This window comes from Aythya fuligula, chromosome 17, assembly GCF_009819795.1.
Source record: "Aythya fuligula isolate bAytFul2 chromosome 17, bAytFul2.pri, whole genome shotgun sequence".
Classification (NCBI taxonomy): Eukaryota; Metazoa; Chordata; class Aves; order Anseriformes; family Anatidae; genus Aythya; species Aythya fuligula.
This window is the reverse complement of record NC_045575.1, coordinates 8894261-9035687: the sequence shown is the minus strand read 5'-3', so window position 1 is coordinate 9035687 and position 141427 is coordinate 8894261. Positions and strand designations below refer to the sequence as shown.

General features: G+C 45.8%; 6 protein-coding genes across 12 annotated transcripts in view; 3 read left to right on the top strand and 3 right to left on the bottom strand.

The window, feature by feature from the left end:
- Positions 1–17002, top strand: part of GGT5 (gamma-glutamyltransferase 5) — a 19643-nt gene extending 2641 nt beyond the window's left edge. Inside the window, exons 2-12 of the mRNA XM_032199281.1 lie at positions 6676–6806; positions 8288–8371; positions 8923–9112; positions 9650–9807; positions 10235–10384; positions 10795–10928; positions 12135–12337; positions 12760–12851; positions 13642–13751; positions 14244–14351; positions 14577–17002. Coding sequence (XP_032055172.1) covers positions 6676–6806; positions 8288–8371; positions 8923–9112; positions 9650–9807; positions 10235–10384; positions 10795–10928; positions 12135–12337; positions 12760–12851; positions 13642–13751; positions 14244–14351; positions 14577–14723 — 1507 coding nt within the window. The 3' untranslated portion in view covers positions 14724–17002. The remainder of the gene's footprint in view (positions 1–6675; positions 6807–8287; positions 8372–8922; positions 9113–9649; positions 9808–10234; positions 10385–10794; positions 10929–12134; positions 12338–12759; positions 12852–13641; positions 13752–14243; positions 14352–14576) is intronic.
- A 2236-nt stretch (positions 17003–19238) lies between these two features.
- Positions 19239–31318, bottom strand: GGT1 (gamma-glutamyltransferase 1). Of its 6 annotated transcripts, XM_032199383.1 has the most exons (15): positions 31161–31318; positions 30035–30171; positions 29775–29942; positions 29020–29147; positions 28691–28780; positions 28241–28433; positions 26931–27088; positions 25717–25866; positions 25079–25215; positions 24039–24226; positions 23094–23221; positions 22131–22243; positions 20946–21059; positions 19892–20077; positions 19239–19803 (listed from the first exon to the last, which is right to left on the bottom strand). In XM_032199383.1, exons 1-14 carry the CDS (start codon positions 31200–31202, stop codon positions 19934–19936), a joined length of 1890 nt encoding a protein of 629 aa, XP_032055274.1. In that variant the 5' UTR covers positions 31203–31318; the 3' UTR covers positions 19239–19803; positions 19892–19933. The 6 variants fall into 6 exon arrangements, with proteins under 6 accessions (XP_032055274.1, XP_032055273.1, XP_032055277.1 ...); XM_032199382.1 differs by having other exon boundaries at positions 19239–20077; XM_032199386.1 differs by having other exon boundaries at positions 19239–20077; positions 31166–31234.
- Positions 31319–60888: 29570 nt separating this feature from the next.
- Positions 60889–80556, top strand: LRRC75B (leucine rich repeat containing 75B). The gene is made up of 4 exons (XM_032199257.1): positions 60889–61680; positions 66184–66312; positions 69128–69240; positions 78915–80556. Exons 1-4 carry the CDS (start codon positions 61417–61419, stop codon positions 79435–79437), a joined length of 1029 nt encoding a protein of 342 aa, XP_032055148.1. The 5' UTR covers positions 60889–61416; the 3' UTR covers positions 79438–80556.
- A 12185-nt stretch (positions 80557–92741) lies between these two features.
- Positions 92742–96318, bottom strand: SNRPD3 (small nuclear ribonucleoprotein D3 polypeptide). Of its 2 annotated transcripts, none has more exons than XM_032199263.1 (4): positions 96264–96318; positions 95777–95926; positions 94895–95087; positions 92742–94006 (listed from the first exon to the last, which is right to left on the bottom strand). In XM_032199263.1, the coding sequence occupies exons 2-4, from the start codon at positions 95900–95902 to the stop codon at positions 93945–93947; spliced, it is 381 nt and encodes a 126-aa protein (XP_032055154.1). In that variant the 5' UTR covers positions 95903–95926; positions 96264–96318; the 3' UTR covers positions 92742–93944. The 2 variants fall into 2 exon arrangements, with proteins under 2 accessions (XP_032055154.1, XP_032055155.1); XM_032199264.1 differs by lacking the exon at positions 96264–96318 and adding an exon at positions 96138–96191.
- A 134-nt stretch (positions 96319–96452) lies between these two features.
- GUCD1 (guanylyl cyclase domain containing 1) lies at positions 96453–105373 on the top strand. The gene is made up of 6 exons (XM_032198862.1): positions 96453–96538; positions 97834–97918; positions 99367–99532; positions 100273–100364; positions 101933–102174; positions 102666–105373. Exons 1-6 carry the CDS (start codon positions 96490–96492, stop codon positions 102755–102757), a joined length of 726 nt encoding a protein of 241 aa, XP_032054753.1. The 5' UTR covers positions 96453–96489; the 3' UTR covers positions 102758–105373.
- A 1003-nt stretch (positions 105374–106376) lies between these two features.
- UPB1 (beta-ureidopropionase 1) lies at positions 106377–123382 on the bottom strand. The gene is made up of 10 exons (XM_032198861.1): positions 123225–123382; positions 122447–122618; positions 120824–120911; positions 120011–120105; positions 118678–118839; positions 114615–114784; positions 111569–111650; positions 110713–110755; positions 109108–109262; positions 106377–106598 (listed from the first exon to the last, which is right to left on the bottom strand). The coding sequence occupies exons 1-10, from the start codon at positions 123323–123325 to the stop codon at positions 106515–106517; spliced, it is 1152 nt and encodes a 383-aa protein (XP_032054752.1). The 5' UTR covers positions 123326–123382; the 3' UTR covers positions 106377–106514.
- Between the last annotated feature and the right edge of the window lie 18045 nt (positions 123383–141427).

Below are 141427 nucleotides of genomic sequence, written 5' to 3'. Positions count from 1 at the left end.
GGGTGCTCCCACTTCATTTCCCACTTAACTTCAGCAACAGAGAGTTGGGCAAAGCCACGCATCCCTCTGTGCTCAGCCCCAGCGCCTTCCCAGACACTGCCCAGACAGTCAGTTGAGTGCTTCTGAGATTAAAACAGCGCTGTTGACTCTTCTGTTCAGAAATACGTAAGCTCTCAAAATCATGAGGGAGGAAGCATATAAAAATAATCAATTAGGGTTTTTTCTTACTAAGAACTGTATTTAGGTTTTCACTCTTTCTGCAATTATGCAAACATTTACAAGTTTTTACACTGTCTCTTTGGACTTGGACTGAAATAACAGCTGGGGAGTTAGGTTAACAATCATAATTGTTGAGATTCCTGCTGGCACAACAGGGACCTGTACAGCCATTCCTGAGTCCATGCTGCACCCTTTGCTACCTGTGCTGCTGCTCTCTTCTGCCTAATTGTCTCACGCCCAGCTCTGTGGCTGCTCCTTCACACATGTACCCCTCTCCCTGAGCTGGTGTTGGAGCCCGTGCAGTCGCTGTTTTTGCTCTTCTCATCCCACCAACTTGTATGCCCACCCCACTTAGCCCTGTTCCCAAATTTTTCAACCCTACAGGCTCTTCCACCCCAGTCCTGTCTCTGCAGCTCAGCCACTGCACTCCTCCCTCATATCCTCTATGTTTGAGGCAGTACATGGCATCTCTCTTTGTTGGTCTTGTCTGGGGAGCACTGACTACCAAGGGTAATAATCATTTCCCTATTTTTTTTTTCTGGGACCCAAAATTATGATAAGCAGCTGTTTTTTTGTTTTTTTTTTTTTTGGAGGGGGGGAAGCTGTGCATAACCCCTGCAGGTCCAGGATGGAACAGGCTCATTTTCACTATAACTGCTGAGAAATCACAGGAGAATTAATCTACCAAAGCTGGGTATTTCATTGTTGACTACATACATATATACACATTATATGCATATAATACACCCACATATATCTAAAATAAAAACTATGAAAGTTTTTTTTTTTTTTTTTTTTTTTTTTTTTTTTTTTTTTTCTCAAGGCAACCACCTTTGTCAAATTAGAGTGAATTGTTGAATTGTTTGAACTGGAAACAGACCGCTGCTGCCTTTATACGTGCACACTCCAGAGCTTTCTAACAAACTTTGTAGAGGAGTTTAAAAATAAGTAAAATAAGCAAAACAACACATTTCCTCAATCTCATTTTTGGTAATTACTGAATGCTTTTAGCGGAGACATACATAAAGGAAAAGAGCAGCCTCCACAGCACCATGGGAAAAAAATCAGGCTTTGTGGCTTGGATATGGTAAAGCTTTAGTCAAATGAAAACCACATGTCATAATTGAACCTGTCAGCCTGCCTGCCCCACTGATGAGAGCAGGAATAATTTCAACCAGTCCCTAAAGGCAAAAGTAGAGAAAGATTCAACAGTGCTGCTTTGTCCCTGCTTTCCTGCACAGAGCCTGCAGACCCTCTCTCTGCCATCCCCCCAGGCTGGCCCCAGCCACCTCTTTCACCCTGCAAATCCCCCCCAGCTCCCAGAAATCCATGTGGGGGATGCTCAGAGAACTTCCAGTGCAGGACAAACACAAAACCAATCACACTGGTACAGTGTCTGAAGTTTTGCAAGTTAAAAGCAGCACATAATCTCTAACCTACTTCCATTTTTTTTTTTAATTTAATCAAAATCTTATTTCCTTTACAAAAAATGAAACCCAACATTTTCTGCTGTCCAATTTGCTGTGAGTTGTCATTAGCAGTAATGAGATTTTGGGGGCATCACATGCTCTGCATTGGCTTAAGGGTCTGCCATTTAATATGGAATTTTTGTGCTCTTTTTACAGAGCTTTTAATTGAGTTTACCGAGAACTGAACCTCTTGCTCTAAGAGCAATAGTGTCTTTTAATGAGTGGGATGATGGGTTGGGGAAGACACCTCAAGATGCTTGGGGAACCTTGCCACTCTAATTCATTGGTACAAGAAGGAGAGCAGGGAACAGATTCCCCGCTCCCGTTTGCTGCTTTTTCTTAATTTGTGCTCAGCTGTCATCTTCAGGTTTGGGTTTTCTATCTCTGGAGATGGTATTTGTATATCCCAGGGCTATGTAAGGTTGGGCTTTCTGAAATCTTTATGCAACCCTTTTGGCTCCGTGCAGAAAGTGAGCAATCTTGGGAAGCCTCCAGCGTCATCATCCTTGTTGGCAGGTCCTGTGCCAGACTTGCTATTGGCTCATGAATCGCAGTGCTGAATGAGGTCGGGCCCTTTGCTGCAGATGGTTTTACTGCTAGAGATTGGAGACCGAAAGCAATATTATGCAACTGGTGAGCGTGCCTCAGTAATTTGTCCTCATGTCAAGAAGCCATGAGGAGGCAGGAGGCAACTGCCCTGGCAGCAAGCCATACCCAAAGCCACCTTCACCTTTAGCTCTGAGCCTCTTATTCCTACCTGGCAATGGAAGAGGCATTTTCCATCAACCATGCAAAAAGCTTTATACACCCTGTCAAGGCGCCGTTTGAACTCTGCCAGCCACTGCTCTGCATCCATTTGTTTCCCAAATGGCAGAAGCAAGAGCCAGCATGAGAACACGGAGAAATTCAGGAAAAGTGCTCATTCCCAGCAGTAGTATTTGCTGCAGAGAGGCGAGCTGACCTGACCTGGCCCAGCAGCCACCTCTGGTCCCACTCCTCCAGCGCAGCCTAGTACGAACCCTGGGAACTGGCATCCTCTGGAACAGAGACCCGCCTGGGGGGCCACGCAGTGGGAGGGTGAGAACTTAACAGTCAGAATTTTTTTTCCCTGGGACACTATTCAAGGAAGAGGATCTGCTGCAAAAACCCTGTTCAGTGATGGCCCAGCAGCATTTTTGAAAAATCTTTATATCCCAAAGGATTTGTTTTCTCTTCTTCTTGTGTTTTAATCACTTTAAATTGGCAGCTGACCCCTTTTTTATAGAAACAGCTGTTGCTTTTGCTCTTCATAAATCTTAGGCAGGCACCTCTGATGCAATTAATGGGTGGTCTCATCCCAGCCCCCAGCTTTTTTTTAGTAGAGAGAAAAATATATATATAATTTAAAACTTAAGCATTTAAAGTGCATTTAATATAGCATCAGGGCTCCTTCTAGCTGAGCAGAACTGCAGACTTGGTCTACAGCCCAGCAATGTTCATCTTTCTTGTGAGGGGGGGTGTGAGGAAAGTACCAGTGTTCACCCTTCCTGGGCAGGTGAAGCATTGTTTCAGTGCTGCTGGAGCTGGACTTGGTTGTTAACATCCTCTTCTTTAAGGACGCACCATTTCTGCTCCTATCTTTAGGAAAACACAGTTAATGGCCAAACCCTAAAGCTGAAACTATGTGGCAGGAAGGATATTGGACAAAATGCATTGTTATCAGATCTTGTCAGCTGTAGTGCTAAGATGTCTCTAGAGATACCTGATAAGGTACCAGACTTTGCTTGAAGGGTTATGTGTCTCTCTGGGGTTTTGCATTACAATTAAACGACTTGTAGCAGTGATCCAAATGAAGGAAGCAACTGAATGGGACAGGGGGTACTCCACCACTCTGGCAGGCTGAGAAAGACATAATGGCCCTAAATTCCCCAGGCATCACTTCCAAGTAAGTGGCAAAACTCTGGCTGAATGCAGACATGGGAAGCTGAGTGTGACATGCCAAGAGCCAGCTCAGAGAACATTTTTCCTTGTCTTTCAGTCATCAGAGAGGCTGGAGGGGGAATGGGAAGCTGCTGAGACTGGGGTCCAGTCCGCAGGTAGCAAAGTGTGGCTATGGGCCCTGGACTCTGCTTTGATCATGGGAACACATACCAGGCTTCACAGGTAGAAAAGCAAAGCAGCTCAAAAGAAGTCTTGTTAATAACTGTGACCAGGATTTGGCTTTACCCTTGCTGGGATCAGTGGCTTCTGATCTTGAGCTAAATGCCTGACTGTTAGGCTTCTTTTTCCTTCTCTCTTCTGTGCTGTGGGACCCAGGTGTGCTGAGATGTCAGTGACAAACTCGTCAGGCATGTGCATCTCCCCAGAGTCTGGGAAACATCAGTGGTGTTTGAGCTCTCCCAGAAGCGTCTGTGCAACCTGGTGCTTCCTGCTAGACTGGGGAGCCGATATAATGCCTAGTTTGGGGAAGAAATCTCAGCTTTCTATGGGAAACAGGGCTTGCTGGTAAAGGAGCAAGCCCAGCATCACACAGCCCATCCCATACTGAGCTGTTCTCAGGTGCTGCACTCGGTGCTAGCAGGTGGGAAGCCGCAGCTCGCCGTCCCATGGGGCTCGCTGAAATGCAGCAGGCACCTCACCTGGAAAGCCCTCCTTCCCTCGGGCAAGAAACAGGCCTGAGTGCACGTGGTTAGATGTGGTATCTGCTACCAGAGGTGACAGCGACAAACAGCTGCTCTGCAGTAGACAGGAACTTTCAGATCGTCTGGAAATTCTGGTTTTCTTGTCATCATGTTTATATTGCAGAGTGTGCTTAGTGAGAGGTAGTGACCAAGAACAAAGCAAAACATGCTTTGCTTTTCTGTGAAAAGGTGTCCCTGTGTTGCCTGCTGGCGTTGTTTCTGCTCTGTGTTGCAGTAACACCAAGGAGTCACAGCCAAGAATCAGGGCCCCGCTGCGCGAGGCACAGACAGGAACAATAAAGACCACCTCTGGCTTTCTGTCATGCTGAGGCACTCACAAAGCTACATCCTGGGCACGACCCATCTGAAAACTATTGGGTCAGCTGGCAGGATGGAGCAATTGAGAGCTAACAAATAAGCACTGGGCCATGCCAGGCAGGACGTGTCCATGCTGGCAGTGCTGCTGAAGTCCACTGGCCAATGAATGTCTTCTCTCACTTGCTCCTTGATGCTCTGGGGGATTTTGTGTCCCTTTCATCAATGGCAGTTACAGTCCAGGTCTTAGCTACTTGAAAGCCTGCTACTTTAGCAGCCAGACAAACCTTTTCTGCTGAGACTGGCACCTCTTCTGTCCTCACTGATCTCAGTGAGAGCCAAAGGCACAGCTGCAAGCTGGAGTTTACCTAGCTTGTGTTATTCTGGCTCTGTTTCTGAGTGGGAATGTTGGAGGAAAGGAGCACGGATAAGCTCATGTTAAGAAACTCTCTGGTTTGTAATGCCTTGTCCATATGGCACTACATTTGCCGTAGTTAAAGGGTATTTAGCCCACACTAAACAAGTATTTGGGAACACCTCATGATTTTAGCATAATCTAGAGGCTGGAAACAGGCCATCTAGGTGCACAAATATTAAATGAATATATTAATTGTTGCCACCCTTTGGAGTAGCAGTGTAGCAGGCATATGGGCATAACCTGTGGGCTCTGGGGAACACTGTCCTGGGCCGGTGTAGTGGTCCTTCTCCTCTCCACTCTTTCCCCAGCTTTCTAACACACTTCCAGGGCCTTCTGTGGCATAGCCCTGAGCCTCAGTCACCATTTTCAGGGCGACAGCCAGGGAGCCTCTTGCTGCTAGGAGGCTGAAAGCTGTTCAGAACCACAAACAGAAAGCCCCGTGGTTCCCTACAGTTTCATTTCTTCCCATTTGTCCCCATGCCATTTCCTCGCAGGCAGCCGTTCCAAGGGTACTTAAACAAAGGAAAGGCACAATCAGTGTGTCTGTGGGCAGCATCCTGTTCGCAGTGCCTGCAGGTCCCAAAGACATCAATGGCTGTAAAATAAACAGCAGTGCCTGTGTGTGCTCTGTGTTCTTGTCACAGCCTCTGGGAGCAGTTACTCTCCGCTTAATGAACTATTCCACTTTCCCTTCTGGATTTGTCAAAGCAATGCTTCAACCTGAACAGTCAGAAACCTTCCTAGCAGGGCTGGCTACTGGCAGGCTGCATGAGGAAACCCCACCCCACCCCATTTCCACTGCAAGGAAAAGATTTTTTTTTAATGGTTGTTCTTGAAGGACAGTTTGTTGAGACACGTTTCTCTAGCAGGAACAACTGCATGAGGCTGCCTTAATCCCGTGGGTGTTCTTTGGGGTGGCTGTGCCTAGGCAGAAACTTTTTTTTCTGCTTGTTTGGTGTTTTTTTTGTTGTTGTTGTTGTTGTTGTTGCTGTTGTTTTTTTAAATTTGTTTGTTTGTTTTTGGTTTTTGATTTGTGGATCTGTGGGGAGGGAAAGAGGATTTTTGTACTGATATCCCATAAGCCCAAGACACATCGTGGGAGCAATGAAGTAAGGCTTCAGTTTTGTGCTGAGATGTTGAGTCTCAGGAGTTTCCTTCACACAGACCCATCACTCCTGCTTCTGAGCCCCTGGCCTGTTGACCAGTGTATGCCTTTTTAGTGGGGACGGTAGGCGTGCTGCCAGAAATGCGTTGTTTGGCTCCCAGCATGTGCAAGCCTTTTCCCCCTGCAGTGTGTGTCCTCCCATGTCTGGGAGCTCCTTCCTGTCCCCTTCTGTCAAGAGCATTTGGGAGTGGATGCAGTTCCCTCTGTCCCATGACTCCTTGCCCATAGGCAGACCAGCCTCATGCAGCTGTGGCCCCAGCTGCCTTTCCCTCCTGGAGATGCTCTGTTCCTTCCCACTGAGTTTTCTTTCCCGCTCCCACAGTGGAATGCTCTTTTCCACGCTCTCCAACCCCACGTAGATACCAACAGCTTTCTCCAAACACTGGCTGCTCGTGTCAGTTGTCTTTTTTTCCTCCCTTTCTACCACAGGGACATCCTGAAAAGTGGAGGCACAGCTGTGGACGCTGCCATCGCTGGTTTGATCTGCACGTCGGTGATGAACCCTCAGAGTTCAGGCCTGGGTGGCGGGGTCGTATTTACTATCTATAATGCCAGCACAGGTATGGGCCAGCCCTGGGCGCTCCATGGTGCCTCATCTTCTGCAGACACCTAGCTGCCATGTCAGAATCCTTCATGTTCTCTGAGAGATTTTTTTTATATATATTTATATAAAAGCTCAATTGAAAACCACACAAAATGTGCTTTCGCTCTTAACCCAAAGCCCTGATTACAGGAGCTATCCTGAGAGCTTTCCATAAGCAGAGCAAGACTGAAGAGTGCAGCTGTTCACAGCGAGAACATGCAGTGGTGGGGAATGACTTTGTCCCTTTGTCCCTTCTTCACCTCGCAAAGAAATTATATTTCAGTGTCATACAGCTGACCAGTGCAGCAAAGTGTGAACGGTGCTGTCCGAGCTGCCACTTGGGGGGAGCACTGCCATGGAGGCAGGTGGGAGCAGGGAAAGGTGCGTGTGCTGGCAGAGCAGGCAGCAGCCTGGGGCTGTTGTTGCCTCAGCTCAGCCCTTGGCTGGGATTTCAGAGCTTTGTCCCGCACCAGCAGCTCAGGCAGCACCGACTGCTTCGGGGGGAGCTCCTCACACTGCCATCACTGTGGGGTGTTGGGTTGGACTTCCCACAGCAGCACTGAGGCTTCCTGCCCTGTGAGATGCATCTTCCTTTTGAAAATCAAAATCTAGCAATTTGCAAGGTCTGCTGGAAGCCTTTCCATGTTTGCCTTAACCCCTAGTGCTATTATGTTCCTGGTTTTATGTTTTTAATGTTTTGTTGTTGTTGTTTTTAAACGGCCTTGGCTACTACAAGCCCCCAGAGCTTATAGATGTTGATAGCCAAATCAACAATGGGCACAGTAACAATATCATAGTTCTAAAAACCCTTCCAAATAGTATCACAGAGTCATGAGTAGAAATTCTTGGGTTTATCTTAAGCAATAGCGTAATTTGGCAAAGCACCTTTTATTCTTTTTTTTTTTTTTTTCCCTTTTGGCAGAGCCATGTAATTTCTCCTCCTATCAACAACCCTTCTCTTCTGCTGCCTGAATTATGCTGCTGCACAGAGCCTTGCATGGCCATGCATGGCTCATGTGCTTGGTACAAGTAGCACCATGGATTCCTGCAGCACAGCTGGCTCTGTGGCCTGAGACACAAAAGGAGAGATAAAAGGCAGAGGAGGAGGAACAGTTAGACGCGAAATACAAGAATATATTGAGTGTTTCTTTTTTCAAGTTTCCTGATACATAGAGGTTACAAACATGATAACCTTAACTCGCCATCTCTTGGAAAATAGCCAACCACCAGGCTCATGTTTTGTCTCTGACACATCCCACCTGTACAAGAAGTGCAGGAAACTGCAAGTCAGCTGTGAAGCAGCATGGCCCAGCTGCTTGGACACAGGCACTGGCCTTGTCCCTGTACCTTTGGTGCCTCTAGGCAGGCACTGGTCAGTCTGCTGAGCTGACCCAACACATGAGGTTCACCTGCCTTCAGGAAGAGTCTGTTACGCATTTCTCCCTTCTCTTTTTCTAGGAACAGTTGAGGTGATCAATGCCCGTGAAACAGTCCCACAAGGGTTTCATCGTGATTTGTTTTCTGGCTGTTCTTTTCCCATCGGTAAGAAACAGGTCTGTGTGCCCTCATAGTGTGTGGTGGGGGCACAAAACTCAGGGTGGGGGAACTGGGGACCTTGCTGTTTGTCTGAAGTCCTGTTCAGTTACCTGTGTTCTTCCTGGACTGATTTTTGAAAAACACAAAAAATTAAGTCCATAAAATTCCTGTTTAGTAGTAAAATTGGCATCCAGGCACCACCGAGGGAGTGGGGAGCAGATCATGAGGAGAAATCACTACGTAATTACATTTCACAGGAAGTCTACGTTCCAAGATCAGGTTTCCCAAAACACTCGTTTCCCAGCAGTTGGTGGTGGTTTTACCTTGCTGGGCAGCTGAACTCTACCACAACCACTCTCTCACTCCCCCTCCTTAGAAGAAAAGGGGAAGAAGAAAGTATGCTGGAAAGAAAGAAAAAACTCACAGGTTGAGATAAGGACTTTTAGCAGACTTAGTTCTGCCTCTATATATCCACACTTCCACTGACATGGATTTAGAGAGGTGAAACCAACAGACCAGTGACTTACTGGGTATGACGCTGCAGTTCTGCTCTTCAGGTTCCCAATGGATTGCTGTACCGGGAGAAATTCGTGGGTATGAAGAAGCCCATAAACGATACGGCCGCTTGCCATGGAAAGCTCTGTTTGAACCAACCATCAAGCTCCTTTCAGAGCCACTTGCTATTTCCTTACTTATGGACAAAATGATCCATCACCCACGGTTCTCCGAACACGGACGAAACCTGTGGTAAGTCTCCTGAATTAAACTCAAGTGTAAGGACCACTGTTCCCCCAGCTCAGACACAAAGCAGGCTGCTGCTGCAGCAGCTGCCCAGTAAACAATTGCTATGGAGAGAGAGAGAATAATTGAAATGTTCTTTTGGAAATCTTTTACTGTCAACAACTTTTTTTTTACATTTTTGATTTCCAATTTAGAGGGGCTCGGCATTGCAAAACTTTCTGCTAAGCAAATCTCCTCATGAGGAGGAGCTGGATGGATGTGGCCTGCCTCCATCTGTATGGAAATTGTTCCCTGACAGCAGGGTCCTGCAGCAGGCACTCATTTGGAGAAGCCAGGGTCAAAGTGTTAGTCCCATGGAGGAAACTTTGTCTAGGGTAAAACGTGCCTGGTGTTGTGGGTAGGAATCAGTTGAGAAGCATTTTTCTCCATATAGACAGAATAGCACTATCTTGGAAAGTATGCAAAATACATAAACCAAATCAGCCTTGGATAGGAAAGAGAATAAGCACATGCTGTAAACTGATGGATGTTCTCCTTTAACAGCCCATTGATATGTGATGGTCAAAGGTTTTTGAACCATGAAGAGACCTTCAGGTGGCCAGCATTGCAGCAGACGCTGAGAGCTGTGGCAGAAAATGGAGCTACAGCATTTTATGAGGGACAGATAGGACAGGCCCTGGTGGAGGACCTCAAGAAGGCTGGTAGGTAACAGCTGTATTTAATAAGAACTGACAGGCGCCAGCAATTGTCTAACGATGAGGAGTTATTGGGGATAGCTAACACATGCCATTTACTTGTCACTTCTCCAAGTGATACCTGGCATGGGAGCGGGCCACCTTCCCCTAGCTGTTGTAATTCAGGCCCAGAAGAAGGTATTAGAGAGCCACGCAATTACCCATAGTGTGCATGCAGTGGCTTCTCCAGTTCCCTTAGGCTTTGTGATGTCCTGGGGTCTGGCAGTAGCTGAGGACATGTGAAGACATTGTTGTGCTTGGTGGAAGAAACTCAGAATATACAGGGATGGCTCTTTAGAAATCTTACCAAGGCCCTGATAGTATCCCCATAGTACCTACCAAAAGTCTCTGTTAACATGCTAACGCCAGCTGTTCCTCTGGTTTTCCACTGAAGGGTCTGTTCTCTCAATGGAGGACCTTAAGGCATACAAAGCAGAAGTGTCTTCAGCTCTGAACATTACCCTGAACAATAACACCACGGTGTTTTCTCCTCGACCGCCCATGGGAGGTGCTGTGCTCCTGTTTATCCTCAAGATACTGGAAGGTAAATTCTTAAGAGAAAAGGAGCTGCAAGAGATTTGCAAAGAGCATTGATTTGGAGCAGTAAATAAATATTAGGCAGAAAGGGTGTTGGTGAGCAACAGAGGGCCCCAAAGAAGCAGTATGATCATGCTATGCAGCAGGATGATGAGCTAGCTCATTCTTATAGTGTGTCAGCATCACCATAGCTGCTACAAAGGCTAAAAGGATACCCGATTTCTCAGGACTTCAAGAAGAATTGAAGTCACAGTGGAAAGTAGGACTCAGTTATTTCTGCCCACATCCTGCTAACGTTTAGGGGACACTTGGTAAGAACTAGGATGGGAAAACAAGGTTCATTTAAACATTTTACAAAATTCCTGAAGAAACATTACTGTGCATCTGTTAACCAAATGAATTCATCCTCCTCTTTAGAGTACAAATTTAGTAAAGCATCACTGGCAACACCCAAGGTTAAGGAAGAAACCTACCACATCATTGCAGAGACCTTGAAGTTCAGCAATATGCTGAGACCCCATATGAATGACCCAGCCTTCTCTGATGCTCAGGTGAGCTGGTAAAGTGCACAGGAGTAAGAAGTAGCCACAGACACGCACAGCACTGGCAGCCTCTTCTGCACTGCTTGACAGAGGAGCAGTCTTCTACACTTCTGTTTGTTTGTTTGCTTGTTTGTTTGTTTTCAAAATCTGCACTGTCACAAACTCATTTTACCCTATGTGGTAAGCTGTCAGGAAAGCTACCTATTGTCCAGACTATCGTGCCCACCAGCACAATGCTACAGAAACAAGTGATGCTCCGACACCCTCATGCTTCACAGTCACAGAAGGAAAGAAATTCCTTAGAACTGTTAGTCAAGTAACATTGTTCAGCTGGCCAAGTGTTGTGGTTTGATTCCTGCCAGCAGCTAAGTACCACAGAGGCATGCACTCACTTTCCACAAGTGGGATAAGGGAGAGAATCAGGTAAAAGTGAAACGACTCATGGGTTGAGGTAAAACAGTTTCCTAAGTAAAGTGAAAGTTGTGTGTGCAAGCAAAGCGAAACAAGGAATTCATTTACCACTTCCCATTAGCAGACAGCTGTTCAGCCACTTCCAGGAAAGCAGGGCTCATCACATGTAATGGTTTCTTAGGAAGGCAAACGCCATCATGCTGAGTGTGTCCCCACACATACTTCATTCTTCTTTTCCCCAGCTTTTATTGCTGAGCACGACATCATATGGTATGGAATATTCCTTTGAGTAGTTTGGGCCAGCTGTGCTGGCTGTGTCCCTCCCAGCCTGCTGCTGGCAGGGCAGCAGGAGAAGCAGAAAAGTCCTTGACTTTGTGTAAGCACTATGTAATGACTAAAACAATGGTGTGCTATCAACAGTTTTCATCAAAAATCCAAAACACATCATCATATGAGCCTGTATGAAGGAAGTTAACTCTATCCTAGCCAAAACCATGATAACAAGGCAGAGGTAGGGTTAGGCTGTTTGCTTTGGATGCAGTTTCTGTTCCATGGTAGGCTGGTGCTCACTTGCCTGATAAAGAATGTGCACATGGTCACGTTAGTGATGAGGTGCCTTAGTACTGAGTTTATTTCAATTTCTGTGATGAGACTGGCCTGAGAATTCAAACTAGAGCTAAACACTGCCAGTGTAGGCCTCAGAGCTTTGACCTTGGAGCTGAATCCGCCAGGCTCCTGTGTGTCCAAAGACAGACATGCTTGTGCTTTTGTGATACTGGCTCAATGTCCTTGCTGTGATTGCAGGTGCCTGTGGCGACCCTGCTGTCTGATGAGACTGCTCACCACGTCAGAAGGAAAATAAATGCTTCTGGTGACCATCCACTCAGCTATTACAACTTGTGGGAGTCCATCTACAACCACAGATATAAAAGTATGGGCACAAGCCACATCTCTGTGCTCGCTGCAGATGGCAGTGCTGTGTCTGCCACCAGTACCATCAACTACCCGTGAGTAGCCAAGGGCCTGGTTTTTACCTGAGTAACATAGGTCTTGTATCAGGCTCACAGGGTATCTGCAAGGGCTGCTTAACAGAAAAACAAAACAAACCCCACCAACCCTTGGGCTTCACTGCTTTAGACAGTTTCTTGCTTGTGAATGCTTTTTTCATGTGACAGCGAAGGTCTTTCAGAATCAGCCCAAGGCAACATCACAATTGACAAACATGTAACTTGCCAAACTCTGTGGGTTGGGCAAATCCCCACATCTCTGGCTGCAGCACAGCAGCACAAATACATTTTGAACACCTTAATTAAGGTGGCTGCAGCCTGGCAGAAAGGAGGGGTAACACCAGAGGGTGTCACGTTTGGCTAGTATCATCCACAATGAGTGAGCACTGGTCACTGAAAGGCTACTTCCTTCCTCCCTGCAGGTTTGGCTCCTTTGTGTATTCTAACCAAACTGGGATCATTTTAAATAATGAACTTGCTGATTTCTGCATAGTGAACAGAAGCATTAAGCCAGGTGAGCATTCTGAACTTCAACATAAAACACAAAGCCAGAAGATGGATAATCAGGGCAGGAAACTGGGCAGGGACTATCTAAACACTGGAGGTACTTTTTTTATTTTTTCCCTAAGTTAGTATGTTAGCAAAATTGTTTCATACTAACAAAGGATAAAGTCCTGTAGTGTGTCTGTGTCTATTCATGCAGTTACATGAAAATGTGAGTTTTGGCTTCTGATGATGGAAAGCAGAGATTTAAAAAAAAATTGCAGAAGCTGTTCATGGATGGACAGGGAAAGTACGGAACAAATAAAGAAACCACTGTTAAGACAAACTTGCTGATTTTTAGGCCTCTCTATGAAAACACCTGCAGTTACATGCACAGTCAGGAAAGGCTTACACTGAGTTTTCTGTAGCACAGTACAGAGGCAGTGCTTTGTGAAATAAGCTGTCCCCAATGGAAGCTCCCTTGGGTTTGCAAATAAAAAGGACATCAGTACTGCAATGGATAATTGCTGCTAATTGTTCCTTATCTGGGTCAGATGAGCTGCAGCAACTCCTGCGTATGCTGCAGGGTGCACCAATAGGTGTTTCCTATTTAGCCTGCACCATAAAGGGGCAGTTTCTTGTGAGCTGGAGTCTCAGCACAAGGAATTTACATTTTGGGAAAACATGGATTTCTTGAGGAATGAACAGCAGCATGGTTTTCCATGGGGAATGCAAGAAGAATGAGGTAGATAAACCTGTGTGTCCCTCCAGTGCTCTTACCAGCCACATGGGAAGAATAAGACTTTCTGCTTCTGCTCTAGGAGAGAGGCCTCCCTCAGCAATGGTGCCATCTATTCTCATCTCCAAGACGGGAGACATGCTGGTGATTGGAGGAGCAGGTGGGGCCCGGATTATCAGCGCCACTGCTATGGTGAGTGAACAGGTACTGCACAGTGATAGCTTTCAACAAGCAAGCAGAACACACACATAACTTAATGAAATAAATCAGTTTGCTGCTGTTAGTACTGCTAAGTAGAAGGTAACAGTGAAAAGAGCCTGCTGCAGACTCATTCTACCCTCGCCTTCTTGCTTTTAGCATTTCTGTGGCAAAGGGAGGGGTAGGTTTAGCTCTGCTGTTGCATTGTACTTCAGTCAGAAGGGACCAGGAATGGAGAAGGTGGAAGAACCCACAGCAGCCACCACCTCTTTCAGCCATTCCAGCCATGGTCAGTCCCACCTGCTTTTTCTACTGTTGGTCATCATGAAGAAAGGATACTTGGGCTAGAGGGACTTCTTATAGTCCAGGTTTGCACAATCCTTCTGGCAGGATTTGGTCTGGATTTATACCAGTTTGGAAGAAGGCAACATGTGACCCAGGTTTTTATTCAGTATCTCCAGTGAGTGTGGGATTTGTTCACTGCAGGCTATTATAAACAAGCTGTGGTTTGGCTACGACTTGGAAGATGCCATTTCATCTCCCATCATGCATATTAGCAATGGCAACATCTCATTTGAGGAACGCTTCAGTGAGGTGAGTGGCCTCGTTTGGATCCTCTTGTCTTCTCCATCTGATGGGAAGTAGCTAGCTTCTGTAACGCTCCTCAGTAATCAGTATTTTGCTTCTAGCTAACCTCCTTCTTGCTTGAATCTTCCTCAACCTGACCCTGTAAACATATTCTTTATTTCCACACCTGGCAGAACAAAGACCTCAGGCCTATGCCCATTCACTCCATTTTCTCTGCTCTACTCCCCACAGGATGTTAGGAATGGCCTGCTGAGAAGAGGACACAAAGAAGGAAAAGATGAATTTGCATTGAACGTTGTGCAGGGAATTTCAAAGGAAGGAAAATGCATCTCTGCTTACTCTGATAAAAGGAAGATGGGGAAATCGGCTGGTTATTAGCAAGAAATCCCACCACAGTTCTATTGTAGTCAAACCCACAGGAGATAACTACTTTGAGAACATGCTTTGGCTTGGACATGCCAATATTGCCTGTTCCCATCAGGATGCCTCCCAAAGTGTGGGCAAACTTGTGATTACACCTAGCGCCAGGAGACTGCAAGTCACCCTCAGGCAATACAAGGACAGGTCAGCCAGCCTTGTTTAGAGCTACACACTCCATTACTTACACAATATATGGAACAATATATCTCTTGAGCAGATCAGCTATTCAGACTAAGATAATAGAAGGTGCAAAAGGAAACTTGGTCCAAAACTCACTGGGAACACTGCGAAATGACCCAGCTGTATCTTCCGTTCCTGCTGGAGAGTAGAGTTGGTTTCTTTCAGGCTGTTGCTACGCTAAGCTTCCTATTACTGGAGCTCAGCAATATGAAGTAACTATTTTGGTTATAAGGATTATAAGAAGTGTCTGTGGGATCAGGATTATAAAATTGTATGCATCCAGACTTTGAGAGTGGGTTTGGAATGGGAAGAGAGCAAACTGCCACACAACCCTTTTAGTTTTCCCATCCAGAGGAGCCCCTACTTTTCCCAAAGGTGGCAGATGAAATCAGTGCACCATAACACAAGCCTGCTGCTATGCATACTCTGCCTTGAGGAAGCGATGGATGCCGTGAGCTCTGAGTAACTGTGCTGAAGCTCCATTCAACTTTGTGTACTGGTGACCATGAGAATAAGCCTCCCATGGGGCAATGTGAATTTGGTGCTCCTGGGAGGGACAGGCCTCAGCTTAGCTTCCCAAAGGCACCTCTGCCTGTGGTAAGGGGAGGCCCAGTCTGCGCCAGTTCTTCCTCCTCAATGCCTGCAGAAAATAACTTGTTTGGGAAGGCAGATGAGGATAGCAGTGGAAAAAAATGTGCTGTTTTTGGAAGCTTTATAACTTTAAAATGCAAAGGATAAATAATCTGAAGACTTCTTTTGTAGCCATGAGCTTTGCCTGGCCAGGCAAACACCAAGACTGTTGAGAAGTGGTGCTGTGCTGTCAAACAGTCTCAAAACACTCTTCTCCCATGGCCTAAGAAGATGCTCCAACTCCTTGTTTACCACAACTAGTCTCAACTGTTCCCTGAAGATTACAAGGATGAAATACTACAGCTATTTAAGAGACAGAGACAATGTCAGAGAGCACTAGCAGAGCCCTCCCCTTCCACATGTTTGTTCTCAGCTCCCACATGGCCCATAGTATTCCTAGTACACAAACAAATAAGCTTCATCTGTATACAGAATATATATATATATATATTTGCTCATTTGGAGGGGGTATCTTTTTTTTAACCATATTCAATTTACATAATTTGCCTAAATTTTCTACTTTCATTAATGACTCCTTTACCTCAGCTACCAGTTCCTGGATGCATTTGTTCTGTTGTCAGAAATAGCACCCCAACCACAGAGCTGCTACAGGGGAAATGCTTATAGGTACCAGACAAGATGTAGTGCTCACATTTCAGAACCACACAGACTAGCTAGACCAGATGCTGGCTTTAGCATGAGCTGTAGTTATTTCTAGCTAGACCAACTTAGAGCTTTCAAAAAGCAACCAAGAATGGCCTGGCTAGAGACACGGTGAGTGGTTCTTCTTTCCTCAGTAAGTTTCAAGGCACTGTGCTCCATCATTTTTCACTACCAGAGAAAACAAGCCATAAAGTAACTGAGCTTCCTAATCCCCTTCAGTTCTGACATACCAAAGGGTAAAGCACACCTCTGTAATCCAGCTGATGCAGTCTATCATCACCTTTCCAGTGCACTACTAGCACAGCTATTTCTCACCATGAAGACATGGGAATATTATCTGTAGACCAGCACTCACTGCAATTTCACTACTGTGCTATTAGCATTGAAACTGAGCCAAGTAAGCAGTTTTAAAGCCTGTCACAACTTTCATTTGCAAGACAGAAAGAAATGAGTGTGCAGATCTCTCGCTGTAGCAGAGACTTCCACTCCCGGCAGCCTCACTAGCAAAACATGTGATGAGGGCGAGCATTTGTACCACCCGCAGCACCTCTGCTCTTGCCCTGCCACCTCCTCAGTGCTGCTGAAACTTGTCTCCCAGCAACAGTCAAGAGTCATCCAGCTTGGTCCCTCTCCATTCATGGTGACGCCAACAGGAGAGCATTATTTTTCTACTTAGTCAACTTATATGGACTTTTAAAGCACCATTGTACAGATGCTCTATTTTCTAAATGAAGTTTTTAAATTATATTTTTAATAAAGTTGTTTTAAAACCCGTCTGGAAATTTCTTTTCTAAACCTGTTGCCTAGCTTAGCACACAAGCAGTTGTTTGAGAGAGTACTTTCACACAGGTGCTTTAAGCAATAAGAGCTGTTCATCCAGGAGAATCAATAAGCTGCTGGAGAAACTGAAGAACAGTGCAGAGAATTGCATATACCCCTTGTCTCTTGCAGCTTGGTTTCGGCACTTTCCTGTAGCCCTTGCCAGAGGCTGGATGAGCCTGTGGAAACTGTGGTATGATTAGGCCACAGAACAGATGAAGGAGATGAACTCCCTCAGGTATGCTCTGGATTGCCTTGAAGCACTAGAGCTCCCTTTCAAATCCACTGGAACCAGTTGAAGTGACACGTCCTGTTCTCCGCACCCTGCGTTATACCTGGCAGCTTACATCAAGACATTATGGCTCTGCTCAGAAGCAGAAGGGGCAGTTACATTCAAAGGGGTGGGAGACAAGCAGGAAGAAGTCTTTTCTTGTACCTGAACATTTAGACACATTGAATGGCCTGCAGCGTCTGATCTGGTTTACAGTATGAACCACGCAGACACACAGAGAGCCTCAATGCAGCATAAGCAGTAGAACGTGGAATCAAAGCAGGAGGCAGATGAGTGTGCCCTGTGTACAGGTATGTCCAATAAGATGTAAACACTAAAGCATAGGGTAATATGCTTTAAAAATTAAAGAATGCAAGAGCAAGCCTTAGTCCTGCTTAGTTTTATAAATCAGTCCTTTGTGGTGATACGTTAAAACAAAACAAAACAATCCAGTAAATAATTCAAATGCATTTATAAGAGTTGTTTAAAGCAGAAGTGGTTTTAGCTGTGGTAGTAGCTGAGGTCTCCAGAAGGGAAGTCATGTAAAATAGGTTATAAATAACTGGGAAGTTTTCTGACTACATCTCACAGATTCAGGAAGGAAAGTATGACTTCTATACGGTGAACTATTAGAAGCAGCCCAGCAGCAGTTAAGCTTGTTTCAGAATGTGTGTTTGTCCAACAGTCATTTCCCAGAAAACAGCCCAGTTTCAGAGCACATGCTTTCTGTGTTGTACATCAGACTAACTGTAGCGAGTGTAAAGTTTCAATAAGCTTATTTTGCTTTGCAATAATTTTATTTGCTTTTTTCTCAGATCTCCCTTGATCAAGAAAGAGCTCAGCTGGCCCTAGGTTTAAAGGGACAAGAATTTCCAGCAAACTGGCTGATGCTGCTCCATACATGAACTTGTATCTACATGTAAGTTTCCTAAAATGCTCTGCAGAGTGCATTTAAACTGCAGCCTGCCACTGACACCCATCATGGAATGCCAAGAATGGGAAGTCACAGTTCAGAGAAACAAAGTGTACAGGTCTGGCCACAAACCAAACGCATTCTTCCAGGAACACAATGACTACATTGTTAACAATCATTGTCTTAGTTCCACTGAACACATCCTCATCAGTAACAGCTCAGGAAAAAGGAGCACAGTGCACATCCCAGGATACTTTTGGTAAAAGACACTCGTTTTGTGGGAGTGATACAAGCAAATGTGTATCTCAGTCATAAACACTTGATTTAACCATGGTCTACCTAGTTATCACTTCTACCTTGAAACTAGACAAACTAGACTCGCCTCAATTCCAAAAACTATTGGGAAAGAGAAGTTGCATGATGCCTAAAATCTTTTTTTTTTTTTTTTCCTTCAATACATTTCTTACAAATTGATAGGAAGTTTCAACAAGGCACATAGATAATATCACTTACTGTCACCTGTGTTTCCAAGATTTCATAAACATCCCTGGAGTGTACAAACATCCAGGAACACTCATTTTTTGATCACAGGCTAAGTTTATCTGATCTGATATATAATACGATATGATAGTCCATGCTGGTAGATGAACACCAAAATCCACTCATGCACAGCTGCAGACACTGTTAGCTGTTCTGTATCAGATACGGATTTCTGAGAGGTCATTGTCTGATTAACTACAACTTACCTTCAAATGAGTAACTGCAGTGTTCCCTTTTTCAGAGGGTTGATTTACACAGACTCTGGTAGTCCAGGTCTGCAGTATGATGTGGTAGGAAGAAAACTGGAGAAAAATTAGTTTGTTTTGGACACTTTATCATCTTTTAAATTCATAGCTTCATCAAAGGAGTGAACAAAAGAGAAAAATCTCTAAAGAGCTTCTTTCATGCTGACTCTCACCATCCCTTTTGGCAATATCAACTGTGCAGGCAAGAAAAATATGTGGCTCCGTTTTTATTTATTTTAATTGTGCTCAGAGTTTTACAAGTAGTATCTTCCCTTTAGACCTTCTCAACAGAAATATAAGAAAGTTTGAAGCCACTTCCCAAGTTACCCATCCATCTCCATTAATCAACTGAAGTGAAAAGCAGAAACATCTTTTGTTAAAAGAAATAGTGGCGAGTTTGTGAAGGTTTATCCCAGGCTAGAGCTGAGCTCACCACTGTGGCACAGATCGATTAGTTTGTAACTTAGAAAACCCAGTTCCCATGGTCCTGTAACTCCTCTAATCAACAAGAAACAAATCTCTTCTCTAGCTGTGACAGGGACACTGAAACTGTGGTAGCTGAAACTGTGCAAACAAAACACTTCCAGCAGCTTGCGTGAACTGGACCTTCTTCAAAAACTAGGTACCCAATCTGACTTCATGGGATGGAGAGGAGGCAGGAATCAAACTCTTCAAAGCAGAACAGATTCTTCAAGGAGGTCATGTCCTGGTAGACATGTTTGTCTTAGCACACTGCTGTGGCATGAGGCATGGCTGTTGAGAACATCAGTCCCAGCTCTGTCAATAGAATCACAGGCAAATTTGTTCTCTTTCCTGTGAGAATTCCCTGAGTTGCAGACCTAAAGGATCTTCCCCCCAGACACACCTCAGTGTCACTAGATCACTGACAAAAAGGAGCTGAACCAGGTCAGTAGCCTGCAGGGAAGCCACCTTTCCGGGAATCGGAGGCTGCAGCCCATCCATCATCTGTTCTGAGAATGGCTTGCACAACCGCACCGCCAGTCACTCGTGTGGTATCATGTTTTCTCTTCTTTAGTTGTTCTTCTATACCCTGAAATGCAGAAGTGCATGAGGACAACAGGAGAAACTGCTCATGTGCTGTAGTCTGTGACCTGAATCCTCCATGACTACCCAAGCCTACAGTGCCTGTATTAGGTACGCCTCCTAAAACTACATGCTGTCTCTCTTCTTCCTTCTGCTTTCTAGGATGCACTGGTTTTCAGGTGGAATTGAGAAGATGTGGCATTTGTGGTGTTGAGTGTGTGCTCAGGTCAAAGAGTGTGACTGCAGGTCAAAGAGCATACTTGTGTAATGACTGACAGCTGGAAGTAACATTTCATAGAATATCTGAGTTGGAAGGGACCCACTAGGATCATCAAGTCCAACTCCTGGGTCCCCAAAGGCAAGGTGAATCCTGCCATCAGCTCTCAGACTGACAGTGCTGCACAGAGACCTTTTCTGTGAGAATATTTTCACATCTGTTCTTGGGTCCCTCTGTGAATTCTCCCTTGCTAGCTCTGCGGCAGCACTTCAGGATTTGTGAGGAGGTAGCACAACAGAACATGAGTTTCCTGAGGGTCACCTGATTTAGACTGTTTGGATGCTTCAGGCCCTGAAGCAAAATAGTATCCTTGCTGTTTTGCAAGTACTTCAAGCCAAACAACTGGAAGAAATATAGCCTCAGTTTCAGATATAGCTCATGCTTGAATGCATTAGGCTTTAAAACCATATGACAGACTAAAAGTACACTTTGAACAGCTCACTGTGACCCAGTACTGCACTTGTGCCAGCTTTAATACTGCTCACCTAGGAAATTTGGCAACACATCACGATTTTCTACACACACATGCCTTCCCAACAATATGACACCAGCACCACACAAAAAGCTCATATACAACCCAGCCTCAAGCCAGACAAACCTCCTCTATTTGCTCCTCAAGCTCCGTGATATTGGGAAACAGCTGATCATGAATTCTGGGCTCTTCCACTGCTTTCTTCACATCATAGCCAAACCAGATGGAATTGATGATCGTCTAAGAGTTGCAAAAAAAGCCTTAATGTTAGTTAGTTGCCTTCAAAGAGATCTCACACTTGCAGCAACAAAGGCAGAGACTTCTGAAGGATGTTCACTAGAGCACATAAAATATGTAATTTCTAATTCCTGCTGCTTTCAGCACTCCATCTCTTGGCTAAGAAAAACACAGGTACATTGCAGCAAGTCAGCTTGTATACGCTTAGGATGAATTCCACACAAAGAGACCAAGACTGGCTAAAATGAACACAGGAGAAGGACCAGATCCTCAAGCTGGATTTATCCTGCTGTGAGTAAGCCCATGCTGACTTATTTAGACAAGCAGCAGTCACCTCAGTGCGAACATACAGTTACAGCTTCTTGCTACTATGCAACCAGTTTCCATAAACCTGGCTCATCCCCATTTGCTTAGACTGCAGGTTGGAGCTGCTGGCAAGTGAAAACAGCCTCAGGATGAAGGGCTTTGAAAACTGCTTGCAGCAGTTGTTTCAGAGCCTTTTCCCCTGCCTTAGCCAGAAAGCAAGCTGCAGCCTGGTGCTCTGGATGGCTGTGTGCACTAGCACTGGGGACTGCTTTCCCCTACAGTCATTTTTGGTCTATCTGGGCCTTTGACTGGCTGCCACAGCAGGTCACAAAGAGCCTGCCTCTCAGATGATACCATGCCTGGCCTAAGTTCTTATTTAGCTACTCTGCATGATTTTCACCTGAAGTTTGGGGGGTTGGATGAGAATGACTCTAAACTAGGCAAAGAGTTCATGGCAATTCAGAAGTCAAAGCTAAACCGAAGTTATACATCTCCTACAAGCGTTAAGAACAATTTGCCAAAGGAAAAACCCAGAGTCACTGAAGTAATTTATTGAGACCCTTTGTCGCTCTGGCAAGCAGGAGTTGGGGTTGAAGGCCTGGCCCTCAGAAGGCCGGGCATGAACCTTTATTTCAGCCCCCAGGCCTGCAGCAGGGAGCCATGGCTATGGTCATATCATAGGCATGAACCCCTTAACCCCAAACACTGCCTCTCCCCCACTTTGTTTTGCCTCACCTTTGCCCCCAGATTGCCCACATCATCACATACCAGTGCTGTTGCTGTGGTTATTTTTGTTCCTCCAGAAGCACCAACCACCATCCTGACCTTTTTTGATTTGTCCACCAAGATGGAGGGGCACATGGAAGACATCGGCTGTTTACCTGTCGGGGACAGATGCAACAGAGGCTCAGCTTTCCACCTGTAGCTTACAGACTGCCGACTCCCACTCCACATCTAAACCCAGAGCCTCCATATCCACCTTCCTGACTCAGGTGGTCTTGTTCATCCCTCAGGGGTCCCAGTGTCCCCTGTACACATCTTGTTGCTACCACAATGCAAAGCTGAACCCTAGTATTTTGTGCAGAGGCTGAAGGTGCCTGCCTCCATGGTTCTGTCCCAGCTGGGATTGTCCATCATGCAGCTGCCTCCCCTAAACTGTGGGACTTCCTATCACTTCCCTCTCTCTCTCCAAAACGTGGTACAGGAGGGTGACAGAACCCCAAGCCCACTGCTGTGGCAATGAGATGGCTCTGCAGGAAGCAGTGATGGAGCAGGCAGGGTGCTTGGTTAGGTGCATGAAATAAGTCTGTCTGGAGCTGTGCTACAGAACCCAAGACAGCACAGGGAGAAGGCTGGGTAGGGCTGTGTAACACTTAGCAGTCAGCTCCTGCTGCTGCCTCCCTCCTAGTAAATTCAAAGAAATCTTTCATATCCCCAAGTCATTTCACTTGATATGCTCTGAGCTCCCTGCAAAAGGATTTCTGGTTGCTGGAAGGAGGTGTGCCCAGGAGGTTTTCTTCAGATGGCTTCTCCTTCTTCAGGGTATACCACAGGAGGCTGGGAGTGCACTTTTGGCAGGGATGCCACGTGCCTCATGTTCACCTCCACTCTGCAGAAAGCCCCAGATCTGTGGCTGATTTCAAACATGCTGCAGCCTACCTTGCAGACACCACAGCCTTAGTATGCAAGATAGAGATACAGGATGGAGTCAGGAAGGTAGTTTACAGCTACCTGGTGCTATGAAATTTGCTGGAGAAGGAGGTATCCCAAATCCATTGATTATGTAAGGTGAGCTGAAGTCATCCATCTCATCGTTATAAATGATTCCACTCACGTTGGATCGTACGTCAGAGCCAAAGCTAGACAAAACAAGTTAGCGCAGACACGTGAAGATCAGAGGAAATCCAGGACAAGCTTCAGGTGAATTACTGCACTGTGAAAACTGGAATTTGATGGGAGGAACTCTCCACTCCCTTGTGTTGCAAAGGACATTCTGTCACCCCTTGGGGGAAGGAAGCAGTTTATACCGTAAGCACACAGCTACACAGAGGAAAGGCAGCCCAGCATCCTGCTGTATAGCTCCCCTGCAAGGACCCTGAGGGGAAGAAAAGCACAGCAGCAAAATACAATTAATCCCCTTCCAACCGGGCAGTACTGCACTCCATTCAGAGGCAGCGTAGTTCAAAGACTGCCATCTTTGGAAATGGTTGGGGTCGTGCTTAGATGTGTCAAGTGACATTTTCTATGGACAGAAAGAACCTCCCGCCCTCCCCCAGCTTCAGGCCATGTATACAGAACACAGCTCTTCCTGACAGCACTCTAGACAAATACTGTGCTTTCAGACCAGCTGCATCAGCTCAAATTCCTTCCAGATGCCTGGGAAATCAGAGCCTGCAGTGATACCACTGCTTATGAGAAAATCCAGATGCAGTGGATATTTCCTCAGTGGGTGAACCCAACATGACAGAGGACCCCACTTCACATATCCTGTCCTCTGACCCAACTGCACAAGTCTCAGCATTAAGAACTGACCTGTAAGCTTAGCAGAAGTGCCCATCAACAGTGCTACCCATCACAGCCCCGCTACGGAGATGACAGCGATGTTTTATACCAACCACAGAACCACCACTAGGAAGATGGCAGAGGCCTACACAGAAGTAATGTCTGAGCTCATACTATTGGTTGATGGTGCTGGTGGCGGACACAGCACTGCCATCATCAGCCACAATGGAGAGGTGGGATGTACCGGCAGTATCTGGAGTGTAATATACTGGCTCGTAGTAGTCAACTGGATGGGAAGTGTTGTCTGTGATTTTTCTTCGGAGACTATCAGCAAAGAACTCGGACGTCATGTTTCTGATTGCCTGTCAGAGAAATCCAATGCAGTTACTCAGCAGATTAAGTTTAAGAGACATGTATGAGGCTGATATCCAACACTTCAGACCACAGAAGAGTGGCAAATCCCAGCAGTGAGGCTATATTTTTCCAGCAGGGCTTTTCCTCCTTCTTGAAAGATGGACACTGTACCAAAGAGTCATGGAAGAAGCTGTACAATGTGCCCCTTTATGTGGGAAGTTAATCAGCATCCATTATTGCAGATCTATGGAAAGCTGTCCTCAACACTGCTGTAAGGTGTAGGCAAGCACTGTTACACTTGCTTCAGAGATGAGAGAAGAGGGGTCAGGTTGAGAGGACTAGACCAAGGCAAGCTCTGATCATTGCTCGGTAAGTTGCAAATTTGTGTCCATCAAGCTGGGCAGTGCTCAGATCCTGCTGCTTTTGGAGAATCACAGAAGTAAAAGCACAAAGTGTGAAGTTGGAAAAAGCAGGTTTCCTGCCTCACCCCTTCTCATCCGTAGGTCCATTTACTATAGGTAGGACTGTGGTTAGAGAGCCACAAGGGTGCTGGGAGTATCATCTAGGCAATGACTCCAAAGACTATGAAAAATGGGAAGGTTAGCCCTAAATATACTCAAATGCTCCTGGTCAATTGAGGATTTTGCTTTTCCTAATAGCGGGAAGGTTTCCTCCATTTATATCCCTCACAGCTCAGCCATGAGTCGCATAAGGACTTCCCATTTTGATTCAGAGATATTTCAGTGCCTGTCAATAGCAGGTGGCGCAGAGCATCCCTGACAATGTTTAGTCACCCAAAACCAAAAAGCCATGTTCCAGTAGCCTGGGTGTTGCAGAAAGAAAAGGCTTTTGCCAGGTACCTCTGTAACGTTGACATATTTTGGATCTCCCAGTAAAGTCCTCTTGGCGTAGGCAAAGCGAAAGGCCTCCACAATGCGGTGGTAAGTCAGACCTTTCTTCTCCACAGTTTTGATGCTGTCAGCAGAGAAATTATATCCTGGCAACAGAAGACAAACCATTGTGAACACAAAGCAAAGTACACGGTCAACAGGCTGCTAATAAAACTGTTGTATGGGATCATCTTGAAACTGAGTCTCTACAGATATGCAGTCACTGCACTGTCCTAACCTCTGCATGGAGAGCACAGGAGCTGTAGTAGTTTTGAGCACTGTGGGAGGCATCAGCAGGATTTGTATTTGGGGAGATGTTTTCTAAAGAAGCTGCAAGTACAAGTTCATTTCCACCCATTCAGGTACCTGGGAAGTGCTGCATTCAGAAGCATATTTTTCCTCTTGCACTTCTATTTCAGGTAGAAAGGTGATGTCCCTGAGTTTACAGCAGACAAGGAATGTTTCCACATCTCTGATCCTTTTCTGAGGTCTCAGACCTATCTGCTGGAGGGCTATTGAGACCCAGCTCCCATAACCAAAAGAGCAGTTGTCTTTGGAACTCTCCCAGCTCCTGCTGCCAGTAGGGCACTGCTCAGTGGCACTCTCACCTTTCAGGATGTTGAAAATGAGGGCTAGCACTGGGCCACTCAGGGGGGCACTAGGCGTGTAGAGGGTAAACTCCCCAAGCGTAACCTGTATGGGATCTTCAATCACTGTTGCATTGTAGTCCCGCAGGTCATCCATTGAGACAATCCCCCCTGGAACAGAGAAGGAAACTATAGATGTGGGTTTGTGATCTCTGGTGGGAAGAGGAGGTCATACTCTTATACCAGGCTTCACAGTAAGGTCAAGAGGGAACACAGACAAAGCAAAAATTTGCAAGGTAAAGGGAGCAAAGATAGGTGCACAGGAGATGGATTTATTCCTTGATAGATCCAGCCAAGACTCAGGTAGTCTAAGCTTGAAGTTGGACTGATTTACAGCAGCCAAAAATCTGGTGATCCATCTATTTCTACAAAAGACACCAGCAATGGCAGGGAACAAAATGTCCTTAAGAACACTCCTTACAGGGGAAGGATACAGCTTTTGGGTGCAGATGCTTTGTGCCACCCAACAAACAGAATAACAGGTACATTCCATTGCTTTTTTTTTTTTTTTTTTTTTTTTTTTTTATCAGAAAGGGGAAGACAGTAATTAATCATCACAAAAAAAATCCAGGAAATGACTTACGCACACGAGTTTCACTGAAGCTAGCCAATGCTAGCTAGCAAGGATAGGGTACTGCCACCATCTAGTGGCATTGAGAGATTAAACAACTTAAGAGTTTACAGGACCATGTATGTATTGTTTCAGGTAGAAACTTATAGAATCATAGAATAATTAAGGTTGGAAAAGACCTCCAAGATCACCTGGTCCAACCATCCCCCTTACCACCAGTATCACCCACTAAACCAGGTCCCTAAGTATCACATCCAACCTTTTCTTATGCAACCCACCAGGGATGGTAACTTGCTGGACTTAGGCTCTGTAAATAGCATGTATCCACTATGTGATGCCCAGGAACACATAAGACTTGCTAGACTATATGGTGCAAAAATGTACAGTATCTACCCCTCATTTCTAATTGGGTTTCAAACACATCCATTAAAGTACTAAAACAGCTTCTCTTGTGCCTCCTGTTGCCACAGGTCTCAGAGGTGGCATTTCAGGCAGCAGGCCTGACCTGCTTCCAAGGCTTCTGCAGGTCACCAGCTCCTCCCTGGATGCTGAGCTGCAGCAGTCAGGCACTCACGCTATTTTGAACAGATGTCCTGTTTCTCACCTACACTCTGGATGTCAGCGATGATCTGTTTTGCCAGGCTTCCTGTGTAAAAGGCATCTGCTCCTTCATTGGCTATAGTCTCATATGTGTCGGCTAGTTTAGGCATCTTGACGATATCACCCTCTTGCAGAATTTTCCCTCCTCTGCAGAACACTTCGCTAATGGAGAAAGAAGATTGAGAAGATCACATCTGAGAGACACGTTCAAAACTACGCGTAGCTGTATCAGCTGACACAGTATTCGACTGCTCATGCTAGTGCCTTTGTGGAGAGGAGAGGAACTATCCTTGCATCGGGACATATAACTGAACAGTGGTTTTCTGACCTGGGATTCCACATTGCTCAGAATTTTTTCAGTGAAGCCTATTGGAGGGAGTGTCAATCTTTGTTACCAAGGCAGGCCACCCTTCCTACCTGCCCATGGGGTTAACTGCTTCAAGATGCCCACGAGGGACCATAGTCCTTGAACTCAAGCAGCTCAGTTTCAGAGCACAGACTATGAAACTAAAAGGCTCAAAGCTTCCAGTGAGTCCAAGAGAATGCATTCTGATTCCTGATGGTCAGAGCACTTCCAAGTAGACAGGTCCCTTTCTAGCTCCCTCATCAGGGATCATGGATGTGATGCTGTGGACCTGCCAGATGGAAGTACAGGAGTCCAGACTGTACATCCCATTTGGAATTGCAAACCAACCTGCAGCTGGCAGGAAAAGAAAAGATTAAGCATGATCTCCAGTGCGGCTGGAGACAAACACCATGGGACTGTAAGAGGAAGTGTATTTAAAATCCTCCGTGTTCACAGTCATTGCCAGAAGTAGATGATCAGAGGCATTGCTCTGGGAAGGCTGACTGTAGAGGAAGAGATGACCCAGCAACCCACTGCCTGACAGCAGATGAGATGTTCAAGGAGAAAAATATACCCTGCAATTGCCCCAAATGGAGGTAATATTAGTTTAGTGCACTTACAGCCTGAGGAAAGGCTAAGGATTCAGACACACATTGCCATTTGACAGATGCATCCCAGCATGTACTTCAGCTCCGTCTCTGCTCAGACAAATGGACTTTAAGAGTAGAATTTATCTCCCCCTTTAAAAGCCAGGAATGAACATCCCCAAAATTGGCCACATAATTTAACACCTCCAGGGAGCTGGAACATCAGCAGGTGCAGTGAGTACAGTCACTGCAGGGCAGGCACAGGCTCACAAACACTACATTACAGAAACACAGATTCTTCAGCTAGGATGCAGTAACCCCAAATTTCTCTGCACAGATCTGCAACTACTCTACCTGCCACAGTGAGACTTCTCTACCTACCACAGTGAGGGGTTGTTTTCAATTGACGTCTCTCTTGATTTGATGGCTGCTGCAAGGCCTTTCCCAATAGGGAATCCTTCTCTTGCCAGCTTGACACTGGGCATAAACAGGTCTTTCCACGCCAGCCTGCCATGACGTTTGTGAGCCAGTTCATAGCCACGGATTTCTCCGGGAACAGCGATGGACAATCCTCCTGGAGCAGACAAAGAATTTATTAGTCTTCCAAAGCAAGAAAACAAAAAGCGATTAATGGAGTAGGAGGTAGAGCTGGGCTTATCTGTTAGCCTTTAAAAGACTGCATAGAGGACATTTTCGGCAAGATGCAGGTGAGAAATTCTGTAGATATGCAAGAACATAACCATAAAAAATTTTCTTTGTCCAGACAGGTCAGTAGCAGCTAATGTTGGAGCTGTGTGGACCCCCAAAGCAGTGAAATAACCTTTGCCATACCTTTCAGAGAGAGCTGTGTGTCGTTCCCAAACATGGCCTCCGAGGCTCTTTTTGGTGCCACCTCTCTTGCATTAATGATTTCCACTTTTCCTTTAAAGACAGGAAGGAAGCAAGATGATTAGCTCTGAACTCAGCACCCAGGCATGGTCTGTGCTGAGTAAGTCTGATCACTGGGAGCCAGTTTCTTGGCAGATATTTTGAGGACAACATGGTCCTACAGAGACTAGGAGAGTCAGCCTCTTACCTTGACTCAGGTAGCATAAATAAACCCTCTGTGCTTTAGATAGAGGGGTGGACCTGTTCCAGATATGTATGGCCTTGTTCCTTACCTGTGCTGTTGTAGATGGTAAAGAACAGTCCCCCTCCAATGCCCATGCTGTGAGCGTTCATGAGTCCCACACAGAGCAGAGCTGCAATTGCAGAATCTACCGCAGATCCACCTTGCTGAAGGATGTCCCTGAGGCACAGCAGAGAAGGCATCTTATGGTGACATGTCACTCATCAGTCAACTCATCAGAGAAGATATTACAGACTCTCTCTAAGGAACTTTCATCCACACCTGGTCTAAAGGTTCCCAGGAATAGGATGTTTGAGCTTCTGTCTCCTTAGGGAAGAAATCCTAATGGTCTGGGTACAGACCAGATCACCCCTCAATTGAGAGGCATACAAACTAGCTTGAAGATAGCAAGATGTGTCAAAGTACATGGGGGAGGCTGACATCCCAGCCACACTCATTACTTCGGAAACGACAGCTCGAAGGAGCCTGAAATCTGCATCACTTGCATCTGGAACTGAAGAACAAATTTTAAGAAAAGCTTGAAAAGCATCTCTCATTCCTGTAGTTTCTGTGCCTAGGGAATCTTTGTCTACCGTACTATCTTTGAGTGACTGCAGTAACATTGTTTGGGCATCATGAGAGCCCAGGTTTTGTTACGGCCTCCTCGTTCTACAGGGAGATGAGAGTATCTGTGCTGTGCAGCTGCCAGGGTTGCACCTGCACACACCAGGAAAACAGAACAGAACAGTTTTGTCTTGTGCAAGAGCTGTCAGCGATAGCAAGAGTCACAGCAGAATTAGCGGGTACCTTCCAATTATTGAGCACTGCCCCGCGTCTGTAGCCACAGCCGCCCTCTTATAGGTGTGTGTGTCCTCTGAGTCAGAGCGCAGTCCAAAGAAGAGTCCCAGGAACAAGATGAGCCCCAGTAGGACTACAGTCAGGACTAGAGCCACCACATAGCGCTTCTTCATCTTTCTGTGGGAAGAGACAGGATCATCAATCTTGCTGCTTCTGGGGTATGTGGGAGCTAGGGAACAGATGATCAGGCACAAGAGGAGTCTTTTCACCTATCTTCTTTCATATCCACCATTTCCCCTCTCTCCCTGGCAGTTGACAGCTCTGCACGTGGAAGGGCGGTTTTACAAGGAGCAACGAGGAGAGATGAGCCCAGTTCTGGCCTTGACAGTTCCATTAGGGCGAAGTCCTGCTTTGAAGTGAAAGTGACTATCAAGAGGGGAGGGGATCTTCTAGAAGATGAGGAAGTGAACAATGTCAACAAGAGAACTATTTGCTCTGTGACTTTATTCTCTGAGGATTTTAGCTATCAGCAAATATTTAAGTTGCTTCTCTGTTGGGAAGGATGGGGACCCTACAGACTCCTGGAAGCCCTTTGGTAACAGCTCTGAAGTGCTATAGCCCCTGCAGTGAAAAGGCCCCAAGCCAGCAGCTATCACCTGGTTGATATCTATATATAAGACACACCTCTCTTATCTTTCACAACCCAAAACAACAGCAGTTACATAGGTCAGATGAGCAGAACATAACTGGTGTTAGTTATGATTTGCATCATCTTCAGTGGAAAAATTCAGAGCTTTAACTTCATATTACCTGCTTTTAAATGCCATGGCTTTGAAGAAGTCCCTCCCTGTCCAGGAGGTTGCCACTAACCAGTACAATACACATCTTAGTCAATAACAAGACTCTATTTGGTGCACCCCACCGCAAGCATAGCACCCCCTTCTGCTCAGGGTCCTTGGCCAGAGTGCCTCTCCAATGAGCCTGCAAGGACTCCTTCTAGAAGGTGCCACTTCTAGAAGGTGGCGGCCAGTTCCTATTTCTCCATGCTTCCCCCTCCTGCAGAAAGTTGCTCATGGGGTGCACAGGGTTGCACTTCATTGGCGGGTGAGAATAGCTCACAGAGACGATCTGCAGCCAGCGTATTCCAGACACACCAAGCTAAGTCAAGAGCTATTGAGGGAATGGAAAGTCAGTGACATCTCGCTAGGACTGACAGTTCACGAAATATGGCTTGAACTACTCTTTGACCCATTTTCTTTCCCATTACAGAATTGTTCCATCAAAAAGATCTAAATTCATCATATCACCTTCAGGGACCAACCTCCCCCTGCGTAGCACAGGTTTGGCTTTTCACCATGACTACGATACTTGTGCAATAGTCAAGATACCCTTTACCTTACCAAAGCATCTGCTTTCCTCAGAGACAAACCAATCCATGGCACTGCGAGTGAAGAGAGGATCCACCAACCTCACCCTCTGTGGATGTTCAACAGCCCCAGGTAGCGCAACCTCCAGCAGTCAGAGGAGCATTTGGTGCCTTGCAGCAGCAGCACACGCAGGACTAGGAAGCGGTGAGCGTGCCAGTGCTGACCTAACTAGAGGAAACAGGCCAGGCCAGACAAACTGAAACACTCCTCAGAGGGAGGAGATTAGCAAGCACTGCCCCTCAGCACAGCCTTACCCCCACTCCTGTTATTTTAGAAAGAAGGTATGTGCCCATTTTTTATCCAAGCCCTGTGTCTGTGAGTCCCAGTCAGCACAAAAGATGTCCACCCCCAAGGAAGGCAACTCAAACCAGGGTGTAAATCTACTGTATGTGCTGTTCTGTCAACAAACGTCAAACAAGGGCAGGGAAAAGTAAATGGATGAAACCTCTTCTCTGGTTCAGAACTTAATTTACACTCAACTACTTTTAAAAGAGACTAGTGGTGTGTTTGCAGAGCAGTGACTGTGCAGGGAAACAGAGGAGCCATTATGTCCCCAACAATAGCTCACACACAGCCTCGGAGTTTAAAGACAGTTTTGTTTGTTGGCAGAGAGAGTTCAGCTTCAGCACTGGCAGTCTCCTCCAGGCTTCACAAGAAATGCCATGGGATCTTTTATCTGCGCCCCAGCTGGGCAGAAGGTACTTTGTTTCATCTGGGCTGTTCCTCAAGCCTGGGGTGACCCAAGCTGGGTGCTGCGCATTAACCCGTAGGCTCCTGGCTCGGGCTGTGTGGTTCTCCTCCAGGGCTGCCTGCCTCACGGCTGGGCTCCTGTAAAGATTTTTCTGCCTCGTCACACAAATCATTCTGAGAGCAAGAAAGAAGGGGAAATGTCAGATGGTGCCTCTGCTCTCTCTTTCACATCCTCTCAGGGTTTGGATGACACTCAGGAGCATCTCCCAGTCCCACAGAGCTGAAAGCTGAGTGCCCAGCTGCCAGGTGAGTGCACAGACCTGGACAAGGGCCCTCAGCCTCAGGCAAAGCACTGGCCTCCTGCCTGCCCCTGGGGCGAGGATAACACACTCACTGCTGGGGGCAGGAACAAGCACACAGACTGCCCTGAATAAAAGCCACCAATTGCAGGGCACTGCATCGGGTACCTCCAGACTGGGACAGAAGTGTGGCCAGAAAAAGTGGATGCTCTTGAAAGGTGCATCTGTGCGAGCTGTCAGATTGATCCTGCGAGGGAAGGCACAGGTGTACGAGTTAAAGATCTGCAGCCTTCCCCTCTGCAACGGCACAGAGAGCAAACTCAGGCGAGAATAATTTTCTCCACCTTAACTGCCAGCTCAAATCCCATAAGCTCCTTGACCTATTTCAGGTCAGATGCTAGTGGGAAGCATCCCTTGCACAGCCCATCCTGCCCTCCTAGCTGCAGCACAGCAGAGTGCCAAAGAGGCATTTTGTTTGCCATACAGCAATTGGGCGATAGATGAGGAGGCTGCAGACATCCCTGCTCTGACCCACCTCGAAAAAAGCTGCTCCGTGCAGGAACAGCTGGATTTTCACACCAATGCTCCTTCTGAGCCTCAGCTCTGAAGTGGAGCTGCAGCTATAATTTATTGCTGGGAGTGGAGCAGCAGCTGTGTGCCACCACCTGAGCTGGCTCCCCCGACCATTGTCCGCTGAGGCTGGTTTTAACCTGCAGATCTCTGCCAAATCCAGCTCTTTGGAAGCTTGGCTAGCAATTCGGTCACACTGCGCTGCTCAGCAGCAGCCCTCCAGGAGACAGGCTATAAGGACATTAAAAGCAATGTGGTTACTTCTCAGTGTCATAAAGGTCCAAGATCCAGTCCTAGACATGAAATTTAAAATGAATTTTCACAGTCTGTCTTGATTTATACTGGAAGAGGGGGAGTACCAGCAAGTAGGAGAGTTACACCTGTCTGAGTAACCCCACTGAGCTGTAGATAAGTCAATTTTCGCAGCTTTGTTTAAATATGACGGTTTGGGGATTAAAAGAGCCCCAGTGCAACAGACTAGTTAGTATCAGGCAGGGTCTGAGCAGCTCTGCCAACAGGACTGGGCATGCTGTAGAGATAAGGAACCTGCCATGGTCATGGAAAGCCCCAGGAGAACTGAAAGGCAGAGAGAGGAGGGCTGCCAGGCCTGAAAGCAGGGAAGATAGAAGAATGGGATACCAAAGGATGACAAAGGAATCCAGGTACAGTCAGGCCTTGTTATTGAATGAAGTAGTACAAAAATCATCCTCTGACATCTCCTAAAACTTTAACCAAGCAGGCTTGTGCTTAAAAACCATCTTGCAGCATCTGTATACCTCCACACCCACTCCTAAGAGTTCCTCATCCTCCCACCTCTAGTCCAGTAGCCAACACTTGGCCATCAGCCCCTGCCTTCCTCAGGCAGCACAGGTTACGCAAGGATACATTAAACATCCATGAATCACAGGACACAGGCTGTGCTCCTCTGCTAAAACCCGAAGTCCAATCCATATCCACACCATTACCGTATTTAAATAGGTATTAATAACAGAGCTGCTCTTGCACCCTATTGTCGTGCAGAGTCAACCATCAGTGACTTCTGAGTGATAATGCATGTAACAGGGAATGGCCGCAGGATGGCCCACGGGAGCATAACCCAACACAGGCCCTGAGAGAGCAGTCCCAGGCTGCTAGCAGAGGTCTGGGGCTGTTCACACAGAAGTCCCGTTACTGATCCACCATTAATGACAACCTAAGGAGGATGCCCACAACTGATCACACAGGTGGAGTCACGTGAAGTGTATAAGAGACCGTCTGACAGCTACCTGTGCTGATACTGTGCTTCAGGATCAGGTGTGCACATCCCACCTTCCTACCGAAGTCCTGTTTTAGCAGGTATTTCCTAGGGCTGTTCCCAGGAGATCAGCCAGGACAAGCATTTCTCACCAACCACCGAGCTGCTGCTGGGTCCCCAGCTAGCACCTTGCTTTCCTTTCTCACCGGCAGCTCGCTGAGAAGTGGTGCAGCAAACAAAGCAAATTATTTCTTCATCTGTGAGAGTTCTTTGCGCCAAGAGTCTGTGTTCACACCCAATTAGCCAGCTGACAGCTTAAATCCTCACGTATAACTGCTAACCACACATTCCCTCAGCTGGCAGTAAGGACAACGGCCAGCAAGTTCTGTTTCCATTTGCAGCAATATCCAGACTCTCAGCCTCTGTGCAGCTAATTAGCTGGGGTTATTTGCTCCAACAGGGCTTGCACTGAAGAAAACTAGGACCAAACCAACACAAATCCGAAGCTTAGGTTGCCCATTCCTCATCAGCCGCTCCTTCATTACACAATCCACAGGACTTATGTCCTGGATGGTTAATACATGGCATCATTACCCAAAGGCCAGGGGACAAACACCTTACACAATGAGGGCTGTGTAAAAATTACAAATGCAGTTGTAACATCAGATTTGCCTCCTGCTTACCAGGTTAGAGCTCTGTGATTGCAAGGGGGTTTTTGCACCTCACTGCAAATAGTCCCAAAGTAGCGGTGGGTGTGCTGGTGCAGGCTGTACTGACAGCACTGCACAGCCCAAATGGCAGAGTCTCGTTGACTTTGTTAGCGGTCATGTTAACTCCTGCTCTTCTAAAGCTTTATTAGGACAGACAAACTTTGAAGCACTACCCTTTTGAGAACTGTCCCAAAAGAAAAGGGTTTGTTTCCCTGTGCCTTCTGTCCTGCACTCAAACAGAGGTCTGACTTTCCCACATAAACCTCCCTGTGCAGCCTTGCACTGCAGTTACTGAAATAAGACACAAATTTAAGCCAGCTGAGATTCTGATCTACATGTTCACATGCTAAATATTTTTCTCCCTTAAGCCTTTTGACTTAGTGTAGCTGTCACAAGGATGCCTCTGATCAGGACTCTGGTTCTCCAACCAACCATGCAGGCAGACAGACAAGCAGAGATCTCTTGTCAGGTACTGATCTTCCTGGCAACTGGCAGGCGTTTTTCCATAACTGTTTCTACTTTGTCCACGCAATGCCATCTAGAGATTTCAAACAAGTCATCAACAACCACCTCTCCTTCCTAAGGAAATCATTCCTGATCCAAGTCTTACACAGATTTCTGCAGAGAACTGTGACTCAAATATTGACGTATCTGGAATTCAAAACAAACAAACGTATTTTTAAATCAGTCCATTTTTGGCCACAGAATGAGATAGGAATTTTTGCTTTGGCATTAGGCTGGAACTTAAAGTATTAAGTTTTTGCACTTATCCATCATGAGATATTTAAGCTGAAGTCTTACACAGTCTTCATCTCCACAAGCAATACGGGAACTAAAGCAAAGCTCAGCCAAGCCATGAAAAAGCTCAAATAGACTTCCAAATTCAGACCTAGGCATCGGTCCCTCCTGGAGCAAGGGGACAGAGCAGTCCCCGAGTGCTGAGCCTCTGCTCCTTCCCCACTGGAGAAACACAACAGCCCCACTCAGTGCAGCCTTCCGCAGAGCTAACAGCTCCCTGTCAGTCCCCAGCCCGCTGCCTGTGTCCTGTAGGGCTCACTGACTCCCTCCCCTCTGACACAGGGCACATCCTTAGGGTTCTCTTCAGGAAGCATGGCACTGAGGGCTCATATGCACATGGATACATTTTTAGGGAGAAAGGCATCGGGCTGGCTGTCCCTACGTAAGGGTATGATGTCAAGCCAGAGACAATCCACCTGGAACAGAGCTGAGGGAAAAGCTCCCTAAAAAGCAGACTGTTCCAGCTAGTTTCTAGGTATGCAGTTCACAGAGAGAGCCACTGTAAACAAGACTTGCAACTCCTCCACAGAAATCAGGTTTTCTGAAGCCTAATGATATGTAATATTCTATCCAATCTAAACTCAGAATTCAATGAGAATGAGAAAATAATTTCCTCCCGAAGCAACTTTAAAAAAAAAAAAAAAATTAAATAATGTTTTCCTGTGAAAATTTTAGCTTTAAGTCCATTTTTTAATGGACTTAAATTAAAAAAGTACTTTTTTTTTTTTTTTTTTTTTAATTTTAAAACACTTCAGCATGAACTATGAAGTGAAAAAGTCAGAAAGGTGGAATAAATGCAAAATAACCTATTTCACATGGTTTTCACAGTGTTTTCTAATTGGAGAGCTCCCAGAAATCCAGCACTGGGAAGTTCAATCTCAGAAATGCATGTTATTAAAAATAAAGTTTCATAAACTCATTAAGAACGTCACTGTTAAACTCAGCCCCAATTTAAAATTAAAATGTTTTATTAAAGGTTTTATTCTCTCGTTGGTTGCAAAAGATCTTTTCAGATGCTCTTCTTCCGATTAAACTAGAAGCTGCATATTAGACCTGGACTGATTCAGGCTTAGTAGTCAGTTCCTGTTCTCTTTTCACAAATTTTCATCTGATATATTAAAAAAAAAAAACAAAACAAAACAAAAAAAAAAAACCAACACACTGTTTCATGTTCTGTTCCCTAAGAAATCCCACACAGCACTTCATGGCCAAGGGTAATGGCTTAATGGCATGTCATTTCTAATTCCCTCTTACCTCTTGAGAGTATTTGCAAGTCCGTCTTGTCCTTTCACACAGATCTTTATTTGCTGATATCCTTTGAATATCTTGTCTCTAGCAGTGAACCCCTTTCTAGGGTCAATATGTTCTTGCAGCGCTAGCAGTAACCACTTATATTTTCTTAAAAGCTCTCCAATGCTTATCACACTACTTGATATTTGTACAGGTCTGCTCAAGGAGATTAACTCATTGAAACTCATTACTATTGAATTCACAGTACGAGAGGAATGCTTAAGTAATCATTGACTAGGTGAAGAGTCAAGAAACCATACCATTGAACATGCATATTTTAACACTCACAGATGTTGTGTATCACCAGCAGAATCATTCTTCGTTCTTGGATTCAGTTACCACAAGATGCAAATGTGAGTATTCCCACACTTCATTGCTAGCTCTTAAGTTCTGATTAAAGAAACCGAACAAGTATGCGGTCACCTTAAGTACAAAAGCGCTCCCATCTCTATGTGGTCATGTACCCTCACGCCCCTCTTGCCCAACCAAATGGCATCCTTGTGGTTAAGAGTCACAAATTCAAGTGTACCAGTAGCTTGCAGCTTAAACCCAGACGGATTTGGTTTTGATTACATTTGGTGGGACTATCCTTTGTCAAGTGGGATTGACCCACTGCAATGTAGGGGCACCTGACCAACTCATGTATCTCTTCTTCAGCAATCGGGGCTACGCACTACCTTAAACTGTCATCAGCTTTAGTTCAGATTAGCGTTCCGACTGCAAAAAGAAGATGCAATGCCTGTTCTACCACGCCTGTTCCCATAGCAGCACCCTCCAGCAGTGTGATGGCAGAGCAGGTATCTAGGGATGAAGAAACCTGCCCTCCACCACTAGACCTCACTGAAGCTTTTAAGCAATAATCCTACATGCCTGTTTGCACTGTAGAGCTTCTAGTTGCAGCTCAAAGGTTGCAGCTCACCTGCCATTGAGCAGTGTAGCGTAAATCCCAACAGTAACCCAGATTCAAGGTGATGAGCTACAAGATTTACCTTTGGATTCTAACAAGTCAACTACTAAAGCTTATCTCCCTGCTGCTGTGCATGGCTTGCTAGAAACTTCTGAGCCAGCTTTGAACACAGGAGTTGAATGCCCATCCAGAACGCAGCACCAGTTAATCATAGCTTGGCTGAAACTTGGGCACAGCAAGGATCCAAGCCATGTCCTAAGCCTGACTTTAAGCCAGCAGGCTGTCCTGCAAACACTGGATCAAGCAAAATCTGCCTGGATGCCAGTCAGCACTGCTGGATGCTATCTTTTGACCTACTATGATCAATCAAATGGTTAATATCTCAGTTCCAAACCTGATTGTTCCCTTTACCCCACTCCAACCTTTGATATAATGGATCTTTACTTATGTCATAACAATGGTGTCTCTACGACAATGAATCATTAACAAAGTTTGTTCTAGCTCCAAGAGTAAAAGTTTTGGGAACATAAGCCATGCTTCCTCTGCTTAAAACTACATCTCCTTTCCTGTAATAGCAACAAAATGGAGTTCTGTTTAGCATTTACATTTGGTAAAATTATAGTTACAAAACATGATCATTCCAGCCCTGAGATGTTTGGAAAGGCATTAGTCTGTGCTTGTCTTTCAAAGAGGACTTTCAAATACCCCTTTCAAGACATTGTGTCCAGAGGACAGATCTCTTCAACTATCGTCCAAGAGACCTTAAGCAAAAATGGAAGCTTTCTGGAAAACAGGTACTGACACAGGCAATATTCTGGAGGCTCAGGATTTGATGCATCTGCTATTTCTATTGGCCAGCCTAAAGTACACTTTCAGAGTCTAGGCCATATTCAGCTCGTAACACATATTGCCCTCACTGTATCTAATGTATTGATGAGGCTCACGATGCTTTACAGGAAAGACCATGATAGGAGCTGTTCCAAAACAATTATCCTCTAAAAAAACAAACAAACAAACAAAAACAACAACAAAAAAAATACAACAGACGGTGTGGAAAATTATCTACCACAAACAAACTGAATTGTACTTTTAGTCTTTCACACCTTAATATTAAGTTAGGCATATTTTATAGGGGAATTTAAGATGCAATCTGCTGGACTGAACCCTTTTCCTAATTTACTAACTCCACAGGTCTGATGGTACAAGGTTTTATTCTTAACAGCATAGCAGCTTTGGAATAATTAAACTAGGCCTAGGTCAGACAAGTGTCACTGCATTTGTCTACAGATTGTATTCTTTGCCCCTATTGCTGGAGGGCAAGTTTTATAACAATGAGCCACCAAAAATAACCGAATTCCTATGTCCTTCTCTTCAAGGGCAATCCAGTCTCATCTGTGGCATGTTCCTGCCAGTTCAGAACAGGAACAAGTTGGATGCTCCTCAGCAAGTTACTCTTTCACTTACAGACAAATGGAGTTGAGGATGGGGTCACAGAAAGTTAAGAAGTTAGTGCTTTTGGTTCTGATAGGTGAATAGCTTGCTATGTACAACTGCAGAATTTCAACTGAATGTAGGCTTTGGGAACAGCCGCGTATCCCTGTCTAGGCATTAACTGAATAGACTGTCCTGTTATAACTCAGCCTTGCAGGTTTCAAGCAGCAAAAACACACCTCAAACAGAAATAGCATGGTTAATATAGGTGCATTGCTGCCCTGTTAATCTCAACCCACTACAAAAAAAAAAGACAAAAGTACCTCCTATAGGGCTTGCCACCTCTTCCTACTTGTGATATTCATGACACGGACATCTTTTATGTTCTCTAAAAATTAGCAGATACTATTACATTGAAACACGAGCAGCAGAGTGAAGTCCCCATCACTTCCTCTAAAGAAGCGCACCCGGCAGTGTATGAAGCAATACCTTCATAGCCCTTGTAACGGAACCTGCAGATACCAAAAAGCATCAGGCAGCGTGAACTACTTCTGGGTAGTTTCTCTTCTTGCTTCTTCCCTCACCAATTACTGATTTTCCCACAGGAATGTCATGAAGAGACACCAGCAACAGCTGAAAACACAAATGAAGCAACCAATTGCATCTTCTGTTCAGACTCCTCCTTTTTATTGCAGAACAAACTGTTCAAGGTCTCCATTTCCTGATATTTGAATTAATGTGTTATTGGAAGAGGAGCTGTTACGAGGTATCCTCAGTTTGAAGGTGAGCTGTTTTTTCAGGAGGAAGACTTTCTCCTTTATCACAGCAACATTGCAATCCAGCACTATCCAAAGGTAAGCATCAGAAAGTACCTTGAGTGCCCAGTGACACAGAGATATTTGTACACCTTTTAAAGTGGAAATTAAGTACAAGGTGCACAGGTAGTAGGTAGCCCTAATTAATGCTAATTAATTAACATGTATAATATAATAATTTATATATTTAATTTTCATTTTAAATGAATTTATAACCTTAATGAATTAGATTAAAGCTAAGTACTGTATAAGAAACACTAATGCAGAAGGGAGGTCACTGTGCTGAAAAAGCCCTGGAACACAAATTCCTAGAGCAGAATCTAAAGAGAAAAAGTGTTTTAGGAACTGTAAAAGTTACCCAGCCTTCAAGGGTCAAGTCGACTACAGGCAGGGACACAACTGTCCACTTCCAGAGCTCAGGTCCACTTTCCTGAGGCTAAAGAAGCAGAGGTTTGGCCTCAGCCAAAGCATCCCCTTTCCCTGCACGGAGTTGCTTCCACTATAACACACCTGCTCAGAGAGCAGGAACCCACTAAACCCACACGCCCTCAGTTTGTGAAGTCTGGTTTCCCATAATCAACCGTAGGTGCACCCTCATCCCTGGGGCAAAGGCAAGCCAAAGGAAACAATTACTAAATGGCAAGGTTTATTAAATCCTTCTTGCCAGTCACAACCCCAGGTCTGGCTGCATTCTTCTACCCACACAGGTGGCTGTAGCGGTGTTACCAGGACGTGCTGCGGTGTGACAGCTGGTGGGGCTTCTTGGTCGTCGTCGGAGCCGCTGATCACCATCCAGGAGGAGCAGTGATTTGCCTTTGACAAAAAACACTGGGATGTGCTTAGAGTGGAAGTTTTGATAAAGCCTCTTGAGGTTGTACTTTTCTGACATCAAGGATTCATACCACTAGCATATTAATAAAGTTGTTATGATCCCAATGGCTTCTGATTTTTGTATCATAAAAAGGCTTAGATTAGAAGGGACCTTAAAGATCATCTAATGAAAGGTCATTATCATCCTAATGATATTCTAGATGTAGAAGGGAGATAAATCTAAATGAACACACAATTAGACAATGGTATAAGATACCCAAATGGATTATGACAGACATATTGATGTGTAGATCGTATGGCTTAAGTTATAAGGGTCGATGCAAAAAGCTACTTCCTGAGCTTTCCTTGAAAGGATATTTCTACATCTTGTGTTGTCTTGTTCTGCCGGATATAGAGGATGTAAGCATGAAAGAGGTAACAGCTTGCTGCTGTGGTATTTCATTTTGCAAGAGCACTTTCTTGATTTTGATAATAACATTAACTCTTATTTTTGATAATAATGTTAATACTTATTTCCCACTGTTTGGTCATGTTGGTCCGTGACCAACAAGTTGAACATAATAACAGTAACAAGGACCAGCTCACTAAGCCTTATCTCATTTTAAGTCCTATCTGACACTAGATGCAAGCCTTCCAGCTCTTCTCTTCCACAAAGTGCAACCGTCATCTCTTCAAGGAAATCCTTCTTTTACCACCTTCGCTCTCTGATATATTTATTATCTACTACCTAGACTCAGTTGTTACTCCCAGATTTTACATCAAGCTGCGTTTTCCAAGGCTGGCACCATTTATTAGCTTTATGAATCCCTTTCATCTTTGCAAAGCCTTTCTGTCAAACCACCAAAGGGACTGTGTCCTTGCAGCAAACAGCTGCTTTTTCCTGCAGCAGCCTGCAATCAGCTCAGCAAGTCTCACACAGCTTCACCACAAGCCCACCATGCTGGAACAAAAGAGGGGAGGGGGCTAGGGAAGGAAGAGACGAGGAAGAAGACGAAATAACATGGAAGAAAGAAAACTTAAACCAGTGGAAGGGAAAAATGGAGGGAGAAGGAATGAAGGAGGCAGATAGAAGGACAGAAAAATAATAATAGGAAAGGCAAACAGTAATAGGCAAAAAATACAAAAAGATGCTCATTCTCAAGGCCAGAGGTTTCTCCACTTTAGCCTGACTGCTGCAGTCAGGCTCCTCTTTCACAATCTTTTCTTTGCATGCACTGTGAAGCTCTCAGATCACACATGAAGTTCAGATTTCTTGGTCCTTTGCGGAGGGTTTATTTTATGTGCTGTTGCCTCATAGACTGTAGGGCATCTGGACAGGAAAAATTACAGATTCCAAAGTAACAGACAAAGGCCTACATTCACCAAAGAAATTTCCACCGAATTCAGCAGAACTCAGAGAAAAGCTCAATACCCAACTGAAACAAACAAACAAACAAAAAAAAACAAAAAACAAAAAACAAACAAAAAAAACAACTCATACAACCTGCTTAAATTCACTTGCTTTTGCTAAGTCAGGACTTTACAGATAGATGAGGTGGATTGCCATGGAGCTGGTTTGAACAACTTTTCATCCCCACGGAGTGCCCAGCTGAACTGGGACATGTAGCAACCCAGGACTGGGTCCTTGTGCTGGAAGAGAGAGAACAGCCCTGCTCCTGGAGAGCCCCTCTTTGGCATGTTAGAAGGGCTTCAGCACACAGGCAGAACAGCTATCTCAGCTATCTGGGGACCGAGCGGCTTTTCAGCAGGGGATTTTGTACCTCTTCCACTACAGAGGTCACAGATCAAAGAGCCAAGACCAGAGCCAGGTCTTTGCTTTCCAAGCACACACATGACAGGGCCATTCTTTTGTTCTGGTAATGAGCACACAGTCTCCTGAGCACTGTTCTGGTCCTTCACATGTCTAAATATTTGTTTTCCTAGGCAGAATCTGTTCTTTCTCACACAAATGCCATCGCCATCGATAGTTCTTCACATCAGGAGCTCTGCCCTCTCCCCTGCTCCTGTGCTGGAGGTCTCCCACAGCACTGCCCTGCCATTCTGCTTCTGGAAGACACCCCCAGTATCATTCCACTGTCCCTGCAGCTTTTCTAGCACTGCACTTGCCTCCTGGCCTTGCTCCTTGCTACTAGGTAAAAAACACTTGCCAGTGCTTGACCTCCTACCCCAACAGGGTCTGCATTGACCAAGTTACTACTTGGGAACACAGAATAATGTGGAAAAAGGCACGAATTTCAGCCTGCTCCTTAGACGCAGCTTTCTCTGAAGAAGACTGCTCGCCAGCAAGACACTGACTTAAGTAAGAATTTCTCACCTTCAGGACCCCAGGAAATCTGCCTTCCACCCTTTTTACAGCTCTGATCTCTCCAGTAGCTCTGAGTCTTTCCCCCGTCAGATGGCCAAAGCATCACTTCCCCTCTCAGCACACCATGCCATGCCACATCATGCGACCAATACTACATACAAAACCACAAGAAAATTGTGACTCAGTTTCATACCCCTAATTACCAACTTTTCCACGGACCCGTTCATCTCAATCAGGAGTGAAGACCATACTAGTCTGAGTCATAGACAGGGCATCTTCATGGGTTGGATGGGCCATGCGGTAGTTAAATAGCTTGCCCAGTGATGTACACTGGGTTATATTTCCAAAACAGATCAAGATCCTAGATCATTAGACTCCTAGCTCCTTCCTCTGATCTCAGTCTGTGTCAGAAAAAACAATTCCTTTTGAAAACATCAGTTCAGGTACCACTGACCCTGTCAAGCCACTGCGTTAAGCAGCTCTCCTAACAGGTGATCAGCAGCTGTTCAAATTGCCTGGACAGACACCTTGATGCCCATGACCTGATCCTTATTAATATGGAGGTGACTTGAGAGCCCAAATTCAACGTGGTAGATCAAGACCTGGCAATCCCTGGAGAAGGGAAACAATTGCTCCTCAAAACGTGAGCCTGAAGGCTAATGAAACACATACACGTTAATAAAGAATGATTAAAGAGCTGGAAAGACATGTGATAAAGGGAAAGAAATGACCACTCTATTTCATGAACCAATCCAACCAAAATATGGAGATGATACAATAAAATTATGCTATTTACTCACTACTTTGAAGGCTCTCTTCTCCCTGGGGGCAGTTTGCCTTCTGATGGCGGCACCAAAAGATGTTTCTTGCCCCTTATTCCTCAAGGATTCCCAGAAACAAGGATTTAGAAAGCAGTGTCGGTCACACAACAGAGTGGCAGCAAGACTTTATATATGGGAGTGGTCAGAAAGGGAGGGTGATGTAATGAAGTTGTATCTTTGAGCAGTAAAGTCATTGCCACCCTTCCCCCTCCCCGTCCCTGAAGAATTGCTGGCTCACACGGAAAGCTGAGGACAGTGGTCAGCCACTTTCCGTGCCATGCTTTCTCACGGTAAAGGGAACAGCATACAGGGTGGGGAGCAAGGAAGGATCAGACTTGAACGAGGACAATAGTTTGATGTTGGGTAGTCCCAGGAGTGATTCTGTACTGGCAGCGTCATTTCTTTTCTTCATACATCAAACACTTTGCTGCCCGTTGCTGGCCTTTCCCATGGCACAATACCCGGTAGCAGGGCACCATCTGTGTTAGAGCACTGTTGCCACCACAGCCACCTCGCTGGGGAAAGCCCCACTCCTGCGCTCTCCACCACGAACTGATGCTGGAGCACTGTCCCACCACATGGCCAGAGGGGCAGGGAGCCATGCGGGGACGAAGGCACATGCATCCCATAAACGGCATTGTCCTGGCCACCGACCTGGGAAGCTCTTGAGAGGTACATCCTGCCCTTCTCCATCAGAGGAAGTCTTGTAGCCTGTGAAAGGAGAGGAAATCTCTCAAGGACGTACCATTGCTCTCCAAAGGGAAAATCATTCATATTCAATTTCCTTCATTAGTCTTGTTGATCTTTCACTGAAGGGCTTGTTTGACTGTGAGAGGCCATGTCATGCACGAGGACAGGGTTTGACCAGCTGTGAGTTTATAAACAATTAGTTGAGTATTTCTGGTGTAGCAGTATAACAGGACGCCACGTCTAACAGATGATGTGAGTGTCTTCTTGGCTGAAACAACTGGAAAATGCAGGAGCCTCTCCAGGCTGTCAGAGGGAAAGCCAGAGTTACTGTCTCCTGCCAGCAACGACACCAGGATCTGCAGGTTCACGCAACAGCAGCCAAAGAAATGCCCAGCTCATGCCATTGAAATCCCGCACCAACAGGAACCTCCATGGCGAGTCCTCAGGTTTGGGTGGGGAAGGAAGATGCAGGAATGACTCTTGCAAGCAGAGCCGCTTGCGCAATGCACGGGGAACTGGACTGGAGAATGACCTTACTTTTTCCCCTTCCCAGGTTATTTTTCAGTCAGATCTCCCCTGACCTGTTCGTGTAACACTGTGCCAGCATAAGGAAGGGAACTATTTAAAACACTTTAAGGAGTGTTTCCACATGCCAAATCATGGTCCAAATCTCATTGACCTTACAGACTTGTGACTTTTTAGTGCCGTGGGAACCAAAACAGGTACATATCTGAGTTAGATCCTCTTCTAACTGCTAGGAAGGCTGCATAATGTATTTTTTGCAGATCTAGGACAGACTTTCTCTTACATACGTAAGACCGTGAATTACAGAAACATGATCTCAATAAACCACTCCCTCTTGTCCTGTTGCTTTGGAGGGCCCCTGGCTTTGGAGCTGCTGGGATCAAACCAGAAACAACAAACACTGAATTATTCAGATAGCCTTATCCAAAGAAGAAAGTTGCACCCCTTGCAGGCATGCTTCAGCACAACCACAAGTGCAACAGCCCCCATTTATCCCAGGGAAAACTCTTCACTTGCTCAAGGTGCATGTCTTCCACAGGACAGCTTGGAGGCAGGTTAAACACACTAGGTGGATGGCAAAGCAAGCTCTAAAAAAATTTTAAGCACAAAGAAGAATGGAGACATATTGGCCTCTTCCTCTGTTTCTCAACTGATATTCATGGTGAGAGAAAGAAGCTGCAAGGTCCCTGATTTTTGGTGAATTCAGTACAACCTCATTTGGGCTCCCTCAGCTTGAAGCGAGCAAGCCCCACACCTAGGCAGAGATGAGGACAGCCACGGTGCGCAGTCCTGCCTTCCACGGCACGGTGCTTCCCCAGATCCCTGACTGTCATCCTAGATGCGAAAGGAAAAGGGGCCAGAGGAGACAAACAGTCCTGAGCAGTGACTGGGCAGAGGAACGGGAGCCCCTGTAAAGCTGCTTACCAAAGAACACCCTCTGGTTCTTGTCACCCCTACAGGATGATCCCCAGACTCCACAACCTGTCCAGACTGCCAGATTCTTACCGTCGTCATTACAAAAATTTGTACTGCTTAACAGCATTTTTAAGCTACTGCTAGGGCACGTTACATGGTAACATGAGAAAAGCATTCAGACCCCCACTTTAGAAACAGGATCAGAGACAGCTTGCCCAGGCTTCAGAGCAGATCAGTCTGGGCTGAAACTAGGAATCTTCCCCCCAGATTCCCTTAAGCATGCTGCTAGACGTCACTTCTTTTCTCTGCCAGGCATCCAATATAGATATTAAATCCAGACGCAGTTGGAAGTGACAAGTGCAGAGGCTGACAGCGATCTAACAGCGCAGTGCCTGCAGCTACATGGGTTGTTGTTTTCGCTGTTTCTCATGGTTTTCGTTTCTCCCCATTCTGTAAACAGGAAATGAATAAAACGTGCAGGTAGCTCCTTCTCCTTGCAGAAAATGAAGGCAGATTAGATTGCAGTGCAGGAGCCGGGGAGAAGTTCAAGGTGTTTGCTACTTAATGGAAAACTTGCAGACTACTACAGAAAGTTGTTGGGTGATTGATTGCTGTTAAAGTCTAACCAAAGCAAGAGGGCCCTAAAACCAGAGGAATGAGGACTTTTCCCAGGAACAGCCAAGGTCTACCACACAAATCCCTTTTCCATTCTGCCTAAGAACCAAGGGACTCAGCTGTGAGGCTCACATGTTATTCTTGGACGTGAAAGTATGCTGCCCTGAGGCTCAGCCCCGTGACGTGTGTGTGCAGCCTGCCCAAGCTTGGTGCCCAGCCGTGTATCCCAGGAAGCCTCACAACTTCCCGCCCTTTTCTCAGCAGCTTCTGCTGCAGGATCAGCCCTGCTGCTCTCAGAGCAACAGCTGGAACCCCTCAGCGTAAAACTCAGCACATCCTGCTATGCCAGAATCAAACTTGGGTTACCTTTGTATGGCATGTCTGCAACCCAACTACTCAGTAGCTCCTGCCCCATAGCTGGGGTGGGGTTGAAACATCTCACAGCAGGATGGGGGCAAAGCAGCAGAAGCCAGAAGAGGTGCAGCCATCCCAGCCCCAGGTCTGCTATCCCCACTCATCTGCCTCCAGCCCTGCTGTGGGGCTGCTCAGCTGACACGGCACTGGGACCTGGCCCTTCTCAGAGGGTGTTGCAGGAGCCAAGAGCCACTAACGGCTCCTCAGGTGTTACATTGGGAGAGTTTTCACTGAGTCCCTGAGAAGGCTTCAGATACAGTGTTAAGTTGCACTGAATGTATAGGGGCAACTTTCTGGTCCCCAGAGGTGCAGCCCATCTGTGGGCTGAGTGCCCAGAAATGAGTTAGGTAGGGCTGGGGAGCTCAGGTTCACACCAGGACCCTTTTCCCTGCTCCAGACAGGCAAGGAGGCTGCCCGGCAGCAGTAGAGGCGATGCATACAGCACTGCACGGGAAGGACACACATCATGCCAGACAGCCCATGCTGACTTACATCTGTTTTACTCTGACAACTCAGCACCTCCCACTCTCTATTTGCTTCTGAGAATGACAGTCTCTGGGAAACAAATGGATTTTCCCTTGTAAAGGAAAGCTCCGAGCACCCCTCTCAGCATACCTTGAGGCTCACGGTTGGTCCAGTTAAGGCCTAGGCAATACAGTTCACTCGTGTGGCCATTTGCAACCCAACTGCTTTGACCTTGAGAGGGACACAGGGCAGATGTAGTCTTGGAGAAAACATCTCTGAGCCATAGCCCATACATAGGATGGACACTTCCATATAATGTGCAGGCTCCTGTCCCAGCCCGTGCTTCAGTAAAGTATTTGGTTATGTTCAGCTTCCACCAGCCCAAGGGTGTGTATGGAAATCACTGGCTGATTCCCTGCTTGCCCAGGATGGTGGTCACCAGGTTCATGTAGAAAAGGAGGAGAAAGTATGAGAAGCTCCTTTCCCCATTACTTTCTTGCAATTACAAGGCAGAGGCAAAGAATCTCCTCTTGAAGAAGAAGCAGGAACCTGAAATCACATCGTGAATCCACAGAGATGGGAGCCTGCCTTGAAGGGCTTCTGTATCTGTCTGAGTGCAGAAACCTGGCAGGTGGGATGCTCACAGCATCCCCTCCTCTGTGGAATGGATAACTGCTCAAACACCGATACATCTCCTGTCCTGAGAGAGGCAACTTGCTTCGGGAGAACCAGGCTTACATCTCAAATACAATTCCCAAAGCCCTGCATGGGAGAAAAGAGTCTGGTTAATCTGTACCCCCCCGTTTTCTTTAGGCTTGTTTATTTTAGCACAGCAAAGGGCACCAGAGATGGCCACTGCTTTTGAACTACCAAAAATCACAAGTTTCTGCCTCAATCCGCCTTAGAGATGTGGTAGCAGCCAGGCAGGCTGCAGGCAGAGGCTGTCCCAGCACAGCTCTGGGGCAGTTCCTCGTGCCCTGGGTTGCCACTGAGCCTGCAGGTGAGCTCGGCCCCATCAGCTCTCCCGCTCCATCCCACGTGGCTGGGTTGGTTTGGGTTTGCCCCGCAGCCTCTGTGTGTCGGAGGCAGGTGCTGGATGCTTTCCCATCTGCTGAGCCCACACCTGCTGCCATTTCCATTGCCGGGAGAAATCGCAGATCCCTTCATCACATCACAACCTGATATCTGCGGAAGGCTTTGTTTGTTTTCCCGGTGTGCCAGGGCTGCAATTAGCCTGCAGAGCACACCAGTGGCACCTACATGGCAGAGTACCAAGGGATACGAGGAAGCAAGCTGTCCCTTATCAACCTGGGGGCCCTGACCTCTGCTCCAAGGCAAGAAGAAATTGCAACGGGTCGGAAAACACACATATCATCCTAGCTTTGCATTCCCGAAGATGAAGGTGTCTTCACAGGTCAGGACAAAGGGTAGCACGAGCAGACACACCCTGAACTCTGAGAACCCCAGAAGCCAGTGACATTTAGCACAAATGGAGACTCCCAGGGGAGTGAGTGGCCTCCCTAGAAGAGTCCATCACCACCCCCTGTGGCAGAGGCACAGCCTGAGGCTTCCCTCAGGCTGCAGCAATATCCCCACTCTCCTCCATCCCCGAGATGCTGGGAGCACATCCCCAGCTCTGACCCTCTTAATCCTAGGAAGATGGCATAAACATTTCCTGAATGCTGTTGTGCCTCAGTTTCCCCCTCCTCACCCGCACGGTGGCCTCACAGTGCCGGAGCAGAGGGACGACCTGCAGGGAGGTCAGCCCCGCTGCATAACGGGGAGGTTGGGGGAAAAGTCCCGCAGGGCTGCTCCCCTGTGAGAGCTCCCATGGCCAGAAATAAACTTTGACCTCTGGCAGGGCAGCCCTGTGCAGAGACAAGAGACTGGATGAAAGAATTTTTTTTTTTTTTTTTTTTGGGGGGGGGAGCAGGAAGGAGCAAGGAAGAGAGGCAGAGTCCAAGGGTTCAGGACTTGGCCCTGCTGTTCAGATCTGAGGCTCCCAGAAATGCTGACTGCTCTTGAAAGGGCTTCCTGCCTCCCCCTTGCCTTGCAGGCCTGCAGCACACAGATCCCACCAGCCTCGAGCTAATTTGGGCTTGCTGGGGAGAGCACGGAAACACAATGGGGACAGGAGCGAAAAGCTACGGGGAGGATGACACTCAGGAGACTCATCCTTATCAAGGAACAAAATTATATCAAAGGGGAGCCGCAGAGACAGGGAAGAGCCTTTTGTAAAGCCCTCAAATGAGTCAAATCCTGCTTACACATTGATCCCCTGGGAGCCCTATCATGAAGACTGCCCCAAAAGAAGCTCCTGTGCCAGGGCAGGCCACTTGCTGGATGCGCTGCCTGTGCATCAGTAACGCACCCACTGCACAGTCATCGTTTCCCCTGTGCGTGTGCTTTTTAATTACAGTTTTTGTTTGCAGAGCGTCTCTTATAGAAAGGACAAAACGCATTACTGTCAGATTATTAAAATCACACTCAGAGTTTCCCAACTGCTAATTACACCCGGGCAGCAGCATCGCTGTAATTAAGCTGGGACAGCACGTTCAGGGAGCCGGGAGCCCGGCTGTCCCCTTCCCCGCACCACTCCAACCAGACTGGGCTGGCCACAGCCAGGCTCAGCCACGCCACGGGCTCAGCCTGCCCAGGCTACGACCCCTCCCGTGACACACAGGCACTGCCACTGCTGCACCCCAAAGGGAGAGGACGCACACGCACAAGGCCGGGCACCTCCTCAGCAGCGGGCTGCGGATGCCCCCGCACCAAGTCTGCCCAGGTTACAGCCCAGCATCCGCACTGAGCCTGCTGCATGGGCTGGGGGGTGAAGGGAAAGGCCAAATCACAGGATTACAGTGTTTGGGGGAAGAAAAGAGGGCTTAGTCTTGTTTCTACTGCTGAATGTTTGCAATAAATCACATCGTCCATCTGAGCCTCCCTTCCCTTGCGTGTACAACAGGGACTGGAGGTTTCCCTGTTAGTCAGGGGGCTCTGGGGGAAAACTGCAGGGACGTGCTCCTGCTGGCTCCCCCCTCACACAAGCACGTGCTTTAAGGCCTGTAGTGCACTGACAGACTGGAGGGTAAGATGCACAAAGGAAGATGGGAATCCCTAGGGAGAGACCATGAGGCCTGAAGAGCTGAGACAGCAGCTCAGCAGCCTACAAACCTGTGAAGTCAGGAGCTCGCTGGAGAACCAACCCTGCCTCTGCACTGCTTGGTCCTGGGAGAAGAGCAACTGCAGGTGTGTGAGCAGCCTGGCCAGCATCACCCACAGCAAAACACCTGCCCTGAGCTCAGACACCTCAGAAATAGAGCACTCCAGAGCACAGCTGGGACCAATTAAGCTTCAGGCAACTGGGGGCTTGACAGCAGCACTGGCCTCCCACTACCTTGCTTTGGAGGAGATGCTTTGGAGGAGAAATCCCACCTCTGGGAAGATGGAGCGCTGATTAGAGAAAGCAGATAAACACTGCATCTGTTGCAGGATGGGTTTCCTTCCCACTGAAATCCCCAGAGTTGCAGTGCTCAGCAGGATGCAAGCACATTCTTAAATGACTTCCTGGAGCTCTGGTTTCAAAGACCAGCCCCTTCAAAAGCAATAACATTCCAAGATCAATAGCAGCCCCAGGAGAGCTCCGAGCACGCCGGCTCCAAAACCACTGAGCTATCACTACAGCCAGTTATGCTATCAGATGCTACGGCACAAGTCTACCTTTTCATATTTAAAAAGGCTACTGAGACTTCCTAAGCAATCGAGCTTAAGCAGCAAGAAAAAAAAAAAAGAAAAAAGAAAAAAAAAAAAGGAGGAAAATTTACATTTCCTGCAAACTTGCAGTGCTTCACAGGGAGCAAAGCAGCAGACGCAGTTCATAAGCAAAGAGGAGCAGGGCTCATGGACCCCTGGATGTGATCCAGAGAGCAAGGAAACATTCGTCTGTTCCGTGAACAGTTTCATTCCTGGCTCCTTGAAGTTGCTAGTAAGCGGTTCAGGGAAGCAGAGATCAAATAATCTTTTTTTCATCCAACACAAATTACACATGAAGAATGAATAATCAAATCTTCACGTGGAAAAAGCTTAGAGTGGGGTGCCCTATGGATGCTAGAGGCATCCAAATGTATTTAATTGTGGCCCAGTACTGAAATGGCACAGGATAATACACGGAGCTAGCAAAGGACACCAGGAAATTTTCGAGGAGCTTGTGGACAACTTGAAAATGTCTGCGAAACGGTGCAAATAAGGGCAGACAACATTCAGCAGAGGAATGTGTAATAATGCCTGGCTGTGATAAACCAATATGAAGGATAGGTGTGTATTGATGGATCTGAGCTAACAGCTCTTTTCACCACCACTAAATCCCTAATACAGATTTGTGGAAAAAATGCAGCAAGAAGAAAGCAAGATTTTGTTAGCTCCTGATTCACCCCCTCTCATTTAGAGCTTATAAATGAAAGTGGGTCTGTAAGAAGGAATAGTATTTCTTTAAAAAGAATAAAGAGGACAGAGTCGGAGTTAAGAATCAAAGCTGGCAAGCCAAGCAACAGCTATAGAAGCTGTTTGGAAAATAACTCACCTAAGAAACTGCATAACAAAAAGATTATGCCTGACAACCTATACTTAGATGTAAAAACAAGTGCTCTGTGATCTAGGGCATTCACTTAAGTAAAGCTAACTGTAGCTCCCCTTGGAACAGCATTGAAATCTATCCAAATAGGAGAATTCCAATTCTGACAGAGGTCTGTATTTTCGTCCATTAAAACATATGTGCCACGTCAGAGCACGGGAATGCAGCGCCTGGAAAGCAAAGGGAGGATCCCCGAAAGCTTCAAGCCTTCCTCGCCCTACCTGGAGCCCCTATCACCCAGCCTCGTCTCACCTCCAGCCTCCAAAGAGAGTCACTGCTCCCCGCTCCATCCACCCTACAGACACCTGCGCGCTGCGATCCTACCTGGAGCCAAGTGGGATTTTCCAAGCAGGCGGTGCCGGCATCTCGGGGGCCTCCCAGCGCCCCCCCCAGGGCCTGGAGCCTGGCCCAGGGGAGAGGAGAGCCTGTCCTGCAGGGAGCCGGGCTGTCCCCCTGCGGGTGAGAGGCTGGGGCAGTCCCAGTTCTTGTGCTGGGCACTAGATGGCACAGATGGGAGGGAATTTCAAGGTAGCCAGCCTGCGGCCAGATCCGTGGCTTTCCAGACACGGGGGCCTTCTGGTTGTCCAGAGGAGGCGGCTGCCACGGGGACTGGGGGCAGTGGCACTCCCCAGGGCATCCCCTCTGTGGGCACTGCCCTGCTGTGTCCCCTCAGCATCCCGTCGCGTCCAGCCAAAGGGGCGGCCACGCTGTGCCCAAACTGGAGGGTCCTGCAAGGGCTGGGACCTGCGGCTGTGCTCCCGCACATCATTACAGGCTCCCTGCCTCGGGCACACAAATGTCTCGTTGATGGAGCAGCCCTGTATTTGGCCGGAACTGCATGAAAAAGAGGGGGGAAACTGTCCCCGGGATCGGCTGACCTCTCTCACTGTCAGACTGCTTCTTGGGCACCAGCCTGCGGGATGACAACCACGACACGGCACCAGGGAGCACAGAGAGGGATGTCAGGGGCCGGGAGCCCCATCAGCAGTCCCTCTGGGCACAAGGCCAGCACCACAGTGCCCTCCTTCACCCTCTGCAAAGGAGGGAGGCACTCAGTCACCGCTCTTACATGCGTATTTCACAAGGTAGCTCCTCCAAAGCAGCTCACTCTTTTCCCTCTGGTACCCATCCCTTTTGGCACGGCTGCCTGTGATCACCAAGGCAGGACCTTTGTCCAGGAGCCTTCCCAACCGTACCTACCTCAATTCCTTTAAGGCGTGGATGAAATTCCTTACAAGTGAACTGTGTGGCCTGACGCGCTGAGGCAAACGTGGGCTAAGCCACACCAAAGTGCTGCGATAAGCACAGGAAAGGCCAAAGCATTTTTTACGGTGAGAAAACAAGGAGGGGAAGGTGGAAGGTTGTGTGCTGGCCTCTGCTGTTCTGACAACAGAAATTCACTTCACTTCAAAGGTTAACACAGTTAGTGCATCTGGTGAAGATCATGGGCTCTGACAGCCTGTCTGGAGAGGCTCCATCTGTAGCACCATGGGAGGGAAAGCCTCGGCAAGGATGGCGCTGAGGGAGCAGCAAGCTTCGTGCACGAGGCAGAAGTGGCACAGGAGGGCGTTATCTGAACCAAACCTGAAGCTGGCAAAGCCTGAGAGAGCCCCTGTGCTAAGCAGCCCGGTGGTGCCAGGTATTACTGACACAGATGAGATTCCTGGGAAAAGCCTGTTTGCTGCAGGGAGCAGTGCTGGACAGGCAATGCAGCAGCCTCCTAGCAAAGGTTGAGGTGAGCAGCATGAGCCTTTCCTCTCGGTGTGCTCATGGCACTGCCCTGCAGACTGAAGCACATCTAGGGATCACTGCATTTCAGACCCCATAGGGTGAACCCCTCAGAGCGTCTTAGGTAGGAAACAAAACACAACTCAGATGCCAGCAGCAGCAGATCCAAATTCACTGGTGGTACAAACAGGGCAAGAGATCAGTTCGGCTCAGTGGCTCCTCACAAGCTGGAGGGAGACCCAAGCTAGCTCCAGGCAGCTCCGGACCAGCACCAGAGAGGCTGGCCGAGAGGTACAGAGCAGCCCCTTCAACACCACACCTCCACCAGCAGCCTTGGGGACCTGCTTCTGATCACCCACCTAAGCCTGAACACTGGGTCACCAGCACGTAACAACCTGGCTCTGAAAGCTTCCTGGGCAGAGGAAGAAATGCTTCAAGAGAAGGCATTTATGCTGTGTTTGCCACTCTGAGTCCTGCTTCTTGTACTCCCCTACTACTCTTTAAGTACTTAGGTTATTATTATTTTTTTTTAACCTGAGATGTCTTTTTGCATCAGGATATAGATGGAGGAGAAACTAGTTAATCTGGGAAGAAATAGGAACAGCCGGTCACTTTTCCAGGCATGCCACGATCTGCAAACAAGTTTTTAAAGACAACCTTACACAGGAGAGAAAGCTCACAGGTGCTTGCCTTGGTGCCAAGTGCTGCTCAGCCTCCTGTTCCTTCCCACAGGCGGTTCCCGTGTGGCAGCAGCTGAGATCCAGCTCTCTGTGCGGCGAGGACACGTGGCTGCTGGCACTGTTACACACTGCCTCTCATCATACGCACCCTGCTCCTGTCCCACAGGACTGTGGTCCCCAGCCCTGGCCTTGGGTGGGCTTGGAGATATTGTGGGTTTGTACCAGAGACACCACAGAGAGGAATTTCCTCCTCAGGGCCTTCCCCTGCTCCCGCTGAGGGCAGAGGGGATTTTGCCCCAGTAGAAGCAAGCACAAAAGTGAGGTGTCTGCTCTCTCATGCTCTCTCAGCCCATTCGGTGCTTGCTCCCACCAAGTCTCTGATTTTCACCCTGTAATCCAAGGCACTGAGCTCAGCCAAAGCCTGGGGATTGTTTCACACACACAAGACCCACAGGCAAGCCTGAATTTCCAACCCTGTTGCTCTAACAGGGACTATATAGATCAGATCTTTTTCCAAATTGCAGAGGTTGTTGGAGAATCTGAAAGGAGAATCAGAGGAATCACTCTGCTGAGCAGGACATCTCATGTGCTGTCCTCATGGCTGGACTCGCTTCACTCTGCCAGAGCCAGTGAAACATTGAGAGCTCCGAGCATCCCACGCAGCCGCCTCTCAGGCCAGCTGCTGCCTTCTCACAGTCTGTGCCAGAGTGGATCAGACCTCCACAGCCCGGCTGTCTGGCCACAACCGTGGCTTCCAGCGCCGGGTCCACACGCTCCCCTGGAGACCTGTGGTTGTTCTCAGCGGTTTAGCACTGCACTAAGATGCTTAGAGCCAATATAATCCGCGCACTTAGCAGTTTCAAATGCCAAAAGAAGATTAACAGCACCAGGCGCTGCCTTCAGCCTCTCCTGTAGGGGTTTAAGATGGTTTAGCTCTGTTATGGAACTGTAACTCCAGCCCACAGCCTGAAATTGCAGAGGTCCCTTTTGAGCCAGGTTTTTAAAAAGCTCTTCAGAAATATTTTCATGAGACACATAAAAAAAGGGGTCCCAGTGGAATGTGTTCCAAGATCAGATGTTTCTGCCACTGGAAATGTGAGAGCTCCATGGCTATGGCACGATTTAAGTCTATGCAGGGCTCTCATCTGCTGATTCTCCTGTCTTAGATCAGGACAGCATCGCTCCTTCAATGGTTTCATGTATAGTAATGCCTGGAGAGGTCCAAGGGCTTTCCCCTACACCTTCCATCAGCCTTGCAAAAGCATCAGCAAGTGAGGAGCTGCCGCTGTGCCCCAAAGGCAGGTGGCTGAACAAGGCAGCCCCCTAGGACCCCAGTAGCTGCATTTGCTCTGCATGTTTTGACTTTACTGCCCCACTTTACAGGCTGATCAAAAGCACAAGGGCCTTGTGCTGTTGCCTCCAAAAGCCTCCTGCTGATCCCAGTAACGCCCCCTTCCCTTTCTGTGGTGCTTTCTGTGGGTCTTGCAGATCCTCTAGGGGAAAGCAGAGAGCTGTGAAGGACAGAAAACATCTGCAAAGCACCCACAGCGCCAGAGTTCAGTTCTGCTGAACTGCTGCAGTGGCTGCAGTGCCTGGGCAGAACACAGGACAAGTCAGGGGCTTCCCACCACCTCCCTCTGAAAGCCCACGTGGGGCTGGAAGAGACACCCCACGCTGCGGGTATGTGATATGCTTCCTGAGTGGGACAGGATGGCATGGGAAGGGCAAGGCCTCTGTGGTGAGCCTGTCTGGCCCAGTGCTAAACAGGGCTGTGACGGGCATCTCTGGTGATGCTTTCAGAGCTGCTTGCTCTGCCTTTCTGCCAGGCGCTACAGCCACTGCAGCAGTTCAGCGCAACAGACTGTGCGTCCAGTCCTCACAGCATCCAGCTTCGCAGTCCAGCTTGATTTAATCAAGGTAAAACTCATCTAGATAAAATGGGTGCAGTGTGCTCCCAGAATGGAGATAAGTAGAAATCCTCCATGTACCTCAGATATCTCATTAATTCATCATGAAAGCAGTGGAAGTTTGGAATTCTCCTGTGCAAAGAAGTCAAGTTAATGCCATGCATCGCTGGAGAGGGCTGGTGACCTTCCCTGCGCTTGCAGCAATGGTGTCCAATTTAACTGTGACCACAAGATCATGGGTTGTTAAGGTTGTCTATGCAGGCAATATTGAGGCCAACAAATCTGCTTTCATGTGCCCCGTTAGAACTTGTTTAATTTGCTTATAATGAGCAGACCAGTGTCTGTGATTACTTAGCACAACTCGGTCATTTCTAAAGCCCGTTACTGCACAGATGCATGCCTCAGACCTGGAGCACCAGAATACTTAAGGGGCCTCATGGGCCACAAAGAGAGCCCCAGATGCAAGAAGCAAAAGGCTTAAGACCTAATTAATATTACATGGGATACGGCTACCACCTCTCCATCAAGTGGAGAGTCCCAGCAGCGCCTGTCTGCATGCAGTTACTGCTGCCAGCACTGATGCTGTGGGGACTGCCCAAGACCATAGCCCAACTGACGCTGCATTCATCCTTCCTCTCCCTGCCTCCATGCACTCTGCACTGCCATTAAGGGGGTTTCTTCCCCAAAGCTGTGCTGCTGTGGGAAGGCAGACCTCCAGGTCTGTGCTGCTTTGTTCAGTCAAGGGTTCACAAGTGGCTGGGTGATGAAGCTCCCCACGTATATTTCCCCTGCCTGCAGACAGACTGGGACAAAGCAGCATGTGCATTTGTCCCCAGATACGACAGAATTAAACCTGGAGTGTGGACTAGCTCTTTGCAGGTATTCACCCAGGACTATGGCTCCTTCTTCTTCCAGTTCTTCTTCTCCCAGGCTTGGCTTTAAGGGATCTGCCAGCAAGCTCAGAGCCACCCCAAGAGAAATAGCAACTTGGGAGCTGTGACAAGCTGGTGTGCAGGCAAGCAAAAGCTGAAGTCATAAAGTGTGAGGCAGTAAATGCAGTGCCTGGCAGCTCAGCTTCACCACCGCCTTAATCCTCTTTCCTTTCTTAAATGCTAAATTAATCAATTACATTTCCAGCCCAGCAACAACAGTCAAAAATGTAGCCTTCATCATATACGAGGCAAACATAATTAGGATTGCCATTCAACTCCAGCTTGACCAGCATACCAATGAGAACAGCCTCAGCGCGCGGGGGTGCTCAGCGCACGCGGCCGTGTGCGTGCCGGGGTCCTCGCAGGCAGGGGCACTTGGAATTGCAGTCACAGCACCGGCCAAAGGGATTTCAAGGAAAAGGGCCGTGGAATGAGCTCTGGCTGCAGCAATCCAGCTCTGCAGTCTCTGCCGGGAGTGCCGTGGCTCCAAGCACTATCCGAAGGGGGCACATTATACAGTACAAACTCAAGGCACCCCTCTGGGTGATCAGGGAGGAAGCCGCAGCCTTTCCAGACACAGCCCGTGAGCCCAATCCCCTTGCCAAGCGCTGTGTATGCCACAGGCCCTACAGGGACGAGCTGATACAAAAAGTGAGAGGCCTTGGCAGACTGGGGCCATGGTGCCAGCATGAATTATTTCTGCAATCAGAAGGGGTGAGCAAATACTATCCCCTCCCCAGTCTACCGATGTCACTGTCACTGAAGACTAAGCTCACAGGGCAATGGCAAGAGCAAGCCAGGGGCATTCAGTGAAAGCATCAGCTCAAGGTTCAAAGGCATTCAAAAAAAGTGAGTGCGAGGAGACAGAGTAAAACCACAAGCCTCACTGTGCTATCCAGTAGCTCTGGGGTGCATCTACATCCCCATGGCTCTTGTGCCAGCTCACTAGAGCCCACAGCAGGACTAGAGGAGGGGCAGGGAGCTGATCGAGCATGATCTAAGGTCTGAAATGGCTTCTGCATGCGGGATGGGTGAGCAGAGCAGGATTCTTCAGCCTGGGGAATGGAAACGTGGACATGACAGGTTTATCATTTGAGAGTGGCTTTGAGAAAATGAATAGAGAGTGACTGTCTGCCGTCTCTTCCATGATTTTAGCTACAAAGCATCAAATGAAAACAGCAAGCGACAGATTCAGGACAAAGTAAATATTTCTTCACACAACACTGCTGAGCAGTGGAACTCACTGCTGTGAGATGCTGTGCGTGCCCAAAGTTTGCTCAGGGTGAAAACAGTCTTAGGAGAAAAAAAGTAAAGGATGATTAAAGAGAGAGATCCCTACCTCAGGAAATTCCTGAGCTACATATAGTTAGTGGTTAGGAGAATATTCAGGAGAATACCAGCCTGCAGCCCTCCTGTTCTTTTGCTTCTCCCTAGGCATGCTCTATTAGCCACTGCTAATACAGGATCCTTTGGGACAGAGGCCTGTGGTCTGATTCGGGGCAGTCACTCTTCCCTTTCTGGCACCGACCTGAGCCCTGCTTACTTGTCCTAAAGGCCAGGAGCTGGGAATGTTCCCATTGCTGGACACGGGGATGATGACAAGGAGATGTGCTTGCAGCACAGAATTTGAGTGAATAGAGAGAGGAGCTGTTTGCTTTTGATTTCCCCATTCTAGGTGTAAGACAGACTTTTGGGGAAAACTAACCCAGCCACGCTGCGCCCAGCTAGCTGCACCTACCAATACCATACATACCTGTATTTGGGTTTGAACCAAGTTAATACCTTTCTGAGAGGTGCTGGTATAGCCACTGGGATGAGGTGGAGCAATTCCAAGCCTCAAGCTCACATTTTGTGGTGTCTTAGCCTACAAAGAGCAGCCAGGCAGCCGTTCTCCCTCAGTAGAGCCAAGCCCAGCCTCGGTGTGTTTCTCATTAGCTCCTATTATTCCTGCTATTGTGGTGCTTCCAGTTTTAAAGCACATAGACGGGAGACAGCTGAACAGCTCCCACAGTTGTTTGTTTGCTAAGAGGATTTGATCTGTGGCAGGATATTTTCAAGTCACACACAGAGGAGAAGGTATCCTGGTAACAATACCATCCTCTGAGCTGCCCGCTCGTGCCGGTTCTCCTGCTGCCTCGGAACAGCGCGCACAGCCTCATCCCCGCCCAAGTGTAAACTGCAGATTATGCTTCCTTCCCCTGACTCTCTGAGATAAGGCAGACAATAAGGTGAGACAATTCAGCCGTACAAAGCCGTTCTGCTATTAACTGATCCCTGGGCTACAAACCCTGCTAGTGCTGCTCTCCTTTCAGCAGCACTCCCAGACCGGAGCAGGCAGAAGCAGGGGCTGAGGCAGCTCGTCCAGCTGCTGGGCAGTGGGGAGAGGCCACTGCACATCCCTCCGTTAACACCTTACCCACTGCTGGCTGCCAGGCAGATTTTGTCTCCCCCCTGGCTCCCAGTGACACTCCTGAAGCCATAATGTTGCACCCCATACAGCAAAGTGATTTTCTCCTGACCCAGCCTCCCAGAGCTCTCCAACCAGATCCCAAAGTCCTTACTCAGCATCTACTCCCTCCCACTGGGATTAGCCTGAGTCAGGTTCAGCAATATCTCAGGATCTGTTGATGCTAATTTCTCTCTTGCAGGTGCTCAGCTAGAGCAGGGAGGGGATGAACAGGGAGAGGGAGAGTCAGGGCTTTTGTTTGATCAAACACTGAGTAAAACTCTGAGAAGGGCCCACAGGATTTGGCCATTGTAGTTAGAGCCCTGCATAAATACTGTGGCACAGCTGATGCATTGGCCAGGCTGCTTCTCAGTCCAGCCCCATTTTGTCCCTGTCTGTTCAAACCAGACTCACACCCCTGGCGCAGTGTTTGAAAGAGGCTACAGGGCTGCTGAGCACCCACATCTCCTTCCTCCTTCCAGGCTCTGCGGAATGCTGAGAAGGCAAATGAACCTTTCAGGCTCTGTTGAGCAGAGATGTGGCCATTCCCAAAGTGAGGGCCCAGTGGCCACAAGCACAGGTCCTTTTGCAGAGGCACTGTGTGATGCTTGTCTCCCAAATGCACGTGGGGAGCCCAGGCTGTTCCTACAGCTGCGTGCCCTCATGTTACAGCCACCAACACCCTGTCTCGGTGTACAGGGCTTGCCATCTGTCATGGGCACCTGGACTTGATGTGAGGATAGTCCTGAAAAGGAGCAAGCTTGTGACTCCAGCTGCAGAACGCGGAAGGTCAGGCTGAGCTACTGGTTATACTGGGAGCATGACTCGGCTGCCTGCAAAATCTCAGTGGCTAGAGATGGAATCCAGGCGTTGTTTTTTTTTTTACCATCCTGTTGGATTACAGAGATTTCGTCTAAGGAAAAGCATGCACTACACTTGCTGTGCACTGCTCAGGGAGGGAGGGATGCGTATGAGGAAAACACTTCTGCCCACCGCAGGTGAGGAACGTTGCCAGAATTGTACTATCAGTTGCAGACGACTGGTAGTGGGCAAAATTCCTGCCACTTTCTAGCTTGGTAAAAACACCTCCTCTGGGTCCAACAACAGGCTGACAGAAAACACAGCCCACGTAAGCACTGCCAGCCAGATGGCACGTTGTGAACCGCTGTTAATCTCGACAACCTTTGGCAGCGTTGAGTTTGCTCGGGAATAAAAGCTCCCCCCCAAGCGCCTGGATGCAAGGAGCGGTCCCGGCATCCGCTCCTCTCTTTGTCTTCTCCACCGAGGACCCCCCGGCAGAACAAGCCCCGGAGGAGGAGGAGGAGGAGGAGAAGAGGAGGAGGCGCCTCCGGGAGAAGAGGCAGAGGCAAGCCAAGCGCAGGGGCACGGGCAAATAACCCCCCCGGGTGCCCGTCCTCGGAGAGCGCCGGGAACCGCCAGGCGGGGAGCGGGGGGAGCCGGGGCGGAGCCGGCCGGGAGGGGCAGCCCGACCCCCCCCCGCCTCTCGGGGCACCTCCCCCGGCCCGGAGCCTGGTGCCCGGAGCCCGGTGGCGGCCCGGAGCGGAGCAGCACGGCCATGGGCTCCCGGCTGAGCCGGCAGAGCAGCCTGGAGGAGGAGGGAGCCGCCGGCGAGGAAGCCAACGGCGGCAAAGCGGAGGGCGGCCGGGGCGACTTCCACCTCTCGTCCCTGCTCCTCCACCCGCAGCGGCTGCCCGGGGTGCTGCGGAAAGCCTCGCCGGCGCCCTACGTGCGGCGGGTGGGGTGGCTGCGGGAGATCCAAGCCACCATCCGGGAGCACAAGCGGGAGCACGCCGTGCACATCCTCAGGCTGCTCAGGAAGGTAAGCGCTGCGGGCTGGGCTGCGCTGGGCTGGCCGGGCACAGCCATGCCGAGCCGAGCCGTGCCGCCACCTCCGGGGATGCTCGGGCAGGAGCAGCCGGGGGGGGAGCAGCAGCCGGAGCCCCCTCCCCAGCCCGGCGGGGCGGGTCCGCAGCCCCCCGGGGCGCGGCTCTTTGTGCTGCCCGGCGGCAGTCGCCCCCTCTCGGGAACAGGGGTCGGGAGCGGGGCTGCGCAGCCCCCAGGAAAAGGGGTCCCCGAGCCGCAGCCGCACCCAGCCTCGACGGCCCCCCAGGGGAAAGCCGCCGGCCACCCCACTGCCACCGCCGCCCAGGCAGGCTGGCCAAGAGCTGGCCCCCGGAGCAGCCAAGACGGTGTTGGGGAGGCTGCCTGGGACAGCCCGGGCTGGGAGGAGAGGGAAAGGGGTCAGTGTATCAGTGGGAGCTTGCTTCTGTCTGCCGCCATTCGGGGACAGAGAAGGCAGCGTGCAGACAGCCTGGTGCCAAAGTGATGCTGAGCACAGAGCCCCGCTGCTGGAGCAGAGCCAGCTCCTCCGCTGCTCAGCGCTACCGTCGCCTTCCAGACGAACTCGGCTCCCCCAAATTGCAGGCAACTCTGTCATAAATAGCAGAGGGGACAGATCCTCCCTCCAGCTCAGGCATAAAACAGAATCAGTTCTTAGCTTATCACAGTGCTTCATTATCTAGTGACACGTACATATCTTGGGACCACAACCAGTGTCTTGCTACAGTGGCAAGTAGCCTTTGGGCACGAGCCCTTTGGAGCAGGGACTGGCTTGCTACCACAGAGCGCAGCAGCCGCAGGGAGCTGCATGAACAGCCCTGGCTGCTCCCAGAGCCCCAGGTTTTGCAACACACCTGACAGTGGTGATCGGTGCGCTACCAGCAAGTTGCATTTTTATGACTAAGAATTTACAGGACCTAAAATTACATCACTACTTTTCATGTCCAGTGCCCTAGAGCTCACGTGAGGAGTACTACCAGCGCTACAAACCCCTTCTTGCACACATGTAGGTAGATAAACCCTCAGCAAAAAGCTTGTATGGCAGACAAGGACTGAATAAGATTTCAAAGGCTGCTTTGGAAAAGCACTGTTAGAGTCAGCCATTGACTTCATAAGTGTGGCAACATAACATGAACAGACTTTTGCAGGGTTTGCCAGAGGCCAGAATTACAAAATGTCATTTCCTATAATGCTCAGCGCCTCTCCTTGAGGCTGAAGCACTGAAATCCCTCACAGACCCTGAGGTCTCCAGAAGGTCCATCTGGGAACAGCCGGGCTTTGAATGCTGACTCACAGGGCCATTGGGAGCAGAGGGTCCTTTCCAAGCCCTCCTTTCCATGCAGCCTGACAGTTCCTTTTGGGATCAGCTGGGTGCCTGGCTTCCCAAGTCCGCACTGAGAATTGCCATGTCCTGGGCATGTTTTGCCCACTGCCCTTGCAGTTCTCCTTGTTATTTCTGGTCCCTACCTCTGCCCGTCCATGCCAAAACAGCAACCGCCCAGTCATCTGCTCACACCACCACAGTGGGACATGCATCCCGTACTCACACTGCAGCCTTCCTCTGCCAAGTTAGGCAGAACCCATCCAACACCCCCAGAACCTCCCATTCTTGGTGTGCTCAAAGATTTCAGAGACAGAGAGCTACACTGCTATGGTGTGTTACACCTTTCAACAACTGAACACAACCGTCAGCCAGGCTGGGGTCAGGCACTCACAACCAGTCCTCCTCATGTGTCCAATGCCAGCTTCAAAGCGTACCATGATCAGCCTCTTTCATCATTTTACAAAACTGCATCACTCTTGAAGCAAATTCAGCCCTTAGCTTGGTGCCCAGCATGGCGTTCCTTACACAGACTGGCTTACCTTGGCAGTAACACACTCTCAGGAGTCGCTGACGAAGGCATCCCAGCTGAGGGTCTGTTTGTTACCTGTAAAAAGAGACACACCTCGTTCACTCCAGTGGACAGCGAGGACACGTAACACCATACCTTGTCACTGTGCCTGAGGCCGGGGTGTTTGCAACCCCCAGGGAAGGTAGAACAACCTTGGAGGCAGAAATGCAACCTCCCTGATGGAGAAGATGCACTCAGCCAGACCGAGGGGCATGGGCTGCTGCTCAGTGCTTCCTGCTGCAAGGTGGCTGCTGCTCCCAGCAGACTCGGACCTGCAGGCTGCAAGTGGATCTGCCAGTGCTTTTCAGCCTGGGGGCTACAGACCTCAAGGGGCTGTAGATTGTTCCTAGGACATCAGGAGGGTGTAGTTAAATAGAGAAAGCCAGCTCTAAGCAGATCCACTGAACAGGGATGCATAATTTCTTTGTTTTAGAAGACTGCACACTGAGAACAACTGCAAAGTGCAGGTGTACACTCATACACATTTCTTTTGTACAGCAGCACTCTGACAGCTCCATTGCATGTGGTCTTAGTCCCAGAAACATCCACCTGCAAAAGACAGGCCAGCTTTCCTGCTGATGTGAGTGGGCATTGCTCAGCTGAGCTAGTGGAGACGTTAGACTTAGACCAGCAAAAAGTCTGGTACAATCTGATTTCCCTGGGCTGAGACACCAGCCAAGTGTCATTTTGAAGATAATGGCACAAAGCCAACTGAACTGCCCAGATTGATAATATTCTGATTCTGCTTTCTTCTAACTGCAGCCACCCTTTAGGTGGCCCATTTTCGAAAGAACGAGGGAGGAGAGGAGGAAGAAAGAGAGGGAGAGTGCAAGGGAGGAATACAAATAAGATGAACTAAAAAATGGCCCTAGGCTAAGAATTTATGGACTGTCAGTGCAAAGTGAATAACCACACCTATATTTTATATAAAACCCTTGCAGGCAGGATTTATAATGGTAATGCAGATTCAACTTAGTGGTATAGCTCCAACTAGGGGAGTTTAATTACTGTTCTGACATCCACTGCTGCATGCTCAGCCATGCCATCCTCTTGGCAGCTTTCTTCGTCTATGCATGTTACACTTTGTGTAGGAGGCTCCGTTTCCCTGAAGCCTTACGGTTAAGGGAGACATTGGCATGACGCCTGGGTACACTCCTGGCCCATATCCAGCTGTGTCTGTCCTTCAGGATTGATCCACTGCTTGGGTTCCTTGGTTGCTTGCGGGTATCGTCTGTGTACACACAGCAGTGGGGCTGTAAAGCATTTGATTTATTCTCCCTTTCTCTGTCAGATCTGCAGTCAGGATCCGTCTCTGTTGTGCTCTCTGCTTGATTTGGTCTGAGCATACCCAGAGCAGGAGAGAGTGGATACAGCACTGGCTTTGGTTGCTGCTTAGGGTTAAGATCCAGCACCTCTGCCAACTGTGGCTCTGTCCCTGCTGGTAATGTATTTGTGTGCGCGTGCACACCCAGCTTTCTCTCTCTTTTTGTAAGAGCTCTCAGTGCGTCTTCCCCTGGGTGGTGCCTGAAGCACACATTCAGTGGAGCAGTGTGAACATATGGGGCACCCATTTGCTTATTCATTTCTCCTGGCAGCAGCATGCAGAATGGGCAGAGGACTTGTTTCCTCCCTCAGCTGAGCCCTCCTTGTCAACGGAATCAAACTCAGCACCATCCCAGTTAGGGAGCTTTTTTGTTCTACTTTTCTGCTGCTGGGGTATTTTTCTACCCTCAGGGTATTTCCATGCAAGTTTCTGCAGTCTTTCTTTCCAAGATGCTCTGCTGTTTTCCCGTGTGGTATCTCCCAGTTGTAATACTTGTGTTGTATTAGGTTTTTAGCTTTCCTCTTAGCAGAGAACAGCGCAGTTCTTTGCAGTATCACCCATCTGGCCCCTGGGGAGGCATCTTGTTCCCAGAGATGCTGAGGTTTCTTCTGCTATGCCCAGAGGTGCCATGTACCTTGGGGTCCATAGATGTAAGTTGTTCCCTTAGCTCACATTGTGGAAGATGGAAAGAGGACTCCCCACAACAGACCTGCAGAGTTAACTATAAATTTACCATTACACCCTAAAAAAAATAATACTGCCAGTGCTTAGTGCTTACTGAAAGTTTCAAACCTCAGCTCAACTTGTACTGATGGACAGGACCAGGATAGATGGCAGTATCTGGATACCCGTGGAAAATGTTTGATTCTTCCAGAAAAGCTGAGACTGGTGTAGCAGGTTTGGAGCCAGCCCTTCTGCATGGCGCCTTCCACAGATTCACACGCTGAGGCTGACAAAACTGTGAGTTTCTCTGGAGAGAATTCACTCTGGGCTCCATCCAGCCTGTAAATGATCTTGCTCTTACCTTCCTGCGGTACGTGGAAACGAGGCGGTCGGTCCCTGTGCTGACTGACTCAGCTTCACGCTGAATCTCATGCAGCTCTCCCCATCACCACAATGCTGGGTCAGGCACAGCTGCTTCACCTTTGCTAGATAGTTTCCTGTGCTGAGTAACCAGCTGGCACCTCGTGGGATTTACTTTCTGGTTTCAAATACCTCATGGTTATGGCTCCAAGGAAGCCCGTATATCTTTCTGTTTTTCTCATAGGACCTGGGACTGGAAGGAACATTCCTCAATGAAGTCCTCTACAAAAACGCGACTTTCCTCAACTTGGTGGATCCCATCTCCCATGACTTGCTGATGAGCCTTGCTAGAGACCTTCAGTGTCCCAAAAAGGTGAACCCTCCCCTCAGCTCAATGGACACTTTGCAATGTAGCACCGATGCAGGACAAGCCCAGATGGGGTGGCTCATTCTGCGTAGTGCTCTGCAATCCTCCAGAGCCAGCCAGCATACACCCTTGGAGTCATAGCACATATTCTTGTGCATATTTCCTAGAAATTGGTTTAAACTACCTCAGAACATGAATGCAATTGGGGGAGCAGGAGGTTACAAGCCCAGAAATCAGGAATTTACTTTTCTTGCTAACAGAAAACTTGGTGGCAGGGTACCTGCCAAATAAAAATAAACGATGAGGGGGAGGCAGATGGTGGTGGCATATTCAATGGCATGTCCCTGAGGTTCAAAACAGCTAGCTTTTGGGGAGCCTATGGGGCTGCAGAGGGGAACAGAGATCCCTGCAGCTCTGCCCAAGCTGGTGACTAGGAGGAGGAGCAGAACCTCACTTCTCAGGTTTTGTCATATGACACTACCCTAACCCTTACCGGGGAGCAATACATCCTCGCCATAGCCCCCCAGACCTGAGTAAAGGGTGCAAGTCGGGGCTCAAAAAGCAAATATGTTATGTGTGCAGGATCCCTGCACTGCTGCCACAGCACTTCGGAGAACGAAGAGAGCAGAAAAGGCAAGGCAGGGTGCAGACAAACCTCACAGGTATCAGTCCCACAGCAACGCCAGCATCTACTGGTTACCCTTCGCCACCACCAACAGAATGAGCTTATGCAAAGAGAGACATTAAGTACACGCAGCTCAGAGCAAACAGTGGTGCCCTAGGGAACGCCCAGTGGCTTTCTAAGCCTCATCACTGGGCTGCAACACAGCCTGAAAATTTTTCTTTTTAATTTTTGTCCAAATATTACAAGCACCTAAAAAGGAATCAGAGGGGAGAGGGTGCAGCAATAGGACCAATTAACCTTAGTTCACTGGCCTCATCTCCAGCTGTTCTGGGTTGTTTTATCCAGACCACCTCCAACCTCGCAGTGTGCAGTGCCCTTTGTGGGGGGTGGCACATGCCATTGTGTAGATAAGATTTTTCCTATTTGTCGAGCACCTCAGGTGCCCCTTGTAGCCACCAGGAGTTTAATTAGGGGGGCTGGAAAGACTCAGCACCCCCCAGCACCAGCACACACATCAGCAGACCACGTCCCCTCTCCGCCCCTGGCTGAGCACCTGGTGGCTGTAACCGCATTACAGGCAAGCAGCTGAGTGCAATTCCCAGCCTGTCAGTGGAAATTAAATCAGCGAGGACACGGGAAGGAACAGGAGGGTAATTCTCAGTTGTGAGCCAACAAACAGTTGCGGGGCACTGTGCCAGCTCCTGTACTGAAGCCTGGTGTGCACGTGCACCCACTTGGAAAGGTTTGCTGATGGAGGTGGCACCAGGGTGCCAGTTCCAGCCTTGCCAGCACAGAAGTGGCCCGCAACAGGGCATCTAATCCCAGGCATGGACCAGTCCCTGTGGGGTTCCCAAGGGAGCAGTGCTGTGCTGAGCACCGAGGCTGGGATCCCTCCTGACTTGGCACAGCAGAACGGCCACATGCTGGCAGCGCGTCCCTGGGATGTTGGGCTGATTCAGTGACTGCTTGGAAAAGTCACCGTGCAGCTGCTGGCCCACAGTACAGCTTGCAATAAAGAATAAATTAGCGTATTCCCTGACAGCTTTACTATGTGTTTACCTATCAGGTCCCTAAACGCACACGTTGCACCATGGCTGGAGGGCTGAGGAAGGGGAATGCAGGTCTCTGTCAGCATTTGGAAAATATGAGAGAGGAGGCAGAAATCCCAGCCTTCAGCAGCTGCCGTTTGTCATTCTGCTTTGCCAGGGGAAGAGGTGCTTTCAAAGTCATGGAGACAGGGAGTGTGTGCAAAAATCAAACCAGGAAAATAGCAGCCACCTTGGTGCCTGATGAGTTACTGCAGGGGTTGGAGGGAACTGCTGTTGGGAAGCTCCCAAACTAAAATATCCAGGACTGCAAGGATACGAGGTGTAATTTGGGGACCTCGCTGGTTCCTTGTCCCAGCATCTCCCAGCTGGAGGGACCAGGAGTTCAGGTGCTGCTGCAGGAGGAGCAGGGCTGTCCCAGAGCACATCTCTCCCAGCAAGAAGCACCTGGGGGATGGGGCAGGGGTGCTGGCTGCTGGGCTTCCACATCAGGGGAGCAGACGGGCAGTCCAAAGACAGTATGCAGCCGAAGTCTGGGAAGCACGGTGACAAGGTAATCGATACAACTTTAGCACAGTCCTGTAACGCAATGAGTCAGCAGCTCATCTGCACATGGGTGCTGCTGAGGATACAACAGTGAGGAGTCGAGACACTCCTGCTGCCTCCTCATTGTGCTTTTATGAAAGTGGAGCTCTTTTGAAGAGAGGGAGCTCTTTTGAAGAGATGGAGCTCTTTTGAAGAGAGGGGCCCTGCACAGAGCCCCCTGCACATTGTCTGCCACCCCTGCCTTCCAGGCAAGCTCTAACCATGTCACACAGCGTGATGCCTGGCCTAGAGCAGGACCCCCTGCCACAGACCCATCTCTCGCACCACCTGTTCCCTAGTAGGATGTGTAATCGCAGCCCCAGTCCCTAGTCAGGGCAGGAACAGGCTGGCTGGGCTCAGGTTCTTCCTGCTCCTGGTATCCCAGGAGAGGATGCTATGTCACGCAGAGGCATCTCTGGCCTTGTCACCCTTCCTCTTTTATCCTCTTCTCCATCTCCTATTCCTTCCCCTGCTTCATTATCATCCTTGTCCCTTTGCCGCCCTCCCCCTTGCCTCCTGTTATGCAGCACCACACGCAGAGACTAAGCTGTCCCTCTGCTTTCAGGAATACGACCCCTGGAAATCCTCAGACAGGATCTGCAGGCAGCTGATTTACCACCTAACCCCGCACTCGAAATGGCACCGGCACGGCATGCCCCGGAGGAAGTCCCAAGTGTGGTAAGTGGCCTGGCTGGGGACACCAGGGACGGGCACAGAGCGGGGTCTGCCAGGATAAACTGTGCTGTGCAGCCAAGCATCATCCAGGTCTGCCCTTGCTGCCCATCTCGGAGAAAGGCAGGGTTGAGAACCTGCATGGCAACCTCTGCTCAGCCTATTAAAAGAAACACAGCCAAATGGTGCGGTGTCAGTGCCAGAACTCCTCTCCCTGGCCTGGTTTGCTCTTTACTCCTTTTCAATCCCACTGCCTTCGTGGTACTGCAGCAGCCAGCCCTCCCAGCAGGGCCTGCAGGGTGCGTGGCCCAAGGAGCACGGCCAAAGCTGGCAGCCCTGCCGGCCACCCTGTGCTCTGCTGAGCTCAGCCAGCCCCGGATCTGTGCCCCACTTTGTCCTTGTTCATCCCCGTACAGCATTCCCTGTCTGCAGGGAGGGTCTCCCGATAAAAGGCAATGCCACAAGCTGAGCGTGCCACTCTGCAGGGAGCACTCTGCGGTGGCTGGCAGAGAGGTGGCCGTCCTTGCTTGCCTCCCACAGCTCCTTCAGGACCCACGGTGATGCAGGGCCTCACACACAGGGAACACAACTCAAAGCGCTTGGCCACTGACAGCTCCCCCATGGCAGCTGCTTTCTGTTACTACAAACACATTCAAAGAGCCATACTTGTTCTCCCCCGATACTTGCTGGTTTTTCTAACCAGGTAAAGAGCAGTCCCTACTTCTTTTAAACCCACCTCTTCTTTTAAACCCACCCCTTCTCTCATTTTCTTCGAGCAAAGCATCTTTCTATGACACAGATCTCCAGTGCTGAAGGAAAGGGAGAAGCAACTACAAGAAGAGCCCCATTAGCCTCTCAGAAATGAATGTAGGGTTGGGCAAAAAGATAAAAATGGCAGTGCCTGGTCTTGGCTTTTCTTGAGACTCTCATTGTCTTTGATGGATGTACCAGCAACTTAGAATTCCCCATGAGAATTGATATTTCCATAGCACCTTTTGTTCTTACTCAGAAGTAGATCCCCAGCATGCCTTAGGGAATAGAAGCCTATTGGTTTGCTGCCACTACAATTTCCAGGCTATCTACCTCATATCTGTAGCCCCCCTCCCATCCCCTTTGCCACCAGATCTGCACGCTCTGTGACTCTTAATGCACTCTTCTCCAGCACCCCCTGGGGCAGGCCGGTTAGTGCAGTCTGCAGGTGGGATCAAAGGCACGGAGCCATCAGGCAGTCCCAGGGTACCAGAAACTGCAGAGCAGCAGCTTGCACCCAGCCTGCCATCCGTCAGCAAGAGCATCACGCCTGTGCACTCACCCAGTAGCGACACAGAGCAGGTCTGGGGCCAGAGAAAGAGCCCAGACCCCACACAGAGGGGTCAGGTAATACCCCAAGTATTGGCTGGGTACAGAGCATCTGCGAGTACGAGCAGGGAGAAGGCAGCAAGGCAATGTGTGATGGAGGGGAATATAGGTCTAAAATGGGTGGCCCCGCCTGACAGCCAGACCCAGCTGCAAGGTGTTACATAAGGCACAAAATAATTTTGATTAAATATTAAACAGCAGCACTTCCTCTTTGAAAACTGGAGAGGAACTGGTTTGCAGTTTGCGGCAAAAAGTACCTGCAGAGTTGGCATCTTTGGCTGCTGCAAGTAAATGGATGTTGCCAGTAGCAGGAAAGCAAGAAATAGCTGCTTCACTTGGAGGCATCAGGGCCTAATTTTGTCCAGCAGGGCTGTTCTTAACAGATCAGAATCCTCCACTTCCTGCCATCGGCTAGTGGGAGCACTTCACTGTGATGTGTCTGAACCCATGCCCTTGGCTTGTACCCTTCCTGCCCTCAAGGTCCTTTAAAAAGTGTATGTGTAGCAGCAATCCTTCTGAAGGCGTTTCTAAAATTTATTGGGGACCTAGGACAGTTGAAAGGAATCAGTGCATGCAAACCATATTCAGAAACTGAATTTTGTGGTCTCCTGAGCTTTGGCTTCTGGCTTTTGTGGAGCTGGTACACTTGTTCTCTTCTGAAATGTGATTTCTGCTTTCTGGCAGCATGCCAGATGGGTCCAGAAGATAATTAACAAGTCCAGTACACAGACAGCTGCGAGCATCTGCCAGGCATTAATTACATCGGGGCTGTTATGGAGATGTGGTGTGGGAGGTGGAAAGCACCCGCACCCCTACAGCCAGATCACACACAGGTGTTCACCCCATGGCCAAGCAACAAACCTGCAGGTCAGGAACAAACGAGTCACGTCCCCATCCACTCTCAGTGGAACCCCAAACCCTCAGGAAGTACAAACCTGAGCCACCCATGAACTGATGAAGAAGAAAGGATAAGATGAATTTCTTCAAGCACTCGTGCTTTGATACACAGCAATCCCAGCACAGCTGGAACTGTAAGCTCCGTTAAGGACCCATCAGGCTTCTACCAAGCAGGATCAGTCTTATACCATTCATGCCATAGAACCCCAACAGGTACCAAACATTCACAAATTGATGAAGTTTGCAGAACACCATGAGAGCTTTCAGACAAGCATGTGTCCTTCTGGACACCCTTAACCACAAACCTGCTCCCCACTGAAGCCACAGGTCCTACTGCTTCTCATACCACCTTTACTACTGATGTATTTAGCCCAGGGCTACAACTGCAGCCAAGGTGCAAAGTATCTTATAGGGGAAGGACACCATGGCTACTATTTCCCCTGGGTGCCTTCTCTGCAGAGCCATTCCTGCAGAGCTACTAACAGTGTGATGCTCATGGGGCCCCGGCCCTGAGCCTAGGAAGGAAATCAGCCCACTGTGGGTTGCCACCAGCCCACGTGCTTTTACCGGATGAAGGCTCCAGGCCAGAAGCAGAACCCATAGAGAGACGTGGAAAGAGAAAATGTATTGCAGCAGACTGAAGGCAACAGCAGCTGAGGGGAGGGGAGATCCAGCCCAGAGTGTCTCTGGTTTCTCCAATTAACTTGTCGCAGATGCAGGGAGATGGGTCCACCTCTGCAGGGTTCTTGACAGTAACTGTGTGCCTTGTGCAATCAAGGCTTTGCAGTGTTCCAGCTGTGCTTTCAGCCAAAGGGACTTATTTTCAGCTGCCTGGGTTTGCCAAACTGAAAACAAGGGGCTCCATTCTCCTTTCCTGCAAAACCCCATCACAGGTCTGCAGCTTCCAGCCAACAGCCTGCACCCCACCTTGCAGCTACTTGGGTAGGCTGCCTAAGCAAACAGAGAAGTAGAGCTTGTATTTGTAGAAGATTTAAAATTAAAAGCCTGAGGATAACGTTTTCTCAGCAGGAGCCAGCATGACCTTACCGCACAATTGTCAGTCTCTTACATCCTAATGGGACTTCAGTTCTAGGACTGTTTCACAGTTGTATAGATTATTCACCCTTAACGAGATGAACACATCCAATGGTGTTGTTTAACTCCAGCTTCTAATTAAATTGATGTTTATTGTGTAAAGAGTAATGGGTTAAGAAATGCTTCTCCCTGTGGACATAGGCTTTTTAGGCTATCAAGACCACTTCTGTGACATGTTGACAGATGCAGAACTTTTAGATATTACTAAATGTTGTTTTCAGATATCTCAAGGTTTCCTTAGTTCAGCATTGCGGGAGGACTGCATGTTCTTTTCCAGAACAGGGCTGGATCCAGAGGGCTCATTACTTCTCAAGGCCAAAACCATGCTGGACTACAGTTCAGAGGGGAGAGGTAGAAGGGTATCAGGTGAATGTCACCTTTGACTGGAGAGCTGGAGCACAGCCTATGTGCCCACAGTGTGGAAGCTGTGGGTTACAACTGAGCTGTCCTGGCAAAGCTAGGTCAGGGAACTTTATGCAGCTTCCACTTGCATTGCCCCAAGAGCTGGCTACTCAGTGCCCTCCTTTCTTTAGGATCCTTTCAATGGATCAAGTCTGAACCCATAGAACACGCAGGCAGCAAACAGACTGATCTTTGCAAGCAGGGTGTTCCTGCTGCAGAGAAAAAAAATAAATAAATCCCACACAGTAACCTGTTCTGGAAGAACAAAGGCAGCCGTGTGCATGGAGTCAGTAACACACACTGCATACATCTGGGCTTTCCTTGTCAGAAGTTGCACCACGGTTTTTGTTCGTCTGCCCGAGTGAGCTTCATTTCGAAACACCTTGGCTAATGTGAAGCTGGGTGGGGAACCAAGTGTTCCTTCTGGGCTCGTTGCTCTGTTGCTTATTTATTGACGTGCGCTGCCCAGACATTGCGGCATTAGATGCACTTTAAAAATGCAATGAAAGCATTTGTGTCTAGAAGACTGCAGGGAAGCAGCTCGAAAGGGCTTTGGGTCTTTTTTTTTTTCCACTCTTGAAAACATCACTCAGGGCCATGGATGACAGCTCTGGCAGATTAGATCTCAGCTTTCACATTGCCTGAGATGAATACTAAGCAGAGCTTCCATTTCACCCTTATGCAACAGAGTAAATAGCCACCACCATTCCTGCTTTAGAGACGGGAAGCCAAGTTAGAGAATACCACCCAATTAACTAAAGTCACATGGTAAGAGTCAGATGTGAGTACAGGAACTGCCTCACACAACATTTTTTGAGAAGCTGCTGCTCACAGAGACATCCGACAGACACAAACTGGTGAATAAGCTGTGGAGAGACAGCAGCTGTTCCCTCAGCTTACAGTGCTGAGACCCAGCCCCTACCGTGACCAAGGTTCCCAGCAGCACTGGGAGACAGGTACACCTGGAAAGGCTGTTAGTGATGGAAGGGGGCAGCCAGTACCTCAGCACTGCTTTGTTATAGATCAGAAGGAAAAATCCAAGACCAACAGGCAGGAGAAGCAGGACATGGGTGGAAAGATAAGCAGGGAATGAAAGGATGCAGGCTGGGTGGCAGCGGGGACCTTATGCCTTCATGGCTCTTGCACAGGTCAATGTTTGACGGAGCTGGGAGGAGGAGAGGTGCTCAGCTGCATCATCACCTGTGGATAATCCACATCCTTCCCAAGTCACAGAGGGAGGGTGGCAGGAAGAAGGCTGCCTTTGTGTTCCCTTCTCTTGCCAGGGAGGAACCTGCCCCCAGCTGATCAAAAGAGCATGGGTGCAAGGGTGGAGACATGACTTGAGGGACTCCTCATGGAAGCAGCCTGTTTGTGCACAGCTTCCATCTTTGCAGACGTGCTGGGCCCAGCCTCAGAACAGCTTGGGCTGGGTTAGCCTAGGTCAGCGCTTTTGAGGCTTCTCGTTCCTTTGTCTCATCAGAGGCAGCTAAAGCCAGCTCTTCAAAGCAGCAACCCGTGCCACCAGGAAGCAAAGGCAAACAGATTATGCTAAGTAGATAATTAAAAAGCCCAGAGTCCATCCCCTAAACTGCTGCTTAAAGCAGAGCAGCCATCCAGATACACCTGCTGTTAGGCTCTGTGCAAGGCAGAACAGCCAAGAAACACCTGACTCATGGCTAATTAGCCACCTCTCCTCCCAGATTCCTTCCGTAGCTCGGAGACAGGGCAATGAGGCACCTGCAGGACCCTGAACACTTGTGCTGAACAAATTCCTTCAAACCCCACAACATCAAGAGGAGGCCAAGCACCGCTGTGACTGCTGCTGGTCCTGGTCATTGCACTGGTGAGAGCTGCTACAGCCACCAAAGAATTTAACTGATGAGGAAGAAGCTGAAGGGCACTGATCTCTTCAGATGGCAGGAGGGCAGGCACTGTGCCCCACTGGAGGCTGCATTCGGCTCCAGGCACACAGCAGGGTCTGGCTGCTGATCGCCTTTGCTTCTTGTTCAGTTTCACAGGAAAGCTGCATTTCTCACTTGAATCTGTTCCTCCAGCAATGGAGAGTTTCCTCTCTCAATTTGCTGCAGAGAATACAAACACCATCTGCTTCACTGCATCCAGGGTCCAGATCCTTGCTAGCTGCAAATCCTGGCAATTAGAAAATCACACGCAGCACCAGTTGCAGCAGCACAAGGTTAATGCAGCCTCCAGTGCTTCGCAGTCCTCTGCCTACAAGTCCCATGTGCATCAAGAGCCATGTCACTAAGTAGCTGTTTTGTCTCACACAAAGAAGAAAGCTTCTTCAATTAAAGCAGTCTTTAAGCCTATTTTACTTGCAGAAATTAGGGGATAATAGGCGATCCACTTCCGTGGAAATAAACCTGGCATTTGCTCAGCTGCTGCACAGATGCCTGAGAGCCTGGGGTCTCATCCTCCCCTCTGCTCCAACAGTCCTAGAACTCAAAGTTCCAAAATTACGAGATGTCAAATAAATCAAAGTAAAGCACTTACAGACATCTCCCTGCCACTTCTCTGGCCAGGGGACATATTTCCCTCTGAAGCAAGAGGAGCGGTCAGCTATGCTGTGCCCTGCCCCAGCGATGGCATTTAGGTGCACCTCATGCAGCCATACAGGAACACCAAGCAGGCAAGGAGAATTGCCAGGAATCCCAGCATGTCTGATGCTTCTTCACCTGTCAGAGAGCCAAGGGGCTGCTGCAGCATTAGGGGCTATCGTCAGCCAGGGCAAGGCTTCTCCCAGTATTTTCCAGCTAGAGGCATTTCTACAGGCAAGAGAAAACCTCTGGAACTGAGACAGGAGGTTCAGAGTCACCCCTGCAGGTAGAGAAATGAGGGCAAAAGGAAACAGCAAGAACAGAGAGAGAGGAGAAAAAAACAACAAGAAAAAGCCAGCAAAGGAAGGAGGGCCCTGGCACTGCACAGGACAGTTTAAGCACATTCAGCCAGGAGCAGTCCAGCCTGGAGAATCAATTACAGGACAATGATTTGTCTGCTTGACTGAGGCTTCCTTTGGGTACTGGCTTCCTGCTCGGGAGAGCAGCAGAAGGTACTTACTCTGGTCAAGCACAATCCATGACTTATTACTGCAGTCCCTGCACAGCAGTCAGCAGGAGGGGAAGCTTAACGGGCAGCGAGACAAGCACATCACTTTTGTCCTTCTGACATTTCCCCCCACTTATCACTGCCTGCACTCAGATCCAAGTCACCCTAAAGAGATCAAGAGCCATTCAAACTCGCCCCCTCTTTGGAAAGCTGTTCCTGCAGATAGAGCAGGAGGAATGGCACCTGGCTGAGGCCTGCCAGAGGGAGTGGTGCCAACTGCAGACAAGACCTGCAATCCCCCGCCTCCAGCCTGCTTTCCATCCCTGTACCAAGCTGTGGTAGCACTAAAGCTCATCCCTTGTAGCTGTCCAACAGAAAGGTCAGGTGAGGCTTTGCACAGACAAGGCTTGGGGTGAGGAGGTCCTTCTCTTTGTGTCCTGTCTGTCTCCCCCTCCAGGATCTGCCATGGGTTGAGAGCACTGGTGAAGATAGTTTTCAGGAGGCCCAGGTTCTGCTTGCACAAAACAGATGCTGAAGTAATTACAAGCTTGCTTCTAACCTTGTTTGTCCTCTATTCTCCCTACACACACACCAACAAAGCCTTAATCCAAACCAATACTGAGGCCAGAGAGGACTTCTATCTTGTCTCTTATACCAGCCAGTGGTACTTTGTGCTACACCACTGCCAGGGACTGGTGACAAACCATACAAAAAAAAAAAAAAAAAAGGCACAAACTGTTTTTCCAGGTGAGACATAGGAATACAGCCCCCACGCAGCCTGGGCTGCTCTCAAGCATCCCTTGGATTACCCAGAAACAGGAGGCTAACCCAGCACCATCCAGACTGCAGCATGCACAGTTCACAGCTTCCACTGCTGCTGTGAGCAAAGCAGGTGATTAACTCTTTGCAGCCCTGTCTCAGGGACTCTGGTATCAGAGATACCAAGTACTGCTCTGAAACAAAGGCCCTTTGGAGAAATCACTTGTGTTCTCTTGGACCAATTTTAACTCCCCACTGCATCAGTCTCTGCTGTTTGGCAGCATGGCTGAGCACTGCCCTCCTTGTCCCTCCTGTGACTGACCGAGGAAGTGGTCTGGGTCATGTAAAATGTAGGCATTTGATAAGTGATGTGTAAGACTCTTTCAATCCTCCAGGTCTGAATGTAAGTTACTCCATGCTGTTAGCACGTTCTACCATGAGAGCTCGTTAGCTTATGTGCCTGTTTGCAGGTACAGCCTCAGCCCTGCACAATGAATTCCCTCAGGACCCACAAGCACATATAGAAATAGCCAGAACAAAGTGCTGCCAATACCACGGGAGGAATGTGGGGGCTAGAGCACATCCAGGGCAGACTGCAAGGTCACTTCCACCTCACACTCCTTCAAGGAAGCACAGCTGCAAGCATATCAGCATCAAATGCATCCATGAAGGGTTGATGCATACACTGAAGCACATTTATTCACCTGTGTTATCAGACACCCACAGGGAGTATTAGGGGCAGAAGTTTCTGGGATGCCATTACTAGGCACATAAAGCAAAGCTTTAGAGGCAGCATCGCATCCTCCCCACAACTGCAGAAGGGCCTGGCAACACTAAAGCTCGCGGGGTCATTCTCACCTGCCATGGTAGCTCCTGTGGTGTTGCAACCTTCTCCAAGGAAATTGCATGTCCCCACGCACCCGCTGCTCTCAGGGCCTGGCTGTGCCGCAGCCATGCAGGACACTACAGAGAGCCAGATAGGAAGAGTGGGCACCTTCAAACTGGTGGTTAATTCCTAGCCCACCCTGCTCCTCCCAACCCCAACAAGGCACATTTACACCCCCAAAGAATGTGACTAAAGACACCAGCGGGGATCCTAGTAGAGCTCCCAAACCCTTATGACTGATACAAACTGGAAGGACAGCAAGGCTGGTGTTATTTACATAGAAGAATTAGTTTCTCAGACATGACACTAGCACACACTTTTACTCAGTCCTGCAACATCCCCCCTCCAACCTCCTAGAGCCCCACAGCTCCCACTTCTCACAGCACTCTCACAGACCTGCAGTCCATCGCAGAGCTCCATGTCCCACTCATTTTGCAAATCCAACAGCCCTACAGCACACCTCTACTTGCTGTGCAGCCTACTTCCTTCTCCTCCTCCTCCTCCTCCTTCCACTTGCCAGGCAGATAGCAAGAACCACAGCTAAAACCAACTCACTGTAGATTTCTTTTAGAGCCCTTATGCCCTCCCCACCTCCTCACAGCTGCAGCAGATCCCAGATAATCTGTCGACCACAGGGACCTAAATTAGCAGTCACTGGTGCTGCTTACCACTTGAGGGACACTGGGGAAGGCTCTTACAGGGATGTGGTAAATCCATTCCTGAAGAGCAGTTTGCCTATAGACTGTTTTCTTGACAAAATATCCTTTTCTCAGCCTTTTAACACTGCTTTACTTCTGCAGAAAAATCTGTTTGCAACAGACCTTGCCGTTCACCTGGAGAGGTGGCACAGAAACAGCCCCCACACAGTGCAAACCGGTGCATTTGGAAAGTTTGCTTGCCATGGTTACTTCTGCTGACCACGCAGCACTGAATGTCTGTACGTGCACATACAGACAAACCCTTTGAAATGTGCTAGTGGAAGAGAGCTTAGCAACACGGGGTTAGCCAGTTCTTGCAAAGTTCATGTACAAGTGCTGAGAACACACAGAAAAGCCCCAGGACACAATCTGCCCAGAGGCATGGTGCAGACCTTGTGCCCATTTCCCAGACAAGCTCCATTAGCCTTTTGCTGAATGTTCTAGCCCAAGTTCCTCATGAGCCCTCCCCTGCTCCAAGTATATACCCTAAACAATCTCTCTCTGTCCCTTTCCACCATCAGCCTGAAGACCAGCCTGCAGAAGAAAGTGAGCCAGGACTCAATGGATCTGTCTGGGATCCCCCTGACCATGCGGGATGTCCACCGCATGGCCTACTACCTGCAGAACAACGGGGACCACCTCACCTCCGTGGACCTGAGCTTCACCGAGCTGAACGATGACATGGTGCGCCTGCTGCTGCCCTTCCTCTGGGCGCTGCCCAAGCTCACTCACCTTTCCCTCAATGGCAACCGACTGACGCGGGCAACCATGAAGGAGCTGACTGACACCATGAAGGACATGAACAAGTTCCCTTGCCTGGCCTGGGTGGACCTCGGCAACAACGTGGATGTCTCCTCCATGCCACAGCCCTTGCTCGTGGGCCTGCGCAAGCGTCTCAGCCAGCAGACCACGCTGCCTACCATCTATGAGGCACTCGACTGCGATTCGGAGATCTCCAGCGGGCAGGAAGGCAGCCAGCTGGAGGATGAAGCAGCAGGAAGCACCCCGCCACGTGCTTTCCCTCAGCAGGGCTGCGAGAGGTGACTGGACAACAGGCCGGCGCTGGCACACTGAAGCCGCCCCAAGGAGAAATTCTGAGTACAAACACCGAGCAGAGGGCCAGCTTTACCGGCTTCCTTTGGCGCTTTTCTCTCGCCTTCCCTGGCATCTCCCCCCAACTTGCTGTGAGACAAAAGCCTGTCGGTCCCCCCAACATGCTCCACTCCCTCCCCTCACTGCCAAACCCATCGCCCACGTTACAGAGAGGAACCAGTGACTTACAGTGAACCTGGTCCCCAGGCAGGGTCTCACTGGAAGACGGGAAAAGACCTGTCGGAGTCAAGAATATCCTCCAGAAGCCATTGGGTTGAGGGAAAGTGATGTGGGGGGAAACCTAAAACAGAAACAGGCTTGTAGTTTACTTCCTTTCTTCCTTTTCCTAGGCACCTTGGAAGGCTTGTGACCTGCAGTTTTGAGTGTGAAAGGAGGTACCCCAAGAGCCTAGCTGTTGTGGAGCTTAGCTGAAGGGCTCAGAGGCCAGAGCTGGAGCCCGGCAGTGTGTCTCCCTCTTGTGTCTGGCTCCTTTTGTTTTGTTTTTTTCCTATTGTGTGTTTTGTATTAACATCTGAACAAAGGGACTTGGTCAGAGACCATTGGATTGCATAGGCTGGGGCGGACACATGGCTTGGAACTGCAGCATCAGGATATTTGCTGTGTGACCGGGGTGAGAGGGAGGGGAAGGAGGTATGTGTTGGTGGGAGCATGGGGGATGGGACGAGTTGGGATGGGATGGGAAAGCTGAGGGTAGAAAAGGGAGGGGAAATAGTCTCGTGGTTTCACAGGATTGGTTTCAAGAACTGTGTTTTTGTATTAAAATTACAACTTCCAAGTGAAATTAAGGAGAATCAGACAGCTAAGCGCATAACTGTGACACTAGAGGAGCAAGCAGCAAACATGCCAGAGGTGGGCACTTCCCAAACTAAAGTGCAAAGCGTTGGCTCCTCATGGCATATTGCACACCTCTTAATGCAGAGACGTGATGTGAGCAGCTGCATTGCCATTTCCAATGCTGTCCAAAACCAAACCAGTGATGCAAAATTTCTAGTGTTTTCCACATTGCTCATGCTCTATATAAACACAATAAACAATTCTCTTGGACATAAATCAAGGTTGGACTCGATGATCTTGTGGTCTCTTCCAACCTAGAAATTCTGTGATTCTGTGTGATTCTTTAAATGTGAAGCACTACTAAGTCTGAGTGTCTGGGCTGTTCACAAACTGAGCCAGCAGCCCAGTCGCTGCAAAATAAGGACCAGGGGTTCTCGTGCAGCACCTGAGCAGCGGGAGAGGACCAGCAGGTGCCACTCGCACCAGTGAGTGTGGTTCATTCCTTATAGGAGGATGAAACATCTGCGTTCATTTGAGGTAGGCTGTGGCCTTTCATGTTAAAAAAAAAAAAAAAAAAAAAAAAAGGATAAAACTTTATCTGATAAGTCAAGTCCTCTCGATTAGCTGTCCCCACAGGAATTCAGGGAGCAGATATGATTTTGAAAGACTTAAGAGTTAAAGAAATCAGATGGATTAAGAAGAATCCCAACATACAAATCCTGGCCCTCCTGAATTACGAATGGTAACCTTGTCTTTCTCTGCTGACTCTCTCTGGGAGCCTCAACACATAAGAAACTCTCATATACTAAGCCAGACAAATCCACATGAAATGGATTCTTTCATACTCCTTGCTGATCTCTCAAGATGTTGCAAAAGCAAATTGGTGATACTGACTTACCAAGTAATTCATCCCCTTCAGACCAAGGGTGGGGGCACCGGCTGGTATCAGTATCTCTGATCAACCGCCAAAAGCCTCAAGTAGACCATGTCCTCTGAGGAAGGAGTCAGCTTTAGAGACACCTGTAAGTATTATAACCTGACACTGTAAATGCTGGACCTGGTCTTCCTCGCACTTCGGTCATTGGATGCTTTGCCACTGGAGCAGGACATGTAACCTTCATCCTGTTAACATGCAGACAGAAGCGCTGTAAAGGCTCTGTCCTCCCAGCACAAAAGAACAAAAGATATAAGAGGTAAAGCAAATATAGCTGGGGCCTGTGTTAGCTGCCCCATCCCGGTGAAGGTGGGAGAGAAAAGGCCCCTGGCCAGAACATGGTGCTCGGGCAGGAGGATGGGGAACAGGGAGCGCTGATGTAGCCAGGCCCCAGCAGAGCCCAGAGCAGGGAGGGAGCATGTTCCCCTGCACAGTTTTTAGCTCACCCCCAAACACTTTTTAGCCCTCCTAATGAATCTGGATAAGTGGAGTAATTTCTGTGGCACAAACTGTATTTGGGAAGCATGAGATCACTTTGCAGAAGGCAAAATAGAGTTTCTCTGTGGCCATTCCAATTACTGGGGAAAGGCTGTGCTGCTTTCAGAGGTCACCACCTGCCTTTCTTCCCACAGCTCACATTTCCCCGCTCCATGCAGTATCTTTCCTCCCCTATTGTGGAAGAGATAGTATTTATTTTTTTTCTCCTTTTATTCTCTTTCTTCTAAAATACCTTTCAGCAAAAATGAAAAGCATTTTGAATGTCAGCAGGATCTGCTTAAACTCTTACAGTCTAAGGAGAGCAGCAGTCTGTTCCAAGAAGAAATCTCGGGCACGAGGCTCGGTGCCACCTGGTGAGTCACAGTGGCACATCTAGAAAGAGGGAGCAAGGTGCTGAGCATTCAGTCTGAGCGCTGCCTGTAAGGCTCTGTGGGGAGGCACCTTCGCAGCCCTTCCATCACGGCAGTACGCCCCAGAAAGGAGGCAAGAGCCGCAGCATGCAGCCACCACTGACTCAGCTCTTCCCTGCAGAGTCCCTGGCTCAGCCCCAGGGAGGATCCGTGCAGACCATTTCCAGCCCGGTGCGTGCTGTGCTAATCAGCGGGATGGAGAGGAGACATTCAGCCCCTTGCAAGGGAATTCTCTGCTAGTCACTGGTGATGCCTGGCTGCCAGTTGGCAGCTCCAGGAGCAAGAGAGAAAGCAAGGCTTGAAACAGACTGGTTCAGCTGAGCAGCTGTGGGACCTGTGTTTATTTCTCCATATGCACTTGGCTGCTTTGCCATAGAAACCTCCCCACTGAGAGCTGGTTGTGAATGAATACGTGCCAATGCACATTATGAGGTCCTGGCCTAGGAAGCCACCAGTGCTTTGGATCCACTCTAACGGGCTGCAGCTTAGCTGCGGACAAACTATTGCAGGACATCCAGCCGATCCCCAGCAGCTCCTGGCTGCACTGGCAGAGGGAGCACAGCAGCGTGCATCCAGCCCCGGAGCAGGGAAATGCCCCCACACAGCCCTCCAGAGGAGATGCTCAGGGAGCAGGACGGGCAGCCCCAAACCCAAAGGAAGCTGGTTTCATAAAAGCTGAGTTCACAAACCAGAGAGGATAACGCAACCCAAACAAGCCTTACCTTGCACAGGAGGAGGAAGCTCAGGGCTCTCAAAGGGGATTAAGAGGATGAGCTGCTTGTGCAGGTCTCCTCACTGATACCCAGAGGAACCAGCTCTGTTCTGCTGCTAAACCAGGGGATGCCTTGCAGTGAGCCTCTGCCTCCTGCGAGGCAGCAGAGCAGGAGATGGATCCCTGTGGTACCAAATACTCTCCTCAGCACTGTACTTGCTGTCGCAGGGCTGTAACCTCTGCTCCTCCAAGCAGCTTGCACCTCTATCCAGACTCACACACCAGACCAAGTTCCATCCGTGGCAGCCTCCCTCCCTCTGCACGTAAGATACAAATGGCCAGCTCAAGGGGAGACGTGTGTTATGCAGCAGGAAGGAGGCTGCAGCAGAGCAGAACAGTGTCGCAGACATTTCCTCACCACAACCTCCCACAAGATAATCAGTCTCACAAAAGATCTCAGAGTGAAATACGTAAGCGTACCCTTCAAAAGAAGCCTTCCAGAAGGAGAGGTCACCAGGTGCAAAGCCATGCCACACCTCCCACCATCTTATCTTTTCCAGGCATTAAAAAATACCCCTAGAAATCTCTCCTCCTCCTGGGCTTGTTCAGTCCCTTTCAGATCTGCAGTCACACAGCAGCACTGCACGAGGCAGTGAACTCCCACTTCCACTGATCGTGCCAACAGCCAGCAGCTTCCTTCCTGGCGCAGCGTCCTCCTGCCAGCTCCCAGGGCCAAGGGAGATGCCCACCTGCAGTGTCCCGGACAAAAATGCTGGTGAGCACTGCCAGCAGCACTGGTAGGAAGCCATCAGTGCCAGGCAGCAGAGGGAAAAAGGGACAGGTCAAAGCCTTTCAGTGACTCAAACAGAAATGCACTTGCTCCTTCCTTCCCTAGCTGGCCAACAGCTTCCTCACGCCTCTGTCCTTTATTTTACACCAGCTCTGACCACAAAACACAGGGTATTTACCTTAGCATGCTCCAGGTAGCAGGATGCTTAGCAGAGGCCACCACAAGCCTTCTGCCTTCCCGTGGCTCCATCCAAATAACTGCTAATTGTTTTCTTGAGGTAAGGATTCATTTCACATGCCTCAGAACCTGTCAAAGCCCTTCCCGCCCTCACCACCAAAACTCTTTTTTCAACCTGTAATTCATTGCTCAGAGGATTGCTTGGACAATAAAGGAATTTGCACTGTTTGAGGAAGACTGACAGGCTCCTAAGTGAACAGTTGCTGATAACGTTGCCAAAATTTAAATCGTTTCCTCTTACAAAAGCCAGCAAAAGATCATTGGACTTTTGCCTTTAGAGGTAATTCTGTCCACCACCAGACCGCATGCAGTTGGTATTGGGGAAGAGGAAATGTGTCTCAGAACAACCTCTTATCACCACAGTATCTTGACTGTGCAGCAGGTCTCAGGGCCTTCAAGGGCAGCTGACAGAAAGCCCAGCTACCCAGGCTTGGAGCAGTTGGGAACGGTTATCAATGGACAAGAGAATCTGTTTTGCAATTTACTGGCGTCAGACAAGTGCTCTTGAAATAGGTGCAATAGCTGGTTTAAAGCTGCCAAGAGGTAGTTCACAACACAAAATAGACCAGAACAATCACAGCTGAGGCCAGCACTCCAGGAAGCCATGGCTGTATTTTGATCTACTTTGAGACATTAAGTTCCTGATTATGAATCTCTTTTGTTCCCCTCCAACATGATAGCATTCCAGTTCAGTGATGCTGATTCAAAACCAGAACAGCCACAAAACACGATAACCACACAGTATCCTCCTGAGGAGAAGAATGAAGAGGATAGTCAGCTTTTCTTCCACATGCATTTACTCCTTTTCCCAACGCCTGGCACTCCCCCTGATGCATCCAGACTGGCCTCAAAAGCAAGTGAACCACAAGAACATTGACATATCTTGCTACAGCATCAGGCTTATTCAGCTTGCACGCAGGCATGTCACAGGGGTGGGGAATAGATTCTTTACCGCTTACTGATCGGACTGTTTCTGCACTTCTTCATGAGGATTATTCATCCCCATCCATTTCTGAGGCAATATGCCTTAAGTTGGATACAATGATGGGAAGCATCTGGAAAGCTATCTGACAGCTACATGGACCTTGCTCAACCTGAGTAACCCCCTGAAACACATGGGTCTCACCAAGCACAGAGGTGGTCACAGAAAACTGGAAAAAGGCATTCCCCCAGACCAGCAGCTGCTCTTAGGTTTCCATGTCAGACCTCTGGGCAGAGCTTTGTCCCTGCTCCCCTTAAGCCGTTTGGTTTGTGAAGCAAAATTCATCCAAAAATGTGTATCTTTATTTGAACTCTGTTGCAACAGAATAACCTCTTTTACTCTGGAGACCCGACCAAGAACAGAAGAGGTTCACCTGGGGTTACAGAGGTAACCCCAGCAGCAGCTCAGGGACACTGACTGGAACAAGCAGACACAGCTAGAGGGGCCTGCAAGTCCACCAGGAAAAAAAAAATCCCCGCCCTGCGAATTTTAAGCTTAGCTTAACATTACGCTTGAGGCAGCGTATCTGCCTCTGGATAGGTTCACCGATACTCCAGCACCCTCACAGGGCTCCACCACAGACACCAAAACCATTGCAGTCTGAGGAAATGCTCCCTCTGTATCCCAACACGATAAAGCTGTCACAAAACTGCTCATTTTACCAACAGTTTTTTGTGGCCTTGATTTTTTAAGAAACTGCAGTTGAAAGACAGTGAAATGGAGGACCCTAAAGGCAGAAGGCGGTTGTGCCCAAGGTCTCCAACATGAGATGCCCTCCCCTGTGTCTCAGCCCGGGAGGCCCACCCTCAGGGGCAGCCCCCATCTCCTCACCGCTAACAGGGGGAGACAAATGGAGAGATTAGCCCTTTTGTCACCCCCTGAACTGAAAGGTCAGGAACAGAAGAAGCGGCAACATCTCCTGTGAGCTTTTGCATTGCTAATGCCTGTGGCAGCACTAGCTGGCTGAGTTGCCCCTAAACCGGCAGCGCTCGCTGACTCTTCAGGCGAGGGCTGTTTGAGAAGATCGCAACACAGGCTCCCTTGAGGTAACACACAGAAGGACCCTCTTCAGTACAGCAAGAAGGCAAGCTTACCTGCCATTCCCTAAGCAGAAATGAAGGCAGAGAAGCACACTCCGAGGCATACACCTCAGCTGCCCCACAGGACATAATGCAAAGCGCTTTGCTTTCCTGGGCTCTCGAGCTGGGCATTCACTCGCCGGCACGGCTCTTCCCCAGGGAACAGCAGGATGCCGCCAGGGGTCACCCCTGTAACGTATTTTTGACCTATTTCCATCTTGCCCTGCACTGGGCATCCGTACTGAGGTGCTGGTAGCGGGGCTGCAGGGGCCGCCGTGAGGAGAAGCCGCGCTGCCCTGCCCGCGCGCTGCCGGTTCCAGAAGGTTCCACAGCAGCCTCCCCTCAGCGCTCAGCCGAGCCCCTCAGCGCCTCTGGGAAACAGCAATAAGAAAGGGCAAAACGCTCAGCGGTGTCCCTCAATGCCTCCGGGAAATCGCAATAAGAAACGGCAGAATGCCACAGCGCAGGAAGGAATGGGGTGGTGTGGGTTAGGGGGGCTGTTTCCAGGGACAGCCAGGTTGTAAAGGGGGAGTGGGGATCCGAGTGCCAAAGTGAGGCAAGAGCTGCTGTTAGTGTTATCCCCCCCGTGTAACCCTCCTCATGGGTGTCCCACAGCATTAGTTTGAGCATGAGGATAGGGCTATGTTTGAAGAAGAGGTGGTTGTAGCACCCTCTGAAAGCAAGGCTCTGAGGTGAAGCGAGGGCTGCTACCAGAGCCCTCCCCACACGCCGCCTCTAGCCAGAGGCTTCGACACGTCCCATGATACAAATCTCAGCCTAAGGTTAGGATTAAACTTCATGTATTTGGAGGCAAATGCTGACATGAAAAACCTCTAATGAGATCCCTAGAGCTTCATCCACATATTCCATGTCAAATCTGGCTTACTAGCTAGACAAAAAGGTTGTAGCAAAAAGACAAAACATAGACAGCACATCCTAACAAATACCCAGAGAAACAGTGAAAACAACGGTTCCTCTTTGCGCATTCAATCCTGCTTTTCCCAAGACACAGCACTCCTCACAGCTGCATCCAAACTCTCCTCAAAAGCAAGAGGTGAATAAGGCTGCAGCCAAAATGATGCCCTCCTCTCTGGCTGTAGAGGTGTCTCTGATGTGCAGCTTTATATGGTGATCTTCGATGACAGAGATTTGGAAAGAAGAAAAAAAAAGCCTGCTGTGGAGCTGTTCCAGAGACATGAAGAAAGCTTGTTCAGTCATGAAGCAAAAACAAACAAACCAACCAACCAACCCACCTTTTTTGTTACAGAAGAATAAAAACCTCCACACTTCAGTTCTGTCTCAGCTGGATGATGCATCAGGGGAAAAAAAGGAATTATTCCCCCTGCAGTGTGTTTCAGATTTTAGAGGACTGTAAAGGTGTCAATAAGCAACCTAAAATGCCACCACATGGGTCTTTCAGCAGGAGTTATGGGCCTAAACCTGTCTTTAAATCGTGGTCCGAACCTCTTGGTGGCTTGGTCTCCATCTCCCCTTGTGAAATGCAAGGTGACAATCTTTTTTCTTAAAACAAACAAACAACAATAAAAACCAAACATGAAAGCCTGTGTGCAGTCAGGCATGGAGCCATGAATAAGCCAAATGGCCAGTTCCACATAGCACACCATCTCCCTGCAGATCCAGGCATTCCCATTACCTTCCATTTGCATCACCAACCCAGTGCTGTTGATATTCCCTCTAAGTGTTCTGTTCTGCTCCCAGTTAAGCACTGCCCAGTTAGGCACTATGGAAAAAATTGTGAGAAGTTTTGCCTCACAACAAGCAGTGGTTTACTCTGGAGCGGATGTACTAGCACCTCTCCATGGAGCTGGAAATAGGGCGAACCCCTAATCAGACAACAAAATTTCATGCCTCCAAGCAAGAGAAAATGAAGAACAAATTAAGTGTTCACTGCAAACAATAATAGTGTTTTTCTGCAATTCTTTTCATTTCTCTCAGCATAACTACACATCTTTTGAAAACAATCTCTTTTTTTGCCAGGGCTTCAACATTCTCCCCTGAATTAATGATGCTGGAAAACCTCCACTTTTCATAGACTCCTATTCGACAGTCTCTGCTCAGCAGCAGAGGACTGCACAATACTTGCTTATGCAATGTCTGGCCCTGTGCCAGGAATAATAGCCTGTCAACTAGGGACAACCAACTCACACACAAAACCAAAATACTTTTCTCATTAAACATCTAAATGAGGTGGACTAAAAACATCTCAAACCTGGTGGCTATAGCATACGCTAATGTCAGTCTCCACACTGTGTTAAATAATCTCATACTGTAGTTTTCGAGGGACAGCTAGAATGAATAGAAGAAGATTGAACTTCCCTATTCATTACCTCCCAAGTACTCTTGACACTATAAAGAACTATTATTGCAGGACCAGGCAACAAGACACCTAAGGCAGTTAAAATGCAACTTGATCTGGCTAGATACTTGCAGACAAGCGCAGTTTTGGCAGCTTTAGGCACCAGCACATTGTAATCATATGGTGGCTCTTCTACCTCAGGCAAAATCTATCCTTGAGCAGATTAGGAAGTGGGAAAATATCCTTTTACTTGCAAAATAATATAAACCACACTGCCCATACCAATATTTGTTTCAAGGCAGTTCTAGATCATGCTTTAAATGTGGTTTATCTGTATTTTGTCCCAAAGAAACATTGAAAGCATAGCAGTCCCACAAACTTATCATTATCTAATCTGAAAGGAGAAGAACCAGCCCTTATTGTCTGAAATCAGTTTAGCTGCAAAAAGGTGCAAGCCCAGATTTTAATTTTTGCCTTTGTGAGCATGGACACATCAAAGAACTCTGGGAGAACTCTTCTCCATTTTAACTCATGGCTGAGAAATGAGTAACCAATTCACAGACATTTGCAGACCTCAGAAGTCCACCTTCTGCTACATCACCAGGTCATTACTCCACTGGGATGTGAACTTTCCATCCTTGTTCACATCACAATGGCAGGAGATAGGACTCCCACGTTTAAATGAAACCTTGCTGTGAAGCTTTAAGTAGCTATGAGATAGAGATCGTACAGTGACCCTGATTACCAGCAGCAGAAATTTGTATCTTCTACTCCACTCTGCCCTTCTACAAGAGATTTTCTGGAAGACATTGGAGACTGGGGGGGCCACATCCCTTAACTTCTGACTTTCACTGACAGACAGAAGAGATTAAGAGACTACTGCATCTCCCACAATTTTGAGAGCTGGTATAAACCAAGTTTTAATACCGCAGAGAGTGAGGCTTTTGCAATGTGGCCTGTAGTTAGTCTCAGAGAAGAGATACCATAGCTTGCCACATACCTCATCTACACTACATCCATTCCTAGCTTCTCCTTCATAACACGATAACCTTCAGACTGGTATTTCAGAGAGTACCCTCGGAAAATGAACTGAAGAAAAGTATAGCTTTAGGATGGAAGTTAGACCCCCTTGCTGAGCGGAACCGTGCATGATGAAAGCACTAGCTCGGTGAGGAAAAGTGCCACAGTTCTGTGCAAAGCAATTTTTTGAAGTGATACCTTCTCCAACCATTTAACTCTTCTGTTATTATTAGCATCTCCTCTCTGTTTTTGTACCAGAGCACAACCTATTTTTTTCATTCAGGAAGACTAGGTGAATTTCTACCTGCACTTCTCCATACATCATTTTGCATGGCTGCAGTGTAGCTTCTCTGTACCACATTAGTTCAAAGGCATCTACACTGATTATATCAAAGATATAAATTCATGTCAAAGCTTCAGGTCAATAACAGCCTCTTTCTGTTGAAAACAGGGAACTACAGTGAGCTCTGAAGCCACTGAATGGGAAGAGGTTTATAAGCACATACACAAAGCAATGACAAAGAGTGAAAAGAAATGCTATCTGGGACAAAAAAAAAAAAAAAAAGTGTCAAATAAGGAAAGATACCTCATCTATCCACAGCATCCTGTCTCAGAGAAATAGATCACATACACTGCTGAACTAGAGGAATCTGTAATGCCTACCTGTAATTGCACATGCCCAATTAGCCAAGTGTGGGACACACACAGCACTGAGATGGAATAATCTGGTTGCCTATGAAACCAGCACTCTGGGAATGCTGAAGAAGAAGGAAAATAGACCGTGCATTTTAATGCTGGAGTTTGTAATAGTATTATCCTATGGATTTTATACCAGAAGTCACATTTCTGGCATTTTTCCCTTCCAGAGGGTTCTGGTTTGATGGATTTCATTCACTTACCTACAGAGCCATCTAGCGGAGGAAAAAAACATTTGTTAGAATGAAATTCAATTTATCACGCTGTAAGGATAATACACATAGGATCTGATCTTCAGAACAACCTGTAACAAACTAACATATCCATTGTTCTAGTCAAATTTTAAGCAACTAATAAGATGTTGCTAAGTGATCTTGGCTTTCGTTCCTACAATTACAAAACTTCAAACTTTTCAACACTAATTCCCAGTATCTTTCTTTCTGAAGAGGGTGAACATTTCATCGTAGACTTAGCCTCAGCTGAATTCACAGTGCAAAGCTTTTTGCTCTTGCAAAATCTGGAATCTTCTTCAAAGCTGATGTGGATCAGAGCTGTTATATGTTTTAAGCAAATCTTAAAAGCTAAGGCAACACTAGTTGGAAAAAAATGTTTCATTGCAGTGTTCAGTGGACATCTACAAAAATAAAGGGTGATAAACATCAAGTGGGGTATAAACTTCTTAAAGCAAATAGAACAAACCCTGTAGTGCAACAATCAAACCTACTGCAGAGGGTTCCTGTTTCTCTCTGAAATTCTTAGTTGCCCCTCTGCCCTCACTGCTGTTGAATGCCACACCAACTGTTTCAGGGAAGAGAAGGGATCTCAATGGAGAGAACAGAAGCTTGGCATTGCACAGGAAGGAGGAACAGGAACTTCTAAAAATAATAGAAAATGTAAGGCAATCATCATTAGTTGAAATAATCCACAACAAATATGTTACTGTGAGGCAGCTCTAATTTAAGTAAATTAAATTTAACAGTTATGGTCTTTAGGGTTCCCCTGGGCGTTTCAAAACCTTGGCCATTCCTGTAGTTCTCTGTGGTCAAAAATAGTGCCATTTCTCCCTGCCCTCTGCAAAAGAAGTTGTGTCCTTCAGCAAAGGGCTACATGCTATTTAAGAGCCAGAGGGAAATAGTGTGAGACAAAGCCAGTGGGACAGATTTGCAGTCTTGCCAAAACGTTGAACCTTTTCCAAAAAATACTTTTAGTCAATTTCTCCATCTGTGCCTTGCTTCCTTTTCCATTTATTAATAATTTTTGGAGGCTTTTAAGAAAAAGAAAATAAAGCTTTGAAGGCTGGGAAGTACTTGATAGTCGCTGTAAGAAAATAAAAAAATGCACTAAGCCTCACTATTAGCTTCCCCTAGAGATTGCAGGGAGACCCACTAGAAGTCAGATCCGAAAGTGTTCCAGCAAAGCGATTTCTCTTTGTTCAAACTGTGAGCACACTTCTTGTGTCTCCTGCTCCTGAACAAGGTAACAGTAAGCTCCTTTGGCAGTCACCCTACATTAGCCACTGCCAGGACAACACCCATTTTAAAGCAGAACAGCTTGACATTCTTCAACACCACACCCCACCCTATAGTAGGTTATATTCATGGCAATTTACTGTGGCACTAATCAATCTCAGATTTTTATCAGGTGTTTACTTTGGGAAGAAGCAGCTGTTGTAGCTGCTGAAGCAGCATCCCACAAAATCTTGCAGCAAACACTTGCCTCAGGTTATACAGAAAGCAATGTATGGTGCCATCCCTATCCTACCTGTTGTCAGTAGAGTAACTCCAGTGTACAAAAACTCAGATTAGGTTAGCAACAGAAACCTGGTGTATTAAAATGCATAAAAAACTATTAGCAAACTACAAACAGAAAACATCTAAATATAATATAGATATAATGCTATCTGTTAGTGAAGCTGACATCTCACATACCACCACCTAGCAACAAGCAAAGCCAGCAGCCGCCAACAGAACGCACATAGTCTTACCAGCCATTTCCAGAGATCCCAGGCTTTAGCACAACTAATATAAGCAGACAGTTCAATTTCTACTATGAAGCTCAGGGCACAGCAACAGGATGGAATTCTTTTCTCCTTTGTGTGTTAAAAAAGGAGAGTCTCAAGTGGGCATCTACTACAGACTCAAAATGGGCTTCTGCTTCACACTGATTTTAAGATGTTTTTTCTCAAAACAATCTTGTGAAATTCAGTAACTTACGTAGGCATGGGGAGGAAATTCTGTGAAAGTGACAATGTCCTCTCCCACAGTAAGAGCTGGAAACAAGCTGAGTATCAGAGCTCCACAAACAACTGTTTCTACTAGTTATTCAAAATGTTGCACTCTGCAGGTAGACCACCGCAGTTTTGCTCACCAGGATTTTACACAGGTGTAGTCTGAGGGGAAGCGCATGATCAGCTGATGTCAGTCAGGGTTCTATTTCAAGTGATTGCGGATACAAAGAACAACAGATTTCCCACAAGGGAGTGTTCAACATCACTACAAAATTCCTTTAGGTACTCACTTTAAGATGGAAATTCTGTGATTCTTTGAAATACTGTCTTTGGGAAAACATTACTGCTATATGAGCATGGCTCACATGCCATGTTTGGAAGCATTTTTGTGAAAACTGTCTTGTCTTTCAGTCAGGTTCCTCAATCTAGGCATAAGAAGGCAAAGTTTTTTATAAATTATAAATTAATCTCAAATACATCACAAACTCTTCATAGATGTTTCTAATGTAAATATTTAGGATCATTACTAACCAGAAAACAAAACAAAACATAAGCAGGGTTTTTCTAGTGATCTGCAATCAAACACTGCTTTATTTACAGACAATTCAACAACCGAATACATTAGTTCAACTTTCATGTCTGCACACAAGGGAAGAGTCTTTACACATTAGAGGAGAGAAGCAAGACTAGATAGCTTCTTATACATGTATGGATTGATAACTGATTGTATGCAAGTATGCAGTTAGGTACAGGCGCGTTCAACTTAAATATCTCAGCTACTAATGTTGGTAAGAACAGCCACGCCATACTTTTAGCAGAATAAAGCTACAACTAAATTTGGCTTCCTACAATTGAGCTGGTGATCAATGTGACCAACTGTAGATTTTTAAAAACAAAAGCAAAATTTAGACCTAAGTTTTGCTCAAAAGATTAGCCTTTTTAAAGAGCCTTTTTAAAAGATAACCATCCTTATGACTTTCCCCATACACCTTCCAGATGCACAAACCACTTCAAATTAATCCTTGACAATGAGGTGTGTTTTTTTTGTTTGTTTTTTAATATTCCATCTTATCTTCCCAGGCAAGAGGAAAAACAAGTGAACTATTATAGCAGGGTTAGAATCAAATCTTTCACCTCAGGCGAGTGGTCTCGAGACTCAGGCTAGAAAAGCCTGTCTACCAAATATTAAATTTGGGTGTTTATAGTGAAAAGTTTTCCCATGTCCCAAGAGAAAAATACAAAATACAAGAATATAAGCTCAACGTACAGCTCTGAACACAGACCTGTATCTCTTGGTAGATCCATGTGAAGTAAAAGAACACTGCTTTGCTTCTCAGGAAGCTGCCTCCATTTGGCTGTACGTTCCATAAACGCAGACACTAACACAGCTTCAAAACATTTAAAAATTCTTCATCAAGAATAGCTTCTAATTCTTTAGAGTGAATAACAACAGGATTAAACAAGAAAAAGGAAGCAAGATGATCTTTAAAACTCAACGCATTACACAAAAGTACAAAGAAGTCAAATCTAGATACCAAGTCTGCTGTTTCCCAAACAATGCACTTTTAAGGTCAAAATCAACCTAAAATGTATTTGCCACCTACAGAAACAAACCAGAACTCTAATGTGCCAAAGAGGAGTCCTGCCATATAAGAGCAGACAAGTTCTTCTCAGAAATATTTATTAAACAAAACCGATAGCAACACACATGTAGTACAGTTAATACCCCCTAATAAAAAAAGCACATTGGACAAGGCCAAAATTATCTTCGTTTCTGGAAGATGTTGCCACGGCCCATACCACGACCTCTTCCTCTTGCAGCCACTGAAGAAAGAAAACACCAGGGATTACATGAATTTGATATAACTGCACAGTTAAAAAACTGACACCAACACTGACAAAACCAAAAATAAATAACTCTCGAAGTCTCTTGCTTAGAAGCATGGAAACTAAACCATCCTATTCAGGTTAAGTTCAGACTGTGATATAGTAAGCAAAAGTTTCTTGCCTAAGGAAGCATAACCAATAGTTACAGTCTTCTATTTATAACAGATGCAATGTGTACGAAGAACAATAAAAGATTAACACACTTTGTGTCCTTCTAATCTGACACACAAAGTTTGTAGCCAATGAGATTTAAGACCACACTCTTCCTAGGATTTGCAACAGAACTCGCTATGTTTCAGCAGACGTTACTCCCACACACGTCCCTCCTGCATTTGCTAGAGTTAACCAAGGACTTTAGAGCTCATGACTATTAGCAAGTCTTGTTGTAAGTAGACTGTGCACAAGAAAGGTACTAATGAGGATGAAATGCTAATAATTACAGTTTCCCAAAAATTTAAGTATCATCTTTCTACTTGATTATTTTTTCCCCTAAAAAGTTTAACAAGAACACCTGAATCCTTTCTCGAGTAGTCCAAACAGCTGGCGGCTGCCTTCACTGGAAAACCAAAGCTGAAATTTTACATCAAGTCTCTAACAGTCTACTTAACATACCTGGACTATTGCAACATCAATATTGTGCATAGGACAGTTTGAGTCTTAACTCTCACCGTAAGATAAAACAAAAACTATGCCAGAAATAGTCATTCAGCTTCCTACAGCTTATGCTTCCTCAGTGATGGAGATGAAAGTTGCCCAGTTCCTCTACAGCAAAATGGAGAGAGGATGGGGAGGACAGACAGGAAATCATTAACAGATTGTACCTACCCTGAGCTTTGAGAATAGCTGCTTTTCCTCGCCCAGCTCCAGAACCCTGGTTTTTATTCTTCATGCTCTTCAGCATAGGAGCATTCTTCAACATATCCGGTAAAATTAGAAACCGTATCTTGCTGCCTCTGATGTACACCTGCTCAAGCTGTGCCACTCGCCCATCTCTGTACGTCACTGTTATGTTGGACATCTGGAAAATACAGATCAGTGTTCACAGAGGCCTTTAGCACAGTTTTGGGCTCCCACTATTCTTGCCTGCAGAATATACAGCCAGGATTCAAGTACTAAAGTCAAAGACTTTCCAAGCACGCTGTCTTCTCAACCAGAGTGGCACCACAAGGCATCCAGCACCAGTTAAATATACTCTTACACATGCCGCTATTCAAGCGGAACCAGAATTTTTACCTTCTCCACAGTCTGAGTACAAAACAAAGCTAATAAAACTTATTTTTAATAAACCTTTGCTAGCCGTAACTATTACAGAAGCATTTTGATTTCAACCATGATTTACAAAAAGCCAATTGAAATTAAGCCTCCTGGGATGCCTTAAGGCACGTACATTAAAAACAGCTCCAATGACACATTAAATAAACAACTTCTGCAGAAAAATTATTCATAGAACATTGTTCACAGAACAAAACTTTAGTAACTCTGATGCCATTGACAGGAGTTCCCAATTGCACTCTTAAACCCGGAAAGAATAACCTGCATGTTGGCATGCTCAGTGATCTCAAATCACTACGTTAGGGGCATCAGTAGCAAAATTTTACTTATCCTAAGTGTAAAACCGAGGGTCTCTAAATCAAGCTGTCCATCTGCTACAGATAATCGCTTCCAAGCCCAGGTCAGCCCGCCTGCCTTCTGTCCTGCAGCACGTACCTGACAATTCATGTTGTCCTCGGCTTCAATGAGCTTCCCTCGGTACACTTCCCCCGTGTTGGTCTCGCAGGTCACGATGTGGCCTTCAGCCTCGTGCAGCACCTTGATGGGCACTCCGATCGACATGCTGGCGGTGCTGGGGCTCTACGCCTGCGTCAAGGGAGGGAAAAAAACTCAAAATAACGGAAATAACGTACAAAGTACTTTGTGCAACAGGCTTTCCCTACGGGAGGCGATTTTCTCTCTCGCCCCACACGCGTGTATCGATAACCCTGCCCCAGAGAGATGCCCGTGGCAGGAAGGGGCTAAAAGCCAGCACCACCCCCCCGCCCTCCCCGCACTTCTGGCGCAGGGAACCCACCCGTGAGCAGCGGGCACCCGGTCGGGGAACGGCTCCAGCCCCGGCCGCCCCCCTCAGCCCCAAGGCCCCAAAACCTCGCCCCCAAGGCCTCGAGGCCCCTCAGCGCCGTCCCCGTCCCGCGCGCACCGTAATGGCTCCGCCGCCTTCCCGCCGTGCAGCGCAGCCCGGAAGCGGAAAGCTCCCGGCTCGGGCCCTGCCCCGCCGCCAAAGCCGCCCGGGGCCCGCCGCGCCCCGGCAGGACGGTTCCGTGCCCTCCGCCCCCCCCCTCCCCTGAGGCGCGGCGGGCGGGAGGAGCCGGGCGGGCGGCGGGGCATGGGCGGGCGGTGAGCGGCCGGCAGGGCCCGGCGCCGCCATGAGGAGCCCGCAGGGGGCCGGGGGGGAGCCGCCGCCGCCTCCATCAGGTCAGTGCCGGCCCCGGGAGGCGACTGAGGGGGCTCGGGGGGCGCTGAGGGGGGAGCCGGGGGCTGCCGCCGCCTGCCCGGCACGGAATCGGTCTCGGGACTCGTCACGGGCCCGGGGCAGCGCTAACAGCGGGGCGCTGAGGGAAAGGAGAGGATGGGCGCGGGTCCCGGTCCCCGGGGGATGTTTCTGCCCTCAGGGGGAAGCCCCGCGGTGGAGGGGGTCGGGGAGCCCCGAGCGGTGCCGGCTCCAGCAGCGCCACAGCCGCGGGGATCGGCGGGTGCCTGCAGCGGGCTGGGACTGCGCCAGGGAGCGGGGTGAGCCCACAGCTGGCGTCACCCGCAGCGTTTGTCAATAAAGCTGCGTTACAGCCGCCAGCCCGCACCGAACGCGTCCTGTCCCCGTCCTGAAACGCAGCTGAGCTGACCCTGTATTAACAGAGGTTTGCGAGGGGCTTTTCCAGATCAAAGGTGAGGTTATGTGGAGAAAGCTTTTATGATTAACTCACTTTGCTTAACTCTGAAGTAGCAGTAACAGGCAAAAACGCTGAGGGCCCTCCAAGTCGTAAGGGTGTTTCTGAAACTGAAACCACCACAGAGCCACCTCTGAAGGAAACACAAGGGCTGTCAGCACTGCGGGTGTCCCAGGACTTTCGGACAGAGTTGTTCCCTGTCCCTCTTCTTTGTTGTTATCGAGGGAGTTAATAGAGGAGGCTAGCTGGTGTCATTTGAGTTTCTTTAACCTAAAATTACTCCTGACAATTACAGTCCTTGAGGAAAAATACATCTCTAGAAAAGCTCATAAGAAATCTGAGCCTAGAAATCTTGGGTGTGTCCAATTTCTTCCCTTTTGGTTTAAGATTTTTGAGGCGTAGAAATACATTCAGACACATGAGGAAGGATGCGTATCTATGCCTTACCTAGTATTATTTAAGAGGGGTTACTGCTCCCCAGTTAGGGGCTGGGGCTAAAGTTTCACTTTATTTTTGGCCCACCAAAAACAAAGTAAAACTTCCACGAGAAGGGTGGACCATACAGCAGGGTGATCTGGGTGTGTAACAGTAAAGGAGTATGAGCTTATACTAAACGCTTAATTATACAGAAATAGCTTAATTATATAGAAATGGCAAATTACTAAAAGAAGAAGAACCTGCCAATCAGATAAAGTAAAACAAAACCAAAAACCACCACCACCCATTTCCAAGTTTCTCTTACTACAGAATGCTGAGGTACAGAAGTATTTCTGTATGGATTGATGTGTTTTACGTTTTGCTCACAACGGGGTGTTTTCACCACAGTTGAATGTGTCCAGCTGAAAGTGCCCATCATCCAGCAGCTGTACCACTGGGACTGTGGGCTGGCCTGCTCCAGGATGGTGCTCCAGTAAGTCACCGATTTTGTTGGAAGGGGTGGGAAATCCCATCTGTGGGAGAGGGGGATCCAGGAAAGAACATCCAGGGAGAAGGGGCATGCAGAAGCAGCTGTGAGTTTGACTGAGTTTTACAGGAGCACATATTCTTGGGTGCCCTTGGAGAAATACTGCTGCCAGGGCTTAGCACCGCCCTCCAGGAGAAGCAAGGGAAAATAGAAACTAAGACAGACTTATGACCTTTTCAGTAATTGCTTTGATTGACTGAAAATAATCCATTCAGCACTGAGTCTAAGAAGTTTGCAGGTTGGCATGCTTAAGCTGATAAAAAGTTATCCCTCTTTCCTGTCGTTATAATTCAGGTTTGGTATTTACCACAGCAGATCATGTAATTCCTTTCTGTATTTTCAAGCAATAGGTAGGTTTATCCCAGTTTGTGAGTATATACTGCCTCAGTCTTGGTGAGCCCCAAATCTGGGGGATGAACAGTTTTGTTCCAGGAGTAGTTTCAACTTCAAAACAATGCACTGTATTGCCCTTTTTTTTTTTTTTTTTTCTTTTTCAAGCCAGTAGCTGTTCTGCTGAACTCCTCTTTCCTTCCACAGAGGAACATGAGCTTAGGTGCAGGAGAAATACCTATTTAGATGTCCACTTAGTAGATATGAAGCAGAAGATTTTCATTTCTCTCCATCCCTTCTACCAAGACGTTAGTCCGTGTGCTGGTAATTTCCCATCTTGACTACTGTAACCTCTGCCTCTTCATTCCCTTTGCCACACCTGTCAGCCCAAAACTCAGCATCTAAGATTAATCTTCTCACCCTGTTGATCTGACCTTGTTTACCCTGCTTCCTCAATTCCAGTATTTTTTTTTCTTTTGCATTTGATTCCATTTGTTTTGACTTCCAGAACTCTTTGTTACTGCCCCTCTCCATCCCTTTGCAACATCCTAAACTTTCTCAAGACCATCTCCCCTTTATTGCCTTTTCTGTCATCAGTACCTAAGACGAACTTCCTCTGAGTATATACCAACTTCCTTTGCAGTTCCTCCTTTTGAAATCCATATATTGTGTGAAGCAAGTTTTTATTAGTCTTTAACACTCCTCTCTGTGTTTGCTCTATTAAGATTGTATGTATAGATTGTAAGCCCTTCAGGACAGTTCTGTACTTGCTGAGTATAGCTTGCCTATTGTACAGCAACCCCTGTACTTCTAGTGCTATAAAGCAGTTGAGATACTGGTACTTTTCTAAAAAAAAGTCAGCAATAAATCCAGTTAAATATTCCCTATTCCCTTTCCCTTCCCTTAAATTTGTGGCTCATTTGTGGGATGTTTTTTGGTTACTTCTTAGCCAAGCCCATTGTTTCAGTTTTTCCTTCCTGTGATGTGGAAGCTTGGGCTACAGCACACACTTTGCTTCTCCTAAGATCTGTGCTTCCCTTCCCCTGCCTTTACTAACCCCATAGGTACCTGAATCACTTGGACAACGATGAATTTCAGAAAGCCATCCAAGAGCTCCAGTTAACAAAGAGTATCTGGACTATTGACCTGGCCTACCTAATGCGGCACTTCGGTGTTAAGCATAAATTTTGCACCCAAACACTTGGAGTGGACAAGGGCTACAAAAATCAGGTTAGTATTCTTATCTACTGGGAAACAGCAGGCAGTTTTTAAAGGGAGTGCTGTGCGTCATGCTAGAAGGGCTCTGCTGTGTAACTGATGGTTAACTATAGCTCCTGTAAACAAGGTTTGTCTGTTGCCCAAATTGGTATAAATCAGTTCCAAAGGCACGGCTAGATAGGATCTCATGTATTCTGTATCTTTGATCACATTGATTTTTTAAAAAAAAGTTTTTGCATAGTGTTCTTGAAAGGTTCCAGACTATTCAACACCCTTGGAGACTGAAGCCCTCTAAGCTGTCTCCAGAACAGGCACAGCTCGGGCAGTGGTTGTGCTTCCACACTTTCCCTGCCACCATGCCTCAGCCCTGGCCTGGAGGAACCACCTCTAGAGGCCAGTTCTGCTTCCATGACCGTGGAGAACTTCTTCAAGGTTGCTAACAAGGGGACCAATGAACACACACACAAGCAACAGCTTTTCTGATGCAGCCTCCTGCCCAGTAGAAACCAGGCAGACTTCTTTCATGTTGGCAGATGAATAGCCACTGCTTGGAAATTGCAACAGTAACTGACCAGGAATGAAATTAAACTGATAATTTAAAGCAGGAATTCTTATTACCAGTGAACTAAGGGAGAGAGTTCTTATCCCATAGCCAGATCTCCAGCTTACACAGGCCCTTGCTAGCAGACATTGTAAATGGTGGATTACCTAAGGTGATCATCATTCCAGTTCATAAATTCTGTTATCTCCAGTCATTTTATAGGAAGCACTTTGACACAGAAGAAAATCGAGTGAATCAGCTCTTTGCACAAGCCAAAGCCTGCAAGGTGCTGGTGGAGAAGTGGTAAGCTTATTGTTTTCACTTTGGTCTTTGGAGATTGGGGGCTTCATGCATTTTTTGGAATCACTGAGCTAAACTTATGAAAGCCAGGCTGAAATCAGACCCACAGCCTTTTTGGTGAATTAGTCTTTTTACTTTATATCTCAGAAGAGCGGACGCAAAGAGTTAATAATGAAATTTGAGGAACAATAGTAATGACAGAGTGATTAGCAAATGTTGACAGAAGTTAGCTATTATATTTTGAATTTGATTTTCCATTAAGATTATCCAAATAGGGAATGCCTACAGAGCTTTAATTGGCCATTGTTAAGTACCATTGTCATTTGAATTAAGGAGAATGCTATGTGGACACACAGCCCATTGTTCCTAGAGCTATGCAAATATTATAGGTCTCTGTTCCTAGACAGAAGCACAAAGATAAAGCTGGCATGTGAGCCTTTGCTGATAGGAGGATAAAATAAAGAACCTTATGAAAGAATTATAAACCCAGGAAAAGAGGAAAAACTGTGGAATTGTTTAAACAACCTATAACTGACAGTGATGTTTGTTATTTATGGAAAATAACTAATGCATGTTCAGCTTGAGTTGCACCCCCTTTTATAGAGAAGCTGGTTTAGATCTCTGTCAAAGTGCGGTAAGTAGTTAGGAATGAGGAAAGAAGAGAGGGTACCGGGCAGCCACAACATTATTTGAATGCTGCAATGCAACTTTCATTTAAAAGAATTGTTAAGTGTTCTTTTTAACATATCCAGTCTGTATGGCACCACCTGTTTAACTAGAGCTGTGTGTCAAGAGAGAAGGGACAGTCAGTCCATCTTGGTGTAGAAATCTTAAGATCGCGTCCTTGATCAAGGCAGGGACAGAATGCATGTGTACCTGTGCAGTACTCAGCTTGGGGCACCGAAGAGTAGAAGCAACGCTGGGAAAGATTTAAAAAGAACAAGTTCAGTCAGGTATGACACACAGCACTACATCTGAAACACATCCAAGGGATGAGTTCTAATGCATATGTTATATACCATCTGCCTCAGTGAAGGACAGCTTTTAACAGATGAGATTATAGGCTATGTTTGGTTAATACTTGCTTTCTGTAAGAGGTACTATAGAAGTACAGCCTGAAAAGAATCAGGTAGTCCAAACTTGCAACTGGGAGATGCATATTCCTGTGTGAAAGAGGCAAATGTGGGCATGCATTAAGTTGGTTAGTGATTACATGATCTTCAGCTGCTCAGTCAGTGAAGACTTGGTGCTTCGGAGTTAAGCTTTTTCTAAGAGCAGGATAGAACATTTCACTTGTGATTTTCCCACAACAAAAGTCTCTTAAATTACTGAGTAAGTTGCCAACTTCTTTAATACTCTTCTCCCAGGCATCCGATACATTTTGAGATTACATCTACATTATTGCAGAATCCAGTGCTGTTGCTCTACACTTCAGGAGCAGCAATGAGATCAAAAGACCATGAATAGCACAGGTTTTGTCAGGCTTTGTAGCAAAGCCTGGAGGGTTTAGCTTCACTGAATGCCAGTCTTTCTTAAACTTGTAAATAAACATGATTTTTTTTCCCCTACAGCACAGTAACTGTTCAAGACATCCAAAAACACCTGTCCCAAGGTCATGTAGCCATCGTCCTAGTGAATGCAGTCCTGCTGTTGTGTGATCTTTGCTCAAGTCCTGTCAAATATTGCTGCTTTCTCCCCATTGGACAGAAGTGCTTCTGCAGGAATCCTGACTACCAGGGCCATTTCATTGTGTTGTGTGGCTACAACAAAGCCTCAGGGAGTATTTACTACAACAACCCTGCCTATGCTGACCGTGAGTAGCCTGCTCTTTTTGGGTGGATTCTCAGCCACCTTGTTACTTAACACGTCCATAACACAGAGCCATAGCTGGAGTTCCCCTACTAGTGTGCACATATTTCAAGCATAACTAACCAATTTGTCAGAAAGGGTTGTGCTACATGCACGAAGTTTTTGCTGCAATCTGTGCTGTGATTTACTTGAGTCACTGAGATACACATTCTAGCAACTTGTTTGGCTTCAAGATAGGCTAGTAAGAGATGCTGCACTGTACTTATGTGCAGAGTATAGCAAGATGACCACTTTGAGACCTATTTACAGCATTACTTCAGTGAGCCTTGCCTTGGAGATGAGAAAATCTACTTGAGCAAGTAAAGCTGTAACACAAGCAACAATTGATCTACTCTATGTACAGTACTTTTCTTTGTAGATGCTGCTAGACCCAGAATGGGAGCCTTTCACAGGCGTCTTCCGAGTTTTTACTGACATTTAATTCCTCTTTTACAGGAACATGCTGCACCAGCATCAGTAACTTTGAGGAAGCCAGGACAAGTTATGGCACGGATGAGGATATTCTGTTCATCTACACAGACAGCTGACATCCACACCCGATACTTCTGGTCCTTTCTGGTGCAGCTGGCAAGGCAGTTGGCTGCTTGTCTCAGGACACCCCTGCAGAGACCTTGCTCCTGAATTGCAGTGGGATCTTAAACAAGGGAGGCTTTATAGACATTGATAGGACTATATTGCAATGCTGTCTTTACCTTTTTATTCCCAATGAAATATCTGATTTTATGATGTGTCACACATTTTTCTCATTTCTAACACTGCACATTTGACAGCAGTTTTAAAATACAGGCCCTAAGCCTCTTCACTTTAAGCTTATTTTCAAATTAAACATATGAGAAAAGAAGCACCAAATGTATGAACTTTAACACTTGGTAATATACACATAGGTTTAAGTAAACAAAACCAGAAAAAAAAATAGAAAATACCTGTTTCTCTCTTTCAAAGCAACAAGGGCTGATCTTCATCCTAAATCGAGGGATCTGAGGTTCAGCAGGGTATTGTGAAAGGAAGAAATACTAACTTAAACCACTTTCAAATAATGAAAACACCTTTTGGCTCATCAGTATTGTAGGAATTAAACATGTACATTAGAAAATTTCCCATGTACAAAATTCACCTTACAGTTTTAGTATTGATGTCACTGGATTAAGTTTTGAATTGCAGTTATTGGGATTGATCCCTTGCACTACAAAGTGCATCTCTTTTGGCTAAATATTTTCAGATGACTGCCCAGAACTCTGTATTACCCCAAAAGTTTAAAGACTTTTTTGGACATGAGAGTCTTTGTGGCTCTTTGCAAAAAAAAAGTCTCTAAGCATTATGACATCCATGCACACCAGTTTCTGATGCACCCAATCTAAATATAAGCTTAAGCAAATACAGAAAATACTCATTCATATACTAATGGTATGTATTTTGTTTGTAAATTTTAACTGACAGGAGAGACTGGATTGCAGCTGAAATGCTGAATCATACTTTGAGCCAAACTTTGCTATTGGTATTAATTTAGTGACCTTCTAAAAGTTGAACTCAATTAAGAAAAGGGGGAATACAAACAGTAAAAAAGATAGAAACTGTAGTTATTCTTATACTGTAGGTGTATTTGGATTAAGCTGAAGTTTTGTTCAGACATTCTGAAGTGAAATTGTTAGCAGCCCATTCATAATCCTTTTGTGTATTACCTGAGTTTATTTACTTTGCTGAGGAGCACTGTAAAAGTGTAGGAAATAGCCTACTTCAGATTTGTCCATCACAATTGCTTACAAGTCTTGGATCTCCAGTCCTACCTAAATTAAAATGGGCAGAAAAAATTGTTAGTACTCACATAAAGCTGACAAAACTTTGTTTTGCACTTAAGACAGAGATCCCACACCTTTGGCATGGTTTTAGGAAAAGAACTGTCCAAGTTCAGGAACTGTGCGGAACAATTAAAGGACATTGTTACTGAGTGGTAGAAATAATAAATAGGAACCTACTTGCAGCACGATAAAAAAAAAAAATCTAAGAAAAGACATCTTTTATCAGTTGCTGACTTTCTATAAGACGTGGAAAACATTAAGCAAACAGAATCAAGAGTGCTCCTGTGCACAGAGGCTGAAAAATAATAACAGATGTAAAATGCAGTAGCCTTTGAAAAGTTCTGAACAGAATTACGTGACAAGAAACTTTACGCATCCGATTTTACGTAGCACTGGTGAAGTTAGAATACATTCTGGCAGTTATATATGCAAAATAAATAAAAATCAGGATGTGATTTGGGAGTAGTATAGACAAATACATTAGTAAAAACCCAGAAAATGACCAGAGTACAAAACCTGCAGTAGATAATGCTTTATGACTCCTCCAAAATAAGTCACCAGAAGGCTACTGCTCTGGAAAACGTTCTGTGCAAGTCCAAATTAATAATGTTTGATTTAGAGAGATCGTATAAGCTATGTTACTCATTAACAGGTATGTAAATTACAGATTGATAAGAGCACTTAGTTTCTTAACCTAGGCATTTTCCATTAGGTAGTTCATTTTGTAGCATTGAACTGCCACAGGATTTATTTTTTTTTAGAGCAGGATTGGTTAGCTAATTAAAAATTCCTAAAAAGACTTGAAAAATTGCCTCTACATGTGAATCTTGAGCTTGTACATAAACATGGACTTAAGGGCACTCTAAGTGGTCTGAAATGTACAGATGGGGTGTAACAATAAATGTTTGGTACCCAGGGTTCAACTAGTTAACAGAATTGAAAGATAAAGAACCAAAGCTGTTTAAGTTAATACAGAGAAAACAAGAGTTCCACCCATTGCAACAGGAACTCTTATGGCTAAATGGAATACAGTTATGAGAGATGAGAACACAAGAAAGAAGCAGAACCTAAGTCAAAAGAAGACTACATGATGCAAATTCAGGATAAAAACCAGCTCACTGGCCAAGTATTCAGAACATCTGCATTTTCTGAAACATTGTTTTCCATGGTGTTCATCAAAAGTATGCATTCTGAAAATGTATAATCACTTTGTTTCCTTTATGATGTCCACAGCAAAGGAAAGGGTATTTTACATGCAGGGATTTTATACATAAATATATTTTTATTTGTAATTAAGCCATTCTCAATAAAGGTCTAAAGTCATGGATAACCCTGTAGCACAATGTAGCAGCTGCATTTATTAACTGATTTATTTTGAAAAATGTTGGAAAGTCTTTAGATGACGTGTTATATTCTTAACTGGAAATGGCACAGCTGAAATTGTAATTCTAGATTTAATTTTTCTTTTTAGGAGGTCAAATATGTTTCAACTTTAAATTCATAATCGCCAACCTGTAAGTTGTATTCCTTCTACACTTAAACACCTGCTGCATCACTTGAACTATACAAAACAAACTTACAGTATACAATAATACAATAGACCAGTCCATCCACTGTTATCTATATTCAACAGCTGTTTTGTGTACTTCATAACCACTGAATATGCTACTGGAGTGCAGCTCTGAGGAAGGGGTATTCATGGCCCCCCGTTCTGACTTAATTCCTAATAGCATCCGTGTGGCTTTGTTCACAAAGAAAAGCATGCAACTGCAACAACCTTGCTGGTGCTTTCGTCAGTGCTTCTATTTCTGCCCCACAATGCAGCACTAAGCTTCTGGAAATGTTAAAAGCATCTGTCTGCAGCACTGCTTCTGGAGCCAGAAGGAGCCCTTCGAAAGCACTGGTCCTACTGTGGTTATAATACATTGTGTGAAGGGAAATACAAAGACCCAAAGTGGTCTTGCTTTATAATACACTCATCTTCAAACAGCTAGGACATGTCTGGGACATTACTTAGCTGTAGCAGAACTACATTAAATGGTTGTTAATAAAAGAATTAAAATGCATGTCTCCTCCCTACATTAAGCATTTGGGTAGACCATAAAAACTGGAAAGGAGAAGTAAACAGACAAACAATGCAACATATTAAAAAGCTTATTTAAAAATTTATCTCCTCTGAATTCATCCTCTCTATATATCCCTGTACAAGGTACTGAATAAATGTTGTGATTTCATATTAAAGTATTCCTCAATGAATATAATTCTAGTAAGGAATAAAAATTTGGAATCCTTAGTGTAAATTAAAACAAACAAACAAAGACACTTTAAAATTACTTTACTTAACACAGTTTTGAACTCTACTATTTAAAATTTTGTTCCAGGAAATTAAATTGACAACATGGAAATAACTTGCAATTTGTAGTAAATCTAGCATCCATTAGTATCTTTTCATTTATTACGTAACATTTGAGTGTAACGAGATGGTCTCTCACTCTCTGATTATATTGGGTGTAAAATAAGTCTGGACTGCTTCAGTGAGCTTTTTTGCATACATTTCATATCTACCGGTCATCTGGAAAAGAAAATCAAAGCTTCAGTTCTGTTAGCAATTAAAGTATTTCAGTAGAAAATAGCGATATCCACCATTTTGTTGTTTTTGAAGGCTAATTATTTAACTTTCCATACAGTAAAATGATAATCCACCCAGTATGGAAGCCCTCCAGTGCCTTTCCAGAAATTATTACATTTCCATAAAAGAATTTGCTTTGTGTTGCCTAGAACTAGACTTCTAACTGAAAAAGAGTGAAGTATGCTTCCACTCTAAGAAGTCAAAGTTTAAAGTAAAGACCTTTCTGCTTCACAGCTGTCCTTCATGTTTGCTCACTAATTACTTAAGGCTATTTTTGATTTCCTGGATAGCTGAAGGCTGAATGTGTTGCTTTCTTACTTATCAACAAAATTCTCTTGTAAGTCAATTATGTCAATGATAGAAAAGGAGTGTACCTGGAAGGACGTCTTCATATTATATCCTTGACAACTGATGAACCCTGCTGCCAGCAGTAAGTTTGTGTATGTGTCACTGAGGGTATTTGGGTTACGCTCACTTTATCCATTAACAGCACAAACAATTCTCATTGCTTTGGGTGAAACAGTAAGCTAGGACGCTGAAATACAGCGCTTTACGCTCTGCTATCCTCTTCCCAAGTGCACAGTCAGCAATATTCTGGAAGGTGAACTGCCTCTTTCTTGCCAGCATGTTAATGAGGACAATCTGTTTAACTGTTTTGCTGCTGATAAATTTTGCAAAGGTATTCTACTAATGCCCATTTCAGGTGCTGTTGGATGCATATAGCACATACTGGAGCAAGCTAAATAGATTCCTACTTGCTACCGAGGGTTTTCTGCAGTGGATAAATGATGGACTTCCTCATTCCCCTCACATCAAGGAACTACTTCGGTCTTGGCCAGATACAAGAGGAAAAAGAATCAGGCATCCTTTGTCATATAAACAAAAGTCACAGCTGTGCCTTATGCGCCAAAAGACCAACAATAGCAATCTACACCATCAACAGAAAACTGTAAAGTGCTGAAAGCACAACCATTGAATACAATGAGACATACACAATTCTGTTCAAAACAGCTAAAGGTCAGTGTTTTGCTTTTACTGCTTTTTTCCTCCCAATCGATACAATTACTTTTGTTTGGATGCCTGTACTAAGCTGTTACAAGAAATGCTCCTTGTGCTTCCTGAATCACTACATCTCTGTTCTGCAAAAAGGGCCTCGGATTTCTGTGGTAAAGCAGAGCGAAATAAATGCCTGCCTGACTCAAAAGACTTGGGATCTCTCAGCAGAATTTAAGTACACTATGTCAACCACCATGTGCCTACCACAAACACCTGCAAAATAACAAATGCAACTCTGTACAGAAAAGGACAAAATTTTTTTTTTTGTTTTCAATGCCTATATACAGAATAGCAAATAAACAAATTTAACAAATAAATTCTGCTCCAGCTAAGAAATTACTGCATTAATTAAAAACTCAACACTGCTTACAAACAATTATTTATTTTTAAATACTAGTAATAACACTGAAAAATCTACATATACTGTGATAGCTCCCAGCTGGGAACTATTTTGTTAGGATTCAAATCATGCCAATTCTAAGGGCAAGCAGGAAAGAATTCTGATCTCTACCAGTATTGAGGACAAGAATGAAAGACTTGCCTCTGCAGAAGGGAGCAAGACGTTCTTCATCAAAACGTATTTTAGAAGTTGCCCTCTCTTTTCTTCTTTTGCTTTGCCATTTTTGTTGTACCAACATTTTTTTTTTGTGGGACCTATTGTAAAATTGCAGACTAAAAGAAGAAACTAGAGGGCGTGTTTTTGTTGTTGTTGTTTGTTTGTTTTTTTAATTTTTTCAAATCTGGTCACTCCACTAAACCAGTATACAATATAGCCACCCTCCACTCACCCCCCAGTAGTACTGGAATAATTGAAGAGTTATCAAACTGCAGTACCAAGGTGGCAACTGATTAAACGGGCACTACTGTTGGAGAAACTACACCAAATTACACGCTCGGGACAGATGATCCAAATTAGCTTTGGCTGAGAATTCAAAAGTAATAACAATAGCAATGCTTGAACTTTGAATAGTTTGAATTACTTGAATAGCAATGCAGACCCATAAGAATATAAAGAGCTACCATACTACGTCAGATCAAAGGCCCATCTTAGCTCAGTTGCAAATGTTTAGGTACATTGCATAAAAAAACCACACACCCCCTAGTAGTCCTCAGAACTTCTGGCAATGAGCACGTAAGGACCAAAGGTTACGTTTTTCATTTAAAATCTTTTGTCCTAGTTTCCCTGAATTCATCTGTTCCCTTTCTGAATCCATTTATGCCTTTGGCCTCCAGAACATCCTGTTAAATTAGGTCCACAACTTAAGCTTTGGATTGTTGAAGAAAGGTTGCCTTTTAACTGTTTTAACATTATATGACTGTTATGAAAGCTTGTTTGTTCTAATCTCATACATAACCTGTTCTTAGAAACAGGCTGTTTCTGTATAATCAGGCTTACCTTAAAATTCCATTTGTCACTGACTTGCCTGCAAAGATTTAGATCCATCTCTACCACAAGAAGTCCATCACAAATTCGAGAGAGTCCTGGGGTCCTACTGCCATCTGGTGCAGCTACATAACTTGAGCCATAAAAATGGCCCAAGTCATGGTGTGCTTAAAGAAATTTTGCAAACAGCATTACATGCTTTTTAAAATAATTACACAACTTACATGCAGCTTCCCATAATACTTAGTTCAATTTCTTGTGGTTGCTCACTCAATGTGCTTTAAGCAAGATATCATTCTGAGGAGTCACAGCACAACACTAAGATAACTGCCAGTTTGACCATTAGTTACCTTTCATGCACTGCACAGCTTTCACATGTATCAAACAAAGACAAAAAAAACACACTGTGTTGGCTTTTAAATAATGCATTATTATGCTTTCCCATTACTAAGCCTCTGCACTAAAGTGAAGGACTAAATAAATAAAAAATGAAAGCAGGGATTTAATTGAATGCTAATTGTCAAATCATACATTTCCAAAACAGATGGAGATGCACACATTCAATTCTCAATACAAGATCAGAGGTGACAGTGCAGAGATGTGAGGCAAGAAGAAATCATACATCTTATTGCACAACTCCAAATTGTGCCAGCAATCAGCCGCAAATGCTGATGTATTAAGTAATGGATACCACTGGCTTTGTTGATGCAGCTGTTACCAGCACCTAACTTCAAACCCAGTTAAAAAAAAAGGCCTCAGGCCCACACCAGATTAAGCCAGAAAGTCACAGTTATCACAGGACAAATTCCAGTATTCCAACATATAAGTGAAGTACACACAAACAAATCTTGTGCTCTTCTTTGAATTGCTTAATAATAAGTTGTCAAAGGGCAGACCATGCACTTAACTTTCAGAATCCACCTTTTCATTCAGGTGTATGAAGAATACCGGTAATGTCAGACACTGTCTTCTTTTTCTAATTTAAAATTATAATTGTTATTTGTTGGTTTTTTTTTGTTTGTTTGTTTTTTTTTTGCCAGCAATATTCTCAACCAGTCCTTACTAGACAGTCATGAAAAAAAACAATATAATAGCCAGGAAAATTTTTCCATGGAAAACCCTGCTACAGACCTAAATTTTTCACTAGTCGTGACTCAGATATTGCCGTTGTCTTTTTCACAGAATTCCAAGCTTTTTTTAACCTCCAGAATATCTATAAAACAGGGTGAAAATGTTTTGGCTGGTGATGCAGGCTAGTGCTATTAACGTTAATAATCATAAACCTATAAAGAAAATGGGATGCATGCACTGACAACCTAGATTAATTTGTGGGATTCCTATTTTCCAGTCCTACAGTACCTCCCCGATTCCAAAGCTCTTAGCCTTCTGCAAGTAAGTAGAAATCTTAGGTAAGAACTTCTGGTGACCACATACCATGGTAGCACCACATCTAACAGGAAGTGCTTCTCTACAACTTACAAAACTGCAGTCTTAGGTATGGCAGTCACTAGCCACCACAGCTGTCCTGGGATAGACACTTGTATGAGAGCTATCATTTCTTCCTACTTTACAGAAAACAAATTATTAGCAATTGCTGAAGGAGATTTCTGAACGTACCTTTTCCACCATCCCCTGAAGTAAAGGCATTTTTGTAGTATTCCTGTGAAACAGAAGGAATCCATAGGTGGCAGTATAATTCCATTTCATTCAAGAAATCCTTGCTAGTCTAGTATGGGAGTCTATATACACATATTAAGACTTCTCTGTCTGTCTAAAAAGAGTCATCAGAGTGGTCTAATTTCGATGATGGGTAGGCTGGAAAACAATGTTTTTGTATCACTGTCTGTTGTTCACCCACTTTGGGGAACATGCCTTATCACAACTCTTAAAGAAGAGTGCATTTAACTAGTCACATTTTTGCAGATCACAAAAGAATCCAAACGTATTCATATAACAGCAAGAACAGGTATGGATATTTGCAAAGAAAAAAATAAAATAAAAAATACAGAAGAATACATATTTAGGATATTGGACAAATCTGAAAGCAAGAGTGACCTCTGGTGTGCAGTATTCACTCTGATTATAGAACTTCAGTGTCCAGGAAGAGGTAGTACCTGGATACCAACAACAAGTTGTGTACCACTCCTTTGACAATGTTTCATTTTCAGTCCTTCTGGCAAAAAGAGTACTAGTTTTGCCACAGAAACTAAGGTAATTAGCAAAAGGGGTGGGTGCTTATTGCAAAGAAGGAAATTCAAGAATAGGAAACAGCTGCAACAAAAAGTAGGCTGCCAGCAACAATGCAGCTCTCAATCACTGTATTCAATCTTCATCTTCAAATCATATTGAAAACACTAAGAGAAGGTGCTTTACACATTAGAGGAATATATGTGTTCTAGTGCTGCTCATTACCTTGAATTAACTCATGCTATGATACCTAAATTAAGAAATGAAGTAAAGTGAAAATACCTACCGTTCCCACTCTGTTGATGGGACACGTGAAGCAGTGATTAGCTATGGCAGCATTTCTTGCTTCAATTGGCCACAGTGACTCGCTGCAATACACAACAGAGAAGCAGGTATTCAGTTTGTCTACTTCAGAGCTAAATTTATATTATGACTATGGAGCACTGCACATTTGCTGTCAAGGAAGCCAAAGTTATGACCCTGATCATACAATCAAAATCTCCTCACAGATACAGGCAAGTATCATAATTGCTTTCTACTCAAACACAGGTATAACAATTTTATCTGATAACCTGGTGAATATGAATTTGTTTCATCAAAGGAAAAAAAAAAAAAAAAGTCTCAGGATTTTCAAAGCAATTAAAATGTTTTACTACACAAATCCATGGAATGAGTTTACCTATGTGCTTCCAACATTCCCTTCAAAACATCATCTGTAGCGATGCACAAGTTGCCTTCTTTTTTTTTTTTTTTCCAAAACGATCAAGTAGCAGCTTTTGCAGCAGCAAATAAAAAAGTTATTATATAATAGTAATAATAATTAAAAAAAAAAATCCAATTCCACCAAAATGCTCCATTTCTGTTATTTCAACTACAGTTTTCATATCAATTTCCAGTAAGTCATTCCACGGTGGGTTGATAAGAAAGAATGTTTAACAAAAGCTTTCTGAAAACTTCCCAGTAACTATTACACCAGTCACCAAAATTTACATAAAACCAAGAACTGAGAAATGAGATATAGAACAATTCCTTCTCTTCTGCAAGCCACTTACGATCCAATAGGGATTTCAATTCTGACTGATGTTTTAAACTGAAACATTCCTGTTTTTATAAAATAATTTGATATACAGGTATCAAACTAGTTAATAGGAGGTCTGGAAGTACTCAAAGCTCCAAAACAAAGGTGATACATGCTGTCAGAAGAGTGTATAAAATGTATCTGCCAGATTCTGACCACCAAGACCAGGTTGCAAGTGCCTGGCTGTCATTAATCTTCCTGTCAGCCAGAAGAATCTTTAGAGATGGTCACTGGACTGATTGAGAGGACTTGGTTTATTGCTTTTTCTCAATTGGTTTAAGTCTGGCAGCCAGCTCTGCTAAGAAAAAGTGATTTTATTGAAAAGCTCCTGCAATTACAATTTACAGAAGAAAACAGACAGGAAGAAAAGGCTATAGCCAAGAAGCTACCCCCAGAGACAGTTTTCTACATAGGCCTCAAGAGTACTCTTCCTGCAATAAAAATTATGTGCTTAAAAACAATCAAGTGAAAGCCAATAATTAGGAGAGCCTGAAGCATCCAGAGTACCAATCAAGTGCTGTATGACGACAGGGTAATTTCTATTTGCTCTCCTCTTAATGGGATGTAAGTGGACAAACATCACAAACATCATTCTAGCAGTGATATAAATGCCCCAAAAGCATTGTGCATTCATTGAACTCTTTTCAAATAACATTTTGAAATGTTACACAACCTAAATAAGATCCAGTCCTTTACATTAAAAATTGTTAAAGGCAGTTTCAGTGACAGTATATTGAGTTCAGCCCACAGTTTCAGCTCTTCAGGTTTGTAAATACACAGTTCTCTGCATTAGAACTGGCTGTGGGTATGAAAATTGTATGCCTTCAATCTGTTTTTCACTATTTCTATCCTACTGTAAATGGTCTGTGCCCTCAGGTTTTTCTAGCTTGCCTGCAACAAATATTCTATGATTACTCTTGATACTTTTTTATAGAGACAGAAGAACTCCAAACTGAAATTAAATAGAAGATAGGGAGTTGGGGGAAGCCTTAAGTAAATGAAAATGTTAAAAAATATTTTTTTTGATAAAATACATGATCCTGTTAGCTTCCTAATAATCACATTTGGAGCTGGAAGCTCAAAGACAGTTAAGATAACGTAAAATACAGTTTTAACTCACAAAGGAAATGTCCTTGTTCCAAAGAACCCCCAATGCCAGACTTCCCTCCCCTCTACAAAGCTAACTGCTTATGCTGAAAATGGTGGCAACTATTAACGCTTATAACCCAGCTTAAACTAACACTGCTTCCCAAGTCACATACATGTAAACATCATACACTGCTAGACTTCTGTTATCTGGAGAAAAAAAAAAAAGAAGAAGAAAAAAAAAGAAAAAAGAAAAAAGAGGAGGAAGAGAGAAAAAAGCACACTTACTCTATCACTTGGTAAGCTGATTAAACTCTTTCTACAAGCTTTCTACCTAGAAAAAAGCTTCCCTCCGATAAATGTGGTATGCAGTTATTTTACATCACATTGTAATATTCCAGGCAATACACAGCCCATGTCAGATCATGCTATGGAAGCACGGTACATTCAAACGGTATTATATTCAAATGTGACCGATGCTGTCACGACACAAAATATTCAAAAGATCGAATCCACAAATTATTCATTATGAGCTAACTAAGAATTGTATTTTCTTAGCTGAGTTACTTTTTTCTTTCAGGAAATCAAGTCAGTAGGGTGCAAGTAATATAAATCTATAGTTATTCTCGAGGGAAACAGCTTATGCTGATTTAGCCTGGTTCAGGAGGCCTGATATTCACAAAATTGCCAATAGTAAATTTAATTAAAAAAACAACTTATCTGAGAAAAGGGTTTCTCAGGCTGTTTCTGAAGACTACCAGTTGATACCATACTTATGGGCTCCTAGGTGGCGGGTGCATAATAACCTGGCAAGCTAAACTTGAGCTTAAATTCCTACAGCCTACCATAAAACAAAAATATTACGTTGACAATCTAAATAAACTTATTAGCTTTCAGAAGACCAGTGGGACACTGGTTAACTGTGTCTCAGAGATCAAACACCCACAGATGTGCAACTGAAATTCTCAAAGAGATTCAGTGACTGTGAACAGACTGGTAGCCCAGAACTGCAGAGGGAGAAGAATGCACGTTCCTCCATGAAGGCAGAACAAGGAGGTGATGACCCAGGTTCCAAGACCTCAGCAAGGTGCCCCTGAAGCCTCAGTGAGGAGCTCAGAGGTTCAGTTAATGGGGAAGCTGCAACAACCTACAGCAGTTTGTATTTCACCTGAGTGTTCCAATAGTGGCTGAAGGGTTAAAGATGATCTCTGCTCCGTTCATGCTGTACATGAGCCAGTTCAGAGGGTGATGGCGCCCATAGCAGATGTTCACAGCAATTGTTCCAAACTGTGTCTGAAACACTGGGTGCCCTGTATTTCCTTCCATATAGTATGTAGACTAGGAAAAAACAAACAAAATTTTAAAAATAAATAAATCAAAATCAAAACCAAAGGCAGACCTCTTAAAAAAAAAAAAAAAAAAAAAAAAAGACATTCAACATTGCTTTGACACCTTATTTCTAATTACCAACTTCAAGTCATGAGACCGTAAGCAATGACAGCACTTTTCATTTAGTACACTGCTCTGGTGTAATGAGTATTTGGAAAAAAAGAGGCTCTAAGAGAGTTCTACTGAGATAGAATTCAAGTCCCTTTCTGCTTCCCTTCATTCACACTACACCCCAAACACTGTGACTTTCACATAAACACTTCTAGTCACACTAGCAACTTCTACAGAAGCTTAAAATCAATCCACAAGTTGCCAAACTTTAGTCACATCTCTAGTAATTTCACCACATAAGAAAATTCTCCTGCATCATCACAATCCTTTGAAGTCCTATGGAAGACAGAGAAGATAAACTGTGTTTAAAGAACAAGGAATTCCCTTACTTTCATCTGTTATGCAATGACACGCAGTAATTGTATAAATACTCTTGGTCATATCAATGTATAACTAAGATTGGTTATTTATATTGCCTATATGCCAATTGCTCTAAACTAACAGAAGGTTTGAAAGAACCACCAGGAAAATCACAGGATAAATCCACAGAACACTCCTTTAAGACACTGGAGCCAATTGTTGGCTTAAAAGATCTCATTTACCATATGCTGTGAACTTCCATCTTATCATATCAAACATTCCTATACAGTTAGGAATGCACTGGTTCCTGTAAAAGGCACTAGTGAAGAGGACAGGACACTTAACAGCTATCGAGAGAGACAAACACGCACAGAGATACCCTACTAGAAATCTACAGAAATAGTTCTTCCCAGACACAAGAAAAGGGTATGTGTGGAGTTACTGATGGTTGCCTGTTTAGTGTGCAGTGGTAGTCAGAAGCCCAAGAAAATCTCAGGCATCTGCAATGTAACAAAACATAATTTTACATTTTTTTTTTTTTTTTTAAGAAGAATTCTGCGTGCCCACAGCTTGACTACTATGGACAATTCTAGTCTCTCCGTCTCAATGAGGATATACCAGAGATGGAATAAACTAAGGCAACTAAAACAATGAAGGGGATAGAGCAGCTGCTTTGTGAAGAACTAAAAAGGCTGTCTCTCTAATCTGCAGACAGAAGGCTGAGGGTGATTATGAATGAGATTTACAACATCAAAAAAGCAGTGGATAAGATGAATACAGAAATCCCAGAGGAACAGCAGTAGTCACTGAAATTACAATCCTCTATCAGTTTTAAACCAAAGTATTTTTTTAAGCAGCAGGCAGTGCACTTCTGGAATTTGCTTCTACCAGAGTCTGCAAAGCAGATCGTGTCACCAGGTTTAGAAAGGATTAGGTAAAGTCATTGATAAAAAAATCCACAAACAGATAAGAAACAAAATGGAGAGGAACATGCAATTTAACATCCCTCGTGCAATGTCTGCGGGTACTGATGGAGTGCAAACACTGCAGAGTGGCCAGAGTTACCCCTAACAGCATCCCTTCGTGGTGGCTTCAGAGACAGAAGAGCACTGGACACAATTCACTAGTCTGCCCCAATGGGGTGTGGCTTTTACCATATAAGATAGGTGTGCTATAAAACAATTCTATTTTTATTGAATCTGTCTGTCCGTTCTATCAGCTACTGCCCTTGGTGTTGAAAGGAAACTAAATCACGTCTGGCCTCACGTAAGCACAGCTACTGCTAGGGAAAAAAGCAGGGCCTCACCTAGATGTAGGAGAAGGGCATGATGGAAGTGACAGACACAGCTTTGAAGGGGTTGTGTTCTGAAATCAAGAAGGGCTAGAGGTTCAATCTGCCCAGTAAATGTGACAATCTCTTGTTTCTTATTTATTATGAGGTCTCATGAATTCACACAAACCCTTGGGCACAGATTTTATCTCCTTTCATGTCTGCAGGGAGCATACCATGTGGTAGGCACTCACATAACCCTTTTTCAAAACAATTCTGCTGATTTAAGACATTTTCATTTTTTCTCAGTTTTCTTTTATTACAATAGAAGAAAAACAAGAATGCAATTGCTTTGGGGAATACATCCATTCATATTCTTTATTCCCCACCAGAGGTCACAATCATCTCCACAGCAACAAATTGTGAAGCCTCAAGAAGGATTGATTTTTGTTTATTTATATGCCCTCCCACACACAGTCGAATAGGTTATAGACCAATCTCTCTCCCCTTTCCATTTAGTTCTTACTGATTCATCAAGGATGATTTTAACAAGGCTCCAAGAAAATAATTTCAAATTCAACCCTTCCTTGGGGGTTACTTTGTTGATAAAGGAAAAAAAATTAAAATAAGAGATAAGCATAATCCTCCCTCTTAGAGGAAATTTAGAAGTAGCCAAGACTATCAGAACTGCTCAGCTCAAAAGAAAATGGACTTTAATGCTTTTCTAACCAGACTAGCTAAAAAGTGAGATCAGTTTTAAGTAAATACTACTTGCTTGTTGTAACAAGATAGATACAAAAAGAGACGTCAAGTCATTACAATGCACCAGCAATATAACAGATTGCTTTGTGATAATTCTGTAGGTTAGGATTACAGGAACTAACTCATTTTGGGAATTATGCAAAGTCCTCAATTAAACTATATTTATACTTCAACACGGAAAAGAAAATATATTTTCTGATTTTTAGGTACCTTTTGTTACAGCTTCATAGCTGGAAACAAGAATATTTTTGGAATCTGTTGATACTCCACAAAATTGCTGTCTAGTTACTGTTTTGCTAGCTAAAAGACAGCTCTGATAAAAACAATATCAAAAATCAAAGTAATTGTTAAAGACTGAGGTCAACACTGGTGACTGACAGACCGATGCCAGAAATCCATTGTGTGGAAACCTATTAATGCCCTCCCTCTGAAGAAACCCAAACCAGTCTGATCAGGTCTAGGGGACCAGGTCAACTTCCAGAGGTCTCTGAACACAGTTTCAAGACAAAGATACATACATATTTTTAACACTAATAAAAAGTCAGTCTTGATGCTGAAGCCTCAGTTTAGTGACTGGACATTCAGACAAGGAACAACAGCAACTGTAAGCATACAGGTAACAGCAGTTAGAAGAAATTGCACTGTTAACTACTCACTTTAGCTGTCAAGGAGAGATTAAGTTAGGTAAGACAATGTATTTTAAGCCTTCAGTTAATTTTTAATTCTGATCTTTCTTCTTGTGATAATTCTACGGATGGATAAACACATTTCAGATCAACCTGTTTTCTTTTGCCTTGACTACCAGTTCAGTTTTTGAAGCTGATTCTAGAGGAAGGCCTAAAAACTAGTGTGGGCTTCAGTGGAAGTAACGTGGTTAATAAAGAGAAGATACCTTAAACCAACAATTCAGTCAAAAGTATAATGGATGAAGGGATTCTACTGAAAGAAACATAAGCAAAAGAACTGTCATTTTCAAGACAATCTCATGGGGAAACACAGATCAAGAGCACAAACAATACTCATACATGAACCATGAAAAAGACGCTCTCCAAATTAAAGTTCAACGTGGCAAAAACTGAGCCAACGTGCACAACTAACATAACTAAGCTGTGACTTACAGAAATTTATTTTAAAAAGATCCTTGACTCTTTTGTAGTTTCTAAGAGGCATGGAAGCATTTATGACAAAAGATTGTGCTTTAAAAGAGTCATCACACTCTGCTCTTGATAAATAAACTTTGTATAATTTTACCTGAGAAAAAACTATTTGATGCTTAGTGAGCCACATTTTCTAGAAACACATTACGTTTCCTGACAATACAACTCTGATACAATGCATGCTGACAAAAACAAGAGCTGCAAGGTAACACTAGCTTGACAATCACAATGCTGTATCTTACCTCGTTGAAGTCTCCAACCCTTGGAATGTGATTTTTCCTACTTTTGCCAAGGACAGCTCCAGAATTAGAAATGACCACTGCAACGTTCCACAGAGTTCCTCCGTGTATTTCATCTCGCTCCAGGATTGGAGATATCACAACCATATTGTATTTCTTTGCCAGCTATACAAATGAACACAAGCCCTCTATTATAGACAAGCCTATATAATTACTTTCTCTTTTTGTTCATAAAGAAGCATTAAAAGAAGTTTCCACCTTGCACGTTACTTTGACTCTTATTTAGTGCTAATGTTGTACCCACACTGGCATGCCATTATTGCCAGAGTTTCCTTCATCACAGATGGCTGCATCACAGAGAGCTTTCCACCTGAATACTGCAGCTGGAACCACAAGTACCAAGGGGCAGAGGCATCCTAACAGCAATGATCAGGCTACAGAGCTGAACCAAATCTATTCACAGGTATAACGTGAATAAAAACCAAGGAAAATTTCAAATAGTGTTATATGAAATGTTAATGTTAAATAACTCAAGTGTAATGTAGCATCTTCTGACTGCTAATTTACTAGCACATTGTCACCTTTCCTTCGAACTTCTTTATTTCTTCAGACTTCCGTAGTGTCACTGACTCCAGTGACACATACTTCCCCATGATATGCAGTCCACAGAAGTTTAGTAGTTCAGTGAATACCTGGGCAAATTTGACATCAAACTATCTTGGTTCTCTGAATTACTTTCAAAAGGAAATCACAAAGGTTTTTTTTTTTTTAAAAAAAAAAGTTGTCAGAAGACAAAAATAAAGTTTATCATATCTATGATCAACAGTATCTGGAAATAATAAAAGCCATGTAATAACTTATCTCATTGGGTCCAGAAAATAATATAATAATAATACGTCATTTCACAGGGAGATGTAGAAGATTTATGTGAAAGTGTTCTCTGTTCAGAAAAGGCTAGCTATTCATCTCCTCACACGTCATACAAACATTTAATGCTCCACTGTTCTAGGCAAGAAACACCTTTTAAATTGAAATTAAAAATATTTGGATGAGAAATAAACATAAAATTCAGGTATAGTTAAATAGGCAGTTTCATATACCTACCATGGTAATACGCAGCCTATAAATGCAAAACAGTTTAAATATTGAACACAGTTGTGGTTGTCCAATTCTACTTCATGTTATCATAGTTGTCAAAAAAGGTGAAAAATATTTTAGATTATTACAGCTTTCTCAGTGGTACTAAAATACATGAAGAAATCCATGCTAATCAGTGGTAGTTATGGATTGAGGGAGGGAGCTGGGAAGGGTTAGGGGAGTTGTTTGTTTATTTTACCTCTTGACAGAATTTTGTTGTTGGTCCATCCTCTGCTGACTCAGCAAATTCAGTCCAGGGAAGTTTCTCTCTTGTACAAAAAGCAAAGGGCATGGCTGGAAAGCACGAATGCAAGACAATTTACAAGAGCGTTCATGTCACTCAAGAAATACAGAGGTATTTCTGTTTCCACAAATACAGATAAAAATTAAACACAAATTATTCAACTGTATTCCTTGTTTACAGCAAAAAGCTACTTAAACGTATTTTCAGCAATGCTGAGGAGTTTTGGACTCACACAGACCAAAGCAGAAGAGGAAGAATGCACTTACTGAAGACACTCTTATGGGAACTGAAGATACAAAACAAACTCCAATTTCTTTCTGGGAACAACCTGCTTTCACAATTCAGGTCTTCATTTTGGCCCTCACCTCCAGATTCCATTTGGCTTTAAATATTCCATTTTAATTACAATTACATTTTTATTTAAGTATGTGTGTAGAGGAAGCAAAGTTTTAGGAGGGAAAAAAAAAAGAGGAAAGTATCACAAAGGGTGATGTGAAGAAGCATGCCTAAATATCACAATTGTAGCATATACCAGTCTTCTACATAACAGACTTCATGCAGATATTCTACATAGTTCTGCCATTTTTTTTTTTAATTATTTTTTCCCCTCTTTTTTTTTTTTTTCTTTTAGAAAGCAGATCAATGACAGTAAACTGTTATATTTTGGAAGATCTCTGCTGTTTGCTCACAAGACATATTTTCAGTACAGGTTACATGATAAAACAGGAAGAACTTGACAACCTAGAAGGAATCACAGAAAATACTCACTCCATGCCTCCTGGAAACAAACTATGTTGACCCCACACATTGCAGCTACTTCCACAATCTCCTCAATTCGTCTGTGCAGGGCAGCCACCTGATTGCAAGAAGCGTCATGCTATAAAAAAGTTGTGTTCTAACTCACTTGTAAATTAATAGCCTGGTTTTACAAACTTTGTTCACATTAAATTTATCTTGTTCTGTACTTAGTCCTGTTGCTTTCAGAGGAATAACTCAAGAAGTCATCATTCCCAAGCACTGGTAAGAGAATCAAGATCTAAGGAGTTGGGTAATGATTTTTTTAAAGCATTTAGATACTGAAAATAGAAAGAGACATCTACTAGAATTCTAATTCCATGGTATAACATTTAAATATATGGCACTTCATTGCTGATTGCCTAGTAAACAGCTAAACATTATCAGCAAAAAATGTATTTTTGTTGTCCACTGTAAACAACCTGCAGAACAATGCTACATAAACATGTACTCAAAGCCAAGTGCTCAGAATCTTAAAATAGGAGGTAAGGACAGTCTGTTACCCCAGTTATCTTCAAATCCTGCTGACACATGTGGATCTTGGACATTCTCTAGAAGTTATTAACTCCAAACTATTTTCTCAATCCCTATGTCCTAAAACCCAAGTAGATTATTACCAAGAAAACCAAAGCAATTATTAATTAGACAAAATGCATTGTTTCAAAGTACTCTTTTCTTTGAGCGTTCTAGTTACAGATAAGAATAAGCCTTGCACTTTGTATTGGTACTTTCAGGTGTCAATAAAAAATGGATGCAATGCAAGTCAACAGTGACCTGCATGCACTTATTTAGAGAAATGTTACCTATTTGTTTCTACAAGAAAATCATTAATAAAATTGGTATTCTCTTTCATAGCTGCTACAAAGAATCCACAAACTTGACCCACATATGAAATTAACTACTTGCTCCTATGACGTGTAGTCTTTCTAAAACAAATTACTTTATTGCTGTTCTATCCTATCAGCGTATAAAACTATTAACCCAGGAGATTTTACAAACAGTATTTTCTTCTTTCCTTTTTTTTTTTTTTTTTTAAACTACTTTAACTTCTCCATATCTGTGTCATCTCAGTGTTTTTGGGTCTAAGATGTTAAGAGCTGATGGTCACCATGTAATAACATCTGTTTTACTGCCATACAATGAATAATGCACACAGATTTATTAATCCATATTCGCTCCAGTAGATTTTCCCACAAGGGAAATTTTTCAGTTAAAACAAGAACTGCACATGTGGTTACCACAGGTAGCCGTCACCTTTGGTTTCAGGTAATTGACTTTTTTGTTTCATTTTAGAGGCAATAGCTTTTAATTTACAAAATCAGTGACTAAATATTTAGCTTTGGAAAACCTGCAAACAAGGCTGGGCAATTCACTAGGTAAATGTAACAAGAGAAATGGTTCCGAGAAACAATAAAACCACATGTGTCATTCACGTTTCTTACAGTATGTTGTATTAAGATAGCGACAGGTTCTATGCTGCCAGACAACCAGCAGGCATTTTAGGACAAAGTTGCATCACCAGCAGCTTGAGTGCTTATTTCCCAACCTGGTAAATGAGGAGGTTCATGCAAAGGGCCCAGATGCCGGTTTTTGTACCTGCACTGCCACGGCTGTGTCTGTGGGAAGAGGAATTTTATTCTGCACCAGTCCTACTCGAACGATACGTGGCCTTCTCAATTGCTCTGGAGCAGCATCAAATCCATAGCCCTGTAGCTCAAAATCTCTTTCCTGAGCTGCTGATAGAGCAGCATCTGGCAAATTCAGTTTTCTGGATTGAGCAAGAAACAAGAGACGTTTTAACGTGAGACACTCTCCTCTTCCACAACGCAATCGGCCAAAATGATCACAGATACCGTCTCCCCCTGCAGAGATGCCACCGTTTCAAGCTCCCATGCCCTGGTTCGCAGCTCTCAGATAAGGGCACAGCAGGGCAGTACCCAGGTCACTGACAATCCCACAGCTCTCCTCCCCAGCAGCAAACCCTCAGCCTCTTCCCCCAAAGCCGTGACTTCCTGACACCAGTCTCTCACCACAGAGCCCAAGGCCACCTGTCCCTTCCCAATTACACATGCCTTCCCACCACTGCCTCTTCCTTTGCGGCAGATCCCCGCTTTTCTGCCTCTCTCAGCCCCCTGTCCCCCCTCTCCCCTCATCTCTTCCACCCCTCTGCTTCCCAGCCTGGGGTTACCTCCACAGCCCCCCAGTTCTCCCACCTCAGTTTAACTCCACATCCTCCCAGTTACCTCACCACAGCCCAACCCCGCATCGCCTCAGTTCTCCCACCTCAGCCCAACACCCCCATCACCCCCGCCCTCCAACCACCACCACCACCACCCCGCTGCCGCCCCATCCCCCGTCAGGCCCCCGGCCCTACCTCGCCTCGCCGCCGTAGAGGATCCGCTTGACCTCGGCGAGGTCCGAGGCCGGGATGTACCGCTCCAGGCACGCCTCCACCGACGGCAGCTCCCCCGCCATGGCGCGGCGCGAGGCGACGCCCGGGGCCGTTGGGCACGGGGACTTCAGCCCCGGCGGCCCCGCCCCTTTCTCCTCAGCGGAGATGGCGGCCGGGCAGCCCCCGCCATGGCCCCTGAGGGAGCCTCGGTGCCCCTGGGTGTGGGAGGACTCAGGGAGTCCCGGTGTTTCTCCCCCCGGGGCTTACCCCGAGACCCCCTGAAGGGTTAAAAGAGGTTCGGATAGGGTCGTGGCAGGTCACTTGCCGTTTCTGGAGCAGCTGTGATCTAAATAAATGAGGGTCTAGATAAATAAGTGATCTAAAAGCAGAACACCTCGAGGATCTTTTTATGGCAATGCCATTCAACAAAAAAGGGGTAGAAATAGGAAGGAGATCATAAAATGACAATTGTTTTTACGGATGTGTGTCTTACTTGCAATGAGACTCTGATCGGAAGCCAGGAGTAGAAAATAATTTTGCCTTCAACACGGATTTGAGACCAAGTATCATCAGAAATCCGTCCCAGAAATAAAGCTAATTTGATCTATCCTTTGTCTGACATTAAGACCTAGATGTAAGTGAAGAAAAGTGCATCTGTATTTGGGTTCTGCACATGGCTTGCAGCCACGCTGTTTATACCAGTTGCTCCTGATGAAGTATTGGCCATGCCTTTTGCTTCAAAATGGTACCAAAATGCAGAGCATAAGTGCTTCGTTTGAATGAGAAAACCAGTTAGCAAGCCCCTGGGTGGCTACACACATCCAAATATCACCAATTTTAAGCACTGCTTTATGAATCTTCTAGAGGACGTAATGACATTCAGCACTTCTCATCTGCAGTTGTTAGGCATTTTCGGTTAAATATTAAGCCTTTTAAGCTAAAAGAAGTCAGGGGGAGAATGTCTAATATTTAACTTTAAACAGTAAGTAAGTATCCAGGGACGGTCAGTTGCCATCGCGGCATTTTGAGATGCGATTCTCTCTTTTTGACGCAAGCGGTTGCAGCAATGCTCCCTGTGCAAAGGGCACCAGTGCAGGTGCACCGGCCTGCGGCTGTGCTCAGAGCCGGAGCCACACAGGGCAGGCCAACTCCCTGAGACAGAAGTCAGGAAAATCCTTCAGTCTTGGGGGAACTTTCAAAATCAGCTAAACGTAGGCATGATAGTATATTACAAAACAAAAGCAGAAAATATAAAAGAGAAGAAACAGGCCATCATTTGAAGGAAGGAACTTCTAAGAAGCCTGGATGCCTGGTCCATTATATTTGTCCTGTACCCATCAGTGAAGCACTGTCTCCATTTGTAAGACCAATGGCCTGAAAAGCAGTTCTTAGGGATTACTTTCCCAAATATAATTCCGAAGAGCAATAATAAGCAGTGACTGATACTTCCATGGCGTTTTTCATCTGGTTATCCTAATTGGTTTAAAATTATCAACTTTAACATATGTATCAGTAACATTTTGTTCTCTTCATGGCTGGCAGATCTTTAAATATTACAGAACCGGACACCGATGTAGAAATCAGCTGAAAATTCGGGGAAATTAGACCAAGTAAGTTTGTTCCCATATCAGCATAACCAGGATGTCAAGTAACAAATAAAGCATTTCTGGAGGATTCGGAGAAACAAACAGAAGAGCCTGGGTTTCTTTGGGAACGATTCAAGTTCTTTTCTGCCTGGGCTGCAAATTAAAGGGAAAAACAGCAGGTCTATTTTGTATCCAGCTCCTGAAGAAGGTCACATAACTGAACTTTTCTCTTCAAGTTTCTATTCTTAGTGTGAACTTTCACTGACTTCTCTATTGGTGCCTTGTTTATTTGTAATTTGTTAAATTGTGCTACATGTAGGAAATGGACTTCATGGCAATAAAACTGAAGCCCCTGAAAAGAATACTCCTGAACAGTTGAGATCTGAAAAAACAGTACATTTCCTGTGCACTGTATCAACCATCCTGCAACAACACAGTGAAGTCCAGACTGCGTGAATAGGAAATGACAAGCCTAGAATTACTAATAATGATGAAAGGAGATCAGGCTATTCCATAGGGACTATGCGTATATAAAGGTATAACTCTAGCCAACACAATAAACCTTCAAAGCATGAAATGTTAATGTTCAGCAGGAAAGTAACCTAATAAAGGAAGATGCCTTCCGTATCCCAGACAAAGCATATTAGAGAGCTTGGATCTAAACCTGGATGTTCCACCACAGTCATTGCAATTAGCTGTTAAGTACGATGCTTGAATCCAGATCTCAGTTCTGGTTTTGACTTCTTCAAAGCTCTGTATTTAAGCTTCTTCCCTGCATTACCTGGATGAACAAATTCTTTTGCAAAACAGCCTAACCTTTTGCTATAAACTCAGGCTATGATAATTGGTTTAGAGGAAAGTACATGTTTTATGAATCATAAGTATTTTTCAATGAGGGAAAATTCCTACAAAACACTTTTAATCTCTATTGCCCTTAGTCAGGGTGATCCAGAAAGTCAGATAAAGAATTCAGGACCACACGGGTGTAATAAGTACAAAAAAGCTGTTCTTCTGTGCTTTGAGAAGCCCTGAGTGGAACAGATATGATCTCAGAGCTAAAATTGGGTTTTGATAATACTAGTCCATACACTCTGTGCTGTAAAGCTGTTCCCAAGAATTCCTGTAAAACCCCACAATAGCACCCTGGCATTAGTCAGAAGCACTCTGGAGAATGAATTTAAGAGCCAAATATCTAGAGTTCAGGCCAAAGCTGGGAAAGACCCGAGAAAGGATTTAAACAAACAAAGTTGTTCCACTGTAAACCAAGATAGGAGTAACAGCTGAATAGCAACACATATCAGAGCCAGCAGGCAGGACAGAGCCAGAATTTCCTTTAAGTTAGTAGTATGTACATACACTCCCTCTGAAACATTCAGCTTTTTAAAAAATGTGCTACTATCATGTAAATCATGTTTCCAGACACTTTCTTCTGCTGTCATTTCTTGAAATGGGTCACACACAGTTCCCCAGAGCAGCTAAATAAATAACTTGTGTCCCTAATGCAATAAGGGGACGATCTGTCTCAGTTCATCCATAGGGTCACGCTGCTTGTTATTAACACCTATCAAGGGATTTAGGTGGACGTGGATCCAGACATGTCCTGCAAGGCTACAGGATATTGATGGTCTGTCTAAGCTTGCTTTCTAGACACTGCAACATCCTTTTATATGATCTTCCACACGTTCCTTTTCTAGTGGCCACTAAATACAGGACTGTTACATTGCAAAATAGATCTCTACATTGCTTCATCTCAAACCCAGTTCCCCTTCATTTATATTGGGATAGAAAACAATCATCTTCAGACATATCTGATTCAAAACATTTCAAATGTAAGCAACAGGCTGTGAAGGTTAATTAGTAAAAGTTGTAATTAGTAAGAGAGGAGACCCAGAATATAGGGAGAAGGTACACACTAGCTTCATGTGACTTAACACACAGCTAAAGGAAGGAAGACAGTAAACCCTGCTTTGGTTTATACACTGATACAAAAAAAAAAAAAAAAAAAAAAAAAAAAAAAAAAAAAAGCTTTAGGGGTGCTGTGATGTAGGAAAATCAAAGTTCTCTGTTCTGAAGTCACTTATTTACACTGTGACCTCTTGCTACTAATATATTACCGTGTTGGTTTGGTTTTGCATGGGGGGGAGGGAAGGGGGTTAAGATAAACTGCTTACAAAGAGCTCTCTTTCTAATTCTATTTAAATTAAATCTTTAGAAGCATTCTTACCAGTTTTAGAAATTGGCCTATATGCAAATTTAAGCCACAATACTGAAAAGGATTTTGATATGGATGGAAAATTGGGATTCACATTTGGGTTCTCTGCCTTTCCCATGGATTACCAAAGCCAGTGGTACAATTACCTCTGGAGTAGGAGAGCCAAATTATAAACCTCACATAGTTGGCTTTGTCGTCTGCTCTTGGCTTCCTGCCATTCTGAAGGCTGGTTAAGGGGAAGTGGCTGAAGAACTGAGGAAGTTTATTGTTGACAATACATTTCATCTGCTCTCTGGCATGCCTGGGACCAAAGCAGTCCCTAACCAGTCCCAAGTCTGGGAAGCAAAACGTAGGTTTGCAGTCACCTTCCTTGCCTCCCTCCCTCCAATTCAACATGAAAAGCTCAGCTCACAGTTATTAAGGAGTTAACCTACCTTTGGAAGAATCCTTCTGATGTTAGTGCCATTGTCTTTCTAGCAGGAAATACTTTGCTTGCTTGCTTTGACTAAATCACACCTGGAAATGCATCTTTAAACTAGAAGAGATCCACAAATTGACCACTTTTGCCAATTAAAAACTTCATTCTTCCCTGTAATATAGCTGTCTCACTGGTGCACAGGAAGTGCATTAAAAAAAGTAATAAACACTCATAAAGCACATTTAATGATCTAACATTTAAGAGCAGCGTTCTTGTTCATTACTGTAACTTTCTGCTAAATTACCATCATCAGGATTGCTCATGGGCTCAAAAGGTCAGTGTTATTTTTGCTGTTGAAATCGTGGAGTCTGGGAAACAACTGTGTGTAAATTGCTGATAAACTGGAACAAAGGCAGAGGAGAAAAACACTGAATATATAAGAATGCAAGTAAACCAGCAGGAAAGGAGGGGAGGGGAAGAACCTCACGGACAGTTTATTAAAAGAACAAAAGAACAAAATCTGGTGCATTTGTTTTCCACTGGTCCAGGAAGCCCGGTCTTTAAGCACCTACTATAAATAGAGCATTCTAATCCTTCATCAAAGCGGGTAGTAGTCTACACCAAAATGAATGAGTTTTAAGGTGTAAGAAGAAGAGGAAAATGTCCCTTCCCTCACAGTAGAAGAATCTTTTGTTTGAATCATTGCTGAAATTAGTTATTTTGTAGTGTAAAAGAGCTAGAGAGTTGAGACAGAGCTTTGAACATGTTTTTATACTCCTGGACCTCTGAAAAGGATATTGGTACAGAATGGAATTAGCAGTCATCTAATTTAGGATTGAACAACCTGTTTTTGAGAAAGATGAGCCTGAATCTATTGCATGGGTAATCTAAAAATCTTTAAGGAGTTTTCCTCTGAGTGGAGGCTGTGTGCAAACTCTAACTTTGAAAAAGCATTTGATAGGGTTTATTAGGAGTATCATACAGAAAGCAGTGGGAACTTCTTTGAAAATCTGAAAAGGTCAGTTTTCAGTCCTTTAGCTCTATTAAAGATTTGAAAGTTAAGTAAACCCTACTTTAGCCATCAAAGTTAAAAACAATGCAGAATGCAGGAGATGTGTACTGCCCTTAAGGAAAAAAACAAAACAAACATAAACCATAAAATACTGAAGTAGATTTCGGGGGGAGGGAGGGAAGTAAATTGTTTCAAGAGAGTTTGTTAGATGGCCCCAAAACTGTAACTTTATCAGCAAGACAGCTTTGGCTACGTTTGGCCAAATGATTTGGTACTCCAGTCTGGCTCTCAATTGTATGGGTTTGATGCTATTCAAACCCACTCAATGAGGAAATTTCTTCAACCTGCCCACTGAGCTGAATGCCTAATGGATAACTTCTGGGATAGGCATTGAATATTCTTCAGGCAGATCAAAGCCTGTATACAGCAGTCAAAAAAGGTCTATGTTAATCTAGTTTCACACTTGGCAGCACAAAAGGAACAACAACATCCATTAACAGTCAACATCTTGCATTTCTAGGAAGGCATTCAAGGCATGAACTAAGAAATTATAACAAGGCCTGTCCTCAAAAGGGATGAGACCCTTTCTACTATTAGGATTATTAAGGAAAACTTGTTGGACCTATAAACAGGCACTATCAAAACCAGACCTCCAATATAGATTGCATGATCTGGCCCCAAACCAGAACATTCTCCATGCTCCTATAATTCAGCCATACTGAAACACCTCAACTATTCATCTCACAGTTCCCACAGATCAAAGCTTGTTGCAGTGCTGCAACAACCTTTGGGCAGCAGGGAAGGGAAGGGAAGGAGAAAGGGAGCAACCACGGGATTGCTCTGCTGCAACATGATTTGGGAGCACATATTTTGCTAAGAAATGGGAAAGTTCACTTCAACCCTTCAGCTGAATTTGTCCCATGAGTTGATGCATACCAACAAACACGCAGGAACTCAGCTTCTCAAGGTTTTGGACATTCAGGGGCTTTCTATACAGGGACTTGGATTGACACCTAGCCTATGAACTTCTCCTTCAAAATAACTTAATCGGCTTTGGGATTTCTTTCTGAGTAAACATCCTCTTATTTCAAAATGAGAGAATGCATACACAGTGCAAATCAGGAGTAATATTCCACTTGAACTGCTAACTCTACTGCAATCCAAAATCAGTTGCCCAGTGTAAACAAGCCATTTTTTCAGAAAAGCAGGAAGACGACAAGCGTGACACGTTTTAAGGGCAGCTCATGGAGGGGATATATTGAGGCCTCAACGGCACATTTGTGTAGTGAAGGCCAGTATCTCTGGCTTACAGCAACATGTGAAATCGGGCAGACAGTTGCAGCTGCACTTGGCAGACAAACAGTAGTAACCTAAGCTTGACACTATAAATGATGGTTATTGAACTAGCGTCTTCATGAAAAAGCTAGATGTTGGCAAAAGGGCATGAGGAAGACAAAACAGAAGCTTAATTAACTTAACAGGAAAGCAAAAATCTCCTAGATAAAAGGAAGAGAACCATTTCTGAGCCAAGTACTTAAAGGGTTCTCAGACATTCCCAGGCCAAAGAGTGTGTGTGTAATGCTGACTTCCTTCCAGCTCTGTCGGTGCCAGAAATAACTCTTCAATGGAGTATATCTCATTAGTGTACCTTTTACCAAAGCCATTCTTGCAAGAGAAAGCAAGACTTGCTGCTGACATGCTGCTGGCAAATACGGAAGAAGAAAGCTGCTTTTATGAAGAGTGTAGCACATCCCACTATGCTTCATCTTGAGCCCATACAAACGCTTGCTGACTTGTAATGGCACGAGCTAAAAAATGTATTAAAAATAATGAGAGAAAGAGAGAATCTGCAGTGACTAAGGGTAGGATTGACTGGCCTCTTCAACACATCAAGGCATCTTCAGCATCCTTCAAAAGGCTCTTTAGCAGCTGCATCACTGATAGTGATTTTCATGTCGCGTTACTTCTAGCCATACTACCTATATGGTTATGCATTCGTCCACCAACTAGCTGTGGTTTGCCTGATGTGTGAAAAGTTCAGGATCTGAGCTTTAATTTAGAAATAGAAGTGCATTTCTGTCTTTTGCAGTTTCAAAGGAAATAATCCGCTTATGAATAGAACAGAGCAGCTGAAATAGCATCTGCTGAAGTCTGGAGAGAACATGAAATCAAAGCTCTGAGTAATTACCTTCCACCTAGTTATCTCGCTGAGCTCCAAAACTCAGACAGCGGCTTTATGAAGGAAAGACAGAAATAAAAAGTCCATTTAATTGCTGGACATCAGCCTAGGGAGACTGGAATTGAAACTAGTCATAAAGAGAAGACAAGATAGATTAGAAACACAAAGACTAATGGAAGCAGAAAGGAGAGGAAGAGATTGTGGAGGACTTAGTGGTGGAGATAATTTTCCTGCTGAGCAATAGCTGTACCAGTAATTTCTGAGAAAATTTCCAGCAATAACTGTAGAAGAGTTTATTGTTTGCTTTTGGTTTTTATTTTTATTTTTTATTATTTTTTTGCTTACTAACTAGATGCTACACAAGACCTTTGGTCCAACCTCACAGTGCAGAGTTCTGTAGGTCCAAAGGAGAAAACCATGCTAAGTTTATAGCCCCAAATATCATTAAGGATGGAATTTAGTCCTTTCCAGGAATGAGTGAGGCAATCCTCCCACAGCCAAAGAGAGAAGCTTTCATCTTTTTTTTCATACGCAAAAGGCACCCCCCACACAGTGCACTGCATGCATATAGCTGTTTCCTCAAACATTTCAAAATTTGTTTTCCTTATGTTATTTGTGTCTACAGCCACCAGCTGGTCTGTGTCAAAGCTGATATGTTCAACATATTATTCCATTATCCTATTAGGTTGAACATGTCCTTCCTCCCATGAGAACTGTTAAGATATCAGTCTTATAGAAAAGAGACAAGTCTAGTCCCACTCTCACCTCCTCTACCCTTCAGAGCAATACACTGTTCTCGGTGATCATATGGTGTATACCTAACTTTTAGCCCATCCTAACACTTTGTATTCATACATGCAAGAAATGATATCTGGCCATTTAATATCCAGCTCTCTCACTGAACAAGCCACACACATATAACAAGTGGAGAACAGCAACAAAAAAAGCTCTGAAGTCTTGAAAAAGATACTGTCTTATGATTTCTTTTTTCAAATAACAATTTCCTGTATTGTGTTGTAGGACTGCGATTTGAAACCATCACCTCTTCTCCACTGAGATATCCGCCATTTCCAAAACTGCTCTCTCCAGCTTAAAATGTCTTGAAAAACATCTCAAATTCAGGTCAATGACATTTCAGCCAAGGAAATGGTCACCTTCAATTTTCCTCTGCAGGCTCTTCATGCCCCTGGGAATGGAAGAGCAGAAATTCCTGGCTGGTTTCCATGACCCCAAGGACTGAACATTCCTTGCCTAAGGAGCCTTCCCAACCTCTGCACAAGCTAAAGCAGCTATTGTCAGCAAGGACAGTCAAAAATTCAAAAAGTCAAAAATTCGAAGTCAAAAGATGCCATTTAAAGCTTGATAGGGGCAGAAGGTGCTGGGAGTGTAGAGAGGAAAAGGAGAGCAAGCACCACTAATGGGGACAGAGGCAACCAATCAACACATAAATGAGCCCATATCAAATAAACATGGGATCTCCTGACAGAACACTTAAAATCATTGGCTGATGGCATGATCACTTGCTCTTCCTTCTCTCCTCTCCAAGATGTAGCTCTGGGCGAGAAAGACCCTGAACAAGCATCCCTTCTCTAATTAACAACCCAGAAATAAATGTTTATTGTTATTATTATTAAACAATACATAGCCCTTTTCATCTGCATGCTTGGAGTTTTCCACCTCATGCTACCTTTTCACAGGATCTCAGAAATAACCAGTGAAGAAATGAACATCCCCAGAGTCACATAAACAGGAGAGAAACGTAACTTATATTCCCCAGACAAGTCATCTGCTAGATGTGGTCCACCCACAAGGGAAAAAAGGAGCACAGAGAATGAGTGAGTGTGGCAGAGGTGTGTGATGGATAACTGCAGCATGCACACATGGAGAGATGAGAAAGCACATTGTCCCATAAAACACTAACCCAGAGCTTCCTTACCAAATCCAACTTAACTGATCAGAGAGGCTATTAGTACTTGTCGACAATAAAGGAGACTTTTTTTTCTTATTTGGTGGTGGCAGAAAAAAGGCACTACTTGACAAAAGGAAATGCTACAATAGATCTTCTCCCAGCACACACTATACTTGATTTAGTCTCTGTAGCAGAAACTTCAGAACCTGCAAAAGCTTCGTACCCATGTTTTACTACCCACTTACTCACCTTTTACATCTTTTGCTCCATGGAAAACAGCAAGCAATCACTCACAAACATGTTGACACAGCTCATTTACTCCTGGGTCCCAGCATAATGACAACCACCAGCATCAGCTCAGCTCCAGAAATTGAATAATAATAATAATTAATAAAAATTAAAAAAACCAACCAAACAAACAAACAAACACAGAACAAAAACGCTATCAAGACAGGTTGTGTCCTGTGAAGTTCCTCTAACACAGCCCCCTTCTCCTGTGTTAATCAGAAAATCAACAAAGGGCACATAGACACCTACCCATCCATCTTCCCCTCCTCACCCTGACCCAGAAGAGTACTATCACTTCAAGTACACTTCAAGCAGAGGTGAAGACACGCAAGTAGGGTCCATATGGCTCCTGCAGGAGGCACCAAAACCCAGAAGTGTCCCAGGCAGACAGTAGTTAGCTCTGCTGCTCCTGCACTCCCCTCTAAGTACTTTTTTTTTTTTTTTTTTTTTTTTTAAACGGGCTGTATGTTCTCCCCAGAGTTGTGCAGTGGTAGGTAAAAATTACCAGATGTGCACCTAAGGCATAGAAAATTAATTAATAAACTAAGTTCGCAGATGACACCAAGTTAGGTGCGTGTGTCGATCTGCTTGAGGGTAGGAAAGCTCTGCAGGAGGATCTGGATAGGCTGCACCGATGGACTGAGGCCAACTGCATGAAGTTCAACAAGGTCAAGTGCCGGGTCCTGCACCTGGGGCGCAATAACCCCAAGCAGAGCTACAGGCTGGGAGAGGAATGGTTGGAGAGCTGCCAGGCAGAGAAGGACCTGGGAGTGATGGTGGATAGTCGGCTGAATATGAGCCAGCAGCGTGCTCAGGTGGCCAAGAAGGCCAACAGCATCCTGGCTTGTATCAGGAACAGTGTGACCAGCAGGGCTAGGGAGGTGATCGTCCCCCTGTACTCAGCTCTGGTGAGGCCGCACCTCGAGTACTGTGTTCAGTTTTGGGCCCCTCGCTACAAGAAGGACATGGAGGTGCTTGAGCGGGTGCAGAGAAGGGCGACGAAGCTGGTGAGGGGCCTGGAGAACAAGTCCTACGAGGAGCGGCTGAGGGAGCTGGGCTTGTTCAGCCTGGAGAAGAGGAGGCTCAGGGGCGACCTTATTGCTCTCTATAGGTACCTCAAGGGAGGCTGTAGCGAGGTGGGGGTTGGTCTGTTCTCCCACGTGCCTGGTGACAGGACGAGGGGGAATGGGCTTAAGTTGTGCCAGGGGAGTTTTAGGTTAGATGTTAGGAGGAACTTCTTCACTGAAAGGGTTGTGAGGCATTGGAACAGGCTGCCCAGGGAGGTGGTGGAGTCACCATCCCTGGAAGTCTTTAAAAGACGTTTAGATGTAGAGCTTAGGGATATGGTTTAGTGGGGACTGTTAGTGTTAGGTCAGAGGTTGGACTTGATGATCTTGAGGTCTCTTCCAACTTAGAAATTCTGTGATTCTGTGATAGTAGGACAGAGTGTAAGAGGTTAATACCAGTAGTTTGCATTGGGAACAATCGGTGGATCGTTTACAGATGATGGCAGAGGGGTTTTTAAAGATGTTTATGTTAAGGAGCAGTCACAGAGGCCGCCAGTTCCCAGCAGAGGAGAGCAGCGCTGGTGATGTTATTGTGGGATGGGACAGTTGTTATAGGATGCCAGAATGTCTCTCACAATGTGCTGTGACTCAGACCATGCCCAGCCTCTTTGCTAATACACAGGGGTACCATTTTTCATTTCCTTCCTCACTGGATTGCTTTTGTCACTATAAATCCAGATGTTCGGGCTTTGGGAGGGAAGAAGCAATTATATCAAAGGGCTGCTCAGCATTGCAAAACAGCATCAAGTTCAACTGTGGTCCTGAGGAACAACACTTACAAGATTCACTTGGCCCTCACATTCCTTGTACAAAAATACAATATACTGTCACATCTGCTGCGTTCAGGCTATCTCTGTTCTTCTCCTTCACATTATGTGCTTAATTTCATGTTAACTATTGCATTTCTCCAGAGCTTCCTTGTAACAGCGTAATTTTCCACTGTAAGCAAGCCCTCTTTAGAAACCACTACTAAACTACCTGGAAAGCTTTGTGTACACAAAGCTGGAGTTTTTGGTTCAGAAGTTCTCCCCAAGGCTAGAAGCACAATCTTAGTGGAAGGATTCCTCCCTTCTTAGGTACAAAGAACTATTCTCTAGTCATGTTGAATCACAAGATCTTGAATTACCAGTATTAGAACATTTACTTGCAACACAATGATTTAGCAAAATGATGGAATAAAAAGGTAAAAGAAGCAGCAGCATTATTTGGTCTCTTTTTTAAAAGTCTGAATGACCAGAATTTCAAAATGTTAAAGCTCAGACCCTGGAGCCACAGATTAGTGGGCAGGGGCTGGGAGTAGCAATTAGGGTATGCCTTCAAATGCTATTCATAATGATTGTGCAACTTAACCCAGCTATCACAAAGATGGATGAATGCAACAAGCACGGTGTATTGCTGCCTGCACCAAATAATGGCTATAATTGGGCAAACAATTAGTATGCCTGTGGCCTTTCTTCACCTTTCCATCTCCTTATGCATTAGACAAAACAGTCATGTCCCAGGCAATAAAACTCTTCCTAGTTTAGACCTTCTCATCCCAATCTTACCTCCTGTGTCTGATTTGCCAGTGATGGAAATTCCCTCACCATGTACACTTGCCCTATAAGTATGTCCTCAGTTACTTTCATACTCCAAGAAAACTTCTGAAATGACTGCTATTTAGTCTCTCAGCTGCCTGCTCAAAATTCACAGCTTCCATATGGTCTGGATAAAGTCAAACACATTGTCAAACTGATGCTTGTTTTTTTCTCTTATTCATTTGTCTGATTTCTTTTTTTTTTTTTTTTTTTTTTACACTGTATTCTCTTTTGGTTTGTTCAATACATGCAGCTGCTAGCAAAGCAAGGGCTGGACTCAGCAGCAAAAGAAACATTTAAGAAGATCATTTCCTTTCTTGTACGCAGAGAGTTCAGTTTAACCCACAGAAAACATCTTTTTGATGGTTCGGCATCAATCAGACACAGGAAGCAGCGCAGCGGCTGTTCTTGGGCCTTTACAGAGAACCACAGCACTGTAATTTCCAGCCATGCTACAGAGGGTTCTGCCACATCACCTCACTGTCCATCTTATGACAAACAACAGAGAGAAGCACTGAAAACCATCTAATGTCAGCTCCCTCGGGAGGACTTACCATTTAACAATGAGCCCTCTGGGTTTATTGAGCCTCCATATCTCATGCGTGCTGGGACACGTTAGCAGTTTAACCGAGGTGGAAAAAAAAAATAGCACTTCTATGAGTCGGCAGGCCAGCAAACAGTCAGAGCAAGAAAGTCCTGTTGCTCTTGACCAGAGCTCCTCACCCTTCAGGGGCACCTAGCTGAAATACCATAACAAAGGATTGATTATGCTACAGCTGAGAAACACAGAAATGTCTTCTTCACAATTCCAACATGTGTCCTACACACAGGGAGAGCTGGGGGAAAAAATTAGAAAGCAAATGATAGGCACAAGCCTACAAGAGAAAAAGGAGACCTCACAAACACGAAGTGCCCTGCTGTGTGTGTTCTGGCAGGACACTGTCCCATTCAACTAGCCAGAACATTTTCAGTCTACACCAGAACAAATAAGGACCCAGACTAGTAACCTTACTAAGCCCAACATTCAGAGTATGACTGGATTATTTAGGGGCACTTTTGCTCTTAGTTTGCATTGCTGCTTTGAAAAATCCTTTATGGTTGCCCCACCACCTGACTTCTTAGCACCTCCCAAGAGCTCTAAAGCTCTAAAGCTCTTGGGAGGTGCTAAGAAGTCAGGTGGGAATGACTTGACTTTACGACAAGTTTGGTAAAGTCACCTCAGCAAGGAGCATCCTGGTGAAGACAATCAAGTCCCCATTGTTTCATTTAAGAGTGGGGAAACCTGCCTGAAGCGAATGACCAGGAAATCAGCAGAACAAACTGCTTTACAGGCCTGAGCTTTCTGCCCCAGACTGAGCAGGATTTTACTTCATCATTCCATTCGCCTCACAGGATGACACAGAACAGGTATAACCTAATCAGGGTGGACATCTTGCATGAGTTTCCCTGCCCTGTCTAGTCCATCCTCTGCTGAGCACCAAAATGGCAACATTCACCCCTTCCTGATGGTTTATTTGGCTGGGTCCTAACCTGAAGTCACAGTCACACACAGGCTGCGACCACAGTGCCACAGAAGCCAGCAGAGCTACTCACAGGTGTTGTGAGATGCATCGGGCCTTGCGTATTATCAGCAACAACCACATCTGATATAGGTCCTTTACAGAGTTATCTATAGACTGAACAGCTTACGATGTCATCTCCACCCTGTCAAAAACATTTAATCTGAGTGGGACTATGCACTTTCAAAGCTTTCTGCATGTTAGATAGCTTATCAGATCTTTTGCTTGTGGCTTTGTTGGCTCAGATGATGTCATCTCTTCACAAGCACCTTTTAACTTTTTTGTTGCTCGGGGACTTCCATCGATAGTGGGGACCAAATTAGTTGGGAACCTGAAAGCCCACAGACAGCAGAGGGAGCTCTCTCTGCTCTCTGTCCTGCAGCTCAAGTATTGGACCTAAACCTGTCAGAGTCCTACAACCAAAGAGAAGTTAGAAATGGCTCTCAGCAAATATGAACACTGCAGAATGCTTACACCAAGTTACACGCTCAAATCTGGGGCTTAAGAAGGGCCACATTTTGGAAGTTGTTTCCCCAGCTGTACAGCCTGGCCGTTAACAGCCCATACCGTCAGGCACAGGTAGGAAACAGCTATCAAAACAGCTCAGTCCACATTCTGGTTTGAATCTGGAGTTTCACTAGGGATGCAGAGACAGGAGAGAGGCCTGGACTGGGCCCTGGGGCTGCCAGTTTTGGTCTTACTTTTTCTGCTATGCTGCTGGATAATCCCGAAGGCGGCTGCCTCCCACCTCTGTCCTGTGACAGCCTCCCATCTGTTGCCCGTGGGTGTGACACCGAGCTCCCCGCGAGCCTGGGAGACCTCTCTGGACAATCGCTGGAGATGAGATGGGCGTTGTGGGAGCTGATTCCAACCGAGTTAGTAACAGAAACATCACTGTAAATACCAAATGTTAAGGAGCTAAAGAAAGAAACAGGCAGGGGTGAAATGTCAAGCTTGCACTACTGAAAGGCACGGCAGATGCTTCCTAGTCTGTTCGCTGGCACATCGCTGGTAGCACGGTGTCTGTGGTTCTGGCAGCCCAGAGCTTCTAGATCTGTGAGGAGAAACCCCGTCCCCAGAAGTTACCTGTCCCCTACCACATGCTTCCAACACTAGAGCAATGGCTTCTACTCTGCAAGGCCAGCAACCTTGCTTAGAAGAAAATGAGCCCTTCGGACAGCCCTTCTCTGCCCCCCCAGCAAGCAGAAGGAAATTCTGCAAATACGTGGAAAGGCTCAGTGCTGCTGCTGCTTCCTGGCTCCCGGCACCTACTGAGCACGGGTCTGTACCTGAGGAGAGCAGTCCCACACAAAAACTGTCAGAGGAGCCAGGCCGGCGGCCCTCCCTCCACTTGACCAACGTGCTGCCTCTTCCTTTGGCTAAAACGAGCTGTATATGTAAAGGAAAAGTGGGTGTACTGAACATTTAAGGTGTGGTAGCACTGGAAAGCTAGGAGGAAGCCATCTTCTGAGCTGACTTGACCCTGATTTTTTGGAAACACACTGAGACTGGTGTGTGCTGGTGGGATGGACACAGCTGCACCAGTGGGCAGCTGGAAGGGAGCATGGGAAGGGCAGCTGGTGGGAGTCCTGGACACAGCAGAATATGGCACCATGGGGGCACTGGAGTTGCTGTGGCACGGAGAGCCCCCCAGCAAGGGCTGACAAGTGCTTTAAAGCTGGTACTTTTTTTCTTTACATCTTTCAAGATGTAATTTTGAGGTGAAAAGTAAGAAAGAAGAGGGCAGGAAAGAACAATGTGTCAAGCAAAGGAGCAGTTACCTCTACAGCCATGCTCTGCTGCCTCTTGGAACCTTCTTGAGATGGCCCTGCCTGCCTCCACACCCCCTCTTCACCCAGCTTCTCAGTCTCTGATTTGGTTTCTCCCAGTGGTGCTGTTCTGCTCCCTCTTCCCTTCTTGCTCCTATATGGCTCCCTCAAAGAGAGAATCAGCTGGAATATTCCAAGAAGTTGAACAAGGCCCTGGGCAACCTTATCTAGTGGGCAGCATCCCTGTCCATGGCAGGGTTTGGAACTAGATGGGCTTTAAGGTCCCTTCCAACCCAAGTCATTCTGTGATTCTATGACTGTAACAGGGTGCAGGTGCAGACAGATATGGCCAGTGCCTCTCCTTCACACACTGCAGCAATCAGTTTTTCAGGAAGCAGGAGAACATAGAGGGGAAGAAACAAGCAAAGAAATGAAAAGCCAAAAGAACAAAGCAGCAGAACAGATGCATGAGATGAAATGGAAAAAAAATACCCTAAAAAAAAAAGAAAAAGAGGATAAGAAGAGTGGAGCCACCTTCAAGGCATGGCGCAAGTAGAAGCTGGGTAGACAGGGAGTGCAGAGACACAACAAATTCAGGATTTACAGGAACAAAAGGGTTTTCTTCTATTCCTCTAATTACCTCTGCCAGCAGTCCTGCCCTCTTCTCCCCCTCACCCATGCAACCTCACCTTCAATTACCTCAGGAACGTTCATTACAGGAAGATGCCCTGAGTGTATCGAATTAGTGCGTTACAAAAGCTCATCCAGGAAATATCCATGTGATCCTTATTCAGTTAGCAGGAGGGGATGGAGTGGGGATGCCAAGCGAGAAGCAGGGGAGGAGGTTGAATACAAGCACGCACCTTCAGGGCTGAAGGGCTGGCAGTGCTCTGCAGGCACAACACAGAGGGACTAGATCCAGTCTGTTCTGAATACTGGTGCAGCTTCAAATTCCTTTTGTGCACCAACATCATCATATTCTACTGCTGGAAAATTTCTAAGCCTCAATGGAAAGTGCTGGGATGACCTGGGCCAGGAGCCACCCATGGGAAACAACCTATTTGCATCCACATGCTGCAAAATTCAGGGCTGGGAGACCAGGGATGGTGACTAGGTTCAGTGAGCCTCAGATGCCCTTGAAGGATGTTTTAGCTACAGAGCCTTGGTGTGAACTTACAGCATTGGAACAAGAAATTAAGTCACCTGGAGCAGCAGTGAAGTTCATAGAGCTCCATAATGTTCTTTCTGTAGCTAGGGTTCAAAAAAAAAAAAAAAAAAAGAAGTTTCCATGTACAATACACAGATCTGCAAAATTTACTCATCAGCCAGTTGAAACCTCTGCCCATGACACACTGACATGACCTCAAGGTACTTCCTCAGGTGTCGTAGAGATCTCACCCAGAAGACACAGCCAGACTCATGGCAAGGAATGGCAGAGTTCGGGAACGCAGCGTCTCACAAACGCCCCACTCTCCTGCCTGCGCTGCCCCAGGGAAATGGGATGTGACACGCTGCCAGCAGCTGTGTGCAAACAAGATTGTCCACACGGCAGCTGTAGGGGGAATGGGACTGAAGAGAGAGAAATTCCTGTCTCTGACAATAGCTAAAGGGCTCCAGGCAGACTGGCAGCTGCAAAGCACCCAGTTCCCCGCTCTGGTTCAGAAGACCAGGCACCTCTGGGACTGTATGGGTGAAGAAAGGAGGCAGAACAAGCCTGTTTCAATCTATTTTTGTACTGCAGATCCATCTGCTCCTCTCCACAGCTGGCAAGGCCTGGAGCTCAGCTTAGATCCTTCCAACAAAAGCCTCTTTATGAGGCATGGGAATCCCCCACCACTATCAACACCATTTGGATTGGATTGCCCAGGCAGAGGCTATTTTGGGCACCACAGGTGGCTTCTCCATCTTGCTGAGTGCAGGATGGAGCCAGCAGATGCCTCACCACACCACCACCCAGCCGAACCACCAGGGATAAAGCTCTGATAAACCCCCAGGATCTGCGGGAACGGGGCACAGAAGAAGCCAACAGGAGGAGCTTAGGGAATGGGTTTCACAGGTGAGACCAACAGTGCCCACCAACAGTGACCCTCAGAAGTGCTTTTGGGACTGAAAGACGAGAGGAACGTCCAGGTGGAGACTGATCAGCCCCTGCCCTGAGCAAGCACTAACTCACCCCACTCCTAGGCCCAAGATCTTTGTTCCACAGACCCCGTCCTAGAGGGCAACCACTGCTCTACCTGACCAAAGCACAAACTCTTTTCTCTCCTTTCCTCTCCGCCCAAACCGTAATTCCTTCCTTCATGTTAAGGCCTGACATTTACTTGCTCCTGGTAGAGAGCTCCAAGCTCTGCGCGTCCCCTGACACAGAGCAAAAAGCCCTCCCAGCCTCTCGTTTCTCTGTTATCTTACTGCATGGATGCTATTTCCTGTGTTTATTTTTCTTGTCTGGCTAGCTGGCCTGGAGGGTCTCACCTGCTGGAAAACTGCCATTACTTCTCCATCTGCAGCAGTGACCAAGGCTCAGCAAAAACAGCCTTAGGTCACTTCTGGTTTCCTTAGGATGCCTGACTACCAGGAGAGGGCAAAGGCCACAGACACTGAAAGAGAGC

Excerpts from the sequence above, each read along its gene's own strand:
- SNRPD3 (XM_032199263.1), bottom strand. The coding sequence starts at position 95,902 with ATGTCGATCGGAGTGCCCATCAAGGTGCTGCACGAGGCTGAAGGCCAC. Across the intron at positions 95,088-95,776 it reads AGGACAACATGAATTGTCAG|ATGTCCAACATAACAGTGAC; the intron begins GTACGTGCTGCA and ends TGTATTTTCCAG. Across the intron at positions 94,007-94,894 it reads AGCTATTCTCAAAGCTCAGG|TGGCTGCAAGAGGAAGAGGT; the intron begins GTAGGTACAATC and ends TTCTTTCTTCAG.
- GUCD1 (XM_032198862.1), top strand. The coding sequence starts at position 96,490 with ATGAGGAGCCCGCAGGGGGCCGGGGGGGAGCCGCCGCCGCCTCCATCA. Across the intron at positions 96,539-97,833 it reads GCCGCCGCCGCCTCCATCAG|TTGAATGTGTCCAGCTGAAA; the intron begins GTCAGTGCCGGC and ends TTTTCACCACAG. Across the intron at positions 97,919-99,366 it reads TGCTCCAGGATGGTGCTCCA|GTACCTGAATCACTTGGACA; the intron begins GTAAGTCACCGA and ends CTAACCCCATAG.
- GGT1 (XM_032199382.1), bottom strand. The coding sequence starts at position 31,202 with ATGGATTGGTTTGTCTCTGAGGAAAGCAGATGCTTTGGTAAG. Across the intron at positions 28,434-28,690 it reads CACACAGCTCTCTCTGAAAG|GAGGATTGTCCATCGCTGTT; the intron begins GTATGGCAAAGG and ends TGTCTGCTCCAG. Across the intron at positions 21,060-22,130 it reads TAACCACAGCAACAGCACTG|ACGATCATCAATTCCATCTG; the intron begins GTATGTGATGAT and ends TGCAACTCTTAG.
- UPB1 (XM_032198861.1), bottom strand. The coding sequence starts at position 123,325 with ATGGCGGGGGAGCTGCCGTCGGTGGAGGCGTGCCTGGAGCGGTACATC. Across the intron at positions 122,619-123,224 it reads CTCTACGGCGGCGAGGCGAG|AAAACTGAATTTGCCAGATG; the intron begins GTAGGGCCGGGG and ends TGCTCAATCCAG. Across the intron at positions 109,263-110,712 it reads TTCAGGGGATGGTGGAAAAG|CACACCATGACTTGGGCCAT; the intron begins GTACGTTCAGAA and ends AATTTCTTTAAG.
- LRRC75B (XM_032199257.1), top strand. The coding sequence starts at position 61,417 with ATGGGCTCCCGGCTGAGCCGGCAGAGCAGCCTGGAGGAGGAGGGAGCC. Across the intron at positions 66,313-69,127 it reads ACCTTCAGTGTCCCAAAAAG|GAATACGACCCCTGGAAATC; the intron begins GTGAACCCTCCC and ends CTCTGCTTTCAG. Across the intron at positions 69,241-78,914 it reads CGGAGGAAGTCCCAAGTGTG|CCTGAAGACCAGCCTGCAGA; the intron begins GTAAGTGGCCTG and ends TTCCACCATCAG.